The sequence below is a fragment of the Eptesicus fuscus genome, chromosome 3 (genome assembly GCF_027574615.1).
Source record: "Eptesicus fuscus isolate TK198812 chromosome 3, DD_ASM_mEF_20220401, whole genome shotgun sequence".
Lineage (NCBI taxonomy): Eukaryota > Metazoa > Chordata > Mammalia > Chiroptera > Vespertilionidae > Eptesicus > Eptesicus fuscus.
Window position 1 is genome coordinate 107,093,729 of NC_072475.1, and position 108,184 is coordinate 107,201,912.

Here is a 108,184-nt window from a genome sequence, read left to right on the forward strand (position 1 = left end):
CGACACCAGCGGGGGTCAGAAGCAGCTGCAGCGAGGCCGGGGAATGGCGCGGAGGCCCCGGACTTGGGGAGCACGGCCAAAAGGAGCCTCGTTTCCCTCGGTGGCAGGCAGGGAGCCAAACACACCGGGGCGCCGCGCTGCACAGGTGGGACTGCGGGGCTTTCCCGCGCACCCGCCTCGGGGGTGGGGGGGGGGGGGGAAGAACCCGGATGAACCGCCCCCGCAGCCTGGACCCCGCCCCGCGATCTCTGAATCCCTGAGCCGGGCGTAGTTGCCCGCCCTTCGGTGCCCTGATTGGTTCACCTTCCCAGGCCCCGCCTCCTGATTGAGTGTTCCCAGTGCCAGTTACGCAGCCGCGGCGGTTTCCCAGATTGTTGTGGGAAGGAGAGGCTTCTCCGGTTAGACTCACGGCGTCTCAGCCGACGGCGGTGCACCCCGCCTCCGGCGCCGCGGGAGTGCGGCCGGCTTCTCGGCTGCAGGCCCTGCAAGGCGGTGCACCCAGGCGGCTGAGAACGACCCCGGGCACCCAAGCGTCACCTTCGTCACCCACCCTGCGCCATGTCCTGGATGTTCAAGAGGTGAATCCAGAGGTGGAGGGATGGAGGGAGTGGGACGCAGCGGGGTAACGGCCTGGTGGTGTCCCCAAATGAACCTGACCTTCCCCGCGTTCCTTTCGCGGTTCCCGTGGCTATTTGGGCGCGTGTATTCGTTTTGCTGGTGGCTCATGGATCTTCGGTAGAATTAAAAGCGTCATCTTGGTTGGTGAGGGGAGGCTCCGCAGGCGAGTCTGGTGCCAGGGCCTTGGAGAAATCTCTGTCAAGGGCTGTGGGGAGTGGGAGGGTTCTGGGGCTCAAAGCTCCAGTCCTTAGCGGGGATCTCTCCCGTGCTTTATTCAGCAGAACGCCCATTGGAAACCCACTGTGCATTAGGCATTGTGCTCGGAATACAGGGCCTAGGAGGACAGCCCTTGACCCTAAGTAGCTCACAGTTGATGTGCATACACTGGCGAGCAAATATATATTTGCAGAGGAGCCAAAAGAGGTTTGCATGACCTGCAAGGAAAACGCAGGTGAAGTACCTTCCACCTGGTCTTAGGAGAGTGGAAACATCCTGGAAGCCCCCCAGCTGACTTCCCCCTTACTTTTCAGTATTCAAATTGGTTTACATGCGCGGTCCTGAAATAGTTATTTATAATGGGATTAAAGTTACCCGTAAAACAACGGGAATGGGAGGCTTTTAGGTCAGTCAGCCTCTGATGGTGGCATGGTTTGAATACCTTAATAAGATAAGGAAGGAATTAAAGTAATGGATGCTCGATCAGACTGTCAAACCTCAGAGGGAAGGTAGGGGAGTGTGGGGATAAGAGGGAGAGATCAACCAAAGGACTTGTATGCATGCATATAAGCCTAACCAATGGACACAGACACCAGGGGGGTGGGGGCATGCGTGGGGAGGGGTTTGGGATGGGAATGGGGGGATGAGGACAAATATGTGATACCTTAATCAATAAAGAAATTTAAAAAAATAAAGTAATGGATGCTGAATGTGTTATCTGTAATTATGTAAACTGCTTCACATATAATAATAGTTCTATATTTGCAAGTCTTCTAGCTCAATCTCCATTGAAATTTTGGCATATAAAGTTACAGACATCGCATACATTTTAATTTTAATAGATAATCACTAGGAAAAAGATTTGTGAACCCTTATTGGGTTTTTCATTTTGAATATCTGTGGTTAGAAGAGGCATTACTGAATAGGTAGGGTTCCTCCCCAACTGACTCAAATCCTGCTTTAACTAGAGTAACACTTTTTATTTTTTTAACATATTTTATTGATTTTTTACAGAGAGGAAGGGAGAGGGATAGAGAGTTAGAAACATCGATGAGAGAGAAACATCGATCAGCTGCCTCCTGCACACCCCCTACTGGGGATGTGCCCCCACCCAGGGTACATGCCCTTGACCTGGAATCAAACCTGGGACCCTTGAGTCCGCAGGCCTACACTCTATCCACTGAGCCAAACCGGTTAGGGCTGGAGTAACACTTTCTTAATCTTATACAGAAATTCCCACATAAGAATTAATTTGTTGAAATAAAATGTGAAAAAACAATTGGCCTATGAATATGGTATGGTCTTTGAGAAATACTTGATTTAAATTTTTTCCCTCTGCCTTTTTTTTTAAAAATAGAGATCCTGTTTGGAAGTACTTGCAGACTGTCCAGTATGGCGGAGTCCATGGAAATTTTCCACGCCTCTCATATCCAACTTTCTTTCCCCGTTTTGAATTCCAAGATATTATCCCTCCGGATGACTTCCTAACTAGTGATGAAGAGTTAGATTCAGTTTTATTTGGAACTTTGAGAAGCCATGTAGTTGGACTACGTTATTACACTGGAGTAGTGAGTATAACCTTAGACGTTAAGTTAAAATGTGATGTATTTATGGTATTAACCTAGAAAATAAAAATTAGATGGTGATATGTGTATTATTTTTACTATGTATTTTTATTGATTTCAGAGAGGAAGAGAGAGGGAGAGAGAGACTGCCCCCTACTGGGGATCTAGCCCACAACCCCAGCATGTGCCCTTGACTGGAATTGAACTGAGGACCCTTCAGTCCACAGACCGACGCTCTATCCACTGAGCCAAACCAGCTAGGGCTAATTTTGTTTTTACTTTAAGTAATTGAAATATATATGGTCAAGAGTTAAATATCTAATGACTAATATTCCTTTACATTTATATCATACTTGTAATATACAAAGCACGCTTTTCTGTATGGTCTCATTTAATGGCTACATTGACTCTGAGATATATAGGGTATCTATTATCTCCTTTCTATAACTGAAGAACTGAAGCTCAGGAGGGTTATATGATTTGCCAAAAAGGCACAAAAACTGTAATGTACATTTATAAAATGACTTCCAAGTCAGCCCATTGCTTTCTCTTCTGCCCCTCAGCACATTTCTACACCTTAATTTTAAAAACAATATGTGGTTTTATTAATTTTAGAGAATGTAAGGGAGAGGGAGAGAAGGATAGAAACATCAGTGATGAGAGAGAATCATTGATTGGCTGCATCCTGCATGCCCCTTCTGGGGATTGAGTCTGCAACTTGGGCTTGTGCCTTGACTGATTAGGAATCCATCTGTGACCTCATGGGTCGCTGCTCAACCACTGAGCAACACCAGTTGGGCTACATTTTAATATTTTTAATTTAGGAAGATAACTCTTACTAGATAGGGGAATTGTCTATTTTTAGGTATTTTTTTCTTAAGACTCTATGTCTACCAATTTTTCTTCCCGTGTCTATCTTTATCTCTGTTCTCGTCATTGTGTGTGTGTGTGTGTGTGTGTGTGTGTGTGTGTGTGAGAGAGAGAGAGAGAGAGGGAGAGATACATAGATAGGCATGTACAGATAGAGATAGAGAATATATGATTTCTCTGTTAAGTAGTTGTCTTTGTTATGGTTGTCCATACTGTCTCTGTTTTACCTGGATAATATAATTCTAGTTTTATTTTTAAATTGATTGTGAAAAATTTTAAACATGCATAAAAGTAAAATAATACAATAAACTGCATATACCTATGATTCAGATTCAGCAGTTAACAAGCTTTTTGCACTGTTGTTTCATCCTTTTTTCTTTTCATCTGTCCTTTTATACTAAAAATCTTTATACCCATAACAAAATTAATAATAATTTCTCATTCTATTCCATAATCAGTTTTCTTGATTGTTTAAAAATGAATTTTTATAGTTCATTTTTTCAAATCAGAATTAAAACAAAAATTCATATATTGCATATGGTTGTTACATCTCGTAAGTCATACCTCTCCCTAAACCCCCTTTTATTTCATGTCATTGATTTGTTGAAGAAACTATATCTGTTCTATGGAAAGTACTAGATTTGTCAGTTTTTCTGTTCTCTCATATTTTTCTTTTTTTTTTCTTTTTAATAAGTCTTTATTGTTCAGATTATTATAGTTGTTCCTCTTTTTTCCCCCCATAGCTCCCATCCACCCAGTTCCCACCCCACCCTCTGCCCTTACCCACCCCCACCACTGTCCTCATCCATAGATTACAATTTTTGTCCAGTCTCTTCCCGCAACCCCCACACCCCTACACCCCCTTTCCCCCGAGAATTGTCAGTCCACTCCCTTTCTATGCCCTATTCTATTATATTCACCAGTTTGTTCTGTTCATCAGATTTTTTATTCACTTGATTTTTAGATTCACTTGTTGATAGATATGTATTTGTTGTCCCTTTGTTGTTCATAATTTTTATCTTTACCTTTTTCTTCTTCCTCTTCTTTAAGAATACCCTTCAGCATTTCATATAATACTGGTTTGGCGGTGATGAACTCCTTTAGCTTTTTCTTACCTGTGAAGCTCTTTATCTGACCTTCAGTTCTAAATGATAGCTTTGCTGGGTAGAGTAATCTTGGTTGTAGGTTCTTGCTATTCATCACTTTGAATATTTCTTGCCACTCCCTTCTGGCCTGCATAGTTTCTGTTGAGAAATCACCTGACAGTTGACAGTCGTATGGGTGCTCCCTTGTAGGTAATTAACTGTTTTTCTCTTGCTGCTTTTAAGATTCTCTCTTTGTCTTTTGCTCTTGGCATTTTAATTATGATGTGTCTTGGTGTGGTCCTCTTTGGATTCCTCTTGTTTGGGTTCTCTGGGCTGCCTGGACTTGTAAGTCTATTTCTTTCACCAGGTAGGGGAAGTTTCCTGTCATTATTTCTTCAAATAGGTTTTTAGTATCTTGTTCTCTCTCTTCAGGCACCCCCATAATTCGGATATTGGTGCGCTTGAAGTTGTCCCAGAGGCTCCTTACGCTATCTTCATATTTTTGGATTCTTTTTTCTTTTTGCTTTTCCAGTTGGGTGTTTTTGCTTCTTTGTATTTCAAATCTTTGACTTGATCCTTGAGATCCTCTAGTCTGCTGTTGGAGCTCTGTGAATTATTCTTTATTTCAGTCAGTGTATGCTTAATTTCTAGTTGGTCCTTTTTCATATCCTTGAGGGTCTCACTAAATTTCTCGGAGGTTTCTAGAAAATTCTTGAAAAACCTTATAACCGTGGTTTTGAAGTCTATATCCAGTAGTTTGCTTTCCTCCATTTCTTTCATTTGTGACCTGTTTCTTTTTCTTAACATTTTGGCTGCTTCCCTGTGCGGGGGGCCTGATGCAGCGGGGGTCAGACATGGCGGGGATCTCCCTTTTCCACGTCCCACGCGGAAAGAGAGATGAACGAACCGGTTCTAAATGGAGGCGGCCAGGGATTGAGAAAATAATAGAAATAAAGAAAACAAGATGCAGAAATAGATTCATGAAGCTGGGAGCCTGGGTGGATCTTTCTGTGCCTGGCTGAGGCCACAGAACCGATCCAGACTGTGAAGCTGAGGCTTTATTTATAATCAGGGACAAACAAGGTAATCTACAATGTTCTTGTAAGTTTCACTTGTTTTGGCAGCACTTGCTGCCCCTCCCACAGCCCACTAGCTACCCAGGAAAGATCTAGGGAGCAGTCACAAGATCAAGCTTAATTATGCTTAGAGGACTGTGCCCTCCAAGCTGGGACTTGTTTGTGACTTTGCCAGCAGGTCAGTCCGAGGCTTAACCCTATAACCGCTTCCTACATCTCACCCTTTCTTTTAAATTTAAGCTACTAATAATGGAAGTAAAATTTAAACATCAAGAACAAATTTCTGACTATTAAAACATTAACAAAGCAATGCCAATGCAAAATCCAGACATGGCTATTAATAAAACAATGCCAATGCAACACAACAATAAAGAAATCAAACTACAGTAACATTTTCCTACTAAATGAAAGTTTCTTTTGCTGATTTACTCAAGAGTCCTGAGACTTGGCTGTGCAAGAGTTTGCAGAAAGACTGGTAGCTAATCAATGCTAGCATGACCAGAAACATGATTGAAGAAGTAGCTTCAACTTCTTGCTTTTCCACAATCTGCTGTGCTTCAGTCGTTTTCTTCAGATGACTCCATGTTGGCACCTCAGTCCCCTGTGTAGCTTAGCTTTCAGTTTTCTTCTTCCGCTTTGCTGTCATCAGGGCAGCTCTCAGTCCTTTTGAGTGAAGGGACACAGGAGCTTCTCTGGGTCCATTGTGGTGACAGACGTAACGCTCTGGCACCCAAATTGGCTGCACTGCTCCTTCTGGAAAGATATAAAACACAACCTCTTCCCCACATTATTACTGAATCCGATAAAACTCTTGTCTGGTTTATGCTTCCTTCCACCTAGCTGACTCGGTGGAAGCTATTGTATAGGAGGCCTGATGCCTTTCACCTGCTGTACAATACTTTGCATTATAATTCAAAATTTTTAAAGTATAAAAAGCATGACTGAGCCTCTTTTGAGGTGACACATAACACCTGTCTCCCCCTTTTTGTTTTAATAAATGATTTTAAGAGTATGATTGGCTCTTGCCACTATTGAGTGACATCCATTTTGTCAGATTTGATTAGGTTTAAATCTTTGGGGATTTACCCCTAAAGTTGGCACAGAAAGGTGGATAACAGACTGAGGACATTGCTTCCAATAAAACATGAAAATTGTCTTTCTTTAATAACATTTTAAAGGCTGAAAATTAAATGAAAAGTTCCTCTGAATTGTGTGCCCTATAGTAGATATATCAATAATTTTGGCCATACCTACCACATAAGCACTATTACTATAGGTTGAATGGGCTCCATAGCAAGATCTATTAAGGCATAAATAGGAGCTTGTATTTCTACTGAAATATAAAGGGTTTTAAGGACCTTTGCTCTCCTGCTGCAGTAGATCCAGCCTTTCTAGAACTGGATCCATCTGTAAAAATGGTTAATGCCTGAGGTATAACATTTCTTTTAATGTGGCAGTTAATACTATTCCCTGTGTTAGAAATAAAGCAAGACCCTCAAGTCAGAGATCCTGGTAGAACACAAAACATCAAACATTTTGACTTCTATGCAGAAGGGGTGTGCACACATGGTCTGAAAGCGCATGCACACTGACCTTCTTTGCTCTTGGTCCTGGACAACCTGCAGCAATGCACAGCTGCTGACTGCTAGCATGGCAAGGCATCTTCACTATTTTTATTTCTGGATTATTTCTCCTCTGTTCTTGGGGGCCACTACTTATTCTGTGGCTGGAAACAGTCCTACCAGGTCCTCTCTGGGATCCGTTGCAGGAATCCATATGGGCTTTGGAGTTTTCTGGAAATATAAACATATTCTCGACCAAAGGTTAATAAAGAACTCTTTTCTATAAATTAGACTTGGGATCCTTTTGATTTTTGTCCAAATGATTTTCCTTTGGCTTATTTTGACACCATAAGATTTTTCATGGTGTCTTATCAGCATTATAAATGAAAAATAATTTTTAAAGTAAAATTTTAAAGCAATTAAGGCTTGATGTAATTTACTTACAGGATATTTCTTACAGGATATTATTCTACTATCCTTTTTTGATTAATTATTATGAGGCTATTGTAAAAAAAATTTAATGCAGTCTTGATGACTTTTATTTTTAATTTTTGCACAAGAATATGACTGCTTTGGATTCATTGGGTGTTAAGCAATTTTACCATTAAATGAACTACCAATAGAAATTTTGGATAATACTTTAGGAACAGCTTTTTGTACAATTAGATTTTCTTGAATATTCACTTACTTCATTTAGCCAATTTAAATTAATCTGAAAACTTGACTATTTTACTGTCAAAATTTAATACTCTAACAACAATCTTAGTTTATCCTGTAAATATTAATGGAAAGGGTTATTTTGCATCCTTGAGAAAGCCCTGAGCATTCCTGGATTTAGGCTGGATTTAGACATAGGGCAGCTGCCATCAGCCAACTCTCTGTTGCCTGGGTCCCAATCCAAGCTGGGCCAAGTCTCTTTCTGTTATCTAGGTCCAGATCTGATCTGGGCCAAGTCTCTGTATGTTGCCTGGGTCCCGATCTGAGCTGGCATGGGAAGCACGAAGCAGCCATGGGGCAGGAGACCTCCCTCAGAAGGGGCGAGTGTTCAAGCCCCTGTAATGTTGTGGGGGTGAGGATCTGTGTCCCACCTCTGTTGACCCCCAAATTCTCTCCTGATGGCCCCTCTGTGACTGTGCCTGTCTTAGGTTGTTCCTCCCCTGAGGAATCTTACCCGTCTTTGACTAACCAGCCATCTTCCAGGGCCAAGCAGGGTAATGTGAGGTTCAGTTCTGTCTCCTTGGTAGCCTATGCCCCCTGTGGCCTCCATGCCCAGCACCTGCCTTGAGATCCCCTCGCCTGCTGGCAGGGCCCTGGCACTGATCAGATGTCTTGGGGAACCCAGGTTTCTTCTCCAGGGAGGGCCCAGCTCATGCCATTGTGCGAGAGACAGATCCATGGTACCAGCCACCGTGAGGCTTCAACCTCAGCATGAACAGAAAACTCAGGCAATAGCTGTAGGCAATTGGATTGTGAGAAGAGGGTCCCTCTTGGCAAAAAGGGCAAGAGGGGCCAATGTAGAATGCTCAGGTGCCTCCCCAGGGGGCCTTCCACACCGTGGAAGGCATTAAATCCTTTTATGTCCTTTTTAAATTGCTGCCATATATTCAGAGAATTAGTTTGTAAGTTTGTTTGAAATAAATGTACAATATGCTGGTGTAAAATATCAAAAATTATAATGAAATTGTAGAATAATACCATGTAAGGATATTCTTTGCTCTAGGCCATGGCAATTCATTTTCAAACTGGCTATCAATTTCTTTTTGTATAGACAAGGTTTTAACCAGTTAATGTCCCCTAATAATTTCTGAAAGTCATTTAATCTTTTCTTATCTCCAATGAAGAAATTTTGGATATACTCGATGGAGATTTTCACACATATTTGAGTCATGATTCTATTGACTCAACAGATGATGCTGAAAAGGAAAATTTTCCCATCGAATTTCTTAATAGTGTTACTCCTTTGGGAATGCCATGTCATAAATTAAAATTGAAAGTGGGTGCAATCATCATGCTACTGAGAAATCTTAATAGTAAATGGGGTCTTTGTAATGGGACTAGATTTATTATCACAAGATTGCAACCTAACATAATTGAAGCTGAAGTATTAACAGGATCTGCGGAAGGAGAGGTTGTTCTGATTCCAAGAATTGATTTGTCCCCGTCTGACACTGGAGTCGGACCTGCATTACCACCATTTGTCCACCATCCAGAACTGTAATGTCAGTGCTGACATGTACACATAAGGAACTGTTGGACATTGAAATTGGGTCTCAAAAGAACTGTTGGCCCAGAAAGAAACTCACTACAGACTGATTCATTTCCTGTCACCATAACCATTATTGCTTGTCTCATTTTCGGTTCTTATAAGTGTATTTCTAATAGCACATGATCTCACTCATCTAGTGGAAATAATGAACAGCATAGACTGATGAACAAGAACAGACCCAGAGACAAGGAGGCATGGATCAGACTGTCAGGCCTCAGAGGGAGGGTAGGGGAGGGTAGGGGTAAAGGGGAGAGATCAACCAAAGGACTTGTGTGCAGGCATATGCGCCTAACCAGCGGTTGGGGACAACAGGGGGGTGGGGGCATGTGTGGGGAGGGGTGTGGGATGGGAATGGGGGCATGAGGACAAATATGTGATACCTCAATCAAAGAAATTAAAAAAATAAAAATAAAAAAAATAAATTAATTCAAAGACAGTTTCCCATGATGCCAGCATTTATGATGACTATTAATAAATCATAGGACAAACTCTAGACAGAGTAGGAATATTCCTACCTGAACACGTTTTCAGACATGGTCAGTTATATGTTGTTTTCTCTTGAGTTTGAAGAGCGTGTGATGTTAAAGTTGTAAATACTTCATTATAAGGGAAATTAGTCAAGCACTCTGAAAGTGTTTTTATTCTTAATGTGGTATACAGGGATATATTAGAATAAGTTTAATCAATTTATCAGTCATTGTTTTTATCAATGTTTTTATATCAATGTCTTCTTTGTTGTTATATTATGTTATTAATCAATTTATATCTTATTTTCATATTTATTTTACTAATTTTCTTTCATCTTTGACACTTCTATTATAGAGAAAGGGCGAATAGCAATATTAATATATTTCTTCTAATTAATTTCCTTTCAATTTGCACAAATCTGTGTACTGGGCCACTAGTAGTTTGATAACTGGCATTGTGATTGCTTCTACTTCCTTCTTCTTTCTCAAGATTGCTGCAGCTATTTTGGGTCTTTTATGGTTCCATATAAATTTTTGGAGTATTTGTTCTAGCTCTGTGAATTATGCCTTTGATATTTTAACTGTGATTTCATCAAATTGTACATTGCTTTGGATAGTATAGACATTTTAATGGGTGTTGATTCTTCTAGTCCATGAACATGGTATACGTTTCCATGTATTTGTTTCTTCAAATATTTCTTTTTTTCAATGTTCTGTAGTTTTCCAAGTACAGGTCTTTTAACTCCTGGTTAATTTTATTCCTAGGTATCTCCTTTTTTTTTCTTTATTAAGGTAGTACATAGGTGTCCTTATCCCCCCATTGTCCCGGTATCTGCTTTTTGTTGTTGCAATGGTAAATAGGATTGCTTTTTTAGCTTCTCTTTCTGAGAGTTCATTATTGGTGTATAAAAATGCCATTGATTTAAGAATGTTGATTGTATCCTTCTACTTTGCCGAATTCATTTATTAAGTTTAGTAGTTTCCTGGTGGAGTCTTTAGGGTTTTCTATGTACAATATCATGTCATCTCCGAATAATGAGAGTTTTGCTTCCTCCTTTCCAATTTGGATGCCTTTTATCTTTTCTTCTTTTCTGATTGCTGTGGCTAGGACTTCCAGTACTATGTTGAGTAAGAGTGGTGAAAATGGCCATCCTTGTCTTGTTCCTGTTATTAAAGTAAACACTTGTAGTTTTTGCCCATTGAGTATTATGTTGGCTGCAGGTTTGGCCTTTATTATGTTGAGGTATGATCCCTCTATTCCCACTTTACTGAGAATTTTTATCAAAAAATGGTGCTGGATTTTGTCGAATGCTTTTTCTGCATCTGTTATATGGTCATGTGGTTTTTATCTTTCAGTTTGTTTATGTGATGTATCACATTTATTGATTTGTGAATATTGTACCAACCTTGTATCCCCAGTATAAATCCCATTTGATCATCCCATGTGATACTCAGCATTGTGATCGCTTTACTTCCTTCTTCTTTCTCAAGATTGCTGCAGCTATTTGGGGTCTTTTATGGTTCCATATAAATTTTAGGAGTATTTGTTCTAGCTCTGTGAATTTAACATATTGTTGGATCTGCTTTGCTAATATTTTGTTGAGGATTTTAGCATCTGTGTTAATCAGGGATATTGGCCTCTAATTTTCTTTCTTTGTAGTGTTTTGGAATTAGGATAATGCTGGCTTTGTAAAAAGAACTTGGAAGTGTTCCTTCCTCTTGAATTTTTTTGCAATAGTTGTAGGATGATATGTGTTAGTACTTCTTTGAATGTTTGGTAAAATTCTATGAATCCATCTATGGACTTTTTAATGCTGGAAGTTTTTAAATGACTACTTCAATTTCATCAGTTGTTATTGGCCTACTCAGGTTTTCTGATGCTTCTGATTGAGTTTTGGACAATTGCATGTTTCTAGGAATTTGTCCCTTTTGCCAGGTTGTCTAGTTTGTTGGCATATACTTACTTGTTCATAGTATTTGCTTACAATCTTTTGTATATTTGTGGTGTCCATTGTTATAACTCTTCTTTCATTTGTTTTTATTTATATGGGTCCTCTCTCTTTGTTTCTTGATGAGGCTGCCTAGGGGTTCATCAATCTTGTTTACTTTTCAAAGAACCATCTCTTGGATTTATTGGTCTTTAATACTGGTTTTTTTTTTTGTGTCTTTTTGTCATTTATTTCTGTTATGATCTTTATTATTTCCTTCTTTCTACTTCATCTGGGCTTTTATTGCTGTTCTCTTTCTAATTCATTAAGTTGTAGAGTTAGATAGTTTATTAGTGCTTTTGCTTGTTTCCTGAGGTAGGCCTGTAGTTCTAGGAACTTTGTTCTCAGGACAGCATTTACCATGCCCCATAGGTTTTGGGTGGTTGTATGTTCATTTTCATTTTTTTCCACTAAGTTTTTAATTTCTAGCTTGATCTCATTGCTAACCCATTCATTTAGCCTCCCTGTATTTGAGTGTTAATAAGCCTCCCTGTATTTGAGTGTTAGTTAGCCTCCCTGTATTTGAGTGTTTTTGAGGGTTTTTTTGTTTGTTTGTTTGTTTTTGTTTTGCCACTAAGTTCATGCCAATGTGATCTGAGAAGATGCTTGGCATTATATAAGTCTTCTTGAATTTGTATAGACTTGTTTGTGCCCTAACATGTGGTCTATCTTTGAGAATGTTCCATGTGCACTTGAGAAGAATGTATATTCTGCCACTTTGGTGTAGGGAGCGGTTATAGTGTTAAGCCTCGGACTGACCTGCTGGCAAAGTCGCAAACAAGTCCCAGCTTGGAGGGCACAGTCCTCTAAGCATAATTAAGCTTGATCTTTGACTACTCCCTAGATCTTTCCTGGGTAGCTAATGGGCTGTGGGAGGGGCAGCAAGTGCTGCCAAAACAAGTGAAACTTACAACAACATTGTAGATTACCTTGTTTGTCCCTGATTATAAATAAAGCCTCAGCTTTGCAGTCTGGATCTGTTCTCTGGCCTCAGCAAGGCACAGAAGATCCACCTAGACCCAGCTTATTCTCTGTCTTTTCTTCATCCTTCGCCCGCCCTCCCTCAGGCTCGCTGAACCCTTGGCTGTGCTGGTGCAGCACACTTTGGGATGTAATGTTTTGTAAATATTGATTAATCAATCTGATCTAGTGTGTCACTTAGGACCTCTGTTTCCTTGTTAATTTTTTTTATGGAAGATCTATCCAGTGATGTCAGTGGGGTGTTAAAGTGCCCTACTATGACTGTATTGCTGTCAGTCTCTCCCTTAAAGTCCATCAAGAGATTTTTGTTGTTGTTTATGTACTTGGGTGCTTCTAGATTGGGTGCATATATGTTTACAACAGTTATATTTTCTTGTTGAATCATTCCTGTTAGAATTATGAAGTGGCCTTTTTTGTCTCTTGTTACGGCCTTTGTTGTGAAGTCTATTTGTCTGATATGAGTATTGCTACCCCAGCTTTCTTTTTCCTATCTATTAGCATGGAATATATTTTTACATCCCTTCACTCTCATTCTGTATCTTTTGTTTTGAGAGAGTCTCTTGTGGACAGCATATATAATGGCTATGTTTTCTTATCCATTCAGTCACCCTGTGTCTTTTGACTGGAGCATTTAATCCATTTACATTTAAGGTTATTATTGATAGGTATTTATTTATTGCCATTTTAATTTTCTTTATGCCTATGATCCATCCTCTCTTTCTCATTTTCTTCTTAAAGCAGTCCCTTTAACCTTTCTTGCATTGTTGGTTTTTTGTCTAGAGAGCTTTTTATTTCTCCTTCAATTTTAAATGATAGCCTTGCTGGATCCAGTAGTCTTGGATTTAAGCCCTTGCTTTTCAATTATTCAAACTTTGAATAATTCATGCCACTCCCTTCTGGCCTGAAGTGTTTCTCTTGAGAAGCCAGCCATCATTCTCATGGGAACTCCTTTGTAGGTAATTTTGTATCTCTCTCTTGCTGCCTTTAAGATTCTTTTTTTGTCTTTTAACATTTGCCATTTTAATTATGATGTATCTAGGTGTGGGTCTCTTTGGGTTTATTTTGATTGGGACTCTTTGTGCCCCCTGATCTTGGGTGACATTTTCCTTCACCAGTTGAGGGTAGTTTTCTGGCTTTTCTTTAAACTGGTTCTCTGAATTTTGGTCACTCTCTTCCCCTTCTGGTATTCTTATAATGCAGATGTTGTTACATTTCATGTTGTCCCAGAGCTCCCTTAAAGCTCTCTTCCTGTTTTTAATTCTCTTTTTCTATTTGCTGTTCTAATTGGGTATTTATTTCTACCTTTTATTCCATATAGCTGATTCGATCCTCCACTTCATCCAGTCTACTGTTGTAATCGTAAATGGGATTTTTTCATTAGTTTATCTTTCTGAGATTTCATTATTGGTGTATAAAAAAGCCATGATTTTTGGGTGTTGATTTTGTATCCTGCTAAATTGCCAAATTCATTTATTAAATCTAGTATTTTTTGGTGGAGTGTTTAGGGTTTTCTACATACAATATCATATCATCTTCCTCCTTTTCAATTTGAATGCCTTTTATTTCTTCTTGTCTGACTGCAGTGCCTAGGACTTTCAGCACTGTGTTGAATAAAAGTTGTGAAAGCAGACATCTCTTTCTTGTTCCTGTTCTTAGGGGAAATGGTTTTAGTTTTCGCCCCATTGAGTATGATTTTAGCTCTAGGTTTGTCACATATGGCCTTTATCATGTTGAGATATGCTTCCTCTATTCCCACTTTGCTGAGACTTTTTATAAGAAAATTGGTGTTGGATTTTATTGAATGTTTTTTCTGTGTCTATTAATATGATCATGTTATTTTTGTCTTTCAATTTGTTTATGTGATGTATGGCGTTTATTGATTTGCAAATATTGTACCAGCCTTGCATCCCTGGAATAAATCCCACTTGGTCATAGTGTATGATCTTTTTAATACATTGCTGGATCTGATTTGTTAGTATTTTGTTGTGGATTTTAGCATCTATGTTCATCAGGGATATTGGCCTGTAATTCTCTTTCTTTGTAGTGTCTTTATCTGATTTTGGAATTAGGATAATGGTTGCCTCATAAAAAGAGCTCGGAAGTGTTCCTTCCTCTTGGATTTTTAAAAATATTTTGAGGAGTATAGGTGTTAGTTCGTCTTTGAATGTTTGGTAAAACTCCCCTGTGAAGCTGTCTGGACCCGGGCTTTTGTTTGCTGGGAGTTTTTTGATTACGGCTCTATTTCATCAATTGTTATTGGCCTATTCAGGTTTTCTGATTCTTCCTGATTCAGTTTTGGGAGATTGTATTTTTCTAGGAATTTGCCCATTTCCTCTACATTGTCCAGCTTGTTGTTATACAGTTGTTCATAGTATTTTCTTACAATCCTGTGTATTTCTGTGGTGTCAGTGGTTATTGTTTCTGATTTTACTTATTTGGGTCCTTTCTCTTTGTTTCCTGATGAGTCTTGCTAATAGTTCATCAATTTTGTTTATCCTTTCATAGAACTAACTCTTGGTTTCATTTATTTTTTTGTATTGTTGTTTTAGTCTCTATGTTATTTATTTCTGCTCTAATCTTTTATTTTTCCTTCCTTCTACTTACTCTGGACTTTTTTTGTTCTCTTTCTAGTTCTTTAAGTTGTAGGGTTGAATACTTTATATTTCTTGTTTTTTTTGTGGTATCCCTGTAGTGCTTTCAACTTCCCTCTCAGGATAGCTTTTGCTGTGTGCCAGAGGTTTTGGGTTGTTATGTGTTCATTTTCATTAATTTCCAGGAAGTTCTTGACTTCTTTCTTGATCTCATTGGTAATCCTTTCATTATTTAATTACATGCTGTTTAGCGTCCATGTGTTTGAATGAATGCTTTTGGGTTTTTTAACTCTAGTTCATTTCTAGTTTCATTCCACTGTGATCTGAAAAGATGCTTGATATGATTTCAGTCTTCTTGAACTTGTAGAGACTTGTTTTGTGTCCTAACATGAGATCTATCTTTGTGAATGATCCATGTGCACTTGAAAAGAATGTATATTCTGCTACTTTGGAGTGAAATGTTCTACAAATGTCAATTAAATCCATCAGACTCAGTGTGTCCTTTAGAGTCACTGTTTCCTTGTTAAGTTTCTGTCTGGAAGACCTATCCAGTGAAATCAGCGAGGTTTTAACCCTTTGCACTCGCTTGCTTTTTTCTCTATTCCTTTATTCTACTCGGGATTTAATTTTTTAAATACCCCAGATTTTACAAAGCGCGGCAGTAGAATAAAAAACTGGAGTTTCTTTTCATTCAAACTTATTTATTTGGATTTTTTTATATTTCAAATTATTGATACATTCAAAGAGTAATTTGCACTCGACATCCAAGTGCAAAAGGTTAAAGTCCCTAACTATGACTATATTGTTGTCAATCTATCTGTTAGAGACCTATATAAGTTTTTTTTATATATCTAGTTGCTCCTAGTGTTATATCCTCTTTTTGATAGATTTCTTTAGTATTATGCAGTGACCATTGTTGTGTCTTGTGATGGCCTTCATTTTGAAGTCGATTTTGTTTGATAAGAGTATTGCTACCCCAGCTTTTATTTTTCATTTCCTTTTGCTAGGAAAATTGTTTTCCATCCCTTCATTCTCATCCTATGTGAGTCTTTTGTTCTGAGGTGAGTCTCTTGTAGTCAACCTATAGTTGGGTCACATTTTTGTATTCGTTTAGCTACCCTATGCCTTTTGATTGGAGCATTTAATCCATTTACTTGTTGATAGGTACTTATTTATTGCCATTTTAATTCTGTACATCTAGGTTTCTCTCTCTGTTTCTTCTCATTACAGCAGTCCCTTTATCATGTCTTGCAGTGCTGGCTTGGTGGTAATGTACTTCTTTAGCCTTTTTTGTTGTTGTTGACTGGGAAGCTTTTTATTTGACCATCTATTGTGAATGAAAGCCTTGCTGGATATAGTAACCTTGGTTTCAGATCCTTGCTTTCCATTACCTTGAGTATTTCATGCCATTCCATTCTGGCCTGTGGAGTTTCTGATGAGAAATCAGGTGTCAGTCAGTCTTATGGGAGCTCCTTTGTAGGTAACAGTTTTCTTTTCTCTTGCCGCCTTTAAGATTCTCTTTGTCTTTAATTTTTGGCATTTTAATTATGATGTATTTTGGTGTGGGCCTGTTTGATTTCTTGCTTGGGGTTCTCTGTGACTCCTGAATTTGTGTGACTTTTTTCTTTACCAGGTTAGGGAAATTTTCTGCCATTACTTCTTTAAACATATCCTCTATGTATTCCTTCCAATGTGTTCTTTGTTTGTGCTATGTCACTCTTTATTTCTGTTTTCATAGTTAACTCTATCTTTTCTATGGTATTGAGCATCTTTACCATCATTACTCTAAACTCTGTTTCAGATAAATTTTTTTCCTAATATATTTTTATTGATTTTAGAGAGGAAGGGAGAAGGAGAGAGAGTTAGTAACATCAGTGATGAGAGAGAATCATTGATCAGCTGCCTCCTACACACCCCCTACTGGGGATTGAGCCTGCAACCCAGGCATGTCCCCTTGACTGGAATTGAATTTGGGACACTTCAGTCCACAGGCCAACACTCTATCCTCTCAGCCAAACTAGCGAGGGCTCAGATAATTTTTTTTTTTTAAATATCTGCTTCATTTATATCTTCTTCTGGGGAATTCTCTTGTTCTTTCATTTGGGGGTGGTCTTTATCTCCTCATTTTGGCTGCCTGTTTGGATTTGTGACTCTGTATTTGGTAGATCCTCTGGGCCTCTCAATCTCTAGTGCAAGACAGTGTCAAACACTGTTTCTGACTGATTAGACAAGGCTAAAACTCAAAGCCTCCAGAGACCACCTCTGCCTACAGACTAATAGGATTCCGACTTTGATTGCCCTCAGGTAATTGTCCTCAGGTGTGGTGAGAGATTTTTTTTTTAAACAGGATGTGGCAGTTGCTTCTACCTGGAGGCTAACTTTCATTTTTAGTCTCTTGAGTGGCCTCAGGGCAAAGAGTTTTCCAGTAGGGTGGGTCAACTGTCTCTCCCCCCCCCCCCCCCCGCCTCAGGCCACGCAAATGTCTGTGTGGGATATATGTCTTCTGCTGTGTGATAGAATGACTCAGCAGAGGAAACTGGGGATGTCTGTCTTCTGAACTCTATCCCTTGAATCCCCAATCCTGGTTTCTGGTCACACACCTCCAGTCCACTCTGTCCTCCCTCTGCCAGAGCACAAGTTGGTGGCTCCCCAGGGAATTTTGTGCATTGGCCCTTCAAGAGGGTGCCTGAATTTCCAGCTGTCACACCCTAGAAGACGGCAATCTGCTGCTTTTCACAGCCAGATGTTATGTGGGTACCCTTATCACTTCTGTTGCTCTCTGCTGGGGTGCCCAGTTTGGGGATTAGATTCCATAAATCTCAGTGGCTGAGTTATCTCTCGGGAACTTCAGTTCCTGTGTTGAGTGCCTGGCCAGCCCTTTCATGCCTCTGCCTCTCCTAACAGTCTCTATGTGGTCTCTACTTTTGATCCTTGGGTATCAGGGTTCTCTCCAGGGAGTTTTCAATTGATTATTCAGGAAGTTTTTCTGTATTTTTGTTGTAATTCCACTTTGTTCCAGGGAGCAGGTCCATGCAGCATGCACTTACTCTGCCACCATTTTTAATCTCCTCCCAATCTACTTTTAGTACCTGGCAGTGTGTTCTTGATGTCAGATATATCATTCTTCATTTCTGTCTAGTTCTTGTTCATGGCCTTTATTTTCCTTTTCATGCTGTTGCAATTTTCACTAAGTTCCTTAGTTATCTTTATAACCATTGCTTTGAACTGTGTGTCTGATAGGTTACTTTTCTCCATTTCATTTATTTCTTTTTCTGGAGATTCTTTCTTTTCTCTTATTTGGGGGTTCTTTCTTTGTCTCCCATTTTAGCTGTCTCTTTATTTGCTTCTATGTATTATTTGTTTCTATGAACTGCTATGCATCCCAGTTTTTATAGGCTGGCCTAATGTAAATAGTGTTTGGTGCAATCTCTTTGTTTACTCTGCCAGATGCTCTAGAAGTGCTCCTTATGTGTGTTATTTGGGTTCTCCAGTTGTAATTGGGACTTGATTGTTGATGTCTTGTTCGTGGAAAGGATCTCCCTTCTGACTTGCTGCCAGAGAGGATCAACCACTGCATTGTTTTGCCAGCTCTTATACAGGTGCTGACAGAAAAGAATAAGGCAAAACAGAGTGAAGCCAAAAACAGCATGAAAATCAAGCTACTCAATGCAGTAACAATAGGAAAGACTAAGAAGGAAAAAGAAAAGAAAGCAACTCAAAGAAAAAATATACTAAAAGATGTGCGACCAAAGACTTAGAGGGGATATAAAGGAAAAGGGAGAAAGAAGAAGACAAAAAGATGGCTGTATGGAAGCAAAGAAGAAGCTAAAAGAACTAGTATAGGAGGAAAAAGAGGAAACAGGAAATAGATGAAATAATTATAATGAAATTAAAGTGCAGTTATAATAGGTGTATTAAAATATAGATAGAAAAGCAAAATGGCAAAGAAATGAGTAAAAGACAAAAACTAAGTAAAATAAGAAAATTTAATAATAATAATAGGCTAAAGTAGAATAGAATCAAAGGAAAGAGATAAATTAGAGATATGCAAGAAAAAAGGGTAAAAAACTAACAAAAAATAAAGCATACACACACACACACACACACAGAGCAAAAAAACAAAACCACACACACACACACACTGAAAGTCCTTTGGGTCCTCTATTCGTGGGCCTCGGAGGATTTTGCTCTGATGTTATTGAATCTGGTCCCTTGGTGTGTCTATCCTGGGCTTCCTAGGAGCTGCTCTAGTGCAGGTGAATGTGAGTCACTGTCCCTTTCTGGCTCTGGCCAACCTGGTTGAGGTCTGAGAGGTTGAAGCCACTAGTGTCCAGTGGTTGCAGATGCCTTGGTCCAGATGAACTGTGTGTCTGATAGGTTACTTTTCTGATAGGTTAGTAACAGATAGGTTCTTTCTGATAGACAAAGAAAGAACCCCCAAATAAGGCTCATCATTGGAGTTCACACCTTGATTGTCTCTGTTCTGAGCTGTATTCTCTTCCCCCACTGAGCTGGTCTCACAGGTGTTAGTTGCAAGCGTTTGGGGCCGAAGGGAGCATAGGCACAGAGAGGATCAACCACTGCATTGTTTTGCGAGAGAGGATCAACCACTGCTGGTACTCAACTCGCTGACAGTCTGGTACCTGAGGCTGGGGTGCGCAGGTGCTGCTGGCTTTCCATTCACTTGCAATCCTGGCTGGTGCCTGCGGCAGGGGCATGCACACAGTCCTGCTAGTGTTCCACTCGCTGGTGGACCTGGGGGGTACCTGCAGAGGGGGTCTCATGGGAGGTCCCACTTGTGTCCTACTTTCTGTGTTGTCCAGGGTGGTGTCCAAGGCTAGCATATTCTCTCCTTATTGGCTGTGGGCACCGCCATCTCTGAGAGTGGGGCAGTCAGTTAGCATATTCCCTCCTTATTGGCTGTGGCGCTGCCATCTTTGCGACGGCGTGAGAGTCAATTAGCATATTGACCCTCACGCCTTCATTAGATAGGATGGGTCTAACAAAATACACATTTCTTATGCATTGTTACTCAGTAAGCATTAAAAATTTAATGGAAATCCCAGATAAAGTATGATGAAGAAAGCTAGTATTGTATGTTTATTATTTATAATATTATCTGTTCATTATTTTTGTTAGGTTAATAATAATGAAATGGTTGCATTACAACGAGACCCCAGTAACCCCTATGATAAGAATGCAATTAAAGTAAACAATGTGAATGGAAATCAGGTTGGCCATTTAAAGAAAGATCTTGCAGCTGCTTTGGCCTATATTATGGACAACAAATTGGCACAAGTTGAAGGGTAATGTATTTCAGAGTTTAGTTTTAATAATTTTTCGTTGTATTGATGTTTGAATTTGTTATGTCTATATAGTTATCATGACAACTTTTATCAGGACACCTTTAGTATGTGTTTAATACATGTTTTAATTCTCCTGTCATTTACCTCTACTACCTAGCTATTCCCTCACTTTTCTTTTGAATTATTGCCTTAGAGAAAAATAGGTTATGGTTTAAATATTAGGAAATTCACACTATCTCTCCAAATCTTTTAGTGCATAGATTTGGGAGTTTGGAAGTGTTTGTTTAAATCAGAGGTTGTGAAACTGGTAGCCTGTGATCAGATATAGGTCAGCTTCATTTTGCCTACACAGTGTTTAAAAATTAAAAATTTCCCCCAATATTTTATTATCTGGATATCCTATATTTTATACGTTATTTTTTTCCTGAATATAAGAATTATTTATGAAGATTTTTCTTGACAAATGGAAGATTTGATGATACTGATCTCTCATTTTTACATGACATCAATTGACTGCTGCTGAGTATCAGCTATAGCTTTATCTAGGGCATACTCCAGTTCTTTTGTACATTTGTGTTTGTACCTGCCTCCTGCATACACCCTGACTGGGGATTGAACCAGGATATGTGCACTTAATTGATCTCAACTTAAGAATGGAATGTTTAGGATATAAAAAAGTGAATTTGGAAGACAAAGGCTCAGAAATGTCTTCTCACTTTATTTGTGTACTTGTTTTTTTCTTTCTCAGTTCATCAGTTTTTTCAAATATTGAGCATAAACTGGGTCAGAAATAGTTCTTGCAAATAATTCTCCAGTCTCAGAATGGGTTGCTAGTCTCTGGTTGTAGTAATGAAAACTCTACCCTCTCAGTTAAACTTACTATTTTACTTATCTTACAATATTCATTATAGACTATTCTTATATTTAAACACTGCTTTATCTAGTCTACTCTGTTTCTTCTGGCATTGTTAGTAAAAACCACCCCTTTCTCCTGATTATTGTTGGTCCTGTTCCTATCATTTTTCTTTCTAGTCTGCCCACTAGTTCCTCCCTATTTTACTTCATGCAAAATTTGAATGCAACACAGATTCTTCATGGGAGTAAAATATGGATACTTTTAATTTCTCACTTTTTTTCCTTCTTAAATACAATAGGGTAGTCCCTTTTGGTGCAAACAACGCTTTTACCATGCCTCTGCATATGACTCTTTGGGGAAAAGAAGAAAATAGAAAAGCGGTTTTAGATCAATTGAAAAAACATGGATTTAAATTGGGTCCTGCACCAAAAAGTAAGTTTAGGGTTTAACCTACTATTATTTTGATATTGTAAAAATGTAGGAATTGTAAACATTTGTTATCTTAAGTGATACTTTGAATTTGGTTGACTAAACTAATTTGCATGAAGGCTCTAAGTTATAAAATTTTTGGAGTCTTTTAAAGAAAATCCGGGAATTTTTTCCTCTTTATTTTGAAACAACTATAGTTTCATAGGAGGTTTTACACACACACACACACACACACACACACACACACACAGAAATATACAAGGAGGTCGTATAAGTCCCTCCCTGAAATTCCTCTAATGATAGTATCGAGAAATCTTTATTGTAAATATTCTCTTTGATAAATTACATATCCTATCTAATAAAATGGTAATATGTAAATTACCATCACTCCCCTAAGCCCACGATTGGGCCAGCGGGAGGCGCAGGGGGCGGGACTCAGGGTGGCCGGGATAGCTGATTGGGCTAGCGGGATGCTGAGCTCGCGTCGCCAGCGGCGGCTTGAGCTCAGCGTCTGCGCCATGGCTGTGCTGTGGAACAGAAGGGGCCTATGGGCCAGCGAGCTCATGTCCCGCCGCGGACCATCAAAAGCGGGGGAGCTGAGTGCCTGTCTGCTCCGGCACCAGGCCTTTCAGAAGTCTCCGCCGAGCCGGAGGCTTCTGAAAGGCCTGGTGCACCAGCAGACAGGCACCCAGCTCGCCTGCGATCAAAAGCGAAAGTGTGTAGGGGACCCTACATGTGCATGATTCAATCATGCACTGGGCCTCTAGTAGACAATAAGAATCTCACAATAGAGAATGGAAAAGAATTATTTGTTTAGCAAGTGTTTGTTCAAATAATGTGGAATTATTTTAATAATGTATTAATGATAGGATTTAGCTTATAAAATTTTTTTTTAAATCCTCACCCTAGGATTTGTTTTTATTTGTTTTAGAGAGAGAGGAAGGGGGAGAGTGTGTGTGAGAGAGAAACATCGGTGTGATAGAGACATCAATCACCTGCCTCCTGCATACACCCTGACTGGGGATTGAACCTGGATATGTGCACTGACCTGAAATCGAACTCATGACCTTTTGATGTATGGGATAATGCTCCAACCAACTGAGCCACACTGGCCAGGGCTAAAAAATTTTAAAATATATTAAAGAGTATTTTTAATGGAGCTTATTTTATAAGTCTTAAAAGCTATTTGCTAAAAGATAACCTATTTCATTTGGTGATTTTATCTTCATTTTGTAAATTATAGCTTTTGGATTCAGTTTGGAAAGTGGTTGGGGCTCTGGAAGAGCTGGGCCAAGCTATAGTATGCCAGTTCATGCTGCAGTACAGCTGACAACTGAACAGGTGTGCTTTTCTTATATCTTGTAATCTAAAAGTGAATTTTAAATGAAGAGTGGTGTTTAAAAGAATAAGATAAATATGTATGTGCTGGTATTAGTGATCTTTAGATATATTGTTAAGTTATGAAACATGTAGAATAAACATATTATATATTGCAAACATTTATGTAAAAAGAAATCAGTGATAAAGAATATCCATGGGCTCACATTCATACATACATTTAAAACACCTATATTGCTGTATATGCATGGGATGTTTCAGTATATTTTGTTTTTGTTGTGTTTGAAATTTTTGGATGATGCAAGTATTTTTTAAAAATTGAAGCTTGAAACTTAACTCCTTTCAGTAAGGTTGCAAATACAGTGCTAAAAAAAAATAATTCCAGTTCTTTGGCATTACTCTAATTCTTAACTTTGTCTAATTTGTAATTTAGGATACTGTTATCCTGAATTAGTTTGGGGGGGAGGGAAAGGGATATAAAATAAAGTAATGCAGATCATTCTACAAATAACACCATTTTTTTTTGTCTCTACCCATCAGTATTAGTGTTAGCCTTTTTCTATTCTGATTATAATTACTGAATTTACCCTACTTATTGTTAGAAAGTCTTGAGCCTATGTCTGGTGGGTAAACCCCAGGTTACCTCTTCTAACTGTTTGGAGTTGGCCTGATTTCTTCTGGACTATTGCTATATATTCATGTGATATTTACAAAAGTAATTCTAACAGATATACATTGCTATAAAATTTTACTAGGTCCAATTTAAAGAACCAACTAAATTAGTATAAGATTGAAATCATCCCAGTATTTTATATTATACAGCAAGATTTTTACTGCAGTAATAATAAATAAAAAATAATTGACTGAAAAAAAAGTCAAATGTACCTGGTAGTATCTACCAAAATGGTTTGAATGCAACTATGTAATCCTATCTATAATAATAAAAGCGTAATATGTTAATTAGACTGGACAGCTGAACGACCTCTGGACGAAGCTGCAGAGTCAGGGACTGAGGCAGCGGCGGTTAGGGCGATCAGGCAGGCAGAGAGAGGCGGTTAGGGGTGATCAGGCAAGCAGGCGAGTGGTTAGGGGCAATCAGGCAGGCATGCAGGTGAGCAGTTAGGAGCCAGAGGTCCTGGATTGCGAGAGGGATGTCTGAATGCCAGTTTAGGCCCGATTCCACAGGGATCCAGCAGTCAGACATTCCCCAAGGGGTCCTGGATTGCAAGAGGGTGCAGGCCGGGCTGAGGGACCCCCCTCCCCGTGCACAAATTTTGTGCACCAGGCCTCTAGTCCTATATAATAAAAGGCTAATATGCAAATCGACTAAATGGCAGAATGACCGGTTGCTATAACGTACATTGACCACCAGGGGGCAGACTCTCAACGCAGGAGCTGCCCCCTGGTGGTCAGTATGCTCCCACAGAGGGAGCGCGGCTCAGCCAGAAGCCCTGAGCTGGGCTCATGGCTGGTGAGCGCAGCAGCAGTGGCAGGAGCTTCTCCTGCCTCCGCAGCAGTGCTAAGCCAGCAGTCAGACATCCCCTGAGGGCTCCCAGACTACAAGAGGGCACATGCCAGGCTGAGGGACCCCCCCCAAGTGCACAAATTTCATGCACTGGGCCTCTAGTATAATTATAGAATTTCAATGGCAGGAGGAACCTTAGAGACATTCTAAATCTAGTTCATTCCTTTGATTTTACAGGAATAAGATACAGGGCCATAAAGGTTAAGTGTATTGCCCAAAGTTATTTATAGGTTTATTTGTGACAGAGCTATTACTGAAACCCAAGATTTACAACTCTATTCTATATATTCTTCCAACTGTAACATGGTTACCTTTTATACCTAAACCACTTATTCATTCTGTATTCACTGAGCAGTATAGTATTTTAAATAATTGATATACCTTTTGTTATTCAACTTTTATAGTTAAATTTCTGAGTTGTGTAATTATTATTTTAATTGTTTTGTTTCATGTTTCTTATTGCTATTTGTTGTAGCTTAAAACAGAATTTGACAAATTGTTTGAAGATCTAAAAGAAGATGATAAAACTCATGAAATGGAACCAGCTGAGGTACTTAACCAATATTTTAAATTTATTAATATCCTATTAATTTATACATTTTTTATCACAAGATTAGCTGTTTTCCAGATTCGGGGTTGGGGGGTGGGTATGAAAACGCTTATTGTACCTCTATTTATGACATTTCTTTTATTTATAGGCTATTGAAACATCTTTGCTCCCACATCAAAAACAAGCTCTAGCTTGGATGATTTCCCGGGAAAACAGTAAAGAACTTCCACCATTCTGGGAACAGCGAAGTGACGTATACTATAACACAATAACAAACTTTTCTGAGAAGGATCGACCAGAAAATGTCCATGGAGGAATTTTAGCTGATGATATGGGTTTGGTAATTATTCTTTTTCTTGAGTTAGTAAAATTCTATTTTGTAATTGTGATTTTATAGAAAGTAATTTTGAAGTAGGTAAGAGGAATATGTTAATGCCAGTTTGGGACTAGATTTCACTTCCAGTGTAGAACACAGTTTTTTCCTAAGGTTTAAGTTAGAATAATGGTAAGTTTTTTGTTTTTCTACACTTAAGGTACAATTAAAATAATTAGTATAATGATATTAACATGTTTTTCTCAAATTTTTTTAAAAGGAAAGACAACAGTGTTATGTAAAGTTATTTGTAGTATATCACAAATGTTGTGATATGCAGAATATTTAAATGTATATTTATGACTCCTTATACCAGCAGTTTTTATATTTTTTGGTCTCAGTGACCCTGTACACTAAAAAATTCTTGAGCAGCCCAAAGAGCTTTTGTTTTTGTGGGTTATATCTATTAATATATCTATGAATATTTATACTATTAGACATTAAACAAAATTTTTTAAATTATTAACTGAAAAATAACAGTTAATAAACTTACTTGTTAACATGAATAGCATATTTTTTAATGAAAAGTATTCCAAAACAACAATTTTGATAAGAAAACACATTTAGTTTTGCAAATCATTTTAATGTCTGGGCTAATAGATGACATCTGAATCTGTTTTTTTATTCAGTCCATTGTGATATGTATTTGGTTTAAAATGTGTAAAGAAATGTAATCCTTACACAAATATGTAGTTGGAAAGGGAGCAGTGTTTTAATAGCCTTTTTAATTAAATATATTCTTCTTTGATACAATAACAAAATCAGGCAAGTATTAGTTCATTACATATTGTAGTTATAATGTGGAACTTAAAAGTCATATCAGTGAACTTCTTATACTCTGCTCTATTAAAATCCTTTGGTGTAACTTACACATTGAATGCATAGTTTACCCATGCATGATTTTATAACGTCAGGCATTTTATAAAATCATTCACTGAGTTATACAGATCTGTCAAATGTTAATGCATTTCATTATATCAACAATTTTAATTCATTGGTAATACTGTTGATCTTATTAGGCATTTACATTTTGGAAAGCTGCTATTCCCATAGTATTGGATACAAGTTTTTCAACAGTCTGGTTTTTGTTGAAATTTGAAATTTTATCATTAACAACAAATGCTATCAGTTGTTTCCTTAGAAGGCGATAGACTCACTTTTTTCATTTTTCAAGAAAATGTCTGCCACTTTGTCATGAATAATTAGTTGTTGCTTATTCTTTCAAGTAAAATTAGTGATGCATAAAAAAGTGATGATGTGAGGTGATGCATCGTGGTTAGTCTCACAGTGATTTTTCCCTAGATAGCCCTCGTATTTTGGTGTCAAAAGAAGTATTTTATGTGTACTTCCCATCTTGTTATACAGAATATTTTAAAGATGTGTACTTACAAGGCAAGATTCAATAAAATTAATGTGTACTGCTTCATCAAGAATATTTTTAACATTTTTAAAGTGAAACTGGCATTTACATTTTTTTTATTATGAGTGGCAGATAATACAATAACCACTATTAGAAAGTAGTGTCACCTGTTTTGTTTCATGCTAAGGCACTTGCAGTTTTGCCCACCATTGCTTTTTGTGGCATTCCTATAGATGTTAACACAAATAAGGTCTTAGAAGTATTATGAAAACAGTTTTGATTGCACATAACTCCTGAAAGGGTCCTGAGGTCCCCTAGGGCCTGTGGATCACACTTTGGAAATTAGTGCCTTACACTGCTTTAAAATTTCCAGATTTGTTTCTGTGTTGCTAATTATAAATTCACCTATGGCCAAAAATAAAAAATTGCATTTTTCTTATTTAAGAAAAACCTACAAGATATATCATGTTCTTTATAGCTTTTAAGTGTTGGAATTATATTTAAATGAAATTTAGTAAAATGATTACCTTATGTGAATACTTGGAATGACTAATAATTTTAAATTAGCTTTGAATTATATAGCAGGCAAAAGTTGTAGTTTCATGATAAAGGTATTAGTTCAGGGTTAAATGTAAACTCTTAGAACAGCAGTCATTTAATAAAACCACGTTTCTCAGAGATGTTTATAGTATTGTATGAGTAAACTAGAGGCCCGGTGCACGAAATTCATGCACTTGGCGGGGGGGGGGGGCGTCCCCCAGCCTGGCCTGTGCACTCTCACAGTGTGGGAGCTCTACAATCGATCACCCCAAAGAGGTAGGTCCTGCCCACCCATCCAGCGCTCCTTGATGGATTGCCCCAAGGAGGTAGGCTGGAGCCAGGGGTCCTGCCCCTGTGGTGTGTGCACGGGGCTGCGGGGAGCCTGCCTCCACTGTGGCGCAGCCATCTTGTGACAGCGTAAGGGCATCACGCATGAGGGCGTGATGACTACTTAGCCTTTTATTAGTAAGGATAATTTAATAATTTCTAACAATGCAGTGTGGGAAAGTATTTCTTAATGACACACTTTTAATTAATATATATATTATCTATATTCTAGAGGCCCGGTGCATGAAAATTCATGCACTAGAGGGGGGGTCCCTCAGCCTGGCCTGCCCCCTCTCAAGGTCCGGGAGCCCTCAGGGGTGGGAAGCAACCTGGCAATCAGGGGAAGGCAATGCCCCATCACACCTCTGCTGCTGCTACTGCTGGCAGTGCAAGCCTCGGCCGGCCCTGGTTACCTGAGCCTCGGGCGGCCCTGGGCAGCTGGGCAGCTGCCATCTGAGGCTTGTCTGCACCTTGGGTGTTGGCTGGGCAGTCACCATCTGAGGCTTGCCTGTGCCTTGGGCCAGCTCTGGGCGGTTGGACAGCTGCCATCCGAGGCTTGCCTGTGCCTTGGGCCAGACCTGGGTGCCTGGGTGGCTAAGGGGACTGGGGGACTCCAGAGTCAGACACGTGGAGCCGCCAGGCCTGCCCTCAGGCGCCTGCCGCCCCAGTGGGGCTGAGGGGACTGGGCGCCACCATCTTGTGGCTGTGGGCACCGCCATCTTTGAGGGTGGGGCAATCAATTAGCATATTCCCCCCTTCTTGGCTGTGGGTGCTGCCACCTTTGTGATGGCATGAGGGTCAATTAGCATGTTCCCGCTTTATTAGATAGGATATAAAGAGGTATTATACAAATTAGGCCAGGACACTGTGATAGTCGTGACCAGTTAGGAGGAGGATGCACACAGTGAGGCCCAGAGTAGAGACAGACACAGAGACCGGGGGCCTGCCCGAGCCCGCTGGCTGGCTCAGGTGGCCCTGGAGCAGCCACTAACAGGAGCCTGGGGCAGACACTGATAGGGGGGCCTGGGGCCACCCAAGCCACCACACTGGCTCAGATAGCCCCAGAGCAGACACAGAAGGGGGCCTGGGCTGCTCCAGCCGCAGCGCACTAGCAGTCCCGCCTCTGCGTGAGCTGCAGAGGAAACACCTTTTCTGTCCGCTCATTGGCTCAGCTCCCAGTATGCCACTCACAGTGTTCTTGGTAACTTGGGTAATAAGGACCCAAGAAGGCGGTCTAGGGTTTTTCCACATCATTCCTGGAGGAAAAAATGAAGGTCTGCTGCTGGAGGGCTAAGAAATGTCATATCCTGCCCTAGACGGTTTGGCTCAGTGGATAGAGCCTCGGCCTTCGGACTGCAGGGTCCGGGTTCGATTCTGATTAAGGGCATGTACCTAGGTTACAGGCTTCTCCCTGGCCGGGGCCCAGGTTAGGGCTCATGCAGGAGGCAACCAATCGAAGTGTCCCTCTCACATTGATGTTTCTCTCTGTCTTTCCCTCTCTCTTCCACAGTCTCTAAAAATCAATGGAAAAATATCCTTAGGTGAGAATTAAAAAAAAAAAAAAAGAAAGAAATGTCATATCCTGTGAAAGAGACATCTTGAAAATGTCTAAAGAAAGTTGTCATTTTTTCGTGGTGAAGGGACTGGAGTCCGTGCTGATGAAAACACCTTGCGGCTGCGGTGGCGGCAGTTGCAGCAGCAGCAGCGGGTGATGGGGGTGGCGCCTTCCCTTAATTAGCCAGTTGCCGCCCATAGAGGGAGGCCAGACTGCGGGCGGCTAAGCCATCAGTAGGACATCCCTTGAGGGGTCCCAGACCATGACAGGGTACAGGCTGGGCTGAGGGACCTTCCCCCTACTCCCCCCTTTCCCGTACGAATTTCGTGCACTGGGCCTCTAGTTTAATATAATAATCAGTATACTTCTGTGGCTTTGAATGGTGTTTGATATTTACTTAATTTATTTTAAATTGGTTTTGTAATGTTCTCTCATCAACTGGGTTTTAGAATTTGACCATTTGTCTTTTTGAAACATTTTAAGGGCAAAACTCTTACAGCCATTGCAGTAATTCTTACCAACTTCCATGATGGTAAACCTCTTCCTGTTGAAAGAATTAAAAAAAATCAACTGAAGAAGGTAAAATATTAGTAAATGTGTGTTTTTTTTCCTCTGAAGTCTTTGGTTTATTTTAAAACTTTTAATTTTGTCATTAAAAAATAATTGCCAAAAAATTGATAATATGCATTGTTTTCAGAGCATCAGGTCTTTCTCATTTGTTACTAATAAGAGTGAAAATCAGTGCCACATTCTTGAGGGTATTTTGGTAATTTGAATCAAGAGCCTTGAAAATGTTTATAATCTTCCACTCAATAATGCTATTTTAAAGAAACTACCTAAAGAAGTTATCAGAAATGTATTTTTTCCAAAGAGAAAAGTGCAAGTTTATTTTCCCCTGGCATTATTTTAAACACAAAAAAGAAACACCTCTCAGTAAGCTAATAGTTAAATTATAAAATAGATATAAAATTTAATAGTTATTCAAAATTACAAAATTCTGATATTAATATAATATTTAATAGTTATACAAAATTACAATATCATGAAGAATATTGTCATGATATTTTTTTAGTTAAAAAAAGCGAGTGGCACCCTCTCTGGTGTTGCTCAGTGGTTAAAATGTCAGCCCACACACTCAAAGGTCTCCAGTTCGATTCCTGGTCAAGGACATATATCTGGGTTGCAGGTTAGATCCCAGCCAGGATTGGGATGCGTGCAGGAGGCACCAATCAATGTGTCTCTTTTACACTGATATTTCTCTCTCTTTCTCTCCCTCTCTCTTTCTCTCCCTCTCCCTTTCTTTCCCTCTCTCCCTCTCTTTTTCTTTCCTCTTCCCTGCCCTCGCTCCCTTCCACTTTCTCTAAAAATCAATGGAAAAGAATATCCTTGGGTGAGGATTAACAAAAAAAAACAGGGCCAACTCCACATCTGTATATAGTGTTTGACTCCTCATTTTGTAAATACATATTTATGTATATCTAAGTATAGTTATACACTATATGTGCCAAAATGTTAATAGTGATAATTATGATCTAATGATGAGGATATGGGTGACTTTTGATATTTAACTTTATGTGTGTGTGTGTGTGTGTGTGTGTGTGTGTGTGTGAGATGTATGCTTAATATAATAATATTCAGTTTATAATAATTAAAGTGAATTCATTTTATAGAAAAATAAATATTATTAAAGTGAAACAGTATTCTTTGTTCTGAGCTGAAAATTCAAAGAACTTAAAGTAGGAAATAACTAAGCAAAAGATCTGTGAAAAAATATTTTTTAAGACTTCTAAATTTTTAGATTTCAAAGAGACTGCACTCCAGTTTCCTGCCATTGATTAATAAATTTATTAATGTCTGCACTTAGTTGCATTTTCTTCTTTAAACTTTCATTGCGAGTTTAACTCTGTTATCTGAGATCTAATTCCCTACCTGAATAATCTATTGCTTTATATACTGTTATTTTTACATTTGGTCATTAAAAGAAAAGCACCTAAGACTATTTATAGCTTCAGTGTCAGTTATCAATTTGAAACTTATCTATTATCAGTAAGACTCTCCCTCCCCCCTCCCCCCCCCCCCAATGCGTTTAAGGTGTTGTATATTTGAAAGGTTTTTGGATAGTTTGCTATATTAATTGAAATTGAGGCTGAAAATGTGATTTCTAGCTTAGAATTTATTGTAACAAAAATTCCAGTATTTTAAGTAGATTTAGATATTCCAAGCTTAACAGAGTAAAATATAATTGATTTAAATTTCATTAGATGACTGGAAAGGTTGAACGTTGTAGAAAATTTGTCTTTGAACTCTATGGAGAAAAAGCTTGCCTAAATAAAATTAATATAAAATGAATAACGTAAAGAGTATCTTTTATTTGTGGATACAATTTTAGATTTTTTTGCATACTGTTTAATAAAAATGGTTGTACTAACTATTGAAGAAGATCGAAAAGCATTTTTTAATATTAGTTCCTTGGAGTTATTAATGCTTTAAAAATTATCTAAAATAACTCTTCTAGCTACATATCTCTAAAAATGTTACATTTTGGATTTTCCCACCCATACCATTAGAAGGGGATGTATCTTCTTTCAGTCGCATTTTTAATAAATCCTAACTGTCATGGGATTTTGTAAAATGTTTAAAATTCTGGGTTTTTTTTTAAAAAACTAAAATTAAATATCCTTTATAAGCCCTAATTTTCAGCAAAAATTATTATACGCCTGTCTACCAATCCTGCCCTCCATTCTGAGGTTTTGATTTATAATATGACAACTTCACCTACTTCTTTTTTTTTAACCTGCAAGAATTAATTCAATTAAACCCCATTTTATTTGGGTTTATTCCTACTTACAGAATCAAGTCAAGAATTAGAAGTAAGATGGGAGGAATCCTTCTTTACTAGACTCAGTTAAAAATATTTTCATGAAGAAGTATAAAGTTTTACTTTTATAGAAGTTTTTGTACTCATGTGTACATTGATGCATTTTTAAACAAAAGGGTATAGATGAAGGAAAAAGGAAAGTCAAGTTGACAGGAAAATCCCAGATAGAGTAAAACAGGAGAGAAAAAGCATAGCAATGGCAGTCTCATTAAAGATCTATTACTTGCTGTAGGGACTCTTGTTTTGAAAGCTTATCATCTGAGAATTTCTTTTAATTCTAAAGTAACTCCCGTTTCATGAATGTTTCTCCTAGTAACTAACATGCCATTTATAACTGAAGTTTGCTTTTTGTATTCTTTTTGCAAGGTAAAGACCAACTACTTTTCTTTTTTGAGATACTTGTGAAAAGAATTTTAATCAGTTTGTGTATTTTTTATTTTTACTTAATGCACCTTTCCCCTTTGCTCCAGAATGGAGTAACAGCTTAAATAGTCTTTTTTATGTAAAATAAAGAAATATAAAATAGGATACATTTTAAGCTTATTTAAAAGTGACAACAGTACTATGTAACAAATATGCCTTTTCATCCAGGAATGTAATATTAACAATGGATCTATGAAACTTGGAAGAAACAATACCAGTGAAAAGACAGATGAACTAACTAAAGGTAAACTTTAATTTTTAATATGATCTCATATTTTATTGAGATTTTTAAATTATTATTTTCAAATCTTTATTGTTGAAAGTATAACATACGTTCCCCCTTTCCCCCCACTGACCTCTTCTAGCCTGTCCCGCCCCCTATTCCAGGCCTTCACCATCCTATTGTGAGATTATTCTAAGTTAATTATGTAATTCTAGCGCTGGAGCTCTGTGCTGTACAAAAACTTCCAATCCCTTTTTCTGAAGGACGATAGTCAGGAAAAATTTCATCAAGGAGGTGATAATGGAATTGGGTGGTAGTACATCAGGCAGAGAAGCTGAGAAAGAGCATTTTTGGTTGAGAAACATATCCTGTGAAAGGTAGTAAAACAGCAAAATAAAAACACAGTCATAGAGCATATTTTGTTCTGGGACCTCAGAGTAGTTTATGGTATTTATAGTGTAACTAGGGGCCCAGTGCACGAATTTGTGCACCTTAAAAATAACTGTGGGCCGGGGGCTGTGGGGGGCACAGGGGTGGGTCTCAGCTCATCCTCCGAGCCCTGATCCAGACCCTCCTGCTGCAGCCCCCAGTCCCGTCTGCCCGCAGCCCCACTCCTGCTCCCACGCACTGACGGCACTGGCCCCACTCGTACCCACAGACGGTGCGGAGCGATTGGGGCTGGCGCCAGCAGCGGATGCAAGCGGGACTGGCACCCTCAATGGTGCGAGCAGCTGCTGCTGCCCTGATCGCTCCTCAGGAGCAGGGGAAGATGGAGAAGTTCTCAGAGGTGATTGGGTCAGCAGCCACCGCTTGCACCCACTGATAGTGCCAAGCGATTGGGACTGGGGCTGGGTGCCGGCAGTGGGTGTGAGTGGCGGCTCTGATACCAGCTGTGAGTGTGAGCAGGGTTGGCGCCGGCATTGAGTGTGAGTGGCATCTCTGGCGCCGGCAATGGGTGCAAGAGGCAGCTGCCGGCCCAATTGCCCCTCAGGAGCAGGGGGAGGTGGAGAAGCCCTGAGGGGTGATCAGAGCCGGCGGCTGCTGCTCACACCCAATGATGGCGCCAAGTGATCGGGGCTGGCGCCGGGCGCTGGCAGCAGGTACTAGCCGGGCCAGCACCAGCAACAGATGCGAGCCACGGGACCGCCGCGTGCGGGACAAAGCATTTTCAGTAACCACTAGAGTCTCGCCCTGATGATGGCAACTGGTGCCCTGCCTTGGTCTGGCGCCCCCGCTCACCTGCTCTACCATCACGCCGTGGCCGATGCCCACCATGTTCTGTCATCTGCTGCCTGTTGCCAACACCTGCCATGTTCCGTGTGCGCCCCCTGGTGGTCAGTGCACATCAGAGCGACCTGTTGTTTGGTTGTTCTGCAATTCAGTCTATTTGCATATTAGGGTTTTATATATGTAGATGTGCATGGACAGCAGCACCTATGGAAAGAGGTTAGAAACAAATTCTGAAGTCAGGAGAAGTAATGAGATCTCTGGACTGAGCAGTTATATGGTTGGACTTAGGAATCACTTCACAAATTAATATCTAAAGATTGATTAGAGCAGAACAGGCTGAAAATATTTTAAGAATAGTAGGTGAAGAATTGGAAATACAACTGTGTGCTATTTGCAGTTTGTTATCTTTGAGATAGGAGAAGGAAATAGGTAGTTAGATAAAGATACAGAATTGAGGGTGTATTGTTTTGTTTTCAGACATTTTTAAAAATATATTTTTACTGATTTCAGAGAGGAAGGGAGAGGGAGAGAAATAGAAAGATCAATGAAGAGAGAGAGTCATTGATTGACTGCCTCCTGCACGCCTCCTACTGGGCATGTACACTTGACCGGAATTGAACCCAGGACCCTTCAGTCCATAGGACGACACTCTATCCACTGAGCCAAAATGGTTAGGGTGAGGGTTTTTTTGTTGTCTATTTTTTAGTTTAAGAAAGAAACCCATGGATAGGAAGATTTTGAATACAATAGAGAGAATATTTTATAGGCCTGTGGGAGGAATTGAGATAATATAACAGGTAGATGAGTTAGCATTAGAAAGAAAGAAAATATAGCTTAGGGAAAATACAGATAATTGAGGAAGTAAAAAGGTAGAAAAATTGGCAGTTTAAAGAAGACTAGAGGTCCATTGCACAAAATTCGTGCACAGTGTGTATGTGTGTGTGTGTGTGTGTGTCCCTTAGCCCAGCCTGCACCCTCTCCAATAAGGGACACCCCGGTGGGATCAGACCTAAGCAGGCAGTCGGACATCCCTCTCACAATCCAGGACTGCTGGCTCCCAAACGCTCGCCTGCCTGTCTGCCTGATTGCCCCAAACAGCTTCTGCCTGCCGGCCTGATCAATGCCTAACTGCTCCCCTGCCGGCCTGGTCACACCCAACTGCCCTCCCCTGCCGGCCTGGTTGCCCCCAACTGCCCTCCCCTGCAGTCGCCCCCAACTGCCCTCCCCTGCCGGCCTGGTCCCTCCCAACTACCCTCCCCTGCAGGCCTGGTCACCCCCAACTGCCATCCCCTGCAGGCCTGGTCACCCCTAAATGCCCTCCCCTGCCGGCCTGGTCACCCTTAACTGCCCTCCCCTGCCGGCCTGATTGCCCCTAACTTCCCTCCCTTGCCAGTCTGGTCGCCCCTAACTGCCCTCCCATGCAGGCCTGGTCACCCCCAACTGCTCTCCCCTGCAAGCCTGCTCACCCTCAACTGCCCTCCCGTGCAGGCCTGGTCGCCCCCAACTGCCCTCCCCTGCAGGCCTGGTCGCCCCCAATTGCACTCCCCTGCTGGCCTGGTCACCCACAACTGCACTCCCCTGCTGGCCTGGTCCCCCACAACTGCCCTCCCCTGTAGGCCTGGTCCCCCACAACTGCACTCCCCTGCTGGCCTGGTCCCCCACAATTGCCCTCCCCTACAGGCCTGGTCCCCCCCAACTGCCCTCCCCTGCAGTCCTGGTCACCCCTAACTGCCCTCCCTTGCTGATCTGGTCACCCCCAACTGCCCTCCCTTGTAGGCTTGGTCCCTCCCAACTGCCCTCCACTGCTGGCCATCTTGTGGCAGCCATCTTTGTCCAGATGGGGTGGCCATCTTGTGTTTTGGGATGATGGTCAATTTGCATATTACCTCTTTATTATATAGGAGTAGAGGCACGATGCACAAAAGTCGTTCAAGGGGCCTGGCTGCCTCGCGCAGCCCTTGCAGCTCCTCGCAGCCTCAGCTGGCCCTTGCAGCCCTGGCTTTGTTTGGAAGGTCATCCAGATGGTCTTCCGGAAGGTCGTCCAGACGATCGTTCTGCTGTTCGGTCTAATTAGCATATTAGCTCTTTATTATATAGGAATAGAGGCCTGGTGCACGAAAATTTGTGCACTGGCGGGGGGTGGGGTGGTCCCTCAGTCCAATCTGCCCTCTCTCACAGTCCGAAGCCCTCAGGGGATATCTTACTGACGGCTTAGCCGGAGTCTGACCTCCCTCTGTAGGAGGCGTCCGGCCGATAATGGGAAGGCACTTCCCCCATCACCCCCTTGGTGCTGCTGCCTCTGGCCTCCCTCTGAGGGAGGTGACCAGGCCAATCAGCGGAAGGCGACACCCCCATCATGCCGCTGCTGCTGCCACTGCCGGCCGCTGCGGCTGCCTGAGCCTCGTCCTGGTCTTTGCAGCAGCAGCCACCATTCCCGACTTGCCTGAGCCTTGGCCCGGCCCTTGCAGCAGCAGCAGCTGCAGCTTTGTCTGGAAGATGTCTGGTTTAATTAGCATATTACCCTGTTGTTAGTATAGATTGCTATCTACTTACTGTTTATTTTTTTCCAGCAGCTCTCAGCTGCCTTGGTACATCAGGAAATTCAGCCAGTCTGGGGATTGGCTGGATGACTACAGGGGAAAGACTGGGTACAAAACAAATTGAAGGTACTTTTTTATGAGAAAACACTAGAATAGGAAACAAGTAGAGTAGCTGGCTGATTGAAAGGGCAGGAATGGAGACATTAAGAAGTTGTAATTCAATTCAGATGTATTTTTAAAAAGTTGTATTATTGAGTTGTAAAACCAGGGTTTTAAGAAGGATTATTGCTAGCCTAAGAATTTACTAATATTTTATATATTTGTCCTTTTCTTTAAAATGGAAGGATCTAGGTGTAGCGGAGAACCCAGTATTTCACATGTCAAGGGAAAGAGTAAATATCCCAAGTCAGAATTGTCTAGTTCCTGCTCCAAAAGGTAAACGCTTATTAAGATTTGATAATATATAATCTGCTTATTTAAATTTATTTCTCCATTTTTTTTTTTTACATATAGGAGAGAAAGAGGACCATTATATCTGAGTTACATAGTTTTTTAAATACATTTTTTATTTGAAATTGACAAAAAGCACTGTGATTTAGGCAGGTAGGAAAGTAATCTATAAAATAAGTGAATTGATAATTTATTTTTAATTTTTGTGAAGGTGACTGGCAGCAATGGCTGTTAGTCATTCTGTTAATTTACCACTACAGGTTTGTTTGGCACATCAGTGAATTATTAATTTTTAATCCCCTGTCTTTCTACTATTTTTTTTCCTATTTCTTTCACATAGGAACTAAGATCTAGCTTCTGGGTTCTTTATTTTTGTTGAAACTTTAGAAGAGCTTTATGAATTTGAGGAGATAAAAACTGACATTTTATTAGATAGTTTGACAAAAGCACTTTTTGCTCATCTCAGTTCTTTCTTTACTGTTAGTGGAAATAAGACACAATAAAGTCATTTATGGAGAGTATTATATTAATGTAGACTAGAAGGGGATATTTGAATAAAACACACAATCCTCTCTGATCTCAACTTGAATCTGTTAATGTTATAAATTTCATTTACCTTCTGAAGTAGATCTAAATATTTGGCTTTTATTATATTTTCCACCATCAGTATTGTCTGGGTAACCTCAAATCTGAGTTTCTGTTAGCTGTTTCACCAATAAAGACCTCAAACTGGGTATCTGTTAATTGTCTTCTATCATTAAAACCTGTCTACACTGAGCACAGAACCAGGACTCATCAGTTTTCTCTCAAATATCAAATCTTACAACTCTGAACTGACCAGGAAACTAGTTAACAGCTCTATTAGGTGTACCAGATCAGGTTAAAGGACATAGAAATAATTATAATGAGGACATGATAAAACTAAAAACAACCAACACATATATTAATTACATCCAGTACACGTATATTTACCGTGTAACCGACTATTTTAGGGGCTTTGTTTGTACTAATGTTTTATCCAGTGAAGTGGATTGTATCTATTTCTGTTTTCCAAATGGGGAAACTGAGGCATAGAGGACCATTAGATAGCTTACCTAAAGTCACATAACAAATAAGTGGCAGAATGGGGATTTGAATCTGTGCAGTCTGACTATAGAACCCATTATACTTAGGCATTTAACCACTGTAATATACTTTTTATACACAAAATTTACAAAATTTTTCATTGTGGAAGATTTATATTATTGCCTCTTAGCTGCTTATTTCCTTATATTGGAAGTGTTTTATTTGATAAGATTCATTTCATTTCTTTTTTGTTCTAATTTTATGTGTTTGAATTGAATTGAACTCAGTATTGAAATGATTACTATTTTAAAATGGTTTACTTTTTCAAATTTATTTTAATAGTGATAACTGCATTTTGCATAGTAAATGCATCTGGTTATGAACACAGAATACTTTGACTTTCAGTGGTGGGCACCCAATGCAACATACAGATCATGTATCATAGAAATGTACACTTGAAACCTATATGACCCTATTAACCAGCTTTAGCCCAGTAAATTTAATTATTTAATCTTTATTGTTCAGATTATTACATATGTTCCTCTTCCCCCCCCCCCATAGTTCCCTCCACCAGGTTCCCACCCCACACCAGGCCTTCGCCCCCCACTATCCTCGTTCATAGATGTAAGCTCTTTGTCCAATCTCTTCCCACACCCCCCACAACCCCTTCCCCCCGAGAATTGTCAGTCCACTCCCTTTCCATGCGCCTGATTCTTACATTCACCAGTTTGTTCTGTTCATCATTTTCATTTGATTTTTAGATTTACTAGTTGATAGGTAAGTATTTGGTGTCACTTTGTTTTTCATAAATTTTTACCTTTACCTTTTTCTTCTTCTTCCTCTTCTTAAAGAATATCCTTCAGCATTTCATATAATACTGGTTTGGTGGTGAAACTCTTTATCTGACCTTCAATTCTAAATGATAGCTTTGCTGGATAGAATAATCTTGGTTATAGGTTCTTGCTATGCATCACTTTGAATATTTCTTGCTACTCCCTTCTGGCCTGTATAGTTTCTGTTGAGAAATCAGCTGACAGTTGTATGGGTGCTCCCTTGTAGGTAACTAACTGTTTTTCTCTTGCTGCTTTTAAGATTCTCTCTTTGTCTTTTGCCCTTGGCATTTTAATTATGATGTGTCTTGGTGTGGTCCTCTTTGGATTCCTCTTGTTTGAGGTTCTCTGTGCTTCCTAGACTTGTAAGTCTATTTCTTTCACCAGGTGGGGGACGTTTTCTGTCACTATTTCTTCAAATAGGTTTTCAATATCCTGCTCTCTTTCTTCTTCTGGCACCCCCATAATTCGGATGTTGGTATGCTTGAAGTTGTCCCAGAGGCTCCTTACACTATCTTCATATTTTTGGATTCTTTTTTCTTTTTGCTTTTCCAGTTGGGTGTTTTTTGCTTCTTCGTATTCCAAATCTTTGACTTGATTCTTGGGATTCTCTAGTCTGCTGTTGAATCTCTGTATTATTCTTTATTATCTCTGTATTATTCTTTATTTCAGTCAGTGTATGCTTAATTTCTGACTGGTCCTTTTCCATTTTTTTGGCATCCTCACTAATATCCTTAAAGATCTCACTAAGTTCCTCGGAGGTTTCTAGAAGACACTTGAGTAACCTGATAACTGTTGGTTTTGAACTCTATATCCAGTATTTTGCTTTCATCCATTTCTTTCATTTGTGACATGTTTCTTTGTCTCCACATTTTGGCTGCTTCCCTGTGTTTGTTTCTATGTACTGGGTAGCTGCTAAGTCTCCTTGAGTTGATAGAGTGGCCTTGTGTGCTAGGTGTCCTATAGGGCCCAGTGGCTCAGCCTCCCCAGTCACCTGAGGTGGACACTCTTGGTGCACCCCTTTGTGGGCTGTGTGCACAGTCTTGTTGTAGTTAAGCCTTGATTGCTATTGGTATCACTGGGAGGAATTGACCTCCAGGCCAATTGGCTGTGAGGACCAGCTGTGTCTACACTGGAAGAGCTGCTGTTTAGGAGACACCCTTATGGGGCAGGACTTGCTTCAGTGGGGCTTTGGGTGCCCCTTGACTTTGTCACTTATGGATGTGAAGAGTTGTAATCTGGTATGGTCTCACACTAAATAGTGGGTACACTGGCTCTTGGATCTCCAAGGAGGTGCAAAGTCAGCCACTGCCTGGGACTGCCCAGCAGGAGCTATAGAGAGATCTGCAGAATCCTCCTCTTTGTATTGGGTTTGGAAGTGCCCAGATGAGGCCCAACTATGTAGCAAGGCAGGCTGCTGCTGCTGCTGCCTGTTTAACAGGTTTTAGGCTGAGAAAGGACAGGCCATTCATGCAAAAGCTACTGTGCACAGCTTGGGTTGGGTTGTAAATTGGGTGGGGCGGGGTCTCGGAATCACCAGGGTGGAGCACACAGCAATGGGTGCCAGTCAGCCCTGCCCTGGAGAGGTCCCCACTTCCCCGCTTAGGAACAATGATGGCTGCAAGCACCTCTGAAAGAAAGCCACCCTTGCGTTCCTGTCCTGATGCCAGATAGTCCAGTTTCTCCCTGTATGTGTCTGGGTCCCCCAGAGTCTCACCGGGAACTGGAATTCAGAGCAAGCTGGAGCTTGTATCTCCCTCCTGATTAAAAAAGCAGCACACCCAGGTGCCAGCACTTTTCGCACCTCCGCACCTCCTACCAGTCTCAATGAGTTTTCTTCACCTCTCTAGTTTGGAACTGCCACTCAGCCAGCTTTTCCGCGGTTCTGGATGATAGTTGTTCTGCCTTTTAGTTGTAATTTTGATGTGGTTGTGAGAGGCAGCAAGTATAGGTGTTTACCTATGCCTCCATCTTGATTCTCCTCAATAAATTTAATTTTAAAAAAAAGAAAACAGCCGAAACTGGTTTGGCTCAGTGGATAGAGTATCGGCCTTCGGACTCAAGGGTCCTGGGTTCGATTCCGGTCAAGGGCATGTACCTTTGTTGCGGGCACATCCCCAGTAGGGGGTGTGCAAGAGGCAGCTGATCGATGTTTCTCTCATCGATGTATCTAACTCTCTATCCCTCTCTCTTCCTCTCTGTAAAAAATCAATAATATATATATAGAAAACACAATGCTTGCAGAAAATTTGACTTTCATTTGTCAAATAAAGTTTTACTTTAATATTTTTCAAAATATAAGTGGGGAAGACAAAAAGCATTTATATTGCATTTGTTAAACATGTTTTTATTTATAATTTGTTTTGGGTTGATAAAAAAATTTGGATATATTTAATTTTAGAAGAAAAACTGCTGTCCAGTATACTGAAAGCAGCGATTCAGAGGAAATTGAAACTAGTGAATTGCCAAAGAAAATGAAAGGTAATATTAAATGGATATGATTTGATGCTGTGTCCTGTATTCTAATTTTTTTGTGTGAGCATTTTTGTATTTGGTTGTTTGTAGGCAAACTGGGAACTGCACAATCAGAAACTAAAAGCAGAATTAAAGGTCTGTATGTACATTTCACTATCTGTATTCTACACTTCAAATTATTAAAGAAAAAAACATTGATTTGCATCTCTCAAACTTAGAATTCTTTAGTAATAGGTCTTAAACTTGACTGCAATTTAAATATATATGAACTATTCATGGAGCTTACCAGGGATATTAATTGAATGAGGCAAATTGAAAGAACAATTTCAAAATAAAATGTAAGAGGAATTATTTAAACCAACTTTTAATAAGACAAAATGATTTTTTTACTACTTATAAAATTACTTTGATAAAACCTTATTCATATCTGTCTAAATTGTAATTTCAAAAGTATGGTGGGAGTATGTTCTTGGAAATAGTATATTCACATTATCATACAAATGTATGAATAACCAATGATTATTTTTACATTTTCCTTTATCTTTAAAACATATTCTTTATTTTCTTTTCCGCTAAATAAGATCATATTGCTTCCTAATTACCTGAGAAATTGCATTTGGAAAATAACTCATCAACATTGATTGACCTGAAAATTTGGCATCCTTATTAGAAGTCAAATACTTGTTTCCTTGAAAAAATTCTCCTTCCACCTGGGAGCTGAATCACTTTGCATATGGCTGCTTCTACTTTTACATCTCTTCCTCAGGAAGATATGCTTAGTGTCAGAAGAGGCAATTTTGTATTTGGTTGTTTTATTCTTTTTTAATAATATAAACTCTTAAAGTAGTGTGGCAATGGTATTCTATTTTCTATTCTCAGAAAGTACCTGTGCCTAAGCAGAGGAGAAAATGTTTTCAAATATCTTAATGATTCTGTGGTTTTTAACTTCAGCAGGATCTTCTAAGGTTAAAGAAGATACAGAGTTTGCATGTGCACTTATTTCATCTACTCCTGCAACAAAAAAGAAAATGTTGAAAAAGGGTCAGTAACTCTGCAGGGTTTTGAGCTTTTGTTTGTTTGCTTTTTTTTTGTTTTTTTCAGGGAAAAATATTTTAGATGACAAAAGTTATAAAACCATATTATAAGAAGTTTAGAAAGTAGAGAAAGGAAAAAAATTCATAATCCCATTAAAAAAAGATATGTTTTGATGTGTTTTCTGTCTAGTACCTTTTGTATTTTATTTATTTTAGTTAGGTGGGAAATTGATGGGAGGAGGTCCCTGACTCATCTGAGTAGCAGGGATATTTCTTCTAGTAAAGGCACAGATCAATTTATGGCTGCTTTAAAAACTTAATTTAATTTAAATTATAATAAAGGTTTACTACTTGGTATAATTAGAATCTGCTTTTCACTTAAGAATGTTAGTGATCTTTATTATTTATTGTAATTTTGTATTTTTTAATTGATAGGAAATCAACACTGCTTAGAAGTCTCAGTATTGGAGATGGAAAGAGATTGAACCTAGGATTAAGGAAATTTGGGACAATTTATATCTCTGTATCTTAGTTTCCTCTATTTTACATGTTGCAGATATAACAGACAAAAGTGTATTTTCATGGAACTTATGCCTAATTATGGAGAAAACATAAAATTAATAAACATAATTATAGACAATAAATGCTGTGAAAAAACAAAGGAACATGATGAAATAAAGATTGACCGAAGGAGTCTGTGTAATGTGATATTTGAGCTAACACAGAATGATGAAAAAGAACTAACTTTTTGCCTAAGAATCAAACAATTAGGAATAGAAAATGTAGGCATTTCAGATAGATTATTTTTAACCCCAATTTTAGGAATTTTAAGAAATTTTGAATTTAGTTGAGATGTGATTTAGATAGAATTAGAATTGAGATAGAATTAAGTTCACACAAAAAGTTCCTTTCTGTTGCAGACACATAGTGGTAATACAGGAGAGAAACTTTAAAAAAATAATCATAGCTGATCTAAAACCCAAATAAAGATATTTCTGGAATAGAAATAGAATAAAAACAAAAATCAGTGCATGGAGATAGAAACCATGTATTGTGGTAAATAGTGATTTAAAAAAAATAAGACACACAAAGGCATAGAAAAAGATTAAATTCAACATTTAAAATTTCCATGCATCAATAGGTACCATAAATATTGAAAAACGTTAAGGCTGAAGAAGATATTTGTGATTAAGTGTAACTTAGAAAGGATTAATATCTAGAATATGTAAAGAATCCTCTGTTGTCATTTCGAAAAAGACAGTACAGTAGGGGAATAGCCACTAAGAATATAAATGTATAGTTCTAGGAAAGAAAACCCAAATAACCAATAAATATAGGAAAATATATGCAGATTCAATCATTGGGGAAATGCAAATTAAGGGAACAGTGAGATACTGTCTCACCCATCATATTTACAAACATTTGAAAATCTTAATGCCAAGTATAGGCAAGGTTGTGAGCAACAGGAAGTCTCATGCACTGTAGATGGGAATGTAAATTACCGTGGAGAGCAGCTAGACCAAATGTAATGAAGCTAAAAATAGACCACCTAGAACTCTATAGATGTGTACAAGGAGACATGAAAAACCAGTTTTCATTGATGCCTTATTTAGTGAAATACTGGAAATAATGTAAATACTGCCCAATAAGGGAATCAATACTAATAAAAGGGTAATATGCTAATTAGACCGGATGTCTTCCAGATGTCCATCCGTTCAAAGCCACAGTGGCTGCGAGGGCCAAGGGCCGGTGGCACAAGAGAAGGAGAAAAGCCCCCCACCCCACGGTCCCAGGCTCCAGTGCCTGCAGCTGTGGCCCAGGAGAGGGAAAAAAGCTGCTCACCTCATGATCCCCTGCGGCTGTGGGCGGGTGAAGCCAGCCTGGGTCCTGGGTGCCTGCAGGTGTGGCCAGCCCGGGTCCTGGGTGCCTGCGGCTGGCCAAAGGGAGGGAAGCCTGGGTCCTGGGTACCTGTGGCCAGCCGGATGAGGGAATCCTGGGCCCCAGGTATAGGACCGAGGCAGAGGTGGTTAGGGGTGATCAGGCTGGCAGGGGAGCACTTAGGGGCGATCAGGCAGGCAGGCAGGCGGAGGGGTTGGGGTGATCAGGCAGGCAGGCAGGTGAGTGGTTAGGAGCCAGCGGTCCCGGATTGCAAGAGGCATATCCATCGGGTCCCGGATTGGAGAGGGTGCAGGCCAGGCTGAGGGACTCCCTCCCCTGTGCACGAATTTTGTGCACCGGGCCTCTAGTCTATATAATAAAAGCGTAATATGCTAATTTGACCAGACATCCTTCTGGATGTCCTTCCGGACAAAGGCAGGGCTGCGAGGGAAGCCTGGGTCCGGGGTGCCTGCTGGCGGCTGGATGGAAACCCAGTTCCCAGGTGCCTGCCAGCAGCCGGAGGGAAGCCTGGGTCCCGGGTGCCAGAGGGAAGCCGGTGCCTGCAGCCGGGGGAAGGAAGGCCTACTCTTGCATGCATTTTGTGCATCGGGCCTCTAGTGGAAAATAAAATTGGAGGATGTTTTTTCATAGGCTGCCTGAGTATCCTCACAACATAGCAGTTGCCTTCCCCCAGAGAAAGTGATCAGGGTAAGAAAGAGCATCTAAGGGAGAGAAACTGCATTTTTTATAAATTAGTCTCAGAAGTGATATGTCACTTCTGACATATCCTTTTGGTCCACAGACCAACCTCAGTGGAGTGTGGGGTGGGACTACACAAGGTTGTGACTATCAGGAAGTGGATTATCATTGGGGGCCATCTTGCTGTCTGGCTACCACATTAACCATAGTCCAAATTCAGAGAATTGCATAAAACAAATGTTCATCCTAATGAATAATTTAATGAATATCAGTGGGTATTTGAAACTTCCTCCTTGTGTCCCCTTCTAGTCATAATCCTCTACCTCCCCCATGAATAGTCACTATCTAGGTATTTAGCTGTTTAAAGTGGCAAAGTAAAAATCTGGTTACTGTTACTTCTTCAAAGCTGGAAACAGAAGTCCATCTGCTTCATTTTAGTTCTTCCTAATTTCTCTTTTCATAGAGTCACATTATTGTCATTTCTTTATTGACTATATATTTGTGGGGGGTGGGAAACACACACTTAATATCAGTGCCACCGATTTATTCTTTCAGGAGCATCTGCCGTGGAGGGTTCAAAGAAAACTGACGTAGAGAGACCAAGAACAACACTGATCATCTGTCCACTTTCTGTGTTAAGCAACTGGATTGTAAGTCTTCACAGCCTTTTAAAAATGTGAAATAACTTATATTTGTCTTATAAGATAAAAAGTACATAGCCTGTTAGCATGTCATACATTGGGAGAAATATACCTGGTCAGCATTTTATATCTAAGTTCAAATAGGTGAATTAGAGAGATTGCTGAATTGAAGCAATTTTCCTCTGAAGATTTAGAATAGAAAAGAAACATCATCAGTTCTTATAATAAGATTTGTACTTCTGCCTCTCACATTTCTGTCTCCCAAAGTAGGAAATGTGTATAATTTAACACCATCATATTTATGAACTATTGGAACCTTTTTTAAGAATTCCACTAATAGCTTTTAACATTTAGTGAGCTTCGGTGTGCTCCGTTTTCCCCTAAGTTCTTTTTATAGATTTTTTCATTTAATCTCACAACTATTCTTATTTTCCAGGTGACCAAGTGGAATCATAGATAAATTAAGTAATTTGCTTAAAGTCATCCAGCTAATAAATGATGGAGCTAAGATATGGTCACCAACATTCTGACTCTTAGAGCCTTTGCTTTTAAGGCTACATGCCAGAAAATGTGCTTGTTTGTGTTTTCTGCCAGATTGCTTTGCTGTTCTAAAACATTGCATTGGAATGAAACATATTTATGTGTTATGTGTCAGGAGCAGCTTGGTTATGTTTCCAGTTTGAGCTTCATTCTGCATGTTATAATGAAACTAGAGGCCCGGTGCACGAAATTTCATGCCGGGGAGGAGGGTCCTTCAGCCCGCCCGACCTGCACCCTCTCGCAGTACGGGAGCCCTTGGGAGATGTCCAACGCGGGCCTAAGCCAGTCGTCAGACATCCCCCTTGCAGTCTGGGACCCCTCGCTTCTTACCACCCACCTGCAGTGGAGGTGGGAGAGGCCCTCGCCACCACCACTGCACTAGCCAGCCATGAGCCTGGCTTCTGGCTGAGTGGCACTCCCCCTGTGGGAGCACACTGACCACCAGGGGGCAGCTCCTGCATTGAGCATCTGCCCCCTCATGGCCAGTGTGTGTCATAGTGGCCAGTTGTTCCGCCATTCGGTCAATTTGCATATTAGGGTTTTATTATATAGGATAATGAGTCTATTGGAAGCACTGTAAACATAAAGACTACTAGATGTAAACTTCCATTCTTGTCACTTCTAAAATTATCTGCCTCTCTCTTAATCTTTCTTATCTGAGAGTGGAAGAGGTCCTACTCTTTGTACCTTAGACTACTCATTGGATTCTATCTCTTCCAGCCTTTGCATTTCATTTGTTATTTTCTCCCTTGCCTGGTTATTCAGCCTATCCTCACTGGCTCTTTCATGAAGCATAGATATTTTTCATTTTTAAATACTTTCTCTGGATTGTCTCACACTTAAATTGCTACTCTGCTATACTTTCTTTCACTGTCATACCTCATTGGGATTTTCACTTTGTACTTTTGCTTACTAACAACTCATTGTAATCTGGTTTCCGCCATTAATTTTCTAAATTGCATTGGAAAAATATTAATAGTTATTATCTAGTTATAAAATTACAAGGCTTTTTAAATTTCTTCTTGACTTTATGTAGCCTTGCTTTCTTTGACTTACCTTTCTTTAAAAAATATATTCTTATTGAATTTAGAGAGGAAGGGAGAGAGGAAGAGAGAGAAACATTGATCAGTTGCCTCACACACACACCCTACCCGAGGATTCACAAACCCTGACTGGGGATCGAACCTTCAACTTGGGCATGTGCCCTGACTGGGAATTGAACCAGCGACCTTTTGGTGCATGGTCAACACTCAACCAACTGATCCACACCAGCTAAGATAGCTTATATTTTTATTATAAGTTTGTTTTGTTTTTTAAATTAGACCTTCTCCTGTTTAGTGTGCCATTTTTCCTCTTCACACCACAATGAATTTCGCTTCTCTGTTGCTCTTTTTTAATTCCAACAAAATTATGCTTTTGCTTTTGCTTTTTTTAAAACATATTTTATTGATTTTTTACAGAGAGGAAGGGAGAGGGATAGAGAGTTAGAAACATCGAGGAGAGAGAAACATCAACCAGCTGCCTCCTGCACACCTCCTACATGTCCTTGACCGGAATCGAACCGGGGATCTTTCAGTCCACAGGCCAATGCTCTGTCCACTGAGCCAAACCGGTTAGGGCAATGCTTTTTCTTTTGATGTGTTTTCCATCATGGGAAGGACAGTACATGAGTATTTGAATGGCATTTTCAGGGGGAGGTTTCCAAATATTAATGGAGATATAAACAACTGAACTGATTTCTTTTTCTTTATATATTTTTATTGATTTCAGAGAGGAAGGGAGAAAGAGAGAGAGATAAAGACATCAATGATAAGAGAGAATCATTGATCAGCTGCCTCCTGCACATCCCTGGGGATCGAGCCCACAACTTGGGCCTGTGCCCTGATCAGGAATCGAACCGTGACCATCTAGTTAATAGTTTGACACTCAACCACTGAGCCACACCAGCCTGGGCAGAACTGATTTCTTAAGAGCTTGGGGGAAGGATATGCTTGCCTTGTTGCCAGCAGCAACCCTGGCCTGCTCTCTTAAGCTCCATTCTGCCGCCATTTGTTTGAATTTGTTTACCTTCTATAATTGAAACTTTGTAGCTTGAGTGGAGGCTTAGGCTTGCAACGGCTGGCAGAAAGCTTGGCTTCCTCTGTTACCTAGGAAACCTTGCTCTCTGTGGCTGTAGCCATCTTGGTTTGGGTTAATTTGCATACTCGCTCTGATTGGATGGTGGGTGTGGCTTGTGGGCGTGGCTGCGTGTGTGTCGGGGGTATGGTCAATTTGCATATTTGTCTATTATTAGATAGGATTTTTGTCTGATTGCTGTGATTAGGATTTCTAGCACTATGTTGAATAAGAGTGGTGAAAGCAGACATCCTTGTCTTGTTCCCGTTCTTAAGGGAAACACTTTTAGTTTTTGCCCATTGAGTATTATGTTGGCTGTAGGTTTGTCATATATGGCCGCTATTATGTATGATCCCTCTATTCCCACTTTACTGACAGTGTTAATCAAAAAACAGTGCTGGATTTTGTGGAATGCTTTTTCTGCATCTATTGATATGATCATGTAGTTTTTATCTTTTAATTTTCTAAATTAAACTATATATTTTTATTATTTGAACCCTTTCTATTGATAACTAAACATAAATAGACATTCTTAGAAGAAATCAGAAACAGAATTTCCTAGGACAACTAACAACATAATGTATTTAAATAGAGTCTATACAACTATCCTATATAATAAAAGCCTAATATGCTAAGTGTCCTGTCGTCTGTTCAACCAATCAAAGTGTAATATGCTAATGATAAGCTAAGGCCCCTCAACCACTTGCTATGATGTGCACTGACCACCAGGGGACAGACACTCTGACTGGTAGGTTAGCTTGCTGCTGGGGTCCGGCTGATCGGGACTGAGTGAGATAGGCCGGACATGCTCTGGAGCCCTCCCGCGGTCCCTCCCCAGATGGCTAACCTCCTGCGTCCCTCCCCGGCCCCAGTCATGCACTGGTGGGGTCCCTTGGCCTGGCCTGTGCCCTCTTGCAATCCAGGACCCCTCAGGGGATGTCAGAGAGCCAGTTTTGGCCCGACGGCAGAATGACCGGTCGCTATGACGCGCACTGACCACCAGGGGGCAGACACTTAATGCAGGAGCTGCCCCTGGTAGTCAGTGCACTCCCACAGGGGAAACGTCATTCAGCCAGAAGCCAGGCTTACGGCTGGTGAGCGCAGCGGCAGTGCTGGGAGCCTCTTCCACCTCCACGGCAGCACTAAGGATTTCTGACTGATGGCTTCGGCCCTCTCTCAAGCCATCAGTCAGACATCCCCTGAGGGCTCCTGGACTGCAAGAGGGCACTGACTGGGTTGAGGGGGAACCCCCGCTACCCAGTGCACAAATTTCGTGCACCAGGCCTCTAGTCTCTTATAATGTTTTCCACTAAGCTATATTAGTTTATCATTCTTATTACCCACTGTATAATTCAGCTTCTTCATCCTCTTTAGGACAATAGGACATATTAAAACTATACAACAGTTCATTTGTGATTTTGCTCTTATATATGCTAAGTGTTCCCTTACGACAATTTTCCTTTTCTGTGAACTGCCTGTTCATATACTTTTCACATTTCTATTGGTTTCAGGGTCATTTTACTGATTTGCAAAAGAACTTTGTATGAGCATTTTGTGTGTGTTTTTAAAAAATATTTTATTATTGATAGTATTATAGCTATCTCTCCTTCCCTCTCCTTACCCCTCCTTCCTCCCAGCCCTTACCTCTTCCTTTATGTCCTCACTACCCTATTGCCCATGCCATGTCCATGGGCTTTGTTTATAAGTATACTAGTGGCCTGGTGCACAGATTTGTGCATATTGAAAGGAAATTAATTAGAAGATATATTTTAACAGGGGTGGGTGTGTTTGTGTCCCTCAGCCCCAGCATGCACCCTCTCCAATCGGGGACCCCTCAAGGGATGTCCAACGGCCCGTTTAGGCTCGATCCCACCAGGCCTAAATTGATTAATAAATAAACAAATAAATTGCCCACCGGGATCGGGCCTAAACAGGCAGTCAGACATCCCTCTCACAATCCAGATGAATCCTTATGACAAAGGGTTCATCATAGCAAGTGGTTGAGTGGCCTTAGCATATCAGCTCCCAAGCGCTCGCCTGCCTGCCTGCCTGATTGCCCCCTAACCACTCTCCTGCCAGCCTGATTGATGCTGCAGGCCTGGTTGCCCCCAACTGCTCTCCCCTGAAGGCCTGGTCGCCCCTAACTGCCCTCCCTTGCCAGCCTGGTCGCCCCTAACTGCCCTCCCCTGAAGGCCTGGTTGCCTCTAACTGCCCTCCCCTGCCGGTCTGGTCATCCCTAACTGCCCTCCCCTGCCGGCCTGATTGCCCCTAACTGCCCTCCCCTGCAGGGCTGGTCTCCCCCACCTGCCCTCCCCTGCAGGGCTGGTCCCCCCCAACTTCCCTCCCTTTCAGGCCTGGGTTTCCCCCAAACTGTCCTCCCCTGCAGGCCTGGTTGCCCCCAACTGCCCTCCTCTGCAGGCCTGATTGCCCCCAACTACCCTCCCTTTCAGGCCTGGTCCCTCCCAACTGCCCTCCCCTTCTGGCCTGATTGCCCACAACTGCCCTCTCCTGCCGGCCATCTTGTGGCGGCCATCTTGTTTGTTGGAGTGATGGTCAATTTGCATATTACCTCTTTATTGTATAGGATTGTTATTCACCCTTTCTCTATAACAGAAGTGTCAGAGATGAAAGCAAATTAGTAAAATGTATATGAAAAAAAGATATAATTGATTAATAAATAAACAGTAACATGATATAACAAAAAAGATATGATATAAAAAAATGATCTAAAAACAACATCGATAAAAACAATGACTGATAAATTGATTAAACTTATTCTAATATCTCCCTGTATACCACATTACTAGTAAGAGTAAAAACACTTTCAGAGTACTTGACTAATTTCCCTTGTGATGAAGTATTTACAACTTTAACTTTGTTACTCGCTCTTAAAACTCGAGAGAAAGCCAGCGAGATTGGCGCCAGTGAGAGCTTTATATGTATTGTGCATACCCAAGTCAATGTTTATTTTTAAATTGCCAGTATGTGTTCATATGTGCCTGCCGGTTGGTGAGTCGGACAGTCGGATGGATGTACAGTTGGTCACTTAGTCTTTTATTTTATTTTTATTTTACTTTATTTATTTTATTTCTCTTGCCATAAGTGAAAATTCTGCTATGTGAGATTTCTGAGATTTTTTTGCCTATGTTTTCTTCTAATATTTTTATGGTTCACAACGTACATTTAAGTCTTTTATCCATTTTTAGTTTATTTTTGTGTATGGTGTAAGCTGGTGGAATAATATCATTTTTTGTATAATTTTACCTACATCATTTTTTTTTGCATATGTAATTTTATCTTATTTTTTTTCCAATTTTTTTTATTAAGGTATTATATGTGTACATATCTTACCATTGCCCCCTTCACCCCACTCCCATATATGCCCTCACCCCCCAGAGTTTTGCGTCCATTGGTTATGTTTATATGTATGCATACAAGTCCTTTGGTTGATCTCTTATCTTCCCCACCTCTCCCTAACCTTCCCACTGTAATTTGACAGACTGTTTGATGCTTCACTGCCTCTGTATCTATCTTTTTGTTCAAGTTTATAATGTTCTTTATTATCCATAAATGAGTGAGATAATGTGGTATTTTTCTTTCATTGACTGGCTTATTTCACTCAGCATAATGTTCTCCAATTCCATCCAGGTTGCTGCAAATGGTAAGAATTCCTTCTTTTTTATGGCAGCATAGTATTCCATTGTGTAGATGTACCACAGTTTTCTGATCCAGTCATCTGCTGATGGGCACCTAGAATGTTTCCAGATCTTAGCTATTGTAAATTGTGCTGCTATGAACATAGGGGTGCATATATCCTTTCTTATTGGTGTTCCCAGTTTCTTAGGATATATTCCTAGGAGTGGGATTACTGGGTCAAATGGGAGTTCCATTTTCAGATTTTTGAGGAAACTCCATACTGTTCTCCACAGTGGCTGCACCAGTCTGCATTCCCACCAGCAGTGCATGAGGGTTCCTTTTTCTCCGCATCCTCGCCAACGCTTGTCGTTTGTTGATTTGTTGATGATAGCCATTCTGACAGGTGTGAGATGGTACCGCATTGTTGTTTTGATTTGCATCTCTCGGATAATTAGTGACGTTGAGCATGTTTTCATGTGTCTCTTGGCCTTCCTTCTGTCTTCTTTTGAAAAGATTCTATTTAGGTTCGTTGCCCATTTTTTTATTGGATCATTTATCTTCCTTTTATTAAGTTGTATAAGCTGCCTGTAGATGTTGGAGATTAAACCTTTATCAGTGATACCATTTGCAAATATGTTCTCCCATGCAGTGCGCTTTCTTGTTGTTTTGTTGATTTATCTCTTCTCTTACCCCCTCTTTCAGTATGTTCAGTCACATTTATTGATTTGCGAGTATTGTACCAGCCTTGCATCCCCAGAATAAAGACTACTTGATTATGGTGTATGATCTTTTTAATATATTGCTGGATCTGATTTGCTAATATTTTGTTAAGGATTTTAGCATCTATGTTCATCAAGGATATTGGCCTGTCACTTTCTTTGTAGTGTTTTATCTGGTTTTGGAATTAGGATAATGCTGGCTTTGTAAAAAGAACTTGGAAGTGTTCCTTCTCCTGAGTTTTTCAAAATAGTGTGAGGAAGATATGTGTTAGTTCTTTGAATGCTTGGTAAAATTCTCCTGAAAATCCCTCCAGTCCAGGACTTTTGTTTGCTGGGAGATTTTTAATTACTATTTCAATTTTATCAGTTGTTTTTGGCCTACTCGGGTTTTCTGATTCTTCTTGATTGAGTTTTGGAAGATTGTATGTTTCTAGGAATTTGTCCATTTCATCCAGGTTGTTCAGTTTGTTGGCATATAGCTGTGTATCGTATTTGCTTACAATGCTTTGTATTCTGTGGTGTCCATTGTTATATCGCCTCTTTTGTTTCTGATTTTATTTATTTGGTTCCTCTCTTTTTGTTTCTTGATGAGTGTGACAAAGGGTTCATCAATCTTGTTTATCTTTTTAAAGAACCATCTCTTGAATTTATTGATCTTTTGTAATTTTTTTTTAGTTTCTGTGTCATTATTTCTGCTCTGATCTTTATTATTTCCTTCCTTCTACTTCCTCTGGCTTTTATTGCTCTTCTCTTTCTAATTCATTAAGTTGTAGGGTTAGATAGTTTATTAATACTTTTGCTTGTTTCTTGAGGTAGGCCTGTAGTGCTGTGAACTTCCCTCTCAGGACTGCTTTCACCATGTCCCATAGGTTTTGGATGATTGTGTTTTCATTTTCATTTTTTTCCAGTAAGTTTTTAATTTCTAGCTTGATCTCATTGGTAACCCATTCATTGTTTACTAACATGTTACTTGGCCTCCCTGTATTTGAGTGTTTTTGAGGGTGTTTTCTTTTATTGTATTTGATTTCTAAGTTCATGCCAATGTGATCCAAGAAGATGCTTAGCATTATATCAGTCTTCTTGAATTTGTAAAGACTTGTTTTGTGCCCTAACATGTGGTCTGTCTTTGAGAATGTTCCATGTTCACTTGAGAAGAATGTATATTCTGCCACTTTGGGATGTAACGTTTTGTAAATAATGTTTAATCAATCTTATCTAGTGTGTTATTTAAAGCCTCTGTTTCCTTATTAATTTTTTTTTGGTGTGGAAGATCTATTCAGTGATGTCAGTGGCGTGTTAAAGTGCCCTACTATGACTGTATTGCTGCTGTCAACCTCTCCCTTAAAGTCCAACAAGAGGGTTATGTTTTGGTTTGGTTTTTTTTTTTTTTATGTACTTGGGTGCTTCTAGATTGGGTGCATATATGTTTACAACAGTTATATTTTCTTGTTGAATCATTCCTGTTAGTATTATGAAGTGGCCTTCTTTTTCTCTTGTTACAGCCTTTGAAGTCTATTTTGTCTGATATGAGTATTGCTACCCCAGCTTTTTTCCCCTATCCATTAGCATGGAATATATTTTTACATCCCTTCACTCTCAGTCTGTATCTTTTGTTTTGAGAGAGTCTCTTGTGGACAGCATATATAATGGCCATGTTTTCTTATCCATTCAGTCACCCTGTGTCTTTTGACTGGAGCATTTAATCCATTTACATTTAAGGTTATTATTGATAGGTATTTATTTATTGCCATTTTAATTTTCTTTATGCCTATGATTCTCTCTTTCTCCTTTTCTTCTTAAAGCAGTCCCTTTAACCTTTCTTGCATTGTTGGTTTGGTGGTAATATACTCCTTTTTTTGTCTAGAGAGCTTTTTATTTCTCCTTCGATTTTAAATGATAGCCTTGCTGGATCCAGTAGTCTTGGATTTAAGCCTTTGCTTTTCGTTACTTTGAATAATTCATGCCACTCCCTTCTGGCCTGAAGTGTTTCTCTTGAGAAGTCAGCCAACATTCTCTTGGGAACTCCTTTGTAGGTAATTTTGTATCTCTCTCTTGCTGCCTTTAAGATTCTTTTTTTGTCTTTAACATTTGCCATTTTAATTATGATGTATCTAAGTGTGGGTCTCTTTGGGTTTATTTTGATTGGGACTCTTTGTGCCCCCTGATCTTGGGTGATACTATCCTTCACCAAATTGGGGTTTTCTGCCTTTTCTTTAAACTGGTTCTCTGATTTTTTGGTCACACTCTTCCCCTTCTGGTATTCCTGTAATGTGGATGTTGTTACATTTCATGTTGTCCCAGAGCTCCCTTAAAGCTCTCTTCCTGATTTTTAATTCTTTTTTTTCTATTTGCTGCTCTAATTGGGCATTTATTTCTACCTTTTATTCAAAATAGCTGATTCGAGCCTCTGCTTCATCCAATCTATTAATATCATCCAGTGTGTTCCTGATGTCAGATATATCATTTTTAATTCCTGTGTGGTTCTTGCTCATGGCCTGTATTTCCCTTTTCATGCTATTGTAATTCGCACTAAGTTCCTTAGCCATCTTTAAAACCATTACTTTGAACTCTGTGACTGTTAGGTTGCTTGTCTCCATTTCATGTATTTCCTTTTCTGGAGATTCGTTCTTTTCTTTAATTTGGGTTGTTTTTTTGTGTCCCCATTTTAGCTGTCTGTTTTTTCTTTTTTCTATTTATTATTTGCTTCTATGATCTGATATTTCTCCCAGTCTTTATGGACTGGCCTAATGTAGAAAGTGTCTTGAGGGGTCCAGTGATGTAGTCTCTTTGTTCACCTGAGCTGGATGCTCTAGGAATGTGCCTTATGTGCATTGTTTGGGCTCTCCTGTTGAAATTGGGACTTGATTATTAATGTCCCATTCATGAGAGGGATCTCCCTTCTGTCTTGCTGCCAGTGAGGTTCATCATGCCAGTTGTTGTCCATGTGCTTTCAGTCCAAGGGACTCATTTGATTTTGGGACTCATTTGATTTTGCTCTGATATTGTTGAATCTGGTTCCTTGGTGTGTCTATACTGGACCTCCTGGGAACTTCTCTAGTGCCGGTGAATGTGAATCACTCTCCCTTTATGGCCCTGGGCAACCTGATTGAGATCGGAAAGGTTGAATCCCCTAGTAATCCCATGGTCTGGGACTACTTCCTCCAGTGGCTGGGTCTGCCTTGTGTCTCACACCTTGATTGTTATTGTTCTGATCTGTACTCCCTTCTCTTACAGAGTAGGTCTTATAGGTGTCAGCTGTGGGCACTTGAGGTTCCGTTGGCTTTTGCACTGCTGAGCAGTCTGGGATGGTGTCTGCGGCCTCTTCTTATTATTTTCAACCCCATCAGATGGGTAGGAAGGATATCAGATTACTTCAGCTTTAAGAGATAGAAAACCTATTCAAATGGTATACATATTAAGGAAGTGCAGCATCTTACAGAGCTGGAAGTCCAGAAATAAGGGTGGGCTTCAGGGTTAATTGATTCAGAAGCTCTGTGATGTCATCAAGGACTTGGGTTTTTCTGTTTCTTGGCTCTAATATTCTCCCCCTTTTTATTGTATTTTATTATTTTTTCCATGACCATTTATCCCTCATATGCCCTCTTCCACCTCAACTCATCCACTCACTTCCACAGTCACCACACTGTTGTCTCTTGTCCATGAGTTTTTTTCTCTCTTTTGTTCTTATTTTGCTCAATCCCTTCACACCTCAATATCCCTGCAAACCCCCACCACCAGAGCTGTCTGCCTGCTCTCTATCTAGGATTTTGTCTATTTTGCTTGTTAGTATAGTTTGTTCATTAGATTCCACATATGAGTGAAATTATCTGGTACTTGTCTTTCTCTGACTGACTATTTCACTCAACATAGTGTTCTCCAGGTCCATTGTTGCAATTTTTTTTTTTCCTTTCTAAAGCTGCACAGTACTCCATTGTGTAATTGTACTGTAGCTGTTTTATTCACTTAACTGCTGATGGACACTTAGGCTGCTTCCAAATCTTGGTTATTGTAAATACCACAGCAATGAAAATAGGGGTGCATATATTCTTTTGAATTAGTCTCTTGGGTTGCTTCAGATATATTCCCAGAAGTGGAATTGCTAGGTCATAAGGCATTTCTGTTTAAAAATTTTATTTTTTATTTTAGAAAGAGAAAGGGAGAGGAATAGAGAAATAGAAACATTAATAATGAGAGAGAATCATAAACTGGCATGCTTCCTACTGGGGATCAAGCCCAAAACCCAGGCAAGTGCCCCAACTGGGTATTGAATTGTCACCTCCTGCTTCATAGGTTGATGCTCAACCCTGAGCTACACTGGCCAGGCACTTTAAAATTTTTGAGGTAACACCATACTGCTTTCCACAGTGGCTGTACCAGTCTACATTCTCACCAACAGTATACCGGAGTTCCCTTTTTTCCATATCCTGGCCAACTTTTGTTTGTTGATTTATTGATGATAGCCATTCTGACAGGTGTGAGGTGATATCTCATTGTGGTTTTAATTTGCATCTCTCTGATGATTAGTGATGTTGAGCATCTTTTCATATGTCCATTGGCCATTTGTATGTCCTCTTTGGAGAAGTGTCTATTTAGGTCCTTTGCCCATTTTTTAATTGGGTTGTTTGGTGTGTGTGTTTTTATGTTGAGTTTTGTAAGTTCTTTATAAATTTTGAATATTATTAATCCCTTACCAGATGTATTGACAAATATGTCCTCCCATTCAGTGGGTTGTCTTTTCATTTTGTTAATTGTTTCCTTTGCTGTGCAAAATCTTTTTAGTTTGATGCAATCCAATTTGTTTATTTTTTCTTTTGTTTCCCTTGCCTGAGGAGATATATCATTAAAAAATACTGCCTTGCCCTAACTGGTTTTGCTCAGTGGATAGAGCATCGGCCTGCGGACTCAAGGATCCCAGGTTCGATTCTGATCAAGGGCATGTACCTTGGTTGCTGGCACATGCCCAGTGGGGAGTGTGTAGGAGGCAGCTGACCGATGTTTCTAACTCTCTATCCCTCTCCCTTCCTCTCTGTAAAAAAATCAATAAAATGTATTTTTTTAAAAATACTGCCTTGAGAAATATTTGAGATATTACTGCCTATGTTTTCTTCTACGATTTTTATAGTTTCAAGTCTAACATTTAAGCCTTTAATCCATTTTGAGTTTATTCTTATGTGCGGTGTAAGAAGGTGGTCTAGTTTCACTTTTTTTGCATATACCTGTCCAACTTACCAACACCATTTATTAAATAGCCCATTGTATGTTTTGCTTCCTTTGTGAAATATTAATTCACTAAAAGCATGGGTTTATTTCTGGGCCCTCTATTCTGTTTTTATGCCAGTACAGTTGTTTTGATACTATGGCCTTATAGTATGCTTTGGTATTAGGTAATGTGATTTCTCCAATTTTGTTCTTATATCTCAAGATTGCTGTTGCTATTCAGGGTCTTTTGTGGTTCCATATAAATTTTTGGAATATTTATTATAGTTTTGGGAAATATGCCATTGGAATCTTCAGTCCAAAGGCAGACGCTCTATCCATTGAGCTAAACCGGTTAGGGCGCCATTGGAATCTTGATAGGAATTGTGTTAAATCTTTTGTTTGCTTTGGGTAGTATGGGCATTTTAATGATGTTAATTCTTCTTATCCATGAGCACATCATAGATAATTTAATTCTTTTAAATCTAGTAGTTTTCTGATGGATTTTTTATGGTTCTCTATGCAGAGAATGACAGTTTTATTTCTTCCGTTCTAATTTGAATGCCTCTTATTTCTTCTTTTAGTCTAATAGCTGTGGCTAGCACTTCCAGTTTTTTGCCCATTGAATATGATGTTGGCTGTAGGTTTGTCATATATGGTCTTTATGACATTGAGGTATGTTCCCTGGATTCCCACTTTGCTAACAGTGTTTATCTTAAGTGGGTGCTGGATTTTATCAAATGCTTCTTCTGCATCTAATGATATTATGTGATTTTTATCCTTCATTTTGTTTATGTGGTGTATCACACTTTGCTTTGTGTATATTGTAGCAGCCTTGTATCCCCAGAATAAATCCCACTTGATCATGGTGTATAATGTTTTTAATGTATTGCTGGATTCTGTTTGCTAAAGTTTTGTTGAGGATTTTAGCATCTGTGTTCACCGGAGATTTTGGCCTATAATTTTTATTCTTTGCTGTGTATTTATCTGCTTTTAGAATTAGGATAATGCCTGCCTCGGGAAATGAACTTGGGAGTCTTCCCTCTTCTTGAGTTTTTTGGAATAGTTTGGGAAGGATACGTGTTTATGTTCTTTGAATGTTTGGTAAAAGTCACCTGTAAAGCCATTCAGTTCAGGACTTCTGTTTTGGGGGAGGTTTTTTAAATTATTATTACTGCTTCAGTTTCACTAGTTGTAATCTGTCTGTTCAGATTCTCTGATTATTCCTGACTAAGCTATGAAAGATTGTATGTTTCTAGGAATTTATCTGTTTCATCCAGATGATCCAATTTGTTGGCATACAGTTATTCAAAATATTTTCTTATATTCTTTTCTGTTTCTTTGGTGTTAGTTGTTACTCTCTTTCATTCCTGATTTTATTTATTTTGGGTCCTCTCTTTTTTTTTCATTTTCCTTTTTTGAAAAATATATCTTTATTGTTGAAAGTGTTACAGATGTCCACTTTCCCCTTTGCCCTAATTACCCCCCCCCCCCCCCCCGCCGGACTTCACCACCCTATTGTCTGTGTCCATGGGTTATTTATATATGCATACAAGTTCTTTGGTTAATTTCTTCCCTACCCACCCACCCTGCCTTTCCTATGAGTTTCGTTAGATACTTCTGTGTCTCTGGATCTATTTTGCTCATTAGTTTATTTTGTTCATAAGATTACACATATGAATGAGATCATGTGATACTTGTCTTTCCCTGACTGGATTATTTCGCTTAGTGTAATACTCTCCATGCTGCCTCAAAAGGTAAGAGATCCTGCTTTTTAACAACTGCATAGTGGTATAAATGTACCACAGCTTTTTTATCCACTCATCTACTAATGGGCACTTGGACTGTTTTCAGATCTTAGCTATTGTAAATTGCAATGCTATGAACATAGGGTGCATACATCCTTATTGATTGGTGTTTGAGATTTCTTAGGATATATTCCTAGAAGTGGGATCATTGGGTCAAATGGCAGTTTCATATTTAATTTTTTGAGGAAACTCCATACTGTTTTCCATAGTGGCTACACTAATTAACATTCCCACCAGCAGTGTACTAGGGTTACCTTTTCTCCACATCCATGCCAGCTATTGTTATTTGTTTATTTGTTAATGGTAGCCTTTCTGACAGGTGTGAGGTGATATTGTCATTTTAATTTGCATGTCTCTGATGATTAGTGACTGAGCATTTTCTCATATGTTTCTTGGTCAACTGTATATCCACTTTGGAGAAGTGTCTATTTAGGTCCTTTGCCCATCTTTAAAATTGGATTTTTGTCTTCCTTTTGTTAAATTGTATGAATCCCTTATATATTTTGGACATTAACTCCTTATCAGATATGTCATTGGCAAATATGTTCTCCCATACAGTGGGCTCCTTTTTCATTTTGTTGATGGTTTCTTTTGCTGTACAGAAGCTTTTTATTATGATGTAGTTCCATTTGTTTATTTTCTCCTTATTTTCCCTTGCCCTAGTAGATGTATCTGCAAACATTGTTGCTAGAGATGGCTGAGATTTTTCTGCCTAGGTTTTCTTCTGAGATTTTTATGGTTTCATGACTTACATTTAAGACTCTTATCCATTTTAAATTTATTCTTGTGTATGGTGTAGGTGGGTGGTCTAGTTTCACTTTTTTGCATGTATCTGTTCAATTATCCCAATACCATTTACTTAAACATTTTTTTAAATATATTTTTACTGATTTCAGAGATGAAGGGAGAGAGAGCGATAGAAACATCAATAATGAGATGGAATCATTGGTCAGCTGTCTCCTGCATGCCCCCACTCCCTCCCACTGGGGATTGAGTCCACAAGCCAGGCATGTGCCCTGATTGGGAATTGGAATTGAACTCTGACCTCCTGGTTTATAAGTTAACTCTCAACCACTGGGCTACACTAGCCAGGCCTAACACCATTTATTGAAGAGACTGTCTTTATTCCATTGTATGTTCGTATCTCCTTTGTCAAATATTTATCGAGTGTTATGCCTTGGGTTGATATCTGGGTTCTCTGTTCTGTCCATTGATCTATATGCCTGTTCTTATGTCAGCACCAGGCTGTTTTGATAACAATGGCTTTGTAGTATAACTTGATATCCGTTATGATTTCTCCAACTTTGTTCTTCATTTTGAAGATTGCTGTAGCTATTCAGGGTCTTTTTTGGTTCCATATGAAGTTTTGGAGTTTTTTTTTTTTTTTTCCAGGCTATAAATGTTATTTTTAAGGGGTGAAATGCTCTATTTTTTATTGTTTAAAGTTTTTACATATGTCTCCTTTTTCCCAGATTGTCCCCCCAGCCACTCCCACCCTGGAGGGCAATCCCCCACAGCCCCAGTGTCTGTGTCCAGTGGGTATGCTAATATGCATGCATACAAGTCCTTTAGTTGATCTCTAAACCTCCTCACCTCCCTGCCATTTGTCTCTGGATCTATTTTTGTTCATCAGAGAGTATTTATTTTAGATCTGTGATCTCTTTTTTTCTTGATGAGTCTCATTAAATGTTTGTCAATCTTGTTTATCTTTTCTAAAAACCAACTCTTGTTTTCGTTGATCTTTTGTATTGCTTTTTAAAACTATTTCATTTATTTCTGCTCTGATCTTTATTATTTCCTTCCTTCTACTCACTCTGGGCTTTGTCTGTTGTTCTTTTTCAAGTTCCTTTAAGTGTGAACTTAGATTGTTCATTTGAGCTTTTTCTTATTTCCTGAGATAAGCCTGTAATGCTATGAAGTTCCTTCTTAGAGCTACTTTCCCTTTGTTCCACAGGTTTTGGAACAAAGGGAAAGTAGTTGTGTCCTCATTTTCATTTGTTTTAAGGTATCCTTTGATTTCTTTCTTGATCTCATTGTTAACCCATTCATTGTTTAATAACATGTTATTTAGCCTCCATGTCTTTGTGTGTTTTCGTTTTCTTCTTGTGATTGATTTCAAGTTTCATAGCATTATGGTCAGAGAAGATGGTTGATATCATTTTGGTCTTCTTAAATTTATTGAGATTGTGTCCATCAAGATTTGCTTTAGTATTAGATGCTCCTATGTTGGGTCCATAAATGTTTACAAGGGTTATGTCCTCTTGTTGGATTGCTTTCTTTATCCTTATATATAGTGTCCTTCTTTGTATCTTGTATGGCCTTTGTTTTAAAGTCTGTTTTGTCAGATGTAAGGATTGCTATCCCAGCTTTTTTTTTTCCTTTCCTTTTGCATGAAATACATTTTTCCATCCCTTTACTTTTACTCTGTGTGTATATTTTGTTCTGACATGTGTCTTACCTATTTATCTACCTTATGTCTTTTGATTAGAGCATTTAATCCATTTACATTTAAAGTGATTATTGATAGGTACATATTTATTGCCATTTTATTTTTTAACTATGTTCCTCTGTTGTTGTTGTTGTTGTTCTTCCTTCTTTGTTCTTTTTTCTTCTTCCATCAAGTCCTTAACATTTCTTGTAATACTAGTTTGTTGGTAATAAACTCCTTTAGCTTTTTCTTGTCTTTGAAGCTCTTTACTTCTCTGAAATTTGAATGATAGCCTTGCTGGGTAAAGTAGCATTGGTTATAGGTACTTGGTTTTCATCTTATTTTTTTAATGATAGGATAATTTTATTTTTGTAACAGTGAGAGCTATCAATGAATAAAGGAGGTCCTCCCCCCCCCGCCCCCCCGCCCCATTACTGGATCCTTAAGTAGGCCAAAGCAGAAATAACAAAAGCTGATAGTTGTATTTCCACATTATGCCACAAGATGGAAGCATGCAACTGACTAACCTTAATGGTGATGGTGGTGGGAGTATTTTCACCATAAATAGAATAATAGAAACCCTTGCATTTCATATTAAGGTTTCAAGTTAGAGTTTTGGTAACTCACTTCAAAAATGTGTTATTTTAAACCCAGCTTTTAATGTATTGTTATAGCAGTCTAAATATTTATTTTCTGAGATATTTTAATTTTCTCCATTCTAACTAACTTTCTCCAAATATCTCTTATGATCCAATTAAGAACCTTTCAATACTTACTGAAGTCCAGGAAGTATCCCAGGCACAACACAAACATTGACCTATCTATCTTTGTGGCTTAATCATTTCCCCCCATTTCACAGATGGGAAACATTGAAGAAAAAAAGACCCATGGTCCACACAAGGGACTCTTTATTCACTAGACATTATTCATTCCCTGGGCAGCTGGAGTCTCCAGGAAGTCCTTGGAAGTCCCAGGAAGTCCCTTTGTATATGTGTGAGCAGGTGTGTCCTGAGACATGCTGGTCTTATCTTCCTTTGTTACCTACCAATTAACAGCTTGCATGCTGAATCCCCAACACCTGAGCAACTGCCGAGCATTACTAATTGCAGGAGTACACTTATTGCTATTAATGCCTTTATCTTACATGTAGTACCAGGACATAGTGAATGTGTATTAAGTCATACAACAAAAACATGCAGAACTCTTTGCTATGTGATATTAAAAACAATACTGATATCTGTATAAATACATATCTTCAAGGTTTTCTTACATCATTTGTACTACTCCTATCTTGCTTTTCATATTCTTCTTGGTCATAAGCCATGTTCTTCATCAATTTCTTCATTGTTTTTAATATTTCTTAAGATTTTTGGTGTTTTGCTTCCTCACTGGTTGAGAAGAAACTTGGGAATTGTCCACAGAAGTTTTTGATAAGTGCATGGTATTAGCTGTACCAGCTACCATTACAAATTCTTGAACTTTAAACCCAGTGCTTGACACATGAAAAGGTTGGGGGCCATGACCATGGCTACATTTATGACAGTCTGTCTGTTACTCTTTGGAGAAATTCAAGCAGGGCCTTCAGTGTGTCTTGATTTGCATCTGGCTGAAGGATAACGAGAAGGTTCAAAGCCTGTTGTGGTTGCTTCTTGATTGGAAGAATCTGGACAGCCTGGAAGGCTTTGAGGTATTGTACACTGAGCAGTGGCTGGGACAGCTCACAGATGAACAGCTTCGGCAGGCTGGCTGCATCGGGCTGCTTGACAGTTTCCCAGTTAAAAGTCCCTTCATGAAACGTTGCTTCTAGGGCTTGGCAGAGATTTTTGATTCTAATGACAGCTCCAGCTATTCTTAAGAGGCCGTCAGTTTCCAAACCTCTGTCTTCAATTAGAAAAATCAGTTTTTGAAATATCAAGGATGTTCGAGTTCCTCGTACTTTCCTTTGATCTTGTTCTAACAATACTGTCAGTGGAACACAAAAAAAGGTCAGAATCTTTTGTTTCAATCTTCATAGCTTTTTGTTGTTTCATTTCAACACCCAGTACATCATAGAGGGTGGTCAGTTCAATCAAGGCTAAGTAGCAAACTTTCTTCATGTCCTGGGCAGCGAGGTCACCAATCCTGGTGGTCCCTGTCTTGTCCTTTGGCAATCTGAAAGTAGGTCATGGGGCGTTGCTGCCTTTGCTTTTCGGGCTCCTGTCCTGGAGCTGTCTTTCTGATTGACAGCTTGCTCTGCAAGTGATACCTCCGGCTGATAACTGTTTCAGAGGCAGGTGCCTCCGCAGGCACCAGTGGCATCAGCTTCTTTCACCAACAGCTAGGCTAGATGCCTGGCATCTTTTCCTTGGTATTTGTTTTCATTTATTCTAACTGACCATGACTCACTGCCACCTGGAGCTTTTTCTTTTGACTCTGCCTGCTAAGCAAATATGTCTCTGACGTCAGGAATGTGGTACTGTTTGTTCTTTTTCCTTAAAGCAGTGATGGGCAACCTTTTGAGCTTGGTGTGTCAAACTTCCCAAAAAACTGAGCATAACTCGGGTAGTGTGTCACTTTGAGGAAAAAAAAATTATTTCGCAAATGTTTCATCCTCAGGAGCAGCAAATGTTTCATCCTCGGCATGCGGCCTCCTCAGCAGCCGCGTGTCATCAGAAATGGCTACGCGTGTCAGTGCTGACATGCGTGTCATAGGTTCGCCATCACTGCCTTAAAGTCTGGGAGATAGTCTCTACCCATTTCTGAACAGCTGCTGCCTGGTTTGGGTTAACGTTGATAAAAACACCATGCTTTCTTGGGGATCTCCAACAGACTCTCCAAAGACATTAGACAAACCAGCCTCCTTCAGCCACTCTTCTAATTCACTCACATCAGGCTCTTTGACAACCACCATCTCTTGACCTTGTCTGTTCTCACTAGATTTCTTGATATTGTCTACTTCATTCCAATAGTCCTTCTTAGATAGTTCATCCATAGGAACTCGATCAATCAAATGGAGGCTTCTCCTTAGCTTTGGTGATTTCTTGGTTCATACTGGCCATATCTGCGAATTTTGAAACAGTGTGGATGGACCTGGACAGCATTATGCTCGAGGTGGCTTCCTCCCCTCCCTGATCATGGCTCTCTCCTATGGCCTGGTCTTTGCTGCTATGGTTGTAGGCAGTTAACACTACTTCCTGGGAACTGGAGAGCCAGTTCTTGTTGAGAAAAGGGGCATAATCTGTGATCCTGACTCTCTGATCACTTTTAATATTTCATGCCAATCCCTTCTAGCCTGAAATGTTCTGTTGAGAAATCAGTTGACAGTCTTATGAGAGCTTTCTTGTAGGTAACTAACTGCCTTTCTCTTGCAGCTTCTAAGATTATCATTTTGTTATCTGTCTTTAACTTTTGCCATTTTAAAAAATATATTTTTTATTGATTTCAGAGAGGAAGAGAGAGATAGAAACATGAATGATGAGGGAGAATCATTGATTGGCTGCCTCTTGTGATCAAGCCCACAACCCAGGCATGTGCCCTAAACGGGAATCAAACCCTGATCTCCTGGTTCATAGGTCAACACTCAACCACTGAGCCATGCTGGCTGGGCTAACTTTTACCATTTTAATTATGATGTGTCTTGTAAGTGGGCCTCTTTGGGTTCATCTTATTTGGGGAGATTTGTATGTCTTTTTCATTCACCACGTTAGGAAAGTCTTCAGTCATTATTTCTTCACATCAGTTCTGGATGCCTTGCTCTCTATCTGGGACCCCTATGATGTGGTGTTGTTACATTTCATGTTGTCCTAAAGGTCCCTTAAACTATACTCATTTTTCAAAATTCTTTTTTTTTTTTTTTTTTTTGCTACTCTAATTGGGTGTGTGTTTTTTTTCTATTTTCTCTTCTAAATCACTGATTCTATCCTCTGCTTCATTGAGCCTACTGTTTATTACTTCATGTTTTCTTTATTTCAGATAAGCCATCCTTTATTTCTGACTTATCCTTTTTTATGGTTTCTGTGTCCTTTTTCATGCTGTTGAGCATCCTTATAATAATTAGTCTGATCCCTATATCTGATAAATTACCTCAATTATATTTACCTTTTCTGGAGAATTCTCTTGTTCCTTCATTTGAGGACTGTTTTTTTGTCTTCCCATTTTGCCTGCCTGTTTATGTTTGCTTCTATGTTTTAGGTAGATCTGCCATGACTCCCAGTATTGGTATGGCAGCCTTATGTAGTAGGTGTCCTGGGGGACCCAATGGCACAGTCTCCCTGATCACCGGCGCTGAGTGCTCTAAGAATGTGCATGTTACGTGAGCCTCCTCATTGTAATTGAGTCTTGATTGCTCTTGGTCTGATCGGGTGTGGGATCAATCCTCAGGCCTGTGACAATGAGACTCAACTCTAAACACAGTGTGCAGGTTGCTGCGCAGGTGCTGATCACATGAAGCCAAATTCAACTCGGCAGGGTCTTGTGCCTGCTGAGATCTCCTTATGATATGCTGCTTGTGAAGCTTATTGGAGTCTGCTCTGTTGTTGTCTGGAACTAGCCACTGGATGTATTGGTTCTGGGCCTCTTTGGAGGGACTCTGGTACCAGCCAATGTCACAGACTGTCTGTGCCTGGCCCTGGGCAATCTGTTGGGAGTTATCTGCATTCCACCGCTTGTGGCTCACTCTGCTGAACCTGGGTGCATGTAGAAAGGACCAAGCTGCACACCAAGGTCTGCTTTTACTAGCCCTGGTCCCAGGAGCATCTCAGGCAGACTCAAAGCACCCAGAGATCTGCCTCTGCCTGCAGGCTGGCAATTGGGCTCAGTCACTTAAGAAACTCATGCTGTATTCTTCAGCTGGGTTTAAGCTCCACAGGGTGGGATGAGAGGGATTCTAATGAGTGGGGCTATTGCTTCCCCCCAGGCTGATGCTGCATGAAGAGGAATGCTTTGCTTGAGAAAGATGGCTTCTGTAGTATGGGAGAATTACTCAACACAGGGATCCTGGTGGCTGACCTCTCAGCTCTCTTCCCAGAGCGAGCAACCCTGGTCTCTCCTCATGCAGCTCTAGTCCACTCTGCCCTCCCTCCGTAGGAGCCCAGGGTGAGTGGCTGCAAATGAAATTTTGTGTGTTGGCCCTTTCAGAGGGTGCCTACATCTCTAGTCATCTCGATGACAGAGAGAAACTCACTGCTTTTCACAACCAGATGTTATATGGACACCTTTTCCATTTCTGGTGCTCTGAGCTGGGGAGCCCGCTTGGGGTTTAGATCCCAGAGTTCTCAGAGTACCCTTTGCAGCTTAGGTATCCCTTTGGAACTTCAGCTGCTGCTGTGGGAGCCTGGCCAGCCCTCTCAACTCCATGCTTCCTACCAGTCTTGATGTGCCTCTTCTGTAAGTCCTTGGTTATAAGGCTTGTCTCCACCCAGTCTTCAGTTGGTTATTCAGTATGATCCTCCTATATAATAAAGCTGTAATATGCAAATTGACCATCACTCCAACACACAAGATGTCCACCCCCATGTGGACACAAGATGGCCACCACAAGATGGCCGGCAGGGGAGGGTAGTTAGGGGTGACCGGGCCTGCAAGGGAGGGTAGTTGGGGGCGAATAGGCCGGCAGGGGAGGGCAATTGGGGGCAACCAGGCCTGCAGGGGAGGGCAGTTAGGGGCAACCAGGCCTGGAGGGGAGGGCAGTTGGGGGTGACCAGGCCAGCAGGGAAGAGTGTTAGGGGCAACTAGGCCTGGAGGGGAGGGCAGTTGGGGGTGACCAGGCCTGGAGGGGAGGGCAGTTAGGGGTGATCAGGCCGGCAGGGGAGGGCAGTTAGGGGTGACCGGACCTGCAGGGGAGGGCAGTTGGGGGTGACCGGGCCAGCAGGGAGGGCAGTTAGGGGTGACCAGTCCAGCAGGGGAGGGCAGTTAGGGGCAATGGGGCTGGCAGGGGAGCAGTTAGGCATCTATCAGGCTGGTAGGGGAGTGGTTAGGGGGTGATCAGGCTGGCAGGCAGAAGCGGTTAGGGGCAATCAGGCAGGCAGGCAGGCGCACAGTTGGGAGCCAGCAGTTCTGGATTGTGAGAGGTATCCCAGATTGCAGAGGGTGTAGGCTGGGCTGAGGGACACCCCTCCCCCCATGCACAAATTTCATGCACTGGGCCTCTAGTTTTTCTATAATTTAGTTGTAATTCTAGTTTGATCCTGGGAGGATGTGAGTACAGCTTTCACCTAATCTGCCGCCATCTTAGATCCTCAAGTCTCCTCTTTAAATATTGGTGTTGTGTAGGCTACAGGTTCTGTTTTCTCATGGACATGTTCTCCTTAGAAAATCTTAATCTTAGTTTAATTTTGATATTTTTAAGTCTACCAAGTAACTTCTATAGCTTCATGTACTGTCTGATGAAAACTTTAAAGTCCGTAACTACTTGCATTATAGGCCAATAATTAAATTTTCCTAGTATACTTCTCTAGTCAGATATTCTGTAGTAACCCAAAATTTTAAATGTCATTTGAAATAATACTCATCATCTCTTTCTCATCTTTATTCCTCTTTTCCCCTTCTTTATTTTAAACTTACCTATGTCTTTATTACACAGTATTCCTAGGCAGTCACTTTAAGTAATGTCAGCTTCTTTGTATTCTCTTTCATGAAGATATTTCATATTGAATTAGTCTTCAAGTTCAGGAGTTCCTTCTGAGTTTCTTTCACATGTGTTCTTTCCATTCTGTTCTATGCTGTTTGGGTTTAGGGCTTCATCATCTCTCACCTAAATGGTTTCCTAGCTGTTTCTCTTTGGTGTCTTCTGTCTTTATTCTAATCATTTGTGTGTGTTTTTGCTCTGACTCACCCACATATATTGTTTTCATGTTAAGAAACCAAAACTCAAGTTTTAAAAACTGATCATGTCCTCAAAGAGAGCAGGAACCAGTTCTTATTTTTCTTTTTAGCTGTACTACCCTTCTTCTTCATACCTGGCACATAGTAGGCCTATGTTAAATGAAAGTGGATCCTGTGTTTCAATCTTTATCTACTATCTTGAAAATACTGGTTGTTGTTCTTTTACTGTTTAATTTTGATATTTTTAAGTCTACCAAGTAACTGGAAGCATTAAAGATCCTGTGTGTTAAAATATTAAATTAAAAAAGAACTAATTACTGTTTTAAAGAAGCTTTGTATTTTTTTTTTCTGTCAAAAATGAAGTGGCTGCTCATTGGTAGGTCCAAGCAAAATTTATATAGTGTATTATTATAATATAAATGCCAGTTTTCCTGACAATAAAATAATAATTAGTATTATTATTGTTGCTATTTTAGTTTAGATTGCAGGAAACTTGATGTTATGTAATTTTAGTAGTGTGATTTGTTTGACTACACCAAGACAGTACTTCATATGTATTTATTAAACCTGATACTAATCTTCTTATTATTTAAAATACTTCTAATTTTCCTTTAGGACCAGTTTGGACAACATATAAAATCAGATGTGCACTTGAATTTTTATGTTTATTATGGTCCCGATCGTATTAGAGACCCGGCTTTGCTTTCAAAACAGGATATTGTTTTGACTACTTACAATATTTTAACTCATGACTATGGAGTAAGTATACTGATACTCAGAGATTTTCAAAAGTTTAATTTAAGAAGTATGCTTCAGGTTGCTGAAGTGTTCTAAAATTTAAGCTTCATACTCTTCCTTTTTTTCTTTCTAAATACTTAAGAATACACAGAAAATAAACAGGAATTTGTGTTTTAATATGCAAAAGAAATGGTTGGCCTTTAGATATTAAGGTAGAAATACTTCCATTTAGGACACTTAAAGTTAAATTTTTAAATTTGAATTTAAACTAATTCTACATAACAATTTGTAAATGAATTTTCTTCTAACTATTCTAGAATATTATTTTCTATCACAATGATTTGATTGTCTCAGTTTAAAAATAAGCTTTTTCATAGCTGAAATTTGTGTTTCCCAATTTATGTAGAAGTCTAATTGTTGTTTGCCTATAATTCCAGTTTTTAAGTTAAAATGTTTTTGAAAATACCTTATTTTTTTAAAATTTTCAGTCTTTTAAAAATTATTAAATATATTTTTTATTGATTTCAGAGAGGAAGAGAGAGGGAGAGAGAGATGGAAACATCAATGATGAGAGAGAATCATTGAATGGATGCCTCCTGAACAGCTCCTGCATTGAGCATCTGCCCCCTGGTGGTCAGTGCACATCATAGTGACCAGTTGTTCCTCTGTTCAGTTGATTTGCATATTACCCTTTTATTAGATAGGATTTTAATCTGAGGCAGAGTACTTCAGTGTACTGGACCAAGATCACAGCAGATCAAGCCTGGTTTGATTACCTGGCTTTGAATGCTAGCTCTTCTGGTTTGATTACCTGGCTTTGAATGCTAGCTCTTCTACTTCCAAGCTGTGGTACTTTGAACAATATACTTCACATCTTGGTGCTTCAGTTTTCTCATCTGTAAAAAAAGAGTAATAATACTTCATAAGCTTGTGAACATTCATTAATTTAATGTATGCAATGCTTAAAGCCATACCTATCACACAGTAAGTTGATATTGAGAATACTAACTTATATTACTTATCAAATTATATAAACTACTATTTTACTTTCCTATGTTTTTAATTCATATGAAACATTTATTTCAGATGAAAGGTGATAGTCCATTACATAGCATAAGGTGGCTAAGAGTGATCCTGGACGAAGGACATGCCATACGAAATCCAAATGCTCAGCAGACTAAAGCTGTACTTTATTTAGAAGCAGACAGAAAATGGGTATTGACAGGTAATGATAGCATTACACTTTTTAAAAAATTAATTCCCAAATATGTATCATTAAGTGAGTTAGTGAAGTAACTTTGTAAACTTCAAGTGGATATAAAGACTATTCCAATATTAATCCTAGCAATCATTTAATAAAATATTTGACTTGTTCAGTTTATGAGACAACTAGACTTATTCTTGAACTGTGGACATTCATTAGACACTTTAATCCTTCAATTAGAATCTTGATTTCTCTACTTGCCATTTTGGAGTCTGCGTTACTAGAGGATGGGGAAGAAAATATGAACTCATATTAGATTTTGCTTTCTTGCTAGTGCTATTGATTTAAAAATCAAGTAAGCAATGGATTGGAAGAATTAACATCATTAAATGTCCAAACTACCCAAAACAATCTGTAGATTCAATGCAATCCCTTTTAAAATACCAATGGTATATTTCACAATCTAGAACAAATACTCCAAAATTTTATATGAAACCTAAAAAGACCCCGAATAGCCACAGCAATCTTGAGAAAGAAGAAGAAAGTTGAAGGGATCACAATACTGGAAATTAGGTTACACTACAAAGCCATTGTAATCAAAACAGCCTGGTACTAGCACAAGAACAGGCATATAAATCAGTGAGCCAGAACAGAGAACCAGAAATCTACCCTAATCATTATGCTCAATTAATATTTGATAAAGGAGGCAAGAACATACAATGGAGTAAAGACAGTCTCTTCAATAAATGGTGTTGGGATAATTGGGCAGATAAATGCAAAAAAATGAAACTAGACCACCAACTTAAACCAGACACAATAATAAGCTCAAAATGGATAAAAGTCTTAAATGTAAGTCATAAAACCATAAAAATCTTAGAAGAAAACCTAGGCAGCAAAACATCAGACACCTCACATAGCAGAAATTTCACTGGTATATCTCCTAGGGCAAGAGAAACAAAGGAAAAAAAAAAACAAGTGGGACTCCATTAAACTAAAAAGTTTCTGCACAGCAAAAGAAAAATCATCAAAATGAAAAGGGAACCAACCCACTTTATGGGAGAACGTATTTTCCAATGATACATTGATAAGGGATTGTTATCCAAAATAGATAAAGTACTTATACAATTCAACAAAAAGAAGACAAACAATCCAATTTAAAAAAATGGGCAGAGGACCTGAACAGACACTTTTCCAAAAAAGACATATAGTTGGCCAGGAGACATGAAAAATGTTCAAAGTCACTAATCAACAGAGATGCAAATTAAAATGACAATGAGGTATCACCTCACACCTGCCAGAATGGCTACCATCAATAAATCAACAAGTGACAAGCTCTGGTGAGGATGTGGAGAAAAAGGAACCCTAGTGCACTGCTGGTGGGGATGCTTACTGGTACAGCCACTATGGAAAACAGTGGAGTTTCCTCAAAAAAAGTAAAAATGAAACTGCCATTTGACACAGTAATCCCACTTCTAGGAATATATACTAAGAATCCTGAAATGCCAAACAGAAAGAATGTACGCACCCCTATGTTCATAGCAGTGCTATTTACAATAGCTGAGATCTGCAAACAGCCTAAGTGCCCGTCAGCAGATGACTGGATAAAAAAGCTGTGGTACATTTACACAGTGGAATGCTATGCAGCTGTAAGAAAGAAGGCTCTGTTTCCTTTTGAGACAACATGGAGGGACCTGACCATTATCATGTTAAGCAAAATAAGCCAGTCAGAGAAAGATAAATATTACATGATCTCACTTGTGGAATCTAATGAACAAAATAAACTGTTAACTAAAATAGAACCAGAGGCATGGAAACATGGGACAGACTGACAAATCTCAGAGGGAAGGGGTTGTGAGAAGAGATTAACCAAAGAATTTATATGCATACTAGAGGCCCAGTGCATGAAATTGGTGCACAGGAGGGGGAGGGTCCCCTCAGCCCAGCCTGCACCCTCTCCAATCTGCGACCCCTTGGGGGATATCCAACTGCCGGTTTAAACCGGCAGTCGGACATCCCTCTCACAATCCTGGACCGCTGGCTCCTAACCGCTCACCTGCCTGCCGGCCTGATTGCCCCCAACTGCCCCCCCCCGCCCCCCACCAGCCTGGTCGCCCCTAAGAGCCCCCCTCTGCCAGCCTGGTCACCCCTAACTGCCTGCCCCGCCGACCTGGTTGCCCCTTACTGCCCCCCTCTGCTGGCCTGGTTGCCCCTAACCCCCCCTCTGCCAGCCTGGTTGCCCCTAACTGCCCCCCCCCCCGCCAGCCTACCCCTGCCAGCCTGGTCGCCCCATGCAGCCTGCTGTTCAGTCATTTGGTCGCCCCTCACTGCACCCCCTGCCGGCCTGATCACCCCACGCAGCCCTCTGTTCAGTAGTTTGGTTGTCCCTCACTAACCCCCCTGCTGGCCTGGTCGCCCCCGCAGCCTGTTCAGTAGTCCATTCAGTTGTTTAGGTTGTGACGGTCACTTAGGCTTTTATGTATATAGATACGCATAACCCATGGACATAGACAATAGGGTGGTGAAGCCCTGGTGCAGCATGGGAACTGGGTGGAGGGGAGTAATGGAGGGGGAAAAAGGTGTGACATCTGTAATACTCTCAATAATAGAGATTTTTTAAAAAGTCAAGTAAATGTTCTGGGTAAGGAGAAAGTTGAGTTTAGTGGGTCTGTAGTCTTTATTTTATTTGTTAGTATGGCAAATGAGAGCTAAAAATTAGAGCAAACTGTATTTTGAGATTACGTATATGTTTAAAAAGGAATTATAGTCACAGGTTGATGGTGGGTGTGCCTGGTACAGAGTGTCCATTTTCAGCTATTGTCTCAATTCAGCTAGGTAGATATACTGATTGGATATTTTGGTTATAGAATTGTAACTATTTCATGTTATTTTTAGGCACTCCAATTCAGAATTCTTTAAAGGACTTGTGGTCTCTTCTTTCCTTTTTAAAACTAAAACCATTCCTTGATAGAGAGTGGTGGCATAGAACAATTCAGCGACCTGTCACAATGGGAGATGAAGGAGGACTTAGGTGAGTAATTTCATGATAACTGATTAGTTACAAATAACTGTTAGCAGCTTGAACCAATTTCCACTTTCATTACTATTTAACTTGGCTATTGGCTTTAATCTCCAAAAAGTGTTACCGCTTTATGCCTTTGACTCTCAGAACCTAGTGATTCTTGTTTGGGAAGATAAAGATTTAAGTAGTGACAGGAAAAACTATAGGCTCTGAAGCTCCAAAATGCACTCAAATTTCATAACTTATCTTGTATAGCTTTATACAGTGGTAATTTAATGATGGAATGATGTACAGTGGCATCAACAAGAGTTTTATAAGAGAAAGTTGTTTCTGGTGGAGATAGGTAAAAGTTGAGAACATAAATAAAATTCAGCTTGGCAATAGCCATTTTTACAAGGTACTAGGCTAATGTATTTTAACTTTTTTGCCTAGAATATTGGTTTTCAAACAGAGGGTTTGGGATTCTCTAGCCGGTTATGAAATTACTTAAAAAAGAGGGCAGCCAGCATTTTAAAAGAAAAGAGAGTAGAAGATTAAGAAAAAAGCAGAGTGCATCACACATGGTATTTTGTGTAATGTTTGTTTCTGTTGTATGTGTTTGTTTATACGTTTGCTGAGTGGACTAAAATTTGTTTCTTACTCTGGGTTTTAGTGAAAAAGATTCAAAACCCACTAACCTAGCTTGTAATACCATCTCTTTGATTCCTTCAAATCAGCTATTTAAATTATAATTTAAGAAATGGTATTTGTATTTCGGTGTTAGGAAAAACCTTTTTAAAAATAAATTGGCATGCCTCCTTTTATTCTGATACTGAAAAGGGGGAGTGTCAAATTATAGAACCTATAAGGCATTTGTCCCTCTTCTGGGTTGTTATATTGTGTTATTTTTTTCATTACTTTATAAAATTTATTTATGTACCTTGATTTTCATGTTACTAAAATACTTTTTGAAGGTTATATTTTTATGATATTTAGTATAATTCCTTTTACTTAATAGGTGCTTATTAAGAATGTGAGTATTGAATATGGTGATATAGCTGAAGAATTGAGAAGTAAAAGGGTTAGAAACTAGAACAGCCGAAACCGGTTTGGCTCAGTGGATAGAGTGTCGGCCTACGGACTGAAAGGTCCCAGGTTCGATTCCGGTAAAGGGCATGTACCTTGGTTGCGGGCACATCCCCAGTAGGAGGTGTGCAGGAGGCAGCTGATCGATGTTTCTCTCTCATCGATGTTTCTAACTCTCTATCCCTCTCCCTTCCTCTCTGCAAAAAATCAATAAAATAAATTAAAAAAAAAAAGAGAGAGAAACTAGAACAAAAATGGAAGAAGAGCAGAAATTTTAAACTGTGTGAATTAGGGCAAATTTCAATGTATTTGTTGCTGTAATTTTCTGTTTGTAGAATACGTCTGTGATGATCAGATTGGATAAAAGTACAAGTAAGAGACTAAAAAAAATCCTTTGCTAAGATTATAAAACGGTAATAGCTTAAAATATTCTTTTTTGTTCTTGATGCATGAGCTTATATAGAAATAACAAATTATGTAATTATTTGTTTTATTTTCTAGGCGTTTACAGTCCCTAATTAAAAATATTACACTTAGAAGAACAAAGACAAGCAAAATTAAAGGAAAACCTGTTTTGGAGTTACCAGAACGTAAAGTATTTATTCAGCATATTACACTTTCAGATGAAGAGAGAAAGATTTATCAGTCTGTGAAAAATGAAGGCAGAGATACTATTGGAAGGTACGGAGAAAACCATTTTAGAAAATATTTTTTGGGTTTTTTTGCTTCCCATTTAACTGAATAGCATTCTTAAGATATGTCAGCAATAAAGTCTGAAGTATACTGAAAGATAATCTGCTTTCTTTAACTATATTTTAACTACTTTTTACGAATTAATAGTTGAAGTGAGTGAATATTATAATTCAACAGGTTATTTCTTTTTATTTTTTACTTATTGATTTTAGAGACAGAGAAATATTGATGTGTTGTTCCAATTTTTTATTGATTTTTTTTTTTTTTTTTTTACAGAGAGGAAGGGAGAGGGATAGAGAGTTAGAAACGTGGATGAGAGAGAAACATCGATCAGCTGCCTCCTGCACGCCCCCTACTGGGGATGTGCCCACAACCAAGGTACATGCCCTTGACCTGAATCGAACCTGGGACCCTTGAGTCCGCAGGCCGACGCTCTATCCACTGAGCCAAACCGGGTAGGGATGTTGTTCCAATTTTTTATGCATTCATTGGTTGATTTTTGTGAATCAGGAGGACGCTCTAACCAAATGAGCTACCTGGCCAAGGCTTTTTTTGTTTAAATTAATTTTTTAATTGATTGAAGAATTTCTTAAGTTAGGAAAAAATTCAAAGTTTACATGAAAAGGCAAGTTCTGATTGCTTCCTTCTACTTCTGACTGTTTCATGGGAGTAGATAAAAACATTGAGAGATGTATGTATATAAGGAAAGTAAACCTATTAAGGACCAAAACTTGGGAGATTGTCCACATTCAAGAAATAAATAAATTAAGTAATTAATTAAAAAAATAAGAGAGATTTCAGCAAGTGGAGAAGTGTGAAGAAAGTAAACTGTTACAGAGTTTTAGGAAAGAGGAGAATCAAGAGAGAATGGTCAGTAGTGTCACAGTACAGACATTTGGAAAAGGCTATTTAATATGCTGATTCAGAAATTACTGGTGTAAACTCTCAGAGTAGTTTCACTAGAATAATGAATTAAGTAGTTATATTGTAGGACTAAGGAGACTGCAAAGAAGTAGCAGCTGTAGGGGTAGACAATTTTTTACAAAGTGTGTAAAAGTGAGACTGGTAGATAGGATCAGTATTTTTTTTATGGATCAATTATTTTGATAGTTTTATTTGGTAACTGTTTTGAGAGGAATTGAACATAGAAAATATTACAGGTACAAAAGAGAATAAAGCAAATTGATGGAGAAAAACGAAGCCTGGGGTGGTAAATACAAAAAAGAATATTAAGAGCCCTAACCGGTTTGGCTCAGTGGATAGAGTGTCAGCCTGCAGACTGAAGGGTCCCAGGTTCGATTCTGGTCAAGGGCATATACCTTGGTTGCGGGCACATCCCCAGTAGGGGGTGTGCAGGAAGCAGCTGATTGATGTTTCTCTCATCGATGTTTCTGACTCTCTATTCTTTGCCCTTCCTCTCTGTAAAAAAATCAATAAAACGTATTTTAACAAAAAAAGAATATTAAGAGAGTAATCATTGAGCTGTGAAACCAAGGTATTTATGAGATAAGGAAGGCCATCATAAAAAAGTAAGGTTTTTAGAGTGGTAGAAAGGCTTCATGTGGTATTTTCCAGTAACACGTGGAAATCTGAGAATAGGAGTTGGCCAAGTAGATTAAAGAGGTTGGGGATTGGAAGAATGTGAGACATTCTAGTCCAAGCAAGAGCATAGTTGATGTAAGTGCCCATAGGAACCAGAATGAGTAGGAGACAAGTGAAGGCAAAACAGGGCTCAGAAAACAGGGGAATCTTCAAAACATAAAGAATTTAGGTGAGTTACAAGGTGGGTTTAATAGGAATTAGAGATATTAAGAAAGATTGTTCCAAGCAGGAGGTTTCAAAGCAGATTTCAAAGTAAAGAGGCACAGCAGTTAGGTGAAGTGTATTGTGTCACACAGCTAGTGAATGACAAGAGTGGTATTTAAGCTCAGGCATTTTGGGTCTAGAGTTTATAAGTTTAATCTTTATAATATACTGCCTTACATTCTTGAGTACTTATAAGTATTTGTTCCCATAATATTACTGTTACTTGTAACAGCAGATATTTTATGTCACTTACCATAGTCAGTATTCTAAATACTCTGCGTTTATTAACTTTTTATGACAACAGTCCTCTAAGGTGTGTATTATTACTATTATGCCACTATTACAATGAAGGAAGCTCAGGACAGGTTAAGAAGCCTGCTCAAGGTTTTGCCCTGGCCAGGTGACTCAAATGATTGGAGCATCTAAAAAAAAAAAAAAAAATCAATAAATAAACTAAGATAAAAATAAAAAGGAACCAAAACCTGCCCAAAGTTCAGTTAAATTGGCAGAGTAAGGTTTTGAATTCAAGACAAGTCTAGCTTTGAGTCTGTGCTCTAATCATTAGGCTAAATTTCTTTTCCTTTTTTTAATTTTAAAAGTATATTTTTATTGATTTCAGAGAGGAAGGGAGAGGGAGAGTTAGAAACATCAATGATGAGAATCATTGATAGCTGCCTCCTGCACACCCCACACTGGAACTCTCTTGCTCTTTGCAGTTTGTGACATAGTAGATGAATGTTTTGATTTTTTTTCTGGATTATCTATTTGCAAGAGATTCATATGAAGGGGACAGGGTCAAAGCTGTGCCCAGACTAGAAGGAAATGTCTATGTAGTTATGATTCAGGGTTACATGTGAGTTCTTCTAGGTTTTATTTGTGCTTATATAACAGATCAGAAGCTTTAAGGTTTCTAATAGTGTGGAATGCTGTGTCCATAGTCTTTTCTGTGTGTTTCCTTATTCAGCTTACCTTCACTCCTTGGTGTAAAATTTGTCCAGGGAAATTCAAGCAACTAGTTATGCACCTGGTTTTTGTTTTTTCACATTAGAGAAGTTTATTTCACCCCAGGGCATGTGGTCTATTTTGAAGAATTGTGCTTGGAAGGTCTGTTGAGAGCTGCAGTCATGTCTTTTGGCATCTTCCTATCCGACTTACACTGCAGTTGGCAGCTATTTCTCATATATATATATATATATTTTTTTTTGTTATAAACCTTTCCTGGTTTCATTAAAAATAGAGTTTGCTTTTCTGTTTTTTATTCTTGTTTTGATGTAATTTCTGGAGAATAGAACAATGCAATTTTTATTCCACTGTTTTAGAATAGGAAACATTGTCATATTTAACATTTTTACCTGTAGGTATTTTAATGAAGGGACTGTCCTTGCTCACTATGCAGATGTCCTGGGTCTTCTGCTCAGATTGCGGCAGATCTGTTGTCATGCTCACCTTCTTACCAATGCAGTGTCTTCTAGTGTTCCCTCAGGTAAGTAAGTAGGGCTTGTTTACACCATTTTATTTGTTAGAGATACTTAATGAAATGGGATATTAATGAGTTCTTCCAAGATTTCCACATCGATATTCTTGGATCTACCTTTTATTCTGTGGTAGTATGTGCAGATTGTGTTAAAACGATGCTTCTGTGCAAGGTGTATTATGTGAGTTGGCTACTATTTTAGATTCTGAATTTTGCTTAAAATTTCACATTTAAACCATGCTTTTTGCCTTTAATAAAAAAAGACTAAAACTATCAAAGCAAAACTGTCTCCTATATAAGGAAGATTAACTTGTCTAGTCATACTACAGATTTGCTCTGAAATTAATTTTTCAGCCTTTTCTCTAGGAAATGATACACCTGAAGAACTACAAAAGAAGTTAATAAGAAAGATGAAGTTAATTCTGAGCTCAGGTTCCGATGAAGAATGTGCAATTTGCTTGGATTCATTAACAGTTCCTGTCATAACGCACTGTGCACACGTCTTCTGTAAACCCTGTATTTGCCAAGTCATCCAGAATGAGCAGGTTTGTTTTATGCTTCATACAGAGTCAGTGTTTGATGGAGTGACACATTAGTTTTGAGTGTAATGGAAGCTCAAGTCCAATAGACTATAAGAGTTTTGCACTTGAATTTACTAATGTACTTTTCATGATTAATTATATCATTGTTTTAATAGGTGATATATTTCTTATAATTGAAACCTTTCAACCTAAAAAGACATTAGGTGTTTGGTGGCATAACTGTTTACATCATTGTTGTCCAATAAATATATAATGTGAGACGCAAAGGTAATTTTCATTTTTTTAGTAGAAATAGATGAAGTTACCTCTTAGAATATATTTTTATTTATTTAGTATATCTAAAATATAAAAATTATTGAGATACTTTATATATTTTTTACTTAAAACTTTATTAATAAAATTTAAGTTCAAGTTGCAGTGGTATTTTATACATGTATAGCACATCTAAATTTGACTTTGTTACATTTCAAGGGCTCAGTTGCTACATGTAGCTATTGCCTATGGTATTGATTAAGGTACATAGATTCTTATGTGCAATAGGATTTTTTGAAGTGAAATAATCTGTTAAGCAGTCCTTCAACTGAGATAGAATTTTGAAAAACAACTTTGATGTGTAACATACATATAGAAAAAAAGGTACAAGTTATGATTGTACAGCTCAGTAAGTTATGAGTGAACACATCCAAGTAAATACTACCTGGGTCTCCTTGTGTTCCTCCCAGTCATTTACCCTCTCCCTCCTCCTCAAAGGTAATCCACTTATACTGACTTCTTACATTGTTTTAGTTTCAGAATCTTTTTTTATTATAATGACATTTGGTATGTAGCTATTTAAGAGATAATCTTATTTTATTATCGTGTCTTGGGACAAATAGACACAACAGATACTACTTTGAATGAACCATTAGAATTTAACAGATCTAGACTGGCCCTCCAAGCCATTAAGGAGGAAAATTTTTTTCCTTCTAAATAGTTCAAACTGGTGTTCTATATTGTAGTTAGGTTGAAGAAACTGTTGCTTATGTGTGTGTGTTTTGTTTTTTTTACTTGTCTGCAGATAGAATATCATTTATTGTTTCAAATTCTTAATGTTAGTCAAGATCACATATTTTTACTTTTATTCTCTTCTTTTCCCATCCCACTGACTACATTAGAATATTACTGTATATCGGCCTGGAGTTCAGCACGTATGGATTTGTGTCATGGGTGAATCTGATAAAAGGTTTAATAAAATGCTAGCTAAATTTGTATTTCTGCTCCTCTGATAAGTGTCACTCATATTTTGTTCTTTCTTATGTAGCCACATGCTAAATGTCCTTTATGCAGAAATGATATACATGGAGACAATTTATTAGAGTGTCCTCCAGAAGAACTGGCATGTGATACTGAGAAAAAGTCTAACACGGAATGGACATCCAGCTCGAAGGTAAAACATTTGGTTATTTGTTTATGTTAATGTAAAGAAATACCATGTATAAAACTAATAATTATCCTTTAAATTCTGTAATTTGAATATTAAATTTTTTGGTGACTATTGGCTTTTTTATTTCTAGTGGTGATTTTCAGAGGAAAGAGGAAGGTTTCAGGTTATGAAGTATTCTTTCAGTCTTAATTTTTGAAATTGGTGGTCTTCTACTTTTGCATTTTAGGGAAATAACTTAATACCTTTCTCTTCATAATAAAAAATTTTGGATATGTTTTGCCAATTCAAAATGGAACCTAATGGGTGTCCAAATTTTTTTCAGATCAATGCCCTAATGCACGCATTGATTGACTTAAGAAAGAAGAACCCCAACATAAAGAGTTTAGTTGTTTCTCAGTTTACAACGTTTCTGTCTTTAATAGAAACACCACTCAGGTAAGTTTAACAGTGTTCCTCACTTTCAATAAAGGATTTTAATATATGTTTTGATTTGGATAACAAAAAATACTTATGTTTTATCAGTTTTATTCATTCATCTATCTAAAATAAATTTCAGAATCACAATAAAGAATATTTCCTGAGTGCATGGGATTTTATAGATTAAGTCTGAATTTATTGAAAAAAAAAAATTGACTGCACAGCCTTACATTGTAGTAGATGGTTAGTAAATACTTGTCAAAATAAATAGAGTAAGAGAATTAGTTGAATAAATACATTGTAATTACTTAGCATGTTTTTATAGTATAGGAAGTGTTATTTGTCTCTTTTGTCCCCTCCTTTAGAACCTCTGGATTTGTGTTTACTCGTTTGGATGGTTCAATGGCCCAAAAGAAAAGAGTTGAATCAATTCAGTGTTTTCAAAACACTGAGGCAGGATCTCCAACTATAATGCTTCTATCCTTAAAAGCAGGTGGAGTTGGTCTGAATCTTTCTGCAGCTTCTCGAGTGTTTTTAATGGACCCAGTAAGTAATTTTGTAGACTTTTGCTATGTTATTACTTCTATTAAAAAAAGAACAAAAAACTATTTGGTAAATACCTATCCTATATAATATCCTATATAATAAAGACGTAATATGCAAATGGTCATTATGCTGTGAAGTGTAATGACCGACTGTGTAACGACCGGATCACGGAATAGCAGGAGGGTGGGGCAGCAAGCTACAAGCAGGAGGCAGAGAGCTACAGGAGGGGGCAGGGAAGCAAGCTGTGAGGGGGGTGTGGGGGGAGCTACAGCAGGGCGGGGCAGTGGGCGGAGAGCTACTGGAGGGCGGCTGAAAGCTACTGAGGAGCTACTGACGCACGGATTCATGCGCAGGGCTACTAGTGCAGTTATACTTGTGAAAATTCCTTAGGCAAACTTTAGAAATAAATAATAACTTTCCAAGTTAGATTACAACCAGAGCCATATTTAGGCATTCAAGGGTTTCACCTTAATGTCATGGATGGCACTGGTCTGTTGTATTTTCTTGCCTTCGTTCTATGAATGAAGTTTTAAATCTCTGTTATAATTTTATTACTTTATGGTTATATAGACATTCATTGTATCTACAGATTAAGTTACATATTAACCCAATGAAAATTCTAGAGGCTGATTTTGGAACAAATTCCAAAATTATTTTATTCTTTGGTTATGATCTTAGTACTTGATAAGAAAGAGGCTATTAATACCAAATAGAGTAATTTAATTAGTATTATAAAGTTTATTAGAGACTAACCATTTAGCAGTTATAGTAATACTTATTGGATGTTTGAGCAGGTTTTTTTACTCCTTACCCAAGGATATATTTTTATTTTTGTATTTATTGATGAGAAAGAGAGAGAGATTGGTTGCCTTCTGTACTCATTCCTGACCAGGAATCAAACCTGCCACCTTTCAGTGTATGGGACAATGCTTCAACCAACTGAGCCACATCAGCCAGGGCTTAACAGTTTTATAGTAAGTTGATTGTTTGAGAATTTTAAGCTTTCAAATGTTATTTCTAACTTTAAAACAAAAGCCAGGTGTGGGAGCCCCTTTCACGTCCCGCGTGGTTCAGGGTTCCGGTTCAGGGTTCCGGTTCAGGGTTCGGGTTCTGGAGAAGGCCGCACACAAATGAAAGAGACTTGAAAAGTATTAATTTGGGAATATTGGGGGCCAGGTGGGAGCCCACCTCTAGTGGGAGGACTACCGCCTTGCTTTGGCCTTGCCATCCCTTTTATTAAGACTATGGGATACACCCATAGCCCTTAGGCAGGTAATAAGCGGATTATCATATCAGTAAGGATTTACATGATTATTTGATGGGGAAGTTGCCTCAGTTACCATTGTCTCAATTAGATAGGGAGTGGTTGGCTCTGACCTTTCAGAGCTTCAAGCTTGACCAGCCTTCCGGCTTCTTTGTCCACACCTTTCTAATTAGTGAGACAATAATCGGTTTCCGGCAGCCAGGTTCCCCCAAAATAAGATTCAATCAGAAAAATTTGCTCATGAAAATCTTTTACCTTCTTGTAGGAGAGTTAAAGTTTCTTTTGATGTGCAGTTATGAGCTTTTGATAAAGTTAATTGCTTCATCACTCATGAGAATGGGAGCTATCAGTTTTATAGTTTCATAAGATAAATTTGATTCCTGGTTGTCTGTCATTCTAGATATATTATTTCGAGCTTACCATAAAGTTTCTAGACAAATACAGAAAATGGAAAGGAACATTTTACCTGGTCTCTTGGCATAGTGGTTTCAAAATGTGTCCAATTGTGAAATAGAAAAAATTCACAAAATTTGATTATTTCAGTTTTAGAAAATCATAAATTGAGTATATACTTAAATCCAACTTTTATACCAAAACAACCCAAAACTCAAATTTCAGCAAGTTAATAGTAAAATCTTTTTCCTTGACCTCAAGAGAACTTTAAAAAGAAGATAAAGCCATAAGTAAAAATCATGCTGTATAAGTGTTCCTTTTCCCCAAAACATTCTGTTTTCAGTTTCAAGAATCATCCCATAGTTTAAATTTTAATTTTTTAAATTTATCTTTCTTGTTGAAACTAATACAGATGGACCTTTTTCCCCCATTGACCCCTTCTAGCCTGCCCCTGTCCTCCCACCCCAGATCTTCACAACACTATTGTCTGTGTCCCTGGGTTATGCATATCTATAATAATAAAAGTAATATGCTAATTAGACCGAACATCCTTCCTGACAAAGCCGGGGCGGAGGGAAGCTAGCCTGGGTCCCGGAGGGAAGCCGGTGCCTGCAGCCAGGGGAAGGAAGGTCTACTCTTGCATGAATTTTCGTGCATCGGGCCTCTAGTATGCTTATAAATTTTTTGGTTAATCTCTTCCAACCTTCCACCCCCACCCAATGATTTCCCTCTGAGATTCCTCAGTCTGTTGCATGCTTCTGTGTCTCTGGATCTATTTTATTCTTTAGATTCCACATGAGAGAGATCAGGTCATACATGTCTTTCCCTAACTTGCTTATTTTGCTTAGCATAATACTCTTCAGGGCCCTCCATGCTGTCTATAGTTTAAATTTAAAATTTAATGTTCTCCACCCTGACAATTCATGCTATTATTTAAAACCACTAGTCTCCTATCTTTCTAGTCTACTGTTGAAACCTTCCATTGTGTTCTTTTTCTTTTTTAAATTTAAATTGTTTTTTGTTTAAAGTATTATATGAGACTCCTTTTCCCCCCATTGAACTCTCCCTGGCCCCTCCTCACCTCCCTACTGTCTGTGTCCATTGGTTATGCTCATATTCCTTTGTTTTAATCTTTACCTCCTCACTCCCCTCCTTCCCTCATAGGTTGGACAGTCTGTTGCATGCTCCTATGTCTCTGGTTCTATTTCTGCTCATCAGTTTATGTTGTTCATTATATGCCATAAACGAGTAAAATCATGTGATATTTATCTTTTTCTGACTGGCTTATTTTGCTTAGCATAATGCTCTCCAGTTCCATCCATGCTATTGCAAATGGTAAGAATTCCTTCTTTTTTACAGCAGCATGATATTCCACTGTGTAGATGTACCACAGTTTTTTAATCCACTCATCTACTGACGGGCACTTAGGTTGTTTCCAAATTTTAGCTATGGTAAATTGTGCTGCAATGAACATAGGGGTGAATATATCCTTTCTGATTGGTGTTTCTGGGTTCTTGGGATATATTCCTAGAAGTGGGATTACTGGGTCAAATGGGAGTTCCATTTTTAGTTTTTTGAGGAAACTCCATACTGTTCACCACAGTGGCTGCACCAGTCCGCATTCCCACCAGCAGTGCACGAGGGTTCCTTTTTCTCCACACCCTCACCAGCACTTGTCATTTGTTGATTTGTTGATGATAGCCATTCTGACAGGTGTGAGATGGTACCTCATTGTTGTTTCTATATGCATCTCTCGGATGATTAGTTATTTTGAGCATTTTTCATGTCTCTCGATCTTCTGTATGTCCTCTTTCAAAAGTGTCTATTTAGGTCCTTTGCCCATTTTTTAAAAACATATTTTATTGATTTTTTACAGAGAGGAAGAGAGAGGGATAGAGAATTAGAAACATCGATGAGAGAGAAACATCGATTAGCTGCCTCCTGCATGTCCCATACTGGGGGTGTGCCTGCAACCAAGGTACATGCCCTTGACCTGGGACCTTTCAGTTCGCAGGCCGACGCTCTGTCCACTGAGCCAAACCAGTTAGGACCCTTTGCCCATTTTTTGATTGGATTGTTTATTTTCCTTTTGTTAAGTTGTATGAGTTCCCTATAAATTTTGGAGATTAAACGCTTATTGGAGATAATATTGGCAAATATGTTCTCCCATGAGGTGGGCTTTCTTGTTGTTTTGTTGATGGTTTCTTTTGCTGTACAGAAGCTTTTTATTTTGATGTAGTCCCATTTGTTTATTTTCTCCTTAGCTTCCATTCTCCTAGGAGCTGTATTGGTAAACATATTGCTATGTCATATGTCTGATATTTTGCTGCCTACGTTTTCTAAAATGTTTATGGTTTCCCGTCTTACGTTTAAATCCTTTATCCCATTTTGAGTTTATTTTTTGTGCATGGTGTAAGTTGGTGGTCTAGTTTCATTTTTTTGTATGTATCTGTCCAATTTTCCCAGCACCATTTATTGAAGAAACTGTCTTGACTGCATTGCATGCTCTTGCCTCCTTTGTCAAATATTAATTGAGCATAATGGCTTGGGTCGATTTCTGGGTTCTCTGTTCTGTTCCATTGGTCTATATGTCTGTTCTTGTGCCAGTACCAGGCAATTTTGAGAACAGTGGCTTTGTAATATAGCTTGATGTCTGGTATTATGATCTCTCCAACTTTGTTCTTCTTTCTCAAGATTGCTGCAGCTATTCGGGGTCATTTTTTATTCCAGATGAATTTTTGGAGAGTTTATTCTAGGTCTTTTAAATATGCCATTAGTACTTTAATGAGGATTGCATTGAATCTATAGATTGCTTTGGGAAGTATGGACATTTTAATGATGTTAATTCTACCAATCCATGAACACGGTATATTCTTCCATTTGTTTATATCTTCCCCTATCTCTTTTTTCAGCATCCTGTAATTTTCCGAGTACAGGTACTTTACCTCCTTGGTTAAGTTTATTCCTAGGTATCTTAATCTTGTTGTTGCAGTAGTAAGTGGATTATCTTTTTAATCTCTCTTTCTTGAGTTCACTATTGGTGTATAAAAAAAGCCATAAATTTTGGGGTGTTAATTTTGTATCCTGCTACATTGCCAAATTCATTGGTTATGTCTAGTAGTTTTTTTGATGGCGTCTTTAGGGTTGTCTATGTACAATAGCATGTCATCTGTGAATAATGGTAATTTACTTCTTTTCCACTTTGGATGCCTTTTATTTCTTCTTCTTGTCTGATTGCTATGGCTAGCACTTCCAGTACTATGTGGAACATTAGTGGTGAAAGTAGGCATCCCTGTCTTGTTCCTGTTCTTAGGGGAAATGGTTTTAGGTTTTGCCCATTGAGTATGATGTTGACTGTAGGTTTGTCATATAAGGCTTTTATTATTTTGAGGTATGATTCCTGTATTCCCACTTTGCTGAGAGTTTTTATCAAGAAAGGGTGTTGGATTTTGTCAAATGCCTTTTCTGCATCCATTGATATGATTATGTGATTTTTGTCTCTCAATTTGTTTATTGATGTGTCATGTTTATTGATTTGCAGATATTGTACTAGCCTTTCATCCCTGGAATAAATCCAACTTGGTTTTGGTGTATCATCTTTCTAATGTAATGCTGAATCCGATTTGCTAGAATTTTGTTGAGGATTTTATCATCCATGTTCATCAGGGATATTGGCCTGTAATTCTCTTTCTTTGTAGTGTTATTATTTGGTTTTGGGATTCGGGTAATGCTGGCTTCATAGAAAGCTTTCAAGTGTGCCTTCCTCTTGAATTTTTTTGAATAGTCTGAAAAGGATAGGTTTTAGTTCTTTGAATGTTTGTTAAAACTCCCCTGAGAAGCCATTGGTTCAAAGCTTTTGTTTGCTGGAAGTTTTTTAATTACTGTTTCAGTTTCATCAGTGGTTATCGGCCTATTGAGGTTTTTTTATTCTTCCTGATTGAGTTTTAGAAGGTCATATTTTTCTAGGAATATATCCATTTCATCAAGGTTGTCCAGTTTGTTGAAGAAGAGTTGTTTGTAGTATCTTTTTACAATCCTTTGTATGTCTGTCAGGTCGGTTGTTACTTCACCTCTTTCATTTCTGATTTTGTTTATTTGGGTCCTCTCTCTTTGCTTCTTGGTGAGCCTGGCTAGAGGTTCATCAATCTTGTTTATCCTTTCAAAGAACCAGCTCTTGGTTTTATTGATTTTTATTTTGTCTCTATGTCGTTTATTTCTGCTCTTATCGTTATTATTTTCTTCCTTCTGCTTACTCTGGGCTTTTCTTGTTGCCTTCTTTCTAATTCTTGGGATTAAAAAATTTATTACCATTTTTGCTGCTCCTTTGTTATTGAATGCTATGTACTCGTTCTTGTTTTTTGAGGTAGGCCTATGGAGCTATTAACTTCTCTCTCAGGACTTTCACTGTGTCCCATAGATTTTGGGTTATTATGTTTTCAATGTCATTTATTTCCAGGATGCTTTTTATTTCTTCTTTGATCTCTTCGGTAACCCAATTATTATTTAATACCATGCTATTTAGCCTCCAAGTGTTTGATTTTATCCCCCTGGTTTTTATTGTACTTGATTTCTAATTTTATGCCATTGTGATCTGAGAGATGTTTGATATGATTTCTATCTTCTTGAATTTGAAGAGACTTCGCCTGTGTCTTTTTTTGAAAGTGTCCCACATGCACTTGAGAAGAATGTAGCTTTGGGGTGAAATGTTCTGAAGATATCAGTTAAATCCATCTAATCTAGTGAGTCATTTACGATTGCAGTTTCTTTGCTGGTTTTTTGTTTAGAGGATTTACCCAGTGGTGTCAATGGGGTATTAAAGGCCCCTACTATGTTTGTGTTCCTGTTGATCTCTCCCTTGATATCTTCCAGAAGTTTTTTTTTTGTTTTTTTTTAATGTATTTGAGTTCCCCAGTATTGGGTGCATATATGTTTACCAGGGTTATATCCTCTTGTTGAATTGCTCCCTTTAGTATTATGAAGCGGCCCTCCTTATCTCTTGTTATGGCCTTCACTTTGAGGTCTATTTTGTCAGATATAAGTATTGCTATCCCAGCTTTTTTCTCATTTCCATTTGCCTGAAAAAATATTTTCCATCCCGTCACTATCAGTCTGTGTGGGTCCTTTGTTCTGAGGTGGGTCTCTTTTAGACAGCAATTGTATGGGTCATATTTTCTTATCCTTTCAGCAACCCTATGTCTTTTGATTGGAGCATTTAATCTATTTATTTTTAAGGTTATTATAGATAGGTAATTGTTTCTTGCCATTTTTATTCTATATACCTGTGTTCCTTCTATTTCTATTTCTAATTTTTACAGCAGTACCTTTTTTTAAAAAAAATAAATCTTTATTGTTCAGATTATTACAGTTGTTCCTCTTTGTTTCCCCATAGCTCCCCTCCACCCGGTTTCTACCCCACCCTCTGCCCTCCCCCCCCCACTGTCCTCATCCATAGGTGTACGATTTTTGTCCAGTTTCTTCCCGCATCCCCACACACCTTTCCACCCAAGAATTGTCAGTCCACTCCCTTTCTATGCCCCTGATTCTATTATATTCACCAGTTTATTCTGTTCATCAGATTTTGTATTCACTTGATTTTTAGATTCACTTGTTGATAGATATGTATTTGTTGTTCATAATTTTTATCTTTATCTTTTTCTTCTTCTTCCTCTTCTTAAAGCATACCTTTCAGCATTTCATATAATACAGGTTTGGCGGTGATGAACTCCATTAGCTTTTTCTTATCTGTGAAGCTCTTTATCTGACCTTCAATTCTGAATGATAGCTTTGCTGGGTAGAGTAATCTTGGCTGTAGGTTCTTGCTATTCATCACTTTGAATATTTCTTGCCACTCCCTTCTGCCCTGCATAGTTTCTGTTGAGAAATCAGCTGACGTATGGGTGCTCCCTTGTAGGTAACTAACTGTTTTTCTCTTGCTGCTTTTAAGATTCTCTCTTTGTCTTTTGCTCTTGGTATTTTAATTATGATGTGTCTTGGTATGGTCCTCTTTGGATTCCTTTTGTTTGGGGTTCTCTGTGCTTCCTGGACTTGCAAGTCTATTTCTTTCACCAGGTAGGGGAAGTTTTCTGTCATTATTTCTTCAAATAGGTTTTCAATATATTGCTCTCTCTCTTCTTTTGGCACCCCCATAATTCAGATGTTGGTACATTTGAAGTTGTCCCAGAGGCTCCTTACACAATCTTCATATTTTTGGATTCTTTTTTCTTTTCTTTTTTTCTGGTTGGGTGTTTTTTGCTTTTTCGTATTTCAAATCTTTGACTTGATTCTTGGGATCCTCTAGTCTGCTGTTGGATCTCTGCATATTATTTTTTATTTCAGTCAGTGTATACTTAATTTCTAGTTGGTCCTTTTTCATATCTTCGAGGGTCTCGCTAAATTTATTGGCCTTTTCTAGGAAATTCTTGAAAAACCTTATAACCGTGGTTTTGAACTTTATATCCAATCGTTTGTTTTCCTCCATTGCTTTCATTTGTGACCTGTTTCTTTGTCTCCACATTTTGGCTGCTTCTGAGTTGCTAGAATGGCTTTGTGTGCTAGGTGTCCTATAGGGCCCAGTGGCTCAGCCTCCCCAGTTACCTGAGGTGGACACTCTTGGTGCACCCCTTTGTGGACTGTGTGCACAGTCTTGTTGTAGTTAACCCTTGATTGTTGTTGGTATCACTGGGAGGAATTGACCTCCAGGCCAATTGGCTGTGAGGATCAGCTGTGTCTACACTGGGAGAACTTCTGTGCTGGAGACACCATTATGAGACAAGACTTGCAAAATTGTAAAAGCCGCTATGCTCAGCTTGGATGGGGCGGAGTCTCAGGGCAGAGCAGACAGCAATGGCTTCCCATCAGCCCTGTCCTATGAGGCCCCTGGGTCTCAGTGTCCCGTGGTAATCGCTGCAAGCACCTCTGAGAGAAAGCCGCCCTGGAGTTTTGCCCGCTGCCAGACAGTCCATTTTCTCCCCGAATGAGTCTGGGTCCCCAGAATCTCACCTGGAATTGAGGTTCAGAGCAGTCAGGAGCTTTTGTCTCCCTCCCGATTGAGAAAGCTAGCCGCGTACGCAGTTGCCAGCCCTCTCCGCGCGCGCCTCTGTACCTCTGCCTTCCGCACTTCCTCTGAGTCTCAGTGTGCTTTTCTCTTTCCTTCTAGTTTTAGAATTTCCACTCAGCCAGCTTTCCTGTGGTTCTGGATGATGTCCATTTTGTTTTTTAGTTGTAGTTTTGAAATTGTTGTGGAAGGCAGCAATTTAGGTGTTTACCTATGCTGCCATCTTGGTTTCTCCTACTTCAGTACCTTTAGCATTTCTTGCTTTGTAATAATAAACTTCCATAGCCCTTTTTTGTCTGTAAAGCTCCTGATTTCACCTTCAATTTTGAATGATAACCTTGCTTGGTATAGTATTCTTGGATTTAGTCCCTTGCTTTGCATGACTTTGTATATTATTTTCCATTCCCTTTAGGCCTGATCTGGTTCTGTTGAGAAATGAGTAGATATTCTATTGGGAGATCCCTTGTAGGTAATTTTCTGTCTCTCTCTGGCAGCCTTTAAGAGTCTTACTTTGTCATTGATATTTGCCAATTAATTCTGATGTGTCTTGGTATCAGTCTTTTTTGGTTCATCTAGTTTGAGACTCTGTGTGCTTATTGCACTTGTGTTGTTTTATTTGTCCCAACATCAGTGAAGTTTTCTGTCATTATTTCTTCAATCAGATTTTCTATTCCTTGCTCTGCTTCCTCTTCTGGCTCCCCTATTATGTGGATATTGTTTCATTTCGTCTTATCCCAAAGCTCCCTTAGGCTCTCCTCCTGCTTTTTAAGTTTTCTTTTCAGTTGCTGCTATGCTTAGGTGGTTTTTAAAAAAATATGTTTTATTGATTTTAGAGAGGAAGGGAGAAGGAAAGAGATAGAATCATCAATGCTGAGAGAGAATCATCAATCAGTTGCCTCCCACACACCCCACACTGGGATTGAGCCCGCAGCCTGGGCATGTGCCGTTGACTGGGATCAAACCTGGGACTCCTCAGTGCACAGGCCAATGCTCTATCCACTGACCCAAACCAGCTAGGGGTTGGCTGGTTTTTTCTACCTTCTTGTAACTCAGTGATGTGGTCCTCAGCTGCTTCTAGTGTACTGTTGAAACTTTCCATTGTGTTCTTTATTTTGGCTGTGTCATCCTTCATTTCCCCTTGATTCATCTTCATTTCCTCATGATTCTTACCCGTTATTGAATTTGTTTTTCATCTTTATAACCATTACTCTTAATTCTTTCTCTGACAAATAGCTTGCCTCCATTTCATTTATTTCCTTTACTGGTGATTCTTCCTTTTCTTTTGAATGTGGTTTGTTTCTTTGTCTCCCCATATTTGTTGTTCCCTTGTGATTATTTCTACATATCAGATCAAACTGCTATGTCACCTAGATTTTTTGAGTTTGTCTTATATAATAGATGTTTTGTAGGACTTAGTGATTTAGTCTTTCCAGTCTTATGGGCTGGGCAATCTAGGGATGCCCCCTACTTGGGATATATGGGTTCTCTTCTTGTATTTGTGTCTTGAGTGTTATTGTCTTGTTCGTGGATGGAGTCTCCTCTCCGGGTGTCTGGTTATGTGGCTCGCTCTCTACCACATTGGCCAAAGAGGATAAAATTCACCTTGACAAGACATGATACAAAGGGAACAAAACACAAATGTACTCACAACACCGATAACCCCACTATAACTGACCACTAGAGAAAAGATAATTAAGGGAGAGAAAAGAGAGCACAAATGATATTGAAGAGAGAGAAAGTGGTATGAGAAAAAAGAAAAAGAAGAAAAAGGAAGAAAAGGAAAAAAAATAAAAATATATATATTATATATATATATGGGGAGAAAACACCATAGAACAAAGAGATAAAACAAAAAATGCAAACAACAAACACCCAGAAAAGAAGGTGGGTGCAGAATCTGTATACAGAAAGTAAGGTTAAAGAATTTTATGAATATGGGGAGGGCCTTGGTTCAGTATAGAGGAGATAGAAAGAGGATGAGTGGTTAAGAAGAAAAGAAAGAGAAAGAAAAAAAGTTAAAAAAAAGAAAAAATTTAAAAGTAAGATAATAAATAAGATAAATTAATTAAAAATAAAAATTGAAGGAAAGATAATGTGGAAAAAATAAACAAAGAAAATAAAGAAGTATTTTTAAATAAATGATAAAAAAATAAAATAAAAATATAAAGTGAAGTGTCGTTCATTTTAGCACAGTGTTAATGCCCCATGGGGGCTGGTTAAGATCCCACTCTTCTGTACTGTCTGCCACTTGTCAGTTTCCTGTTTAGGTGGTCAGCACTGTGTTGAAGTTCCAAGCGATCTGTTTGTACCTGTCTCCACCGCCTTGACTGCCAGTAGGAGGACCAATCTGACCAGTTAGCCTCTCTGCCTGCTGTCAGTCTTAATCTGTCAAGTGGCTGTTTTGGACAGGGCTGTAGTTAGGGAGGTTGCTGTATTGCTTTCCAGGACTGAAGAGCCTCTCATCAACCCAGTCCCTGAGGGTTCTAAAGGGCTATTCAGATTTTTTTTGTGTCCTTAGTACCACTCAGAGTGTAGTCTGGGTGTGGCTGTATTGGTTGCCTAGAGACTGCTGGGAAGAGCTAGCTCTTCAGGTGAAAATGGCTGCTTAGGTCCGGGGTCTTAGGAATGTCCCAGTGCCAGACTCCCGGTCACCTCTCCACAGCCTCTCCCCAGACTCCACAAGTCCACACCTCCACCTGCAACTCAGCCAAGGGTGAGTGTTTGTATTTGAAAGGTTTATGAACTTGGTGTAGTGAATAAAAGCAAAGACCAAAAAGAGGGGAAACAACTGATTTAAAAATTAACAAAAAATATTAAAAATGTGGTGTCATTCACGTTAGCCGTGTTTTAATGCCCCTTGTGAGCTGGTTTAGGACCCTACTCTTCTGTTCTATCTGCCAGTTCTGGGCTTCCTGTTAGGTAGGTCGTTCCTGACCACTGTCTGGTGATTCGCACCATGTTGAAGCTCCAAGCGATCCACTGCTCTGCTTGTGTCTATCTCCATAGGCATTGGCTGAAGCAGGCAGGACCAATCTGCATGCTTTGCATGTCTGCCAGCTCTCAATCTTAATTACACAAGCATCTGTTTCTGTCAGGGCTTAAATGGGGTTGGTGCTGTTTCGCTATCTGGGGATCAGATGGATGTATTTTCCCCTACCCAGGGCCACTCCTCCGAGAGTGGCCCAAAATATAGCTCTGGCCTTTGTTGGTCAGAGATCCTCTTATGGAGACCAGTGGTTTGGCTGGCAGCCTGGTGTTTTAATCAGTCTGGTTCCCAGAACAGTGGGGCGCACTAGCGCCTCTTCCAACCCAGCCACTGAGGGCTCTGTGGGGCTATTCAGAGCCTTTGTTTCCTTTGCATAGTTCTAAATGCAGGCGGGGTGTGGCAGGCTGTATTCCCTGCCTTGAGGCCACTGGGAAGGGCTAGCTCTTCTGGGGAGAAATGGCCACTTGGGTTTAGAGAGTTACAGAGTCCTGGCCATGTCTCCTAGCCCTGTCTCCTCAGGCTCTACAAATCCGTACTTCTCCCTGCACCAGAGCCTAGGCCCTAGGGTGAGTTTTTGGAACTGAAAAGTCCTGTAATCTGGGTTTAGCGAATAAAAGTAAAGACAAAACAAAACAAAAGCCAAACAACCACGAAACTGGGTTTTTCTCCCCGCGGCACCAAACCACTTGGGTCGATTTTCAGGCTGTCTTTTGGGGCGCAGCTCCCTGCCACTGTGATCCCAGGTCTAAATTCCCCAGGCACTAGCAGCCCTGTGAGTTTTCCTTTTCCACAATTGGGTATTACGCCTGTTACTAAGATGCTGCTGCTTTGGTGCATTGCAGCCTACAGCTCACCTTCTCGGCCCAGAGGTCGGGCATCCCTCTCCAGCACAGATCCCCACTCCTCTGCACTTCCTTATTGAAAATTATCTTCTCAGCTGTTTCTAATTTGTTAATTCTGGGTGGGTGTTCTCCAATTTAGTTGCTTTTTCCAGTCTGGCCCCGGGCGAAGGTAGGTGACATGTCTGCCTATTTGGCTGCCATTTTTTCCCCCTCCCTATCTTTGCTAGACTGCATGACTCTGTATCTTTTCAGTTATTCTTCCTTTTTAGTTAATTCACTGTTATATTCTTCACCATAAGACTTTCTGTGATAATGCTTATGTTAGAGCTAATGTTACTTTTTTAGTTCAGTTTTGAAGTCAAACTGATTTCAAAGATAGATACAGAAAATTACATCAATAAAATCTTAATATTTTGGACTTTTGATTACTCTTGAAATATTTTTTGTACTTTTTTGTTTTTTTTAATGAGTGGAGGAAAGTGAAAAAATAGAACCAAAGACCAGCAAAAGGAGAAAAAAATTTTCATAAGTGGACCCTATTACATCTTTTCTGATACAAATTAAGTTATTTAAAAGGATATGTAAACGTTTTTTCTCTGTTAAGCAGACATAGATCTACTTTAAAATGGGGGGGAAAAATCAGGAAATATTATGTGATTAATCAGCAATCATTTACACTGTGTGATTTCTTTGTATCAGGCCCTGCGTTAAATAGTAGAAGTACTGAGGTGAAATGATTGGGGAGAATACCTGCCTATCAAAGTAGTGATTGGAAGTCTGAAGGGAGTGTGGATTTTTTAAAAATATATTCTTATTGATTTCAGAGAGGAAGAGAGAGATAGAAACATCAATGATGAGAATCATCGATTGGCTGCCTCCTGCATGCTCCACACTGGGGATCAAAATGGCAACCAGGGCATGTGCCCTGACCAGGATTTGAACTTTGACCTCCTGGTTCATAAGTCAAAGCTCAACCACTGAGCCATGCCAGCCAGGTGGGGAGTGTGGATTCTTAGTTCCACAGCATTTATAATGTCAGTATTTGTGGCTCAGTTGGTTTGAGCATCATCCTGTACACCAAAAGATTGCGGGTTTGATTCCTGGTCAGGGCACATACTTAGGTTGTGTGTTTGATCCCTGGTCGTAGTGCATACTGGGGTGGTGGTGGGGGCATTGGTACTTCTCTCTCACATTAATGTTTCTCTCTCTCCTCCTCTACCTTCTTCTCTAAAATAATGAAGACATATCTTCGGATGAGGGTTAAAAATAAAGGGGGAAAATGGTGAATGAAACTGAAATGAAAGAGGCAGAACAAAGTGGTGATAAAGCAGATCATGTTCTGTTTTTTAGGCCTGGAATCCAGCTGCTGAAGATCAGTGCTTTGACAGATGCCATAGACTTGGACAGAAGCAAGAAGTCATCATTACAAAAGTGAGTTCTGAAGCTATTTATCTTAAAATTAAGTTTTAAGGGTTTTCAAGTTATACAAATAATGCATGAATATTTAAAATTTAAAAATTAATATACACATTTGTATATGTATTAAAAAATTTTTTTTAATTTTTATTATTGAGAGTATTATAGATGTTCCTCGTTTTCCCTGCCACCCGGTTCCCACCCCACCCCAGGTGTTTGCCATCCTATTGTCTATATGAATATAAGATCTTTGTTTGATCTCTTCCCAATCTGAAAATCATCATTCTCTTCCATTTCCATGCCTCTGATTCTGTTATTCACCAGTTTATCCTGTTCATTAGATTTCTTATCTATTTATTTTGATGTTTAGATTCAATTGTTGATAGATATGTATTTATTGCCATTTTATTATTCATATTTCTTCTTCTCCTTCTCCTTCTCCTTCCCCTTCTTCCTCCTACTGCTCTTCTTCCTCTTCTTAAAGAATACCCTTCAACATTTCATGTAATACTAGTTTGGCAGTGATGAACTCCATTAGATTTTTCTTATCCATTAAGCTCTTTATCTGACCTTCAATTCTAAATGATAGCTTTGCTGGGTAGAGTAATCTTGGTTGTAGGTCCATGCTATTCATCACTTTGAATATTTCTTGCCACTCCCTCTGGCCTGCATAGTTTCTGTTGAGAAATCAGCTGACAGTCGTATGGATGCTCCCTTGTAGGTAACTAACTGCTTTTCTCTTCCTGCTTTTAAGATTCTCTCTTTGTCTTTAGCCTTTGTCATTTTAATTATGATTTGTCTTGGTGTGTTCCTTTTTGGGTTCCTCTTGTTTGGAACTCTCTGTGCTTCCTGTCTATGTCCATAGGTAATGTGTATATTTATATAAGACTTGTAAGTCTATTTCTTTCACCAGGTAGGGGAAGTTTTCTGTCATTATTTCTTAAAATAGGTTTTCAATCTCTTGCTCTCTCTCTTCTCCTTCTGCACCCCCATAATGCGACTGTTGGTAGGCTTGAAGTTGTCCCAGAGACTCCTTACACTATCTTCATATTTTTGGATTCTTCTCTCTTTTTGCTCTTCTGATTGTGAGTTTTTTACTTCCTCAAATTTCAAATCATTGATTTGATTGTCAGAATTCTCTAGTCTACTGTTGAATCCCTGAAAATTATTTGTTATTTCAGTAAGTGTATGCTTAATTTCTGACTGATCATTTTCCATCTTTGGCATTCTTTTGAAGATCCTTGAGTAATCTTATATCCGTGGTTTTGAACTCTGTATCCAGTAGTTTGCTTTCTTCCATTTCTTTCATTTGTGACATGTTTCTTTGTCTCTGCATTTTTGCCAGTTCCCTGTGTTTGTTTCTATGTATTGGGTAGAGCTGCTATGTCTTTTGGAGTTGGTAGAGTGGCCTTGTGTAATAGGTATCCTGTAGGGCTCAGTGGCTCAGCCTCCCAGTCTCCTGAGCTGGACACTCTAGGTGCACCCCTTTGTGGGCTGTGTGCAGAGTCTTGTTGTAGTTGAGACTTGATTGCTGTTGGCGTCAATGGAAGGAATTGACCTCCAGGCCGGTTGGCTGAGGACCAGTTGCAACTACAGTGGAAGAGCTGCTGTGCACAATAAAACCCTGTGGAGCAGGATTTGCTTCAGTGGGGCTATGGTGCTCACTCAGTCTGCCCTTGAGTGTGTTGCTTGTGGATGTGTAGAGCTGTAATCCGGTATGGTCTAAAGCTGTCCACCAGGTGCACTGGCTCTTGGGTCTCCAGGAAGGTGCAAAGTCAGCCAGTGCCTGGGGCCACCTGGCAGGAGCAGCAGAGAGATGTGCAGACTCCTCCTATTTGTATTGGATTTGGAAGTGTCCAGGTGAGGCCCAGCTTTGAAGCAAGGCAGGCTGGTGCTGGTGCCAGTGCCAGGTCTTGGGCCTTTTACTGATAGGTATGGGCCATGCTGACAACAGCTGCAGCTTGATTGAAAGATTGTAGGAAAGCCTGAAGCCTGAGCCAGGACAGGACATTCATGTAAAAGTTGCTACAAACAGCTTGGGTGGGGCTGCAAATTGGATCGGGTGGGGTCTCAAGGAATCACCAGGGCAGAGCAAACACATGTGCTCCGGTTTATGGGGACTCCGGGTAATGGTTGCCAAGCCAATCACCCCTGGGACAGGGGAGGTCTAGGCATAGGAACAATGACCCCTGAAAGCCATCCCCGAGACACTTCCTCACATATGTGTCTGGTCCCTCAACACTTCCTGGCACTGGAGCTCAGAGGAAGAAAATCTGAGTAAATTCGTGCCTGGCTCTTTAAGAGGGACACCTGTATCTCTGGCAGCCTCCATGTCGCTCTGCTACAATTCCAGCTGGTTTTTAGAGCCTGAAGTTACAGGGACTTTTCTCCCCAGCTCTGAGGCCCTGGATGGGGGTCTGGTGTGAGGCTGGGACCTCTTGCTCCTCACAGTAGCCTCTGCAGGGATGATCTCCCTTATGGTTAAAAATATACTATATAAAAACTGTCAAAATATACTATACTGGAGGCCCAGTGCACAAAATTTGAGCATGGAGGGGGGGGTCCCCTCAGCCCAACCTGCACCCTCTCCAATCCGGGACCTCTTGGGGGATGTCCGCCTGTTGGTTTAGGCCCCTAAGCCAGCAGTTGGACATCCTTCTCAGAATCCTGGACCGCTGGCTCCTAATCGCTCACCTGCCTGCCAGCCTGATCGTCCCTAACTGCCCCCAATGCTGGCCAGGTTGCCCCCAACTCCCCCTGCCCCCGCTGGCCTAGTGGTCCCTCACTGCCCCCCCTGCCAGCCTAATCACCCCCAACTGCCCCCCTGCCGGCCAGGTTGTCCCCAATTGCTCTCCCCCGCTGTCCTGGTGGCCCCTCACTGCCCCCCCTGCCAGTCTAATCACCCCCAACTGCCCCCCTGCCGGCCTGGTTGTCCCCAACTTCCCCCCTCTGCCGGCCTTGTCGCCCCTAACTCCCCCTCCCCTGCTGGCCTGGTCACCCCCAACTGTCCCCCCTGCTGGCCTGGTCACCCTCAACTACTCCCCTCTCTCCCCGCACCGGCCTGTTCGCCCCACGCAGCCTGCTTGTTCAGTCGTTTGGTCATCTCTCACTAACGCCCCTGCCAGCCTGGTCATAGGCAGCCATCTTTTGAGGGTGTGAGGGTCAATTTGCATATTACCTCTTTATTATATAGGATAAAACCATAGTAATTATACCAGTAATATTGTCCTGGGAATAGGATAAAAAGAGATCAATGGCCCTAGCTGGTTTGTTACTTTGTTATTCAAGTTTTCATAATATCTCTGCTAAGTATTTTCATATATCTTGTAAGTACTCAGCTTTTTCATATTTCAAATATGAAACATACTTTTAGCCTAGGAAAAATATGAATATCACTTTTATCCTCTTCAGAGAAAACCACCACCAGTAGTTTAACATATGCTATTCAAATCCCTTTCTCTATGTTTACATACACTCGTACTTAATGCATACCTCTAGGGTGGGTGCCAGATGGAGGAGAGCACAGGTGGAGTAATGGGGGACATCTGTAATACTCTCAACAATAAAAATAAATTTAAAAATATTTTCTGGGATCATACTTTATTATTTTGCAACATGCTTTCTTCCCCCTTAACAATATATATTGGAGACTTTCATATAAGTACATTTAGATCAAACCTATTCTTTTGTTTTCTATTGTGGTAAGATATACATAATGTAGTATTTAAAATAATAAAAAGTATTTTTAAGTGTGCAATTCAGTGGTAGTGAGTACATTCACATTATTGTTGCAGTCACAATCACCATCCATCTTCAGAACTTTTTCATCTCACACTGAGATTCTATACCCATTAAACATAACTCATCATTCCTTCCTATTCCCCCCTAGCTACCACCCTTCTACTTCTTGTCTCTGAATTTGACTACTCTACAAACCCTTCTTTTTAATGCCTACATATAGATACATCATAATTTATTTCATCAGTCCCATTTGCTAATAAAAATAGTGCCATAATGAGCATTATATTACATGCATCTGTGCATATCCTACCTAATAAAGAGAGAATATGCCTATTGACCCTCATGCCGTCGCAAAGATGGCGGCGCCCACAGCCAATAAGGAGGGAATATGCTAATTGACTACCCCACCCTCAAAGTTGGTGGTGCCCATAGCTAATAAGGAGGGAATATGCTAATTGACTGCCACGCCCTCAAAGTTGACGGCACCCATAGCCACAAGATGGTAGTGCCCAGTCCCCTCAGCCCCGTGCACCCGCCTCCAGAGTCCCCCAGTTCCCCCAACCGCCCAGGGCCAGCCTGAGGCACAGGCAAGCCTCAGTTGACGGCTGCACAGCTGCCCAGGGCCGGCCCTAGAAGCAGGTAACCAGGGCCAGCCGAGGCTTGCGCTGCCGGCAGTGGCAGCAGCAGAGGTGTGATGGGGTGTCTCCTTCCCCTGATCACCGGGTTGCCTCCCACCCCTGAGGGCTCCTGGACTCTGAGAGGGGGCAGGTTGGGCTGAGGGACCCCCCACTCCAGTGCATGAATTTTCATGCACCGGGCCTCTAGTATACAAATACTTCTTCAAGATAGGTTAGGAAATAGAATTCTGGATTTATTATTTTTTATTAGATAACTCTCATGTTATTTTCAAAGTAGACTTTATGATATATGAGAATTATGTAAATTTATTCTTATGTGATGGTCAAAAGAGTACCCTTTAATTTGCATTTACCTAAGACCTTGAGGATATTTCACATACTGGTATCTGTTGTTTGTTAATATTTTTTTCTGTGACTTGCTTGTTTATATCTTTTGCCTAGTTTTCAAAAAGTACAAATACAGTTTTATAGTATAAAAAATTTCTTCATTCTGATTTTAAATGTTTTGTAATATATATATTGAATATTGTTTATCCCAAGCTTTTGCTTATCTTTGAACTTTATGTGTTTTTTTGTCATGAGAAAGTCTTAAAATTTTTATGATGTAAAACATGTCAGCATCTTTCTTTATATCTTCCAGATTTTAAGGTCTTCTTAGAACAGGCTTTATTTTCAGATTTTAAAACTGAATCTCCTAACATTTACCTCTGATTTGTTTGAAATATTGTTCTTTATTTATGATTCATGATATGATTCTAATTTTATTCTTTTTTTCAAATGAAGATCCATTTGTTTCATTATCATTTATTTTGAAAAGCCCATCCTTTTATATTTCTTTTGATTTGAAATTTCACTTTTATCATACATACTACATGGGTCTCTTATGGACTCTCTTCTGTTCCATTGATATCTCTCTCTCTCTCTCTCTCTCTCTCTCTCTCTCTCTCTCTCTCTTTCATTGATTTCAGGGAGGAAGGGAGAGGGGGAGAGAGAAATATCAATGATGGAGAGAATCATTGATCGCCTGCCTCCTGCACACCCCCTATTGGGGATCGAGTCTGCAACCCAGGCATGTGCCCTTTACCAGAATCGAATCCGAGACCCTTCAGTCTGCAGGCTGATGCTCTGTCCACTGAGCCAAACCATCTAGGGCCATTGATTTCTTTTTATCCTATTCTCGGGACAATATTACTGGTATCATTTACTATGGTTTTATATAGTACTAGAGGCCCGTTGCATGAAAAGATTCGTGCAATAGGCCTTTCTTCCCTTGGCTTCCAGCACCAGTTTTCCTTCGGCACCCAGGACCCAGGCCTTCACTCCAGCCAGAGTCTGCCACTTTCATCTTTGCTGCAGACTCCGGCCAGAGTCTCCTGTCTTTGCTGCAGACTCTGGCCGGAGTCTGTCATCTTCGTCTTCGCTGCTTCACTGCAGACTCCAGCCAGAGTCTGCTGTCTTCACTGCAGACTCCAGCCAAAGTCTGCCATCTTCGTCTTTGATGCAGACTCAGAGTCAGCCATCTTCGTCTTTGCTGTGGCCAGAGTGCCGCTCCTGTAGATCCCTTCACCCTCCACCCTCCCTCTCATAGCAGGCGTCCTGCCCCACCCAGCCACTCCACGCCTGGAGCAGCTGGGCGGTCGCCATCTTTTGCCTTCTAATTTGCATATTCCATCCTGATTGGCTGGTGGGTGTAGCGGAGGTATGGTCAATTGACATGTTTGTCTATTATTAGGTAAGATGTTTTGACAGATAGGGGGGCAAAGTGCTCACATTATCCTTTGGGTTTAGGTTACCAAATCTCATTTAAGAAATCTTGTTTGGTATTTATTGAATTTACAATTATAATTTGACTAGTAGCCCATTTGCAGGAAGAATCCTTCAAGCGGCCGCTGTGGCCGCATGCGCTGCCGCTGCCGCTGCCGCCGCTGCGCCTGCACCTGCACGCTGCTGCCGCCCATCCCGCTCCGCCCAGCTCTGCCTCGCTCCGCCCTGCCCGGGCTTTCCCTCTGGCAGCCACCTTGCTTTCCGCTTTTCCTCCCTCTTCCTTCTAAGTTGTCTTCAGTCTTTACTCCTCCCTCCCTCAGCGTATGCAAATTAACTGCCATCTTTGTTGGGTAATTTGCATGCTTGCCCTGATTGGCTGGTGGGCTTGGCTTTGGCTGGTGGGCGTGGCTTGGGCATAGCGAAGGTGCGGTCAATTTGCATATTACTATTTTATTAGGTAGGAGAACTTGGTAACTATCCTACCTAATAAAAGACAAGTATGCAAATTGACCGTACCTTCACTATGCCCATGATTGGCCAAGAGGCGCGGGGGGGCGGGACTCGGGGTGGCTGGGGTAGCTGATTGGGCCGGCAGGACTCTGAGCTGCGTCGCCAGCAGCGGCACGAGCTCATCGTCTGTGCCATGGCTGTAGTGCGGCACAGAAGGGGCCTCTGGGGCAGCGAGCTGACGTCCCGCCGCGCGGACCATCAAAAGTGTGGGAGCTGAGTGCCTGTCTGCTCAGGCTGCAGGCCTTTCAGAAGCCTCCGCCACGCCGGAGCACCAGCGATGGAAAGGAAAGCATGGGAGCTGGGTGCCTGTCCACTCAGGCACCAGGCCTTTCAGAAGCCTCCGTGGCGCCAGAGGCTTCTGAAAGGCCAGGTGCACCAGCGGACAGGCACCCCGCTCCCCGCGATCAAAAGCAAAAGCGTGGGAGCTGGGTGCCTGTCCGCTCAGGCACCAGGCCTTTCAGAAGCCTCCGGCGCCTGGTGCACCAGTGGACAGGCACCCAGCTCCCCCGTGATCGAAAGCAAAAGCGTGTAGGGGACCCTACACGTGCTTGATTCAATCATGCACTGGGCCTCTAGTCTTATATAATAAAAGCCTATGACACGCACTGACCACCAGGGGTCAGACGCTCTTGACTGGTAGGTTAGCTTACTGCTGGGGTCCGGCTGATCAGGACTGGGCGAGATGGGCCAGACATGCCCTGGAGCCCTCCCACAGTCTCTCCTTAGCCCCGATGGTGCACAGGTGGGGTCCTTTGGCCTGGCCTGCACCCTCTCACAATCCGGGACCTCTCAGGGATGTCAGAGAGCAGTTTTGGCCCAATCCTGCAGGCCAGGCCGAGGGGCCTCACCTGTGTACGAATTTCGTGCACTGGGCCTCTAGTCCTTTTAATAAAGAGTGTTTCTATACAGGAACTTAGCTAGTATCTCCTAAGTACATTCACATCATTATTTTTTTATGTATCTCAATACATAACACTTTAGTTATTACAGTAACCATAACCTCTAATAGTGTTGGACAGCAGTAGTGATAGTAACAATTTTTGACTTGTTTCTGTCTCTGTTGGAAATGCTTTTATTGTTTTATATGAAATATGTTGTTTTGGGAAGTTCCTAGTAGATGCCCTTAATGCAGTTGAGGACATTTATTTCTAAGTAAATGTGGATTTTCTTTTATCAGGAATAAATGTTGAATTTTATCAAGTGTTTGTTATGCATCTGTTGAGATAATCACTTTTCTTGGTTGTTGTTTTTTCATGTTATGAATTATACCAGATAAAGACTCATTCTTGCATTTCTGAGACAATCTCATTTAGCTTTTAAAATATAATGATATAATGATAAATTTATTTTTGCTAATATTCCACTTACAGAGCTGCATTTACAGTTAGTTTTTGTGTATGTGCTGTCTTACTTGATGATGGGGTTTTAAGATGTAACATGTCTTTATGGCCTTATTTTTTGTATCAGGAAAATATATTGAGTGGTAAGGGAATGCAATCTCATCACAAGTTATTATATTATGTTCTAAATATTCTTACTGTATATTCAGGAAAAAGGTGGAACTAAATAGTTTCTAATAGGTTATTATTGACCTGTTGTTGTTTTAAATCCTCACCTGAGGATATTTTTCCATTGATTTTTAGAGAGAGTGGAAGAGAGAGAGGGAAAGACAGAGAGAAATATTGATGTGAGAAACACATTGATTGGTTGCCTCCCACACACCCCGACCAGGGCCTGGGCTGGGAAGGGAGGAGCCTGCAACCAGGGTATGTGCCTTTGACTGAATTGAACCCGGGTCCCTTCCATCCGCAGGCTGACGCTCTATCCATTGAGCCAAATTGTCTAGGGCTTATTGACCGTTTTTGAAAGCTATAAAATACTATAAGAACATAGATAATCATTTTCATATTCTCAAGTTTTCTTTTTTTTTAATTAAATTTATTGGGGTGACATTGGTCAACATGAACATATAGGTTTCAGGTGTGGGTTTCTATGTGTTAAGATCTGTATGTTAAAGATTTTAAATATTGTGATGTAACAAATATTTAACCAATTTACCTTCCTTCTCTCCCCCCTTTAAAGTTTATTGTGAAGGACTCTGTTGAAGAAAATATGCTGAAAATACAAAACACAAAGAGAGAACTGGCAGCTGGAGCCTTTGGAACAAAAAAAACAAATGCCAGTGAAGTGAAACAAGCTAAAATTAATGAAATCAAAACTTTAATTGATTTATAATTTGTGGGATTTTGGTAAGATTGGTTTGATCAGATATATAGCTGTTTTAGAAATGAGAAAAATACAGTTTTAGAAATGAGATCTTGTGAATGTATCTTCTCAAAGGAGCATATTGTTTTTTCATCAGTGAAGTAGTATTACTGATACATTATCTCTCCTCTATATGAACCTATTTTTAATGATATTTAAAATAGCAATAAGTTCCATTATATACTGTGGCCTAAAAGAATTTTTTTTGAGAAAAAAAGTTACTTTGTTATTCAAGTTTTCATAGTATCTCTGCTGAGTATTTTCATATATCTTGCAAGTACTCAGCTTTTTCATATTTCAAATAAGGTAAAACCTTTTATACTTTTGACCAAATAAAGAGTTATTTTCTATGTTGGACACATTTGGTTTTCCATCAGTCCTCCTGTTTGTGATGCAATGGATTCAATAGTCCTTGTAAACTATTCATATATACACAGACTATAGAAAAGATTGGTTTTATTGGACTTTCAAAGATCATATTTGCATCCCAGAACCAAACCTTAACATGAGAGACCAAAGTCCAGGTTAGTAAGTTACTTGTAATTTTTATTTTTACAGTTTCATTGAGATATAATTCATATAAGTGACTTGCAATCTTATGTTCATGAAAAGGGACTGTGTTAGAGTACTGTGTTCTCCATTTTAGTCAGGTACTATTCATTGCTTAAATGTAATTTGATGTGTTAGTGTGTAAATATGGCTTGTGGGGGTGAAAGGGAGCAAATTCTACCCAATTTGATTTAAATTATGGAATTGCTGAATAGATATTTCTATATATAGATAACTTTTATTTATGTAGGTTTTTTAAATGACTTTATACATTTTTGTAATTCAGAAGACTACTATATGTGAGAGGTATAATACCTGGATGGAAGTTGGATTGGGTGACCTCCAAAATAATCCTGACTCTTAAAGACATCTTTAAGATGAATGGAAAACTGTCTTTGTTACTGTATTTAGAATCAGAATTTGTGTTTGAACCTTCAGTAATTCATCCTTCCATCTATCTACAGAATTTATCATCTTTCTGTTACTTTTTTGTTAATCAAACTCACAGTAGTTGCCATAGAATTTTAGATGATTCTTTGAATCACATTTAAAATACATAAGCTATAATTCAGCAATCAGGTTAGGCAATCAGTGTTGTTTTTTCCTTAAGGGAAACTTTTTTTTTATCCAAAGAAAGAAGAGATTAATTACTGTAATAGGAGAAGCTTTATGTTTGATGATCCAGACTAGAGAACACCTTATATTTTACTTGTAGTGTTACAAGTGACTTGACTGAAAGATAGGAGATTGAGGCAACGTTGTGTTCTGGGGCACACATCTAAGGTTTGTGCTAAATATATTAACAGCTAAGTCCTCTCCTTCCTGTGTCCTGTCTCTTGCTTCAAGGAAACAGTAGGTTAGATTGCAAGAATTTTTCCAATTTCTTGTCTCTTTGGCAGTAGGTGAGGTAAAGGATCAGCAGACCTTTCTACAGGGATAAGAGTGGACAACTTGGGGTTGGTCCACTAGCATTAAGGAACAATAGGGAAGTTCTTTACCTTATAGGACTAGCATTACACAAAACATCAGGTGGATCAGAATCTCATCACATACATTAAGTGGATTCTCTATATACCAGTACTTCAGAGAGAGTTAATACAAAAGGAGCCAACAAAAAACATCACAGCCTAACACTTATGCCTTACAAAGGTAAAGTCTTGCAAGCTCACTATAGTGGTGAAGACTTTGCTTGCTTCTTTACCCAGACATTTACATACTTGTGTTTTTAAACACTCATAATTTGGTGAGTCATTTAAAAATACCTTTCTGTTTTTGTATAGTTCTATTAAATGGTGTTAAGTAAAAAACAAGTTTAATCCATCCTAAGAAAATATATAAACCACTGGAATGAAAAGTTCACATTATGCTATGTTGTTAATTGTTTCATTATTATGTAGAATAATAGCTTTAGAAGTATCTTGAAGACATTGTATTCCCACTTGTGGTTCAAACTGAATTTTGTTTAAATTTAAAATCAATAAAAGTTTCAAAAATTTATTCGCTTGCTTCCTCAGTGCCATAATTTTAATGACTTTTTCTTTAAAGAAAATTTAATCTTTCATAAATATCACACTTCTATGAAGATGTCTATATTACTATATTGAGTTTCTTGCTTAGAAATCAGTGTATATAATTTTTAACTATGTTAAATGTCTTGATCTTCTAAAATACTGGTTCTAATTATTTTTTTACCTATGATAATACCTATGTATAGTGGCATTACTAAATAATGCACACTGCATTATAGATTTTGCTCTATTACAGCTCTAGGATTGGAAATAGTTAATCAAGAAAATAATCTTCTGTTTATTATCAGTGAGTACCAATGAAATTATCCTCTTACAGTATCTGTTTTCTGTTAGGGGACACCAAAGACATTGGTATATTTTTTCTTTATTTATCATACTTGCCACAGTTCTATTCATTGGGATTTGGAAGATTCACCAAAATTATAAAGACAATTTTATGTTTGGCTCCTTAAAAAGAACTGAGATGTTTGACCGTAAGTTCTTAAGTATATTAACTGTAAAATATTTGCAAAATATGTAATATAACAGCTAGCCTCATTTAATTCATTATTGAATATAATAACCTTTCTAACATGTTCTACTGCTGGAGGCTAATTCCAACATGTCATAAATGCAAGAAGTTTCATCAAAAGGTTGATGGAACCTTGAGGCTTCAGCAGGGCTGAATACATGTTATTGCCTACTGGAATAGCGGAAAGCATTTCCCCAAACCTGAAGATCTGCATATTTTACTGCCTGTTACCAGACAGCTGAGGGCATTTCAATTTACATGTTATTGCCTCCTGCTGGCCAAATAGCTGAACAGCTGAGGGCATTTCCCCCAACCTGACAATGCCTACTGTATACTAAACCTTACCTTTGATATGTATATCTACTTTGCTATAAGGCAAAATGTGGGACTAAAAAGAGCCCTGGGTCCAGAGATAGAAGTTAGCTACTACAGCTAAGCTTTCTCTGGCTCCCCAAAATGCCTTCCAAATTTATATTTCATGTCTAGTCTCTTTATTAACTTACTCTCGCAGACTTTCTCCAGATTTCTGAACCCTTCTAGATGCTGGATACCACCCCGGCATTATTCTACATTGTGGATTTGGTACCTAGTTTATGTGGTACTTCTGAACAAAAAAGCCAAAAATACTGGTAGCTATGAAGGACTGCTTCCCTGCAGTCCTTCCAGTGGCCTGGAAACCCTTAAGCAGGCATAATGTTTTCTTTCATGTTGATATATTTGTACTTATTGTGTGATAATAAGG

The 108,184-nt window shown here is 39.5% G+C and overlaps 1 protein-coding gene and 1 pseudogene across 1 annotated transcript; one reads left to right on the plus strand and one right to left on the minus strand.

Moving 5' to 3' along the window:
- Positions 1 to 365: 365 nt before the first annotated feature.
- On the plus strand, positions 366 to 106,899 carry HLTF (helicase like transcription factor). Its single transcript, XM_028135831.2, has 25 exons — positions 366 to 578; positions 2,192 to 2,402; positions 20,425 to 20,591; positions 21,746 to 21,879; positions 23,120 to 23,217; positions 25,215 to 25,289; positions 25,438 to 25,629; positions 29,928 to 30,023; positions 32,914 to 32,989; positions 37,083 to 37,173; positions 41,485 to 41,564; positions 41,649 to 41,693; positions 42,510 to 42,599; positions 45,725 to 45,819; positions 69,669 to 69,812; positions 70,878 to 71,016; positions 73,888 to 74,023; positions 75,581 to 75,760; positions 78,937 to 79,061; positions 79,419 to 79,597; positions 80,895 to 81,020; positions 81,340 to 81,452; positions 81,800 to 81,980; positions 95,870 to 95,950; positions 104,671 to 106,899. Exons 1-25 carry the CDS (start codon positions 559 to 561, stop codon positions 104,821 to 104,823), a joined length of 3,027 nt encoding a protein of 1,008 aa, XP_027991632.1. The 5' UTR covers positions 366 to 558; the 3' UTR covers positions 104,824 to 106,899.
- On the minus strand, positions 63,508 to 67,390 carry LOC114228877 (rho GTPase-activating protein 18-like; annotated as a pseudogene).
- Positions 106,900 to 108,184: the final 1,285 nt, after the last annotated feature.

Coding starts and splice junctions, on each gene's coding strand:
- HLTF (XM_028135831.2), top strand. CDS start 559: ATGTCCTGGATGTTCAAGAG. Junction 41,694..42,509: donor AACTAAAAGCAGAATTAAAG/GTCTGTATGTAC, acceptor TTTTAACTTCAG/CAGGATCTTCTAAGGTTAAA. Junction 75,761..78,936: donor GGCAGAGATACTATTGGAAG/GTACGGAGAAAA, acceptor TTTTACCTGTAG/GTATTTTAATGAAGGGACTG.